We start from the raw sequence: 144,179 nt of genomic DNA on the forward strand, positions 1-144,179 counted from the left end.
TCTACATGTTCTTGAGGATTAAGTTCTTAAGTCACTGCTCGCTGGTAGACTACCCATTATTTTAATGTAGTTCGTAGATAGAAAGGGGGGAGATGTTTATTTTACATTATCAACCGGGTCTTCACGGTAAGACGTCGGGCCGGGAAAGATCTCTTCTAAAGGGACTCGGAGCCCGAGGTCCAGGACAACCAGCTGGGAGCAATTTGTCTCCCCAGCACTTGGACCCTGTCTGAAACACAAGTCAAATTCAAAACGACCTGCTTCCAGACAGTCATACACAGTCAGCGCGAAAGGCCAAAACTGGGAATTTGGGGAGGAGAAAAAAAAACCGGATTACTCACCAAACAGGGTGTAGATTCAGGGCTCACGAGATGTCTCGCGCAGAAGACCAGGAGGCGCGGACCAAAATACCGCGGATGACACGGAAGAAACCAAATTTTTAGTAAAATAAAAAAATTAAAATTTAACTAAACATGACTTTTTCTAATGACTACTCCTGACTGGCTACTGTACAAATGGGATCACATCCCTCAAGACCCCTGACTACATTCTTAATAGAAAGCGTTTCCGTCGTAGCCGCGACAAGAGACGGAGAGAAGTTTCGCCCGAACTGCTGCGCGCTTAGTAGCCAATGTCAGAGTCCCCTCATGGAGAATTACGCTCCTAATTAAAACGGGCGCTAAGGCCCTAGGTCAAAGGAGGGGGAAGCTTCGGTTCTAGGCCGAAAATTTCTGAAGGAGTCCGAGGCGGGCGTGACAACAACACGACATGCATGCTCTCTACCGGCGGTAACCGGAAACTACATACAATCGACTATTACAGGACACGGGGAGCAAGCATAGGGCCTTAAGGCGTAGCTGGTGGTGCGCTCTGGCGGCCTAAAGGGTAACTAATGGAGGCGGTGAACTGAACAGCCGCCAGGTGTCACTGGCGTAGTCTCTGCTCGCTGGCCCCCAGGGCCGAAGTTTTCTTTTTTTTGCTGCTAGATGTCGTGGAGGTCTCTGTAGGACCAGGGAGAATGTCCTTGGAGTCGGCCATCGCCTTGGCGAGGTTCACATCAGGTCACTGCTCCTAGCATAATTTCTCAGAACTAAGGGGGGGTGGAGAGAGAGGGGAGGGTGGACAGAAAACGCCACTAAGCTGGGAACGGAGGTCCACTGGAGACCCGTTCGTGACGAGACTCGCTACTCTAGCAGGCCTCTAAGAAGTAGCAGCTTAGCAGGCCAGAAGCTGCTCTATGCAATTTTGGTCATGCAGAGAATTAATATTACAAACCCGGGACGTGGCTGCAGGCGAGAGAAATTTCAACCGGCATGCCCACGTCCACATTAGACTTGCAAAATATCATATAGGTCCCTGAGAAAGGAGCTTCGGTCCACTGACACAAAGTTTAAACACGTGGCGTACACCGGGTCTAACAAAGAGTAAATCACCCCTTTAGCAACCAGATAAATTGAAAAAATAAAATTTCCAAAAATAATTAAAAATATAATAACAAATTTAAAAAGGTGTCGAAATTCCTAATTTCCGGCACAGAGGCGCCAGGACTACCAACAGAGCGAGGGAGGCACCTTCGTAAGCACCAACAACTCGGAGTGTCAGGCGTTGACCAGCACAGAGGCTAGGCTGGAGCTGTGTTAAATGTAATGTATAGTAAAGTATATATATATTTACACTTGGTAAATTAAAAATATAATTTTAAGATATATGGGGGAAAAATACATTCGTAAAAAATGAGTTTCACTTCTTTACGCTTAAATTTTATACCGGTTGGTCCACGAGAGACGTATTCATGCAAAACAAAATTACGGTAGTGTAGCGATACTACTCACCCCAATTTTTTTCTCTTCGATTCTAGCCTATCACGATATGAATCCGAGAATTTTTCTTGGCCCTAACCTTACTACACATGTTTTCCGTTAGCTACATACAGTCTTGGATGGTAGGAGACGTGATATCATTGCCAACACCCTCGAAGCACATAAGGCTTCAGCGGCGACAGATGTTGCCGAAGCCCGTGTCGAATTACATCCCTCATCTTCAAACCCCCCTTTCCCCGCGCGCGCACACACACACACACACACACACACACACACACACACACACACACACACACACACACCCTACGCCAATGACCAACTCTTCCCGTTATCGATACAGGAATAGCGCGATACGACCATGACAGCAGAGAGAGAGAGAGAGAGAGAGATAGAGAGAGTTGGTGCGTACGATGTTTGCCATTTCAAGCCCCCGCCTGCCCGGGCACACATACGGTGTGCAGAGCTTCTGGAAAAACAACGCGATTTCAATACTACACTAAAATATCCGAGTAGGGCCTGCTTACGAAAAGAATATAAGCATTCGCTGAGGGCCGAAAAGTACTTCTGATTTCGGATTAAGTTTTTTTTTTAGAAGAGTGAAAATGGCTAAAAGGCGTGTTTTCGAAGTAAATTTTAGGCGTAAAAACAACCAGTACAGATTCTTGAAAGCACTCAAAGGACTTGCATTACACCTTTATCTTCATTTCTATGCCATATAATGTTACGGTCACCGCTCATATGCACGACGAGACGATAACGCGCCAGTCCAGAGGAGACACCGCGCTAGAAGCACCAGCGAGCGTCGCGCTTATCATCCCGCCTCGCCGACACAGATACACCCCTGACGAGGCGGGCCCCTTAGTATTTGAAGTCAAAATGAGTCCGACCCTTCAACTTTTAACCTTCATTTCCATCCGATTAACGATACATTATTTTATTTGTTATAATGCATTTTTACGCAAGTTCCTTCCTGATGTGCTATTAAAATCTTTCTTTAATGACACCCTCTTCATGATGGCATGATGATTATTTTTCCTCGTGAGTTCCTTTCAATCTATTAAACATCTAGCATCAACCTTCACACAGGAACGATTTAGTTGCTAATCAATTGCTGATCAGAATGACTTAAACTTTAGAACATACGCCTCAATTTCGCCTCTCATGTACCTAGTTGAACGGAGTTAGTCTGTGACATGAGTTAGTTTTTAATTCAAATTGACTTGAGTTAGTTGACTAGTAATTTATGTTTTTTTAAATTCAAATTAGAACGGTATTTTATGTATTCCTCAGGTTTATACGACGACGAGTATGAACTCTTGTTTTGGCAGTGTCCAACATACAGGCAACGCTATCATGGGCGTCGCAACCGGGGGGGACACGTCCCCCCCCCCCCCCCCAAATAATAAAAGTCTTCAATTTCGTCCCCTCCAATAATATATTTAGTTTCGTAGTTTCGTTGTTTCTCCTGATGTGTTTTTACAAATTTGTTCTCTGAAAATATTTTTTATAAAAAATAAATTATATATTGCAACCAACTATAATTAGAATATTTAGGAAAGAAAAATGCCTAAAAACTACTTTTTTGCACCTTCGAACCCCAAATTTTCCCCGGGGAGGACATCCGAACCCCCCGTTTTCTTTCCAGGTGATGGATATTCCTCAAACAACTAAATCAATTGAAGTCCCCCCCAATAAATATATCCTTGCGACACCCATGAACGCTATATCGTGCATGTAACTTTATTTTGTCTGGAACCTAGTTGGAATATTCTCATGCACCACAGACACGGTAAACACGACCTCACTCTTCAGGCTCTGGAAGCCGACTGACAAGTCACAACTTGTTAAAATTTGACACACACATCTCAACGTATCAGGCTTATTTCCTACGTCAAACAGATGTAGCATCACCAGGTGCTGCTATAAATATTTATCCACCGTATTTTTTGATCACACCTAGTAATTCGTCTCAAATTTTACAGTTCTAAAAAAAAAAAAAAAAAAAAAAGTGTTCCTGTGGTACACAATTTTCCCCCAACATTCACACGCAAACCATCATATTCGATGTTTGTTCACAAATACAGACAATCGCATGAAGTTGTTTACAAATGCTGTTGACAGAACATTTTCAGAAGAACACATAGCCCATCGACATAGTGACAGGTATTTTAATCATGCATTTCAATGTATCTGCTCGCTTTCAGATTATGTATTTCGGGTGTGTTCGGGTGTGTTCCGAGTGTGTTCCGGTTGTGTTCCGGTTGTGTTCCGGTTGTGTTCCGGTTGTGTTCCGGTTGTGTTCCGGTTGTGTTCGGGTTGTGTTCGGGTTGTGTTCGGGTTGTGTTCGGGTTGTGTTCCGGTTGTGTTCCGGTTGTGTTCGGGTTGTGTTCCGGTTGTGTTCCGGTTGTGTTCCGGTTGTGTTCCGGTTGTGTTCCGGTTGTGTTCCGGTTGTGTTGCGGGTGTGTTGCGGTTGTGTTGCGGTTGTGTTGCGGTTGTGTTGCGGTTGTGTGCCAGGTCGCAATAATGCAGCGGCCTGTGTTTTCAGTTCGCTCAGAGAGTTTATTGTTACCATTCCGGTCCCGTTTTTTTAAAGCTAGTTACATTTCAATTTCTCGCGTACATTTCTATAATTATTTTTTTAAGAGACCAGTGCTTTTCTGTAATTTGTTTTGGCCTCAGGGTATAATTCAATGTCATAGGTGTGGTCAACCCATGTTTGCTTTTCCATTGGTTGATTTCTTAGCGCGAACATTTTAATCCTAGTTTAAAATGCACTGCCTGGGCGTCGTTGGCTCACAGCCGTGGAGGGGCGTGGCCAAACAACTGCGGTCCAATCATGAACACACAGCGAGAATGTGAATGTTTACGTTTTAACCATGGATTTCGGACCACGCGTTAACATTAAGTTTTCGTTTTGCGAAACAGGGACCGGAAAAACGGGTCGCGCTGAAAGGAAAATTCCCGACATTCAGATGGCCACAACGGATCAGATGAAGGTCCTTTCAGAAGTCGTGGACTCTCCAATGGAATGAGAGCGCATCGCTATCCAAGGAGAGTATTTTGAAGGATACTAGTTCAAATTTCATGTAAGCTTATTAGTTTGTTCGTAATAAAATTAGTCATCGTATTTTTTTTATAGCCGCGCTGAGCGATTTCTGGGTAGGGGCAACACTTATGGGTTTGCATCACCGACATGCTAGTGACGTGTTGCGCCAGACTGGCGAATCGCAGCGGCCTGTGTACATGTATACGCATACATACACTAATGCATTGTATATATTCGACTGTATCATGTGCTGCGTGTTGGACTCTTTTTTTGGATGGGTAAAATCTTGTGAGTTCGCGTCACCGACATGCTGTAGTAGCAGTAAGTGACGTTAAATTGACCGGGTTGAGCGATTTTATTTTGTTTATTTGTTTACGTAGCGATTGTTCATTATTTGTGGGTTTAAGTTCATAGTTCGTTTTCCAAGGATTAAACTTCATTTATTATAATTTTAAAGTTATAAGTTTTTCAATTCATTTTTATCTTCCGAGGAAATTTTAACGTTATTATGTGGGACATATTACGAGTATTAGCTTTTTTTTGTTAGTAGGTAGTTAAGTAGAGGTAATGTTTTTTCTTTTGCATATTTATTTGCGAAGTGAATTTCTTCAAATAGCAGGTTATTGATTTATGAGAGGTAATGTTGATTATTTGTGAATTAAAGTTTTTCTTAATGCTAAAACTTCATTTATTCTAATTTTAAAGTTATTATTGGTAAGGGAAAACTCATGGGTTCGCGTCACTGACATGCTCATTTTCTTACGTACATTTGACGTAGAAATTATGTCATATTACACATTTAAAAACAAAGTTTTAATTTTTCACTTCTTTGGACAGTCCCCATGACTGCCTTTATTTGATCTCACCTCGTACACGACAGCTCATTACAATTTGTTTTAAATATCTTTGTACTATATATTTATTTGTCTTTGGTGTTCCAATCACCACTATATTGACTTTCAGTAATCCAGCAAAATCGCTAAATGCAATATGGTCGTGATCCCCAAATTCGAGACAAGTAACAAGATACAGGCTATAGTTCTGCTATCACCAGTTATAAATAGCTCTAGTCCCGAAAATACCACTGGTTCATTTCATAATAGGCTAGAATTCAAATAGTTAAACCTTGGTGCTGCAAATTTGGAGGACTCTGTGCCAATGAGAAATCCTCAACCAAAGCTGTGATCAAATAACACGATACCACGTTGGCACCTCTCACACGACAGCAGCCAGTGAGAGGGGGGACATTCCAAACCCCGGATTTGGACCTGATTTTCGATAAGGAATTTTGTTAAAATACTGCCAATCTTGTAAAAATTCACAAAACAGATAATACTTTACAAAGTGTCCGCGCACGTTAGAAGTTAATACGTATATGGCATTACATTAAATATTAACATGAAATATTTTAAAACACATATAATAACACTAAGTATATGCATATCTGTTTTTGCTTAAACGACTGAAATCAGTCTATAAATACTTCATTAAAACATAAATTTATCTTATAGAGCTGATTTAACATTATAATATTAAAAGGTTTTTAAAAAAATTGTGTTTTTATTCAGTGACGAAGTTTGAACCACATTCAAAAATTCGTCCAAGCGCTTTATAAGCGTGGGCTTTACTGCTGCACTACTTTTTTTGTATTTATTATATTTAGTTACATATAATGCAAACAAAACCAATGTAAAAATAAAGTCAATTACATGTTTGACAACATACAACATGCTTTTCTTTTGCCTGTGTTCAAAAAAAAAGATTTTTGAAACAAGTTAAAAACAAATACGACAAAACTTAAATACTTTCAGTCAAAAAAAATTATTAAAAATATAAAAAAAAGTAAAAGGCAATTCATCTGAGGTCCGTAGTAAAATTTTGAAATATAAAAAGTTAAACTGATCTACAGAAACATACAAATACACTTTTAGTTTTCAGTTCATTACGTGGTCACTACGGGGGCTCTATTGATGTTATGAAAGGAGAATATTGTATTATAATCAGTGTGCAACTGTGGAGTCGCATCATAAAGGTCACTGAAAGCGCGAATCCCAGCCAGTTCCTTAGAAAATTAGTTCTTTGGAGACGATCCGACGGCGACGGCTGGAGTTGTGAAGACGTACAAGAGAAGTTCTGCGCCTCGTCAACCCCCCCACGCGCGCGCCGCGATTGTCATCTGTTCCCGGGGAAGGCCAGTCTTTGGCGCGCCGTCTGTCATCGCGCCGTGGGGCCAGGAAGTGCGCTATTGACACTAGGCCCGAGGGCAGACTCGTCTGTGCGCGTGTGTGCGTGTGTGCGTGTGCGCGTGTGTGCAGTCGGGGAGGCCGGCGGCTAACTCCGAGCTGCCCACGTTTCTGGCGTGGGTACTCTCTTTCTCTTCTCTTTGAGTCGTAGCTCGCAGGGGGTGCTGTCATGACTTAGAGACACCAAACTTAGAAACACGCTACTTAGAAACACATCACTTAGACATTTACAACTTAGAAATACGCAACTTATAAACACAAAACTTAGACATTTATAACTTAGAAACACACTACTTAGAAACACACTACTTAGAAACACACTACTTAGAAACACACTACTTAGAAACACACTACTTAGAAACACACTACTTAGAAACACACTACTTAGAAACACACTACTTAGAAACACACTACTTAGAAACACACTACTTAGAAACACACTACTTAGAAACACACTACTTAGAAACACACTACTTAGAAACACACTACTTAGAAACACACTACTTAGAAACACACTACTTAGAAACACACTACTTAGAAACACACTACTTAGAAACACACTACTTAGAAACACACTACTTAGAAACACATTACATAGAAACACACTACTTAGAAACATACTACTTAGAAACACACTACTTAGAAACACACTACTTAGAAACACACTACTTAGAAACACACTACTTAGAAACACACTACTTAGAAACACACTACTTAGAAACACACTACTTAGAAACACACTACTTAGAAACACACTACTTAGAAACACACTACTTAGAAACACACTACTTAGAAACACACTACTTAGAAACACACTACTTAGAAACACACTACTTAGAAACACACTACTTAGAAACACACTACTTAGAAACACATCACTTAGACATTTGCAACTTAGAAATACGCAACTTATAAACGCAAAACTTAGACATTTATAACTTAGAAACACACTACTTAGAAACACACTACTTAGAAACACACTACTTAGAAACACACTACTTAGAAACACACTACTTAGAAACACACTACTTAGAAACATACTACTTAGAAACACACTACTTAGAAACACACTACTTAGAAACACACTACTTAGAAACACACTACTTAGAAACACACTACTTAGAAACACACTACTTAGAAACACACTACTTAGAAACACACTACTTAGAAACACACTACTTAGAAACGCACTACATAGAAACACACTACTTAGAAACACACTACTTAGAAACACACTACTTAGAAACACATCACTTAGACATTTGCAACTTAGAAATACGCAACTTATAAACGCAAAACTTAGACATTTATAACTTAGAAACACACTACTTAGAAACACACTACTTAGAAACACACAACTTATAAATACAACACTTAGACATTTACAACTTAGAAATACGCTACTTATAAACGCAAAAACTTAGACAGACAACTTAGAAACAGGAAACATAGAACGACGCAACTTATAAACATGGAACTTAAGAGATATAACACTTAGAAATTCGTGACTTAGAAACGCATAACTTAGACATACGCGACTTATAAACACAAGATAGAATACTCTAAGTTATACATGGTCTAATTTGTGTTTCTAAGCTATGACGATTCTAAGTTGTGTGCTTCTTATTTATGATAGTTCTAAGTTAGGATTTTATAAGTTACGAATTTTCTAAATTGTTTTTTTATGCATTATGTGTTTCTAAGTGACGATCGTTCTAACTTATGACAATTCTAAGTTGTGTGGATATTTTTTTTTTTTTTTTCGAGAATTCTAAGTTATTACTCCTAAGTTGTATGTTTCTACGTTATGTGTGGTTCCCTCTCGCAGGGACATTGAACACACCAATGTCTATATACTTGCAAAATTCGCGTTTGTTTTGGAGAGAGGACAGAATGCAAAAAAAAAAAAAAAAAAAAAAAACACCCATTGCAGTAATGATTTGTTTCATAAAATGTACTTCAGATAAAAGTTTTCAACAATATTATAACAGTTAAACAAAAATAAACATCATTTCATTAGAATACATGTTAGGGAAGTTTAATTTATTCTTTTTGTATTAAGCTCAGGTTTTTTCAACCCCTTGCACGAATGGTTCTTCGAATCAAAACATGTTTCAGACAAAAGTTTTAGATAAAAATTATAATATTTACAAACAATTTTAACGAATTTGATGGTGCGCCTACGAAGGGAGTTATGAATGTTCTTGTCATTCAACCCCTGTTTATTCCACCCGTTACAATAATGGTTGTCGTGTAAAAAGTAATTTAAGAAGAATGTTATAGGTAATAATTTTTGGTTTTACAACAAAACACAACGGATTTAATGCTGTATGTACATGGTACAGAGATTATGATTTTTTTATTCTAGCCCTTTATTTTTTCAACACCCTGCAACAATGGTTCGTCTTATCAAAAATTGTTTCCAACAGAAGAATCAGATAAAAATTATAATATTTACAAACAATTTGAATGGATTTGATAGTGTACCTACTAAGGGAGTTATGATTTTTTTTTTAAATTCCACCAGTACGTTTTTCAACCCCTTGCAGCAATTGTTTGTCTAATCAAAAAAAAATTCAGACGAAAGTTTTAGAAAAATAATTTAATATTTAAAAACAATTGTATCGAATTTGATGGTGTATCTACGAAGGGAGTTATGATTTAATTTTGTCCTCCAACCCTTGTTTATTCTACCCCTTGTAATAATTTTTGGTTGTATAAAAAATTATTTCACACTGAAGTTGTAGATAATAATTTAAGGTTTTACAATAAAACAAAACGAATTTAATAGTGTACATGGTACCGAATATATATATTTTTTTACAATTATAACCTGGACCACAGTTTACCTGAAGGACTCCGAGCCATTGAACAACCCTCAACGAAAGCGGTATCGAATCGCAAGCCTTCTTTCTAAATGTTCTCACGAATCAGTAACCACTGAATGAACAGGTTTAATTTTTTTCCGAGTACATATATATACGTGGGGTCTATCCTAGAGGTCATTGAAACAGCGAATTTTTCCAGACCGTAGGAAAAACTTTAGTTTCCTTCTCAACGAATTAAAAAAAAATTGGTTGTATGTAAAGTCGATTTACGGACGATAGTTTAACGTGACGTCATAACAAACATTGATGAAATGTTTGCGTATTTTTATGAATAAAATTGAATCATTTTTATTGAATTATCACTATTTTGTATGGATACAAAGAAGGAGTGAAATGAAATCTACAATTTAATTGATAAATTTACTTTTATTTGCACTCATTAATTCAAATATGTTTATTACTTTAACGAAGAGATTATTTTAACTATAACTTTTATACATGTTTGCTATTTAACTTCTTCCAAACTGTGTTATTCTGTTAAGGATAGGACGATGATAGGAAAAGTAGGAAACGAATGGGAGTGTTTCAAGTTTAATGTGCCTCGAAAAAAGTCAAATCGATGGTTGTTCCAATCGAGTGGAAGAGAGCGTACAGTGAGCGTAAAAGGACATAGCGTAACGGGACAACGTGCGTTACGAGACACTTTTTCGTGCGTGCAGCCGGCGTTCATCGATTTATTAGACGTTATCACGTCAAAAAAAAAAAGACGCTCCAAGAATAAAATGGGCATCGAACACCTTGGATAATCGACTCATTGCTCATGAATTTAAGTTGGTGTCGAAGTCATGACCCCCGGCACATGAGCGCGACACGTTAGCGATGAATTTCTCCCCCTCCCCCCCACCCTTTTTTTCCAATTCTCTTTTCCTCTGCCCCTATTATATGCAAAACACTGAGAGAGTGTTAGACAGTAAGTTAGTGTATTTATATTTTTACGTCCAGTATTAATCTGCCGGGCCCTATAGTAAACCGAAGGCACAGGAGCAAACAATAATTTCAGTCCCTTTTCTTATAATGTGCAATTTTTGAAACACAACAGTACAAATAAATCCTTAAGACTGTAAAACACTCCACTGTGGCCAAAACTTTAAACGTGATCTTCGCATATCGCTTTACTTTTAAGATTTCCTACTAATTATATTAGCAATATAGGGCCTACTTGTAATTTTCGTCTGATCAGGATAAACCCAAGTAGCAAACAATATTTCGAAACTCAAGTTTCCCCCCCCCCTTTTTTTTCTGTTAATTTCTCTAAGCCCACATGTCTGTAGGATTTTACGGTAATAATGTAAATATATATAATTTTTAACATTTTACTTAATAAAAAAATTTTTTCTGGTGATACATTAATATTAATCAACCGTCGTGCGAAAATTTTCTCAGTTCGTATTTTAATTGCCGTGGAAGATTAATTGCAAGAAGTACTGATTACACGTTATCCAGGTATCAGTGTGACGATGTGTAAAAAAAAAAGGAAAAAAGTATTTTCGCTTATTTCCTTTGTTACTCTCGTGTCAGGGGACGCACCACAACACCGAAATACCACAACGCCGAACGTACAATAACGCCGAATACCATAACGCCGAATGCCAAATTGACTACAACGCCGACAGCTAGAAAACTGCTGTGTATCACAACGCCGAATTACCACAACGCCGAAATACATTAACGCCGAAAAATGTCATTGCAGGACTGCCACAAAGGTTAGGTAAGTTTAGGTAAGGTTAGGTTAGGTTAGGTTAGGTTAGGTTAGGTTAGGTTAGGTTAGGTTAGGTTAGGTTAGGTTAGGTTAGGTTAGGTTAGGTTAGGTTAGGTTAGGTTAGGTTAGGTTAGGTTAGGTTAGGTTAGGTTAGGTTAGGTTAGGTTAGGTTAGGTTAGGTTAGGTTAGGTTAGGTTAGGTTAGGTTAGGTTAGGTTAGGTTAGGTTAGGTTAGGTTAGGTTAGGTTAGGTTAGGTTAGGTTAGGTTAGGTTAGGTTAGGTTAGGTTAGGTTAGGTTAGGTTAGGTTAGGTTAGGTTAGGTTAGGTTAGGTTAGGTTAGGTTAGGTTAGGTTAGGTTAGGTTAGGTTAGGTTAGGTTAGGCTAGGTTAGGCTAGGCTAGGCTTGGTTAGGCTAGCCTAGGTTGTGGTACATTTTTCGGCGTTACTGTATTTCGGCGTTGTGGTACACAGCAGTTTTCTAGCTGTCGACGTTGCGGTCAATTTGGCATTCGGCGTTATGGTATTCGGCGTTATTGTACGTTCGGCGTTGTGGTAACGACCCCTCTTGTCATATCTGATTTCCAGATAATCAGCCTGGCCTACTATTTACCAGGAATCCGCAGTTGGAACGACGCGATGCCGCGAACTCGAGAGGATTGAATAATTACTAGCTGCGGTAGAGGACATGCCCATTACAGACCCGACTCTGCTGGAAACTTTTACTGCTCAGCTGCGAGGGTTCTGATTGGCCGAGCCCGGGAAATGTCTTCTCACCCACGACGCATGGGTAACGCGTGGTCACACGTCCGAGTAAACGGAAAACGTTGAAGTCACTAACAAAAAAAAAAATTGGTTGTCTGTAAAGTCGGTTTACGGACGATAGTTTAACGTGACTACATCATAACAAAACATTTGATGAAATGATTGCATACTTTTATGTATCATATTGAATAATTTTTATTGAATTATCACTATTTTGTATGAATACAAAGAAGGAGTAAAATGAAATCTACAATTTAATTGATAAATTTACTTTTATTTGAACTCATTAATTCAAATATGTTTATTACTTAAACGAACAGATTATTTTAACTATAACTTTTATACTTGTTTGCTATTTAACTTATTCCAATCTGTGTTATTCTGTTAAGGATAGGACGATGATAGGAAAAGTAGGAAACGAATGGGAGTGTTTCAAGTTTAATGTGCCTCGAAAAAGTCAAATCTATGATTGTTCCAATCGAGTGGAAGAGAGACAGATGCGGCGCAAACGTACAGTGAGCATAACGGGACACCTTGTAACGGGACATAGCGTAACGGGACACTTTTTCGTGCGTGCAGCCGGCGTTCATCGATTTATTAGACGTTGTCACGTCCAAAATACACACAGCAAACACACATACAACAAACATATACACACAACAAACGTACACACACAAAACAAACACACACACACGAGCTTTTTCATTCTAACAGATGCACACACACACACACACACATATTTGTAAAGCTCAAAATATATTTCTTTCGAAATTACTGGAACTTTCATTTGTTCTTTTTTTTTTCATTCACTAACGAACATTCTCTGCAGTCTCACTTATTGTATTGCTGTTATTAATTTAGTACAAGCTCATAAAAAAAGCGGACAGTGCATTAAGGGGCCAGTGAGGTCAGGGGTGTATTGGTTTTAGTGAGACGTGAGATAAGGGGTCCACCCAAAACTTAGAAATACACAACTTATGAAAGTCATAACTTAGAACTCTCTAGAAAAAAATCCACATAATTTAGAACTGACATAAATTAGAAACACATAACGCAGAAACACACTAATTAGAAACTTTGTAATTTGGAGAATCATAACTTAGAGAACTGTCATAACTTAGAAACACACAACTTAGAACTGTCATAACTTATAAACACGCAACTTAGAATCGTCAAACTCAGAAAAACACAACTTAGAACAGACATAACTTAGAAAATTCTATCTTGTGTGTTTCTATTTTATTACAGCCACACGGATGACAAGTGCGACGCATCTCTGACACAATACCTTAGACTAGGTAGACCCCTTAATCGATGATTTTTCTATTCCATTTCAAAGCTAATTTTTCAGATCATAACTGTTGACAGCGAATGTCAGTCTCGCCTAGTACAGTAAGGATGGAGGAGGCTATGTGTAATTTCATACGATAATTTAAAATACTTAATTGTTAACGGTATTTCTATCATAAATATATTTTATGTGTGATATGTAAATTTGTTAAAATTCCCATTTTCTGTCCTCAAAGTAAGATCCTAAAAATTCATGCATCATACACTACATTACTTCTACTATTTGTGCAACTAAAAAGCTCTATTGTTTGAATGGGTTTTGTACATTGTACTCAGCACTTTAGTGTTATGTCAATATTGGACAAAACATGAGTTTTTGGTAGTGCTCTTATCCCGAAAGAATTAACTAATTGCCTCTCAAACACAAAATTAAAAAAGAAAAAATCAAAAGGGACCATACAACCTCATATTATCTGTATATTTACATTTTTCAGCATTTTGCAAGTATTTTTGGCCTCTTAAATTGTGTGCTATGAGCTCACTAAGACTAAAAAAACAGCTAAAAAAAACCTAATTCTAGAACGTTAATTAATAGTGATTGCCGTTCAGCGATACTCACTATTTTTAATTACCTCATTACATGTCATATTCAAATGATAACGTAAATGATAAACCCATTAGATAAACTGGCTTTTGTAATTATTGGAATTTCCGCAAATTTATTTTATGTTAATATACAAACATTCAGTCAAATTTTTTTATATATAAATATGTTTCCTCAAAACATCCGTTAATAAAGGTGAAAAATGAGATAGCTATGCGTTCATGATAAACGTGGAAGGGTTTATTATGAATATTAACACCATAGATTTTTTTTTCTTTGCAGAAAATTCATACTGACCCCTGGGATATTTCCAGTAGGTAAGAATTTGATACAAATTTTTGTTTTCAAATACACGATATCGAACGTCTTAAGGTGGACGCCTGGCTAAGCCGCTGTAAGGATCCAACGCGCCATTTATAAACAGATCGAGATTTCTTGAAAGTCTCTGATAACACGTAGCATTTAAAAGTTCCGCACTTGCCTACACAAGTGTAGTTTCTTGGTTTCGTCGTAAGCCGGAGTCTCGATGCCCCGAAGAAAACGACACGACAAATTCGACAAACCGTCGTACAACGTTCCAGCGCGACAGATTGTACAAAAAAAAAAACAATCAAGGATCATTCATTTCTTTGAGCTCATGATAAGAGAAATTAGACATGGAACACTCTAGTTGCCACGTGACACAGTATTTACTGGGGTCTTAACCAAATCATTCATTGCATTTCTTTTTCGTGCCAAATGATTATGTAGGCTTTTTTTTCTTTTTTTTTTTAAAGTACAGAATAATAATGTTTTGTGGGTCATTCCATATTTCAGTATTCTCTTTGCCAGAAACTCTTTGATGAAATCGAGACAGTTTTTAAAAGTATTGCAGAATCATAATAGTTTCTACTAAGTGTTTCATGACATGGAAACAAATAAGTATAGAGTGCCAATGAAAATACTTGTTTTTTTATTCTTTTCTATGGAATAACACTGAACAGTTTGATGATGATATAAGTTTCCAACTTAGACGCAAAGAATTAGTTCATTGTAGGTACTACTTAAAATTTTTAAATAAAAACCATTATTTTATTTTCGTGAAATTTTAATGACGTACCTATCGATAGCTAGAATGATACAAAGTCACAACGAATAGAACATAAATAATACTTTACGATAAAAACAATACTTATTACAACGTCATTTATTTTAAGTGATTATACCATTTACTTACGGATTAAATATTGGCAAGTAAAATTCATATTGTTATAATCACCTGATAATTTTTACTTAAGAATTTACTTCGATAATATTACATTAAAATGCACTGCCTATAACAAATATTTAAAAAATAAATCTCAATCGGTAAATGCCACAAATATTTTGGTTTTACCGTTCTTAAGAACGAATCTCAAATAATTTATTCAAGTTGATTCCTAATTCATGTTTACACTTTCCTGAATGAAACAAACTATAAAGCCTATTACTTGAATTCAACTGCGTTTCTTAACAGATTTTGGCCTTCGTTTAGAGATATCCTGTTGCTGGGACATTGTACGTTCTCTTGGTTTGTGTGCTGAGCTACTTGGTGTTGATAGGTCAGTTTTCGATTTCTTTAACTGTCCTCCGTTTGTTCTAGGGCTGTCTTTAGAGTTTTTCGTTTCGTCGTCGCCGTTTCTTGTGTTCAACTTTAAAGCGTCCAAGATGTTTCTTTTGGCGCTACCAAACATGGCTTTCTTTACAGAAATGTTCGCATCCTTCTTTTCGGAACTAGCGCCAGAACTGCTCACATTTTTGGGTTTATCGATGCCAAACTTGGCGTGGATGTTAGGGTTGCGTTTAACATCGTGCTTTTGAATATTTTCTGTTCCGCTGTCATCATGTTGATCAGTATCACGATCTCCTGCATGTTTCTCTGCGACGTTGGTTTGTATGGTTCTTTGGTTGTTTCTTCCGACATTTTCTGTGCAATCAACCGTGACACTCTCGGGAGTCTTATTGTTCTCTTTTGCACACATCGACACCAGACTGTCTGAATTTTTGCTTTCGATACATTCGGAAATTTTGAAACTCTTCGTCTGCAATTCCATCGTGTCCAGCTCCAATACAGCATTGGATTCAGTTGCAAGTGCACCGAAATCTCGTTCCTGATTTGACTGGACGAATTTTTCATTTGCCCAGTCCGATTCGGTTCGAATTTCCCTACCTGTACTTTCAGACAGCGGGGTTGGGGGATTTTCTTGCTGGGCATGTTGGTTGTTACTTTCAGTATCTGAAATGTTTTCTAATGTAAGAGGGTCTATGTTAGCTGTGAAAACTTCTGTGCTAGGAAATTTGCAACTGATGTTTTCCAAATCCACTGTGGGAATTTGGGGAATTGTTTCAGTGTTACTTTCTTGTATTTTTGGAATAGTTTTTTCACATTCCGTCGTGTCTGATTTTTGTAAGGAAAAAGACATTTGAAAGTCTTGTAAAAGGGCTAAAAATTCGCTTCGTTTACTGTTAGTCGAACTTTGGTCGGATTTCATCGAAGCAAAGTCTTCTTGATATTTTTGGTCATTATAGTTCAGCATTTTTGAAGGACTATCACTTTCTAAGCTAAGATGTGATTTGGACTTCACACTCTTTTCAGGATCACTAAGTATATTATCATTATCTGCAGTTTGAGACTGCTCTGGCGTAACACTAAGAGTTTCGTGATCACTGTTTTTTACATCACTGTATACTTCTTCGTCTGCCTGCATAGTCACTTCATCAATTGAGGATATCGTAAGACTATGCTCATAAGGCTGTTTCTTTTCACAATATGTTGTTACTTCATCAACATGTTGAGAACTTCTGCTTGATAATCCCTCTGCATATGTAGGGGAAAATTGTTCATCGAGTAGGAAAATCGAAGTTTCACTGGTATCGATTTGGGTACGGTCTACACCATCAGTTTCATTGTTGTCATTGCTGTAGTCTATGGTTTGAACTTCAGTTGCTTGTTCTGGGTCTTCAATACTTGAGCAGCTGCTACTCTCGTATTTCCTTTTAGCGTACTTCTTTGTGGCGTTGCTATTGTCGCTACCATTGCTATAACTATCGTCCGACAGCACTTCCGATTTGGTCGCTGGTTCATATTCTTGGAAACTTAAGCCACTGTCATCAATTGCTGACTCAGTTTCACTGTCACTTTCTTGTAGTAACTCATCAATTTCACCTGCAGCACCCAGGTGTTTACAACAGGCGTAGCTATCATTGTCCCCTGTATGCGACTCTCCCTCTAAGTAAGACACGCTTTCTTCTTTTTCACACTCAGAAGTATCAGCAACTATTTCTACCAGGGCCACATGTCCAACAGAATGGAATTTTTTTGTGACTAAAGATGCAGCTATGCCAGCATTTTCGTGAAACACTGTTGCATCAGGAGATTTTGTCTCTGCGCACTTAATTAAGACCATGGAGTTTCTATTGGTTTCTTCGGAATCTTGAATTAAAATGCAAACTTTCTTTTCATCACCATTTGAAGTTACTGAGGTTATTTCCTGCTCTAATACTGATTTTTCGTTACATATTTCTTCTTTTGGTCTAAATTCCCGAGAATTGTTATTTTCACAACTTCCAGGAACAACTATTTTTTCGGTTTTATCGCAAATGTCATCTGCAAATGATTGTTTGTAATATGCTGCATTATCATCAGTGAGATCAATATTTGAATTTTCTCTGGGACCTGTGCTAAAGACTTCCTTCAATGTTCCTGATACAATTTCCTTTTCACCTTCACACTCTCCCTCTAGCTCAGATATTTCTGTTTCAGATAAAGAGTCTTCATCGCATGCATGTTGGTTATTATGGCTATTATCGTTACTTTTCACTAACAGATATTTACTTCCTTCGCCGAAACTCTCTTTAACATTCGTGTTCTCTGATTGGTCAGCACTGTCAATTGGAATTGGAAAATCAGCAATGTCACTTCTTTTTCCTTCTGGTATCATACTCCTTTTAGATGAAACTTCAGTTTCTTCTCCATAAATGCACGAGTTATGCTGCAGCGGTGCTAGACTTTTTCCTATTATGTTACAATTTTTACCTAAGTTTCTTTCATAGTTGACTGAAGTTCTATATTCACAAGTCAGAGGAATTTGATTATAAAGTGTGGTACTTTCATGGATTTTTTCATTTTGTAACTTATTGTCATCATTTTTGCTTATTGAAGAGTTGTTCATACACAATTTTAATTTTAACATGTCCAGACTTACTTGCATATTCTGGTTATCTCCCCCCTGTTGAGTCATACAATTTTGCTCAAATTCTACATATTCTGGAAAAGTACTTTTGGCACTGATTGCAGTTTTACTTTCAACTTTAACATTGTTTGTGGTGCCAACATTTTCTTCTTTTGAAAGACCGTAGCTTAGAGACTGAGTTTCTTCTGTCAGATCACGTGCACTAGATGTATTATGATTATCAACGGTGGTACGCACCTGCTGAGTTTGAATTAAAACATTTCCTCTTCCTTGTGCACCCTCATCACAAGCATCCATTTCCTCTGGAATTGTTCGTCCTTTTTCAACATGGACGTCGTTTTCTTTAGGTATATGCGAGGTTAACTGTAAGTGTGGAGGAAATGAAAAACTGCTCAGATGCTGCGCCGATGACTCTTCATATGCAGTATGTTTTAGGTTATCGTCCACATGTCGTACATTAACAGGCAGCACAGCATTTTGTTCCTTCGCTACACTCGAGGAAAATTTATTTCCTAATGTATTTTCTCCTTCATGAAAACATAACACTGAATTTCGACACAAGGATGCGTCTTTAATGACTCCACTCTCTGACTGTTTACTTTCTGGAAAATAATAGTTTGGAACATTAAGTTTACTAGACTTCGGTATAATCAGGCTAGATGACAAACATGACATTTTTTGACTACTAGCATATGATTCTTTATTATTCATGAAACGAACTGAGGCCTTTGGCTCAGATTTTATTGAAGGTTCTTGCTCCTGAAGTGGTTCTGAACAGTTTTTCATTCTTTTAGTGTAAGAGCTGTTTTGCCTTGCTAATGTTTCCATGTTGCTGATGGAACTATTTACATTTGTCGTACAAGGACATTTATATTTGTACTTGTACTTGTACTTGTACATGTACATAGTTTTGGTATGTTGATCTTTTCGTTCCGACATCGAATTAGTATAACTGTCTGCTTCGTCACTAGGATGCACAATGCATGATGGTGAGTTATGTACGACAGACGGGGAAATGTTCTTCTTAAGAATGCTGCCTAATCTGTCTCTTTCCTTGACAGTTGTGCCCCTACTGGAACAGAATGTACTGTTGTTTGGAATATTGGACGAAAACCACGGATACTGTTTCCCATTCCCATTGTTTGTGGTTTCTTCACTTGGTGTAAAATCATCAAGGGAATAATCCATGTCACGAAATCTGTTCATAAGAACACTACTTTGCGATCCGCAGGAGTATATTTCTTCCTTCACAGCATTCTGGTTAATGCAAATCTCTTGCTCGCCTGCAAATTTGGACTGAGTCCCAGGCTCAGCTCTTTCTCGTCTTGACCCGTCATTGACTTCAACCAACTTACCACGAACTAATTTAAATTTTTTCGGAGTTTGTTTGGTTCTCATATACTTTACTTCAGTACTTCCCAATGGCTTCACTTCTTCAGGAGACATGATGGAATGTTTGTAACTTCTCAAGCGCTCTTTCGTATTTTGATTCACTCCCTTAAGCTCACAAGTTACTTTTTCTTGGTTGTCAACATCATATTTGTTATTATAATGTTCAGTGTGGCTATCCCGTGAAAATTCAGCACACTCGTTCCTTTGCTGAGAATCATCCGGTGCCCCATTACAGCTTTTAAATGATGCTATCCCTCGTATGTCGTGAGATAGAACGTTTTCAGTTTGAGTTGCCTTTAAATGGACCCTCTTCCTTGTTGAGATGGGCATAGGGCAACTTTCTGAATAAAAGTTTGATGTTTTGCACGAGAAACAACCACAGTTCTTAGCTTGCCTAGCGCTGGTGTCATCTGTCATGTGACAAGATGCGTTACGTGACAGTTTGTTCTTGTTATTTACACCGGATGATACGCCACCAGGCTCGTTATCAGAACAACACGCGAGGAATCTGTGTGAGCAGACTGATTTTGGGCAGCGAAACATTTTTACTTGGGTGCAAGATTTTCCAACTAAAGCCTGCTCAGACGCACTGTTCATACGCGTTAAACATCTCTCTTCTCCAGGAGAATTACCTGCTGTTTGCAGAAATGTCCGGAACTGAGTAGTACCGCAGGGGTGAATGTTACCACACACTGCACATACTTCCTCACCACAAACGTCATCAACTTCAGTGGGAGTTGACACTCGCGGTGGAACAAAATCGTGAATGCGGCAATGATCTGAAACAGGGAAAAAAAACACATTGTGGAGTAATATTTCGAAATACTTAAGCACTTTTCTATGCTAAAACCTTAAAAAATATTTTTTTAATGTGAAAGTATTATTTTTTAATTATTTTCCGTTTTATTTGTGACGGTCAGCAAAAAAAAAAGCGACGAGGAATTTGCGCGTCTTTGTTGCGAGTTGTCCCACTGAACAAACACAATAAAATTAACATTTTGGATTAAGCAGCAGTTTTTGAGTGCGGAGAATGAGAAACCTAAGATTCATTGACACCCGAGTCATATGCCCGGAAAATCCGCGTTAGTAAACCTTTGATGTTTTATTTCGTGCTGTAATAAAATGTATATTAGTTTGTATGAGTTACATGGTAACAATTTCTCGAAAAAAATTCGTTCTTTTTTTTTTCTTTTTTTCTCCTAAAGGGCAGTTTTTCACACGTCTAGGTGATCGTAGCCTAAATCAAAGTTTGGTCATGTTAGATTTATTTACATTAACTATAAGTAAAATCGTATTAAAATAATAAACTTCTTGAAAAAATTAGTTTTTTTTTTCTTTTCGGGAGGAGAGGTGATCGCAAGTAAAATAAAAGTTTGGTTGGGATTCTAGCAAAATGGTTATCTAAGATCTTCGGGTATGTTCCGGACTGATTCGGGGTTATATATTCTTAAGGCCCCCACACAAGATCAATCCAGCTCCCAGTTCGGACCGATCAGTCTGAACTGACAGTTTGGACTGAATTGAGGCCCTCTGCACACACAATCAGTCCAAGTGCTCAGTTCGAACCGAACAGTCTGAACTGACAGTTTTGACTGAATTGAGGCCCTCTGCACACACAATCAGTCCAAGTGCTCAGTTCGAACCGAACAGTCTGAACTGACAGTTTTGACTGAATTGAGGCCCTCTGCACACACAATCAGTCAAAGTGCTCAGTTCGAACCGAACAGTCTGAACTGACAGTTTGGACTGAATTGAGGCCCTCTGCACACACAATCAGTCCAAGTGCTCAGTTCGAACCGAACAGTCTGAACTGACAGTTTTGACTGAATTGAGGCCCTCTGCACACACAATCAGTCCAAGTGCTCAGTTCGAACCGAACAGTCTGAACTGACAGTTTTGACTGAATTGAGGCCCTCTGCACACACAATCAGTCAAAGTGCTCAGTTCGAACCGAACAGTCTGAACTGACAGTTTTGACTGAATTGAGGCCCTCTGCGCACACAATCAGTCCAAGTGCTCAGTTCGAACCGAACAGTCTGAACTAACAGTTCGGGTTGTATCCTGAAATATTTATCTTCGATTAGTGCGTGTTTAGCCGGTGATTTTAATAAATTAGAAATATAACTATAATTAATGTTAATATAAGGTTATATGGTTCAAATCAGTCCTTACTTAAAGGATTTTAGAAACTTAAAGGGTAATTTATATTTTATTGTTACCATAAATTGAGGGAATGAAATTGTGTCGTACACATTTTTTTTAATTAACCGTTAATATAAGCATTTATATATTTTGTAAATGAATATAAACTTGGTTCCCCCCCACCCCCCCAAAAAAACCCTCAATATTTCTGAACAGAATTTAAAAAAAATTTAGAATGATATACTAAAAATAAAGAGGTTTGCGACAAAAAGACTACACACTAACAGTTAAATTATAAATTTAATTTTGTCTTAAGGTTTATAAAAACTAATAAATACGGAATCATTAAATCATAGAAGCCGAATAATTAAAAATTATGCCTCCTTCTGATTAAAACTGCCAAAGTTAGCACAAAAACATATATGTTTTAGAATTACTATTGTAATGCGGTCATAGTTAACTACTTTGTGAACGTACTAAACCGCCTCAAACTGCACTCTAAAATGGAAAAGGGGGGGGGGGGAGTGATTCCTGAAATTCAACCGCAAATTCGTTTTAACAGGACCAATTGAATCTGTGACTTAAAATGATTAATGATGGAAGTTCTGCAATTTGAACTTTTATTGCAGTGAAATTCACTACATACCTTAGCGTCAGGGGCGCAACAACAGGGGAGAGCAAGGGTATTTTGCCCCCCCCCCCCCTGAAACCTTGAAGTGGGGGCAAACGGGGGCAAAGAAAGTGCTGTGTAATCAATTTTTAGATAATAAAACTGCTTAAATAGAACCATTTTCCACCTTGAAATACAAATTTTCCCGGGGGAGGACCACCCCCCCCCCACCCCCCGTATCAATAGGGGGGATCGATGATTCTTTATAAAAAGGTATATTGCCCCCCCTTTGGAAATTTAGTTGTTGCGCCCCTGCTTAGCGTGGGTTCTTAGTGAGTGTTCTAATTAATTCTCCGATCAGATACAACTATTTGACCAAATTTTCAGTCATCATAATTTCACTTACTTTATTCTAATTTTACAGATTTAGTGTGTGAAGATTTTCATCGTCATTTGTACTTGGTAAAGGTTCCCACACTATTACTTCGTTTTTATCGTCCCACTAACGTCCTGTCTCATAGATGTTTAGATATAAGTATTTTAATACACATTATTAACAAAACCTATTTCAACATACATTAATTCATAATTGATTTTTTAAAAAAAATTCTGCACAATGCATAGTTTGTACAGAATTTTAACGGAATGTAACCATCCGTGTACATTATATGTGTAAGTTCAATTTTTAGCAAACCCCGTGTACTTACCAGTATTTAAGCGTAGCTAAGTTTTTTTAATGAACAGTATTTAGAGAGCGAATAAAATGTTCAAGGGTCAAAGGAAACCCGAATAATAATAAAAAAAACTCTTATTTTTAACTGAAGAACACTGAACAATATTGGAAAATATTAACTTCAATTTAATTTTTTAACACTCCAGGAAAAAAACTTTTAGACTGAAGCTCTAATCCTAAAATAAATTAAATTAATTTACTAATAATTAATAATTATAGGTAAACAATAATTACGTATTTAAGACCCAGGAATATTTTACTAATGGTGACAGTGTCAGTCTTTGAAGCACATACATTCTTACCTTTAATCTTGCAAACAGAAGACAGACACTCGTGATGACAATAAGCCATAGCTTTTATAATGGCTCAAGATAATATTAGATAAATCTCAACTTATGCCTTCACTTACTGACATCGTTAATGGTTTCAAAAGAATCTTCTTGGATAATTGTTTAACAATTTGAATTTACCGGCTGCATGGCAGTCGCTGCAAAACAAGCGAATAACGAATATGAAACAACTGTTCAATTTAAAGTAAGAGTTAATATAGGCCTAGTATCATTATTAAAATTGTATATGATTAGCATTAAAACAGAAAAAAAATCTGTTCTATAAACTAGATATTTTATTTTAATGATGATATGAATGAACGAAAATCTTTAACGTAAAATGTAAGTCACTTGCAGAAAATTTACTGTCACTTGTTTTTACCAACTATTTTGTTTACATTTTACTTCAAACCGACGTAGATACATTCAGCTGTGGGGCTTTAAGTTCAGCAGAGTGCATTGGGTGCAAAATGTAAATAATTTTAAGATGTTCCTTGCTTTGCTCTAGTGTAGGCATATGTTCGCGGTTGGTTACAAATTTACTTTAACTACTGTATTAATAGTACATAAATGTGTGCAGAATATTTTTACGTGACTACCTAACATAAATACATCACTGAAGTTGGCTTTATTTCAGACTTATTTATTTTTCTTCCCCTCATTCCCCCCATCCTGCGTTGTGGGCGGATCCAAAGCGTACAGTAGTATCCATAAAAATGGCATAAGCCAAAAGGTACAGTATTGACCATAAAATGGAACAAGCATAAAGGTATAGTACTAGCTATTTAAATGATACATCACTGGCCATGAAAAATGTCACAATCTAAATGGTACAGCATTGACCATGAAAATAGCATAAGCAAAACACTTATGGTAAAACATTTACAAATGGTAAAAAATGTACAGTACTGGCTATACAAATTGTGGTAAATGCATGATAGGAAGAGTACAGCACTAACTAATAATTTGAGGTTAAAGTATACAGCATTGGCCATTATAAATGCAATTTAAAAAAAACTCAACACTGACCATAGTAATCATGGTAAAGAGGCACGATGGCCATGAACCATAAGTCAACACAAGATTTGCACTAAATTCTATATAATGTTTTAAATATATAAAGATATTGTGTAGGTATAGAGCTGATGCTCTTGTATTGTGCGAAGTGTCTTCTACACATTGAAATTTAAATATTCGTGGTACGTGGCGTACAAAAGTGGCTAAAAGCCCTGAACCATTAGCAAACACAACATTGCACATTAATGTAAAATATAATATTTTAAAGGTATATTTTACATTAGTGCGCAATCTTGTGTTTACTCATGGTTCAGGGCCATTGTGCCACCGTACCATGATTTTTATGGTCAAAGTTGTATTTTTTCAACATTGCATTTACAATGGCCAGTGCTGTATGCTTTCTAAAATTTTTATGTCAGTGCTGTAAACATTTTACTACAAATTTTTATAGCCAGTACTGTACTGTTCCTACCATGCACATGCATGGCCAGTGTTGTACACATTTTACCACAATTTTTATGGACAGTGCTGTACATGTTCTACCATTTGTAAATTTTTAACCACTATTTGCTTGTGCCTTTTTTATGGCCAAAGCTGTACCATTTGTATAGTGACATTTTATGGCGAGTCTGTACAATTAAGATAGTGGCATTTTTCATGACCAGAACTGTACAATTTGGATTATGACATTTTTCATGACCAGTTATGTACCACTTTTATGGCCTGACTGTACCTTTTGGCTGTTCCATTTTTATGGTAAGTTCGGTACATTTTGGGGTTGTGCCATTTTCTAATGTAAATGCTGTACCTTTTGGTTTGTGCCATTTTTTATGGATACTTCTGTACGCTTTGGCTCCGCTAAAACGCCCGGTGGGGGAAATGAGGGAAAGAAAAGTATATAATAAAGCCAACTTCAGCGATATACATCATTGTATATCACGGCAGTACGAAGGAATAAACTTTAATAAGATTTGTGTGTACGAATAGTATTTTGTGTAAAATTGTAGTTATAATAACGTGAACCAACAATGACTTCATTTATCGATTGAAGCATATTTGTGCATTTGTGATGTACGAAAATAGTCATTACTGCAATGGAAACAGATTTATTGCTTTGGTCGAATGTCTCCAATGATCAAGTTTTTCAAGAAGTAAGTAGCTATATTTGTTTTGATGCATAATGGGTAAATGTATTTACTTTTGTGTCAAGTTTTCCAATCATTTTCTAAGAGGTCGTGGTGATAATTAATGGTTAGATTCGGTACATAAAAAATAGTAAACATGGTGGGAATGGTTTGTTAGGTTAGGTTATCCACATTAAAAATACTGTAAATTGTGTGAATGTATGAAAGTGTGTGTGTATTTATATATGTGTGTGTCACGTAAACAAATGCAAAACTAACCTACAGGAAAACGAGCCGGTTTCACATTACCTAATACATTTTATGATTCACCTTACCAAAGAAAATATTTCATCTAACATGACAAATGAAACAAACACAACACACTTCTCACCCAACAGCAAACGGAATGCACATAAAAAACAATTACAAATCACAAACATTTAAAAACCATATAAAACCACTTACCTTTGTTGGCTTTATGGTAATTATCATTTTCTGTTAATATTTTTCTTGTACTTATTAAGTTTATAAAATTTACTCCAGAAAAGTTTGGCCATTTCTCCATTTAATTAATTCTTATCGTGAAACATGAACCGTCTCTTTCGTGGTCACTACTACAATCGCAAGCGCACATTTTTTCTCATCATTTTATTGACTACTTCACTCATTACCTCACATAACCAATAAATTTCTTACTATTTACTAAATACATTTTCTGTATATTTATTCTCTTTATAAAGATATTCCATTCCACGTATTACTTCGCCCCCACTTATTCCACGGCCATTACTTACTATCTCTCCAAAACTCACAAGATTATTCGTATTTATTTTCAGGTAAATATTTACTTGGGCGGTATTTCCGAAAAAAAATGTTAAAAATCCGAAAATACCTTTATTTTATGCTCTTCAACTTCCTCTTTTCATTAAAATCGGCGGAGATTAGAAATTCCAAATACTTTAGGAGATATCGAATTTTTAAATTTCTTAATATGTAGTTGAGCGGTATTTGCGAAAAAAAATGTTAAAAATCCGAAAATACCTTTATTATATGCTCTTCAAATTCCTCTTTTCATTAAAAGCGGCGGAGATTAGAAATTCCAAATACTTTAGGAGATATCGAATTTTTAAATTTCAGCACAAAACCAGCGCATTCCTGTGGCGTGCGTGTACCATTGTTTCTTGTTTACGTACGAGTATCTATTTTTTTATTGGATAATGATGTCACGTGATTGTTCGTGATAGGCCAGAATTTTAATGTACTAATACGTGATTATTTAGTTCAATTATTGTTTAAAACTGTGTTTAATTACCGCCTCCAACTTATGTGAGTTTTTAACGTTCCTAATTTTAAAGTCTTATTTGTTATTTTGATATTGTTGCGCAAGTAATAAGTAACAAAAAAATTTACGTGAGTTGTTACTGTACATCCTTTGTTACGGGTTTGTTAGGTAAGGTCAGTTACAGTATAAATAATTTAAAACTAAAGAATAATTAAAATTAATTCACATTATTTTTAATATCACCTTAGTTTGAAAGTATTTATAATGTAACTGACCTGACCTAATCGACCATTTTAGTTTACTGTTCACCCTCTGTCCGGGTTTGTTTGGTCAGGTCAGTTACATTATAAATATTTTAAAACTAAACAGCCATTAAAATTAATTCACAAAATAATTTTTAATGTTGGCTTAGTTTGAAAGTATTAATAATGTAACTGACCTGACCTAATCAACCATTTTATTAATTACACATTCACGATTCACGTATTCACGAACACACGGCAAAATAACAAAAATGGCGCCGCTCGAATGGTTCCACAGGTCTTGTATTGCAAAATTAAAAAATTCGATATCTCCTAAAGTATTTGGAATTTCTTGTCTCCGCCGCATTTAATGAAAAGAGGAAGTTGAAGAGCATATGATAGAGGTATTTTCGGATTTTTAACATTTATTTTTGCAAATACCGCTCAACTACATATGATGAAATTTAAAACTTCGATATCTCCTAAAGTATTTGGAATTTCTTACCTCCGCCACTTTTAATGAAAAGAGGAAGTTGAAGAGCATAAAATAAAGGTATTTTCGGATTTTTAACATTTTTTTTCGGAAATACCGCCCAAGTAAATATTTACCTATTTTCAATGCTCTATTTTGTCTTTCACTGTTACTAATAAATTACATAGGCCTACTATATTTTCTTTAGTTCCTCCGTTAAGTTTGTCATCCTTGGCCAGCTTCCATGACGTCTTACGTTTCCCCGGCTTTCTTTCCAACCAATAGCAAGTATGGTATCATGTGGCGAACCTTCATCTGGAGAGACATACGGTGTGCAGAGCTTCAGAAGAAACCACGCGATTTGAAAACTGTTCCAGATATCCGATTTGTGCCCGTTTGCGAAAAGCGTTAAAAGAATTCGCTGAGGGCGTATGAGTAGTTCTGTTTCCGTATTTCACTTACAAAAGGTACTTTTAGGAGAGCGAAAAATGGCTAAAGCGTATGTCTGTTTTCGAAATAATAGGTATTTAAGAATGAAAAGTCTGAGTTAAGATTCTTGAAAGCATGCAAAGGACTTCCATTACAACTTTATCTCGAGTTTCGCGCCATATAATGAATGGTTACCACTCAGTCTCATAGTTTTCCTATGCGTGATTAGAGTACTGCTCGCCAGTTCAGACCCTCACACTTAGAGGTGATACTACACTAGAAGAACCAGTGAGCATAGCACTTATCATCCCACCTTACTAATAGAAATACACTCCTGACTAGGCAGGCTCTTAAAAGACCTTAAATTTTGCCATGGGTTCTGTGATACTCCGATAAATTTCACTCTCATAAAAACACTTTGTGGATTTTTTATTCTTTAGTTTTGTACTCTGGCGGAAAGCAATGTTTTGCGCGTGCAATCAATGCTGTATGCTTAGGGCATAAAATACTATTCATGCCTGCATTTATTTGGTCAGTGGATGAAGTGAACGTTTTTCATAAGTTTAATTTTCAGATAACAATAATTTAGTTGTTGTGAACTGTGAGTTTTAAATATTTAGTAAAAAAAATGATTTAAAATTACTATTAAAGCCACCTTCCTTGAAAATATTATTTATAAAATCTGTATATTCAAATACTATTGTAATTCATCTCCACTTAATTATAAGCTGCACCTTGACCCTTAAGTACTAATTAATAAAATATTAAAGCTATGACCGCACAGGGCGTTATGTTCGCTACGTTGGCGACGTCCCCAGGTATTTGGTTCTATGCTATTTTTCTAAAACGTCGCTGACTTCGCACATGCGCAGACAAACAAAAACATCTTTTTTCGTGTGGAATTGTGCTGTACTTCTTCATTTGCTTTTTATGAATAGTAATTTATCCCAGTATTGTGCTTGAAAAAGTCAAGTCGGTGGAAAAGTTGATCGAAATATTACCAAAACATCCATGCTTATGGAATAAATCGATGGAAGAGTATGGGAGGCAGGATATGCAGGACAATGCCTGGGTTTTGATTCCGAGGGAATGCTATCAAACTGAGTTGAATTTATCCTGAAATAATCCATAAAATGGTTTCATCCTCACAAGCCAACTGCTTCATCAAAAATGATGAAATTCTTCAAATTATTTTGTTTAGTTATATTAAATTCAAGAACCCATTTCCTTTTACATTTATAGACTGCGATAACCAGCAGAATGTTATTATCGTTGAATCTCGCGTCATGTGTCTCTCCGACATCGCAAACTAGGCTATCCGGTCTGGCGACCTGGCGCGGCGAACATGGGGAACAAGCAAACATATAATAGCTTTCTGTTTGGCCTCAGCTTAAGTCAATTAAATTCTTCTTAAAAAATAAACTCGTATAGGCAGTATACATACTGAATATAAGCAAATTAAGAAAGATAAAACAAGTAATATTGATTACTTACGTGTTGGTCAGTAAAAAATTCTGTCCTGGACTGTCAAAATTCTGTGTGTGGGTTTTGCTAAGCATTCTGTAGTTGACACTTGCATGTAGAAATGTTAGTTTTCTGAAAAAGGATTTTTTAGGAAATTTTTTTTTTTTCAAAATTGAAAAACTTTTGAACAAAAAAAAACTTATTGTTTTTTTTTTTTTCATTCAAAGAGAATTTCACTAAACTCATTTTGGGGCACCTTAAAAACTTCAACATTTTTATTAATGTAAAATGGTATGAACCAGGTTTTGGGTACACACGTCTTATCTCATTTGTATTTAACTTGTGATGGGCATTTTGTGAGCATTGGGCTGCTGTTATAGGAATATATATATTGTACTGTACATTCAACATTTTAATCCCATCCTCATAGGAGTCCACCGCTTGGTTTAACAACCACACAGCAGATTGTCTGATAACGACGAAATCGTAAAACATATATTCTCTTTCGCTTTCTGCACCGAATCTTCAGTAATAACAGAAGGTCGACCAATAAGTTCCTCATCATGAACACATTCGTGCGGCTGTCTTAAAAAGCTATAACCGATTTCCTTACCATTCCATTGGTCATTATATATATATACATATACACACACACACACATATATATATATATATATATATATAAATAAATCATCATCATCATCATCTTCCTATACATTTAAATTTTCTCCTGATTCGTCTTAATCTTCTTCGCCTAAATCATCATCTGGTTGCGGTAATCATTTCAGAACTCTGGATTGTTACAGTTTCTCCACGCTTGCATCGACGAGGTCTGCGGCCGGAGAGGGCCGTCGTACGACACGTTCAGGACGTCTTGCAGTTGGACGGAGGATGAGTTCTCGTCGGCGGCGAGAGGCGTCCGCGCGCTTGTGCGCGGGACCGGCCGGGACGACGGGGAGGTAAAGCCACGTCGCGCTTCGGAACACGGCTGCAGAGGACCTCTGGCGTTGGCAAAGACACGGGGAACCCTGGAATAGTCGAGGGAAATGTTTCGTGTCTTGTAGCTCGTGTCTCGAATTTGACGTTTCTTGAAAGTACATACTGCTAGCGTTATCCGTTCCCCAACTATCAGTCACTTGCAAAGCAACAAAGTGATGTTTGTTTACCAACACTGACAACCATATAGAGTTGTTTACAAGCACTGTTTGCAAAACAATAATGGCAAAATATGTAAGGCGTGTGTTTTTTTAATAAGTACCTACAATTTTGAAATTAAAACAAAAAAGATAAGACTTTTCTCGATGATTTTATTTTTTACAAGAAAGCCTGTACCTTAATCCACTTTCCTACAAAAATTTATACACCAATATCAAGGCACTTATCGTATTGTACAACCAACATTTTAATCCCATCCTCATATAAGTCTTACCGCCTGGTTTAACAACCACAGCAGATCGTCGGATAACGACGAAATCGTGAAACGTCTGCTCACTTTCACTTTCTCGTCAACTTTCTGCTCCGAGTCTTCAGTAATGAAAGAAGGTCGTCCGCTACGTTCCTCATCGTGAACATTTGTGCGGCCATCTTAAGAAGCTCTAACCCATTTCCGTATCGTTCCATTGGTCATATATTTTCTCCATACGCTTTACTTATGTGTCAATGAATTTCAACTGCTTTCACACCTTTGGCACTAAGAAAACAAATCACAGCGTAGGTTTCACAGTTGGCGGGATTATCAGTAGGCGGAAGCATGTTAATCACTCGCAGGCAAACGTGAACACGGTTTCGAAACTGTCCGTAATGGTGTCTGTGGCTGGCCAATAGATGCAGGTAGACAGCCTTCATGAGCGGAATGCCAACCGTAACACTGCAGCAGCCTAGTTTCAAAATGGTACTCACTTAAAAAAAAAAAAACTCTCATATTTGTTTCAGAACTTTCAAATTTGAGACAAGTTGAATGAGCACAGACAATGTCTGTGCCATGCATTTTTTTTAAGTCAATTTTTGTTTTGTTTATGTGGTAGTGTTGGTGTGCCAGTTTTTTTTTTTTTTTTTTTTCCCCAGTGTGAAGCTGAATTTGGTCTGTGATGATGCCTAGTGCAGTGAAAGAAACATCACTTAGTGTGTGTGTACGTTCCATGTTTGTTTGCCACTACTTACGTAAGCATGTTTGTTACAGAATTGAAGAATCGGTAGGTATTTATTGTGTTAGGAAGTAGCGCAAAAATACATATTGGTTATTTTGTATGTAAATATTGCTTACATATTTTGGTCATTATAAAATTGTCTCCTGGACTGTTAGAAAATTCTATAGTAGACACTTGCACGTCGGGATGTTAGTTTTTAGGGGGATAAAATATTTTTTAGAAAGTTTTCTGCAAAACTTAAAAATTTTGAACAAGTTTTATTTTTACACAAAAACACACTTAAATTAATCAACTTTTTTTCATACAAACAGAACAAATTAAACATACATCAATATTAGTTTATAACTTAAAGACTCACCATTTGTTATTTGGGTAGAACCCATGTTACTCTCTACCAACTGATAGGAACAAAAAATTATTTTGTTTGAACAGAAAATAAATGGTCATATAATGTATATTAACCTATCTTAAATTATGTAAATCTATGTTGGTAATGGAAGAAAAAAAAGGAAAATATTCTGTAAAAATGTGTGGTTATATTTTTATACTTATCTCACTCACATCTCTACTTGCGAGTTCTCTTAAATATTCATGCTGTTTTTCAGAAGTTACTCGGCAGTTCTTCTGCTACTGGCTTTGTGTGAAACACTACAGTAGCAACGAAAACTGAGACACCTATTAGCTAATAATTTTAGCAGAAAAAAAAAACCTGTTTTTACAAACATTTCGTGTAGTGGCTGGAAAAATTGAAAGAGGAATCCTTATAGAATTATTTGTCAAATTTAATTTTGATTAATATTTTCATAAATTAAGTCCAATTAATATTGATCTAGTGTGTGTGTATTGTGTGTGATCTAAAGTAACGAAGTTCATGGCAGTAACATACAGTTGCAGATGAATTTTCATATTATCCATCATCATTAACACGCTTTCTATTTTGATAAAAATAAAACTGGAATTTTGTGTCTTTTTTTTTTTTTTCAACTTAGATTACACACACTCTCCCAGTTGTTTCAATGGGACATAACTTTGCACAAGAACAGAACCAAGAAATTATAGTCATGTGATCTGTTCTTTGTTACTGTACAGGAAATCCATTATAAAGGAATGATTGTTTGTGGATTTTGGAATAGGTACTTTGTTAGCAAGCAACCAAGCTTAACTTAAAAAATAATAAACAATGAAATTATATAAATGTCATATCACAATATACTAAACTGGGTGGGATTGTTGTGTAGAATATGCTAATAAATATATTATACCTATTGTGTTCTATACGTGAGTTGGTAGGGGTATAGTAGTATACTTTATGATATCTGGGAAATTAATATCATACTTGAAAATGAATGGTTGAATCATAAAAAGTGGTCTATCAAAATATTGTAAACCGGGCGGGATTGTAGTATATAATGGGTAATGTAGCTTTGGTATTATTTCTATGCTACAATTGGTAGCAGATAATATGGTACCCGAAAGTTCGTTTCATAAAGAAACACATTTTGTACTAACAAGCATGTTTAATATGCCCAGCCCAAAACACCCATATTAACTCACTTTCTCGCGTACAATTGTATGTGATATTAGCGACATTGTAATGGTATCACGTTGTAAACTACTACAACAGTGTGATTTTTTTGAGGAAGTAGCTGTGATTTGAGTGATCAGATCTCTCGCCCGTCACCTTAGGGGATCCGGGTTCGAATACCAGAGGTGTCAACCTGGGTTTTTTCGAAACGAATTCCGGGAACGTTTGGTCTGACGCAGGGTGTCACACATCATGGGGAAAACAGGGAACATGTGGAATTTTCAGAAAATCTTTCAATTTCTGTAAAAAAAACTTCTGCCAGTAGCAGAAGAACTGCCGCGTAACTTCTGAAAAACAACATGAATATTTAAGAGAACTCACAATTAGAGATTAGAGTGAGAAAAGTATAAAAATATAACCACACATTGTTACAGAATATTTTCCTTTTTTTTCCCCCCCATTACCAACATAGATTTACATAATTTAAGATAGGTTAATATACATTATATGACCATTTAATTTCTGTTCAAACAAAAAAATTTTTTTGTTCCTATCAGTTGGTAGAGGGTAGCATGGGTTCTACCCAAATAACAAATGTTGAGTCATTAAGTTATAAAGGAATATTGATGTGTGTTTAATTTGTTCTGTTTGTATGAAAAAAAGTTGATTAAGTGTGTGTGTGTGAAAATAAAACTTGTTCAAAATTTTTAAGTTTTGCAGAAAATTTTCTAAAGAATATTTTTTTACCAAAAACTAACATCCCTACCTGCAAGTGTCTACTATAGAATTTTCTAACGCTCCAGGAGACAATTTTTTAATGACCAAAATATGTAGCAATATTTACATACAAAATAACCAATATGTATTTTTGCGCTACTTCCTAACACAATAAATAAATACCTACTGATTCTTCAATTCTGTAACAAAAATGCTTACATAAGTAGTGGCAAACAAACAAACAAACATGGAACGTACGCACACAAAGTGATGTTTCTTTCACTTTCACTTTCACGGGGGGAAATGATTCCAGGTTTTGCAGCTTCTCCCGGACTTGCCTGCCAGCCGTCAGAAAGTGGTCCTGGAATGCCTCGAGGTACGGAGAAGCGACATTTCGCAGGCCCTGCGGCAAGAACAGTGCCGGATCTCCGGCCCGGCACTTGAAGATTTCGACTGGAAGTTGAAGGTAGGCCTAGCTGAATCAGTCAAAGCTTGCTTTTTTTTTTTTTTTTTTATGTTTGATTTGGCTTCGCCAGAAAAGTTTACTATGCATTTTTCTTTTTGAAGCTTTGGTTGTGATGCAGATCTTTAAAACAGAACATATTGTTCATCGAAACAATTTTTTTTTTGGTATTGTATATGTTTTGCGCAAATGAAGTTCGTTACTTAAAAAAAAAGAATCAAATGTGGCAGATAGGTTTGCTTTCGTAAATGCTCAATACCTGTTGATATTATGCATGGTTAGTTCATAATATTTATTGAATGGTGTTATGTACAAGGCAAAATTGGTTAATCACTTTGTCAATTCAATATTACAAATGTTAAGATATTATTTTATTTTTTTACTTCAATATCACATGCACAGTGCACAGTGTACAGAAATTTGTCAAGCTTTGAACTGTGGCATGAAGTAGCTAGCAATTGTTTTAATGATTGTATTTTGGTGGAAGGCTGACAAAATTCAAATGTATGAAACAATCAAATATAAGGTCAAATGGGTACATATTTTACTTAGGTAGCTATTTTTATAGACATTTTTTGACCAACAACACAGCATCTAAATATGGAAGTCCTATTTTCAACTAACAAATTTGCAATGACATCACGAGTGATGTTCGTGTCTGTTTTTGGATGATGTGCAAACGTAAATGCCGCCGGTATTGTGTGCAGTTTGTGGTTGTTCGAATAGAAGTGGTACGGATAAAAAATAAGTTGTCGGATTTCCTGTGGAATTTAATACAGGAAAGAAATATTAATTAACTGAAGACGTGAATATTACAATGGGCGTTCACTGTTAAATACGTGTTGATTTGCTCTGATCAACTTTTGCCCGGTAAGGGAGCGTTCAAGTATTACGTAACGAATTTGGGGGGAGGGTGGGGTTTTGTAAAACGTTACGATGCGTTACATGGGAGGGAGGGGGGGTTTGACCTGCACGTTACGTCACATTGTTTTTTTTAACCCTTTCACACATTTTTTTAAACTTTTTTTTCTCAAAATTTCAAATGGCATGATAACTTAATTTTTTTTTACCTTCACAAAATTGCTTCTGCTTGCTTTACAGGATTAGTGAATAATGTTTTTTTTACTCCAAACGTAAAGCGCTATATATATATATATATATATATATATATATATATATATATATATATATATATATATATATATATATATATATATATATATATATATATATATATATATATATATATATATATATATATATATATATATATCAACAGCTGTAATAGTTTTTCTCGTCACTCCAGTAAAGTAGTTAAAACAAAAAAAATACAGCTATTCGGATGGCTTCGTTATACTTTGATTGTCAACGTAGACTCCAATCGCCATATTAGAAATTATATAGGTATTGATATTCAAAATACACTGTTTTCTATGTGTGAGATTTTCTCTCATCACAACAGTAATGTTGTGGTACGAAAGACGATTGGTCTGAAGGGTTAATAAAAAAAAATAGTGAAATAATATCTCCCAAGTTGGCAACCCTTTTTGTTTATTTTTTACGGGGGATTCCCGATTGAATTGTTCATATTTTGTTCTCCCAAGATGGCAACACTTTTTGTTTATGTGCTCCAAGCACTCGACCGACTGTATGAAAATTGACAACTACAATGTTTCGGCAGAATATAGAAACCCTGAAGATAGCTTGCAGGATCCAGCAGAACCTAATATGGCGTGGTATAGCGCTCACGTCCGTGAATCGCAATATTTCTTGCAAGTTATTAAATGCGCGGATGAATCCTGCTGTTCCCGCTTGAGGAGTGCATTAAAATCTGTCTTTCCAGAAACTTTCCTGCCGCCACCCTGCCCAATCCTTTAAACCGCAAACAAGCTCGTGGTACCTAGTCAGATAGACAAAGGATCATGCAAGTTTTCGCCACTTCTTGTAAGGTTGTCTGTTGATCTGTCGCCGCCTCTAGAAGGGTTTAGCAGATGCCTTACGATTTCTTTTGCCCATCAGTACAATCCGACCTAAAGAATCGAGTATGTTCACCCTGTGGGATTTATTTTACATCCCACAAGAGTGTGCAAATGCACAATCGTTACATGCATGGCAAGACTGCCCAAGACCTACGTGAAAGTCGAGTACGGCCACAGCGACTTGCTGCAAGAAGGGAAAATGAGCTTCTCTGCATTGTGCGTCGCTGTGAAACATCGTCTGAGGATGCCGATTGGCTGGACGAAGACGAAGTTGATGCAAGCGGGTTAACAATTCCGGAACCCTCTTCGTCTGCTCTCCGGATGCCAGTAATGAAAGAATCTGAGTGGCTGGCAAACCCACGGACAGAGGAGCAGTAAAACTTAAATTGAATTGTTTTTTTTTTTTACAATCTACTTATTTTAATTATGGCTAGTTTTATTTTAAATGTTTTTCGTTTTTGTTCGATCGTATTCTTAAATACGATTATATTTTGACAAATATATATTATTTCAGTTAGTTTTATGTTTGTAATTGCATTGCCAAAGGTAAAAATAATTATTAGAATTAAAATATGTTATTTGATTTTAATAGCTTTAGTAGTAAAACGCTAAAATAGGAGAATGCATGAGAAGAACAATGGTGGATAAAGCAAAACGTGTGTAAGGACAGGGACAAGTCAGGAAAACGACGTAATTAAATGTATGATTGCTAAATGTATGATTGAGTAGTAAAAATTTATTAGGACAAAAAAAACATTAGAAAGCTCTTGCTTTTAAAAACAAGACATTTCAAATGTTAATAAATAACATTAACGCGATTAAAACAATAACAAAGATATTTTAGTGACTTATTCCGGTACGTTACGCCACATAATTGTGACTTTTAGGTAAAACTGGTCACTTGGGGTTACGTAACGTTTTACTAGGGGGGAGGGGGGGTACAGAAAAACGTTACGACGCGTTACATGGGGGGGAGGGGGGGTCAAAAATATCAAAAAATTGCGTTACGTAATACTTGAACGCTCCCTAGGTGGTAAATTATAACCGAATAGAAATACATTTTCAACGTAACGAACTTAAGGGCCCCGCCTAACTGGGTGCACATACGGTGCACAGAGCTTCAGAAGAAACCATACATATTGTTAACTGCTCATAATGTCAGGGTGGTGTCTGTTTACGAAAAAGCATTCAAGAACTTGCTGAGGACAGATGAGTAGTTCTGTTTCCATACTTCTTTTTTCAAAATTGTATTTTTTAGGAGAGTGAAAAGGACTAAAACCTGAGTTTTAAAAATAACATTTATACATCAATATTATTTTTGAAAGATTTGTGCAATGGGAGTGCATGACTTGATGTAAACTTTTGGACATACGCCATTGCTAAACACATGTATGTCTGTAGAGGAAAACTACAAAAAAAAAAACCCAAAAGACAAAAACACAAATTAAGCAAAATATTGCTGTTGTCAGTCGCACCTGTGTTTTTGTACCATGTGCGTCTCTGCCTGAGGACGGAAGCAGATAGCAGTTCCCGAAACGTCGCTTGTTTCTGTTTTGGAAAACCATTGTGTTTGTTTTGTCTTTTCGTTTTGTTGTGGTTTTGTCTTGTTTCAACCGTTGTGCTTGTTTCTGTTTTGGAAAACCATTGTTTTTGTTTTGTCTTTTCGTTTTGTCGTGGTTAAACTATTGTGTTTGTTTCGTCCTCTCGTTTTGTTGTGTTTTTGTCTCGTTTCAACTGTTGTACTGATTATTGTGCTGTCATCATTTGTGGGTTTTTTTTAATTCTCTTAGTCCATTTTTCTTTGTTTTTCTTTGTTTGTTGACCATATTCCTGTCATGGAATATTATGTGGTGTTTATATCCTGTTGACAACAGCAATTTTTTGCTTAATTTCTGTTTTTATCTTTTGGGTTTTTTTTTTAAGTTTTCCTCTACAGACATATATGTATGTGTTTAGCAATGGCATATGTCCAAAAGTTTACATCAAGTCATTTATACATGAAACACCAGGTACAGATTCTCGAAAGCACTCAAAGGGAATTATCACACCTTTATCTTCATTTCCATGCCATAAAATATTATGATTACTGCTCAAATCTCACGGTTGCCCCGTGCACGACAAGAAGACTGCGTTTCAGTTCAGAGCCTTGCTTTTAAAGGCGATACAAGCATCGCACTTATCATCCCGCCTCTACTAACACGAATACACCCCTGACTTGGTAGCCTCCTTCCTTTCTTGGATTTTTAATGTTTTTAGCTTTTTACTGTAGTATCCCAAACTATCTGCAATACTCTGTACATCCATTCCAACTTTCTTGTGTGTCATCCAGCTTGATAGGTTTCCAACAGGAATCATGGGTAATGTGACGTAACGCCACGTAGTGCGAACTGGTCAATAGTATTTTTTTCTTCTGCGATGATTCATTCCTCGTTGTAGTGCCAGACTGGCCAAGAGCACAAAAAAAGATAAGTGCCGGAAAATTAACTCGCAACTTTTGTCGATAATGGCATGGTGTAATGTGGTTGTACTTTTTCTTGAAGGTATTTATGTTGATGACTAAATCAAAGGAGTTAGTAAATAATACAGCAAGAGCACAAGAATGTGGCGTTTAATGTGAAGCTCTTACTAATGCAAGGCTTTTTTCTTCCCCATATGGGTAACATATTAATTTAGTTCATCTCGGTAATACTGGTGTGGTAGAATTGTTTTATTGCACACAAAATTCTACAATGTTTATTATGAGTTACAAGTGTTTTTTTTTTTTAGTTCAGAACATTGCAGTTTATTTGACAAGTATGAATCTGTACCCAGGATAATATTGACACCATGTCTATTTTTGTTATAAAATAGATGTCATTACATCAAATTGTCAGGATGAGTATTTTATTTTGGTCTAGTAAAGAATACCAAGAATAGTGTGTTTAATGTTTCATGAAACAGTTCCTTTTACTAACACAAAAACCGGCAACTAAAGTTGAAACAAATTGAAAACTTGCTCTCCTGAAAATTTTTAATTTTGTGATGGGGTGTGCTACACTCCTGGGTACACAAATTTTCTTTATGAGTTATTTTCTTAGCTTAAGCATTAAATTAATTACATTTTATACATGCAAAATTAATTATTTTTAATACAACAGTAAATTATGCAATACAGGTTAAGATTTTAAGATTTAATTTTTAGACAATTTTGTTTTAAAACAGAAGATTTTGGTGTTATTGTTTTTATTTGTGTATTTTGTATTTATTAATTTAAAAAAAAAGGTTTATTTTTCAACAAATATGAAACTCAAATATTTCTTAACACTTAATTTCACCAAAGTTGTCTCATTATGATTGACACCTGATGTAGCCTACTAATACAGTAAAATCATTAGTAATAAAGCATGTCTAGAACAACACAACTAGGTACTTAGAAAAATAAAAAAATAAAACATTAAATTTTTGTGTGTTTGAAAATGTAAAAAAAAAGTTACTAATAGTATTGATCCAATATTAAACAATATAAAATTAATTGTTTTCCAATCCATTCCAAGGTCATACTTTCTGGTACAAAATTCATGCTGAATATATTACATTCAATGAATTTAAACATGATAAAAGATTATTTTCTTGTAGTTTGAGTTAAGTTTCGTCAAATTGCTGATTGATTTCATGTTTTTTGTTACGTTTCAAAGCTAAATGGTGTATTAACTTGCATTTTTGTGGTATATGTTCTATTGACATGCTTTGCTGTGTTTTTTTTTTTTTTAATTTTATCGCAATTCACTATATAATCTGCGTATTGGTCATGCTTTTTGTAGTGAACCATTCCAGAATTTCCAGCGTTTGTCTGTAGTGATGTTGGGAGAACATGGGAAACTGTAGTCAGAATGGTGTCTCACAAATTGCTGTTCAATGTTAACATCACTCTGAAATGTATAAATTATCATCAAAACATGTTAAATCATCTTTCTGCATATTTATTTATTTATACATTCATACATTGTAATAATCATATCAACGCTCAGTGAGTTTGCATGGATGTGCACAAAAACAAAGACACCAAAAAAACATACAACTAGAAATACAATTAACATAGGACAAAACAAACCGTGGACAGTCACAATTATATTAACAGTATAAAGAAGCGTACTGGGAGGAATCGCCCAAACCCAGTAAAACTACAAACTTGCGTGCGACGAACACAAAAAAAGTTATACAAAAAAAACCTAAACTGGATTAGGTCCCAGAGTAACCATTAGTTGAAAGTTAACAGTTGGTTGGGGTAAACATAGCATTTAATGATAACAGGTTAATTACACCACTTGTTAAAGACACGTGAACGGTCCTACAAAACATGAATTGATAAATAGAGATAACCCTAACATAACAAGATAAACAAGATTATACAAAGTTCAGCGCAATGATAGCGCACTAGCACAAAATATAGAAATGATATAACATTCATGCGTCGTACACGCACACTAAACATAAACGATTACGATACAAGATATATAAAGTGAAACAAATGACAATTAAATAATTTAACTATGATTTAAACGTGCCAAATACTGTGCACTTTAATCCATAGCCGAAAGATCAATATCGCCTATGAGCGAGGGAGCAGGCCCATAAGGTCACGCAAACCGGTCAACTGGGGAGACGCGGAACACAAAGCTAATAGACACTAATCGGTTACATGGCCACACATGGCACAAGCAAGATAATTAGTTGATTTCAAAAATAAAAGATTTACCCCAAAAGAATATAACAGGCAACCGAGAATCTTGAAACGGACATGGCCAGAGGATTCGCATAATCTCGCCGTGACCTTCACAGAACACAAACTAGTTAACAGAATTTAGAGACAGCTAACCAAAAATGTTAAACTACGTTAAGAAGGACACTGACATTTAAAGTCGCAGCTGCCATGCGCTCAACAAGAACCAATATCAAAATTACTTACTTCAGGCCATGTCCAAGATCTCGTTTCACCCTAAAGATTTTAACCGCTCGCTACATCGCTGGTACGCTATCAGCTAGGGCCAATGCTACCACAGCCTAAGCATGTTAACCCAACGAGTGAAAAACGGAAGGCCTCAATGCAAATTTTCAGCCTATTGTAACAGAAGTCATACAGAATGCGCAGGCGCCCGGCGGGCGAGAGGAAATGAGGGGAATGCAGGAGGCAAGACAGAGGAACCATAAGGGGGGAAGGAAGGAGAAACAAGGACAGGAGGGGAGTTCGGCACACGCGCAGTCAACGAACTGCAGCGGCGATCGCTGCATATTTATTTATTTATTTATTTATTTATTTATTTATTTATTTATTTATACATACATTGTAATATGCACATCAACACTCAAAGTTAGTTTGCATGGATGTGCACAAAAAACAAAGACACCAAAAAATATACAACTAGAAGTACAATTAACATAGAACAAAACAAACAGTGGACAATCACAATGATATTAACAGTATAAAGAAAAAGTATTAAAATGAAAATACATATACGGTCATCTGTAAGGAACATTGCGTGGATCATATTAATTATAGTATTAATATTTGTAATGGAATAATTAATTTACTAAAAATGTAATTCTTTTAATTTGTGTTATATGTATATTGTTAATTTTGAGAACATCAATTGTATTAAAATTGGGTATGAATCTGTTTAAAATATCATTATTTCTATTTAAGATACAGAAAGTTGAAGCCATACGGCTGTGAAATATAGGGAATCTTTGGCCAGTGATATTTAACATGTATTTACAATTAATTTTTGAATTATAACAATTTTTTTACAAACAGGGAATTTAAATATATTCGCCGATCAGAGAGAGAAGTTAAATTTGGATGAGGAAATTTTTTTGTGAATAAACATTTTGAGTAGTTTAATCATTTTAATTAGTTACTGTTAATTTTTTTTTCATTAACACACAAAACAATATTCAACCAGGTGTTTTTTTTTTTTTTTATTAACTGAAAACGATGACTAAAAACCACTTTCAGCTGTTCGATATACATACTTAAGAAAAGATACATTTTTCTATTTGTTTAAGAAAATATGTTTGTTTTCTCCTTTAATTTTTAACTCTGTCATGCACAAACACGACAGACAAGACGGCATTTAATAAACCACAATAGATTTCAAGCAATAGATGTAAAAATCCTTGTAACTTTCATTGTACGCTGAGGGCCTACACGTATGAATACTAAAAATTCATGTTTTGGTACATTTTTGACAATTAATAAATTCTACTTGAAATACGCATATAAATGCATTTTGTTAAACAACTTGTTAAAAAGAGTACTTACGCTAACTAATGCTAAGTGATTTAATTTTCTGAAAGGACATCTCTTTTACAAATTATGAGATGGTCGTGCTGCAAATATGCTAGAACAAAATTGCTGTTTACGAACTTTCTAAAATAAGTTACCAAGTATGATTACAAAAAAATTAAATGGTCTGGAAAATTTTCCATGTAGACTGAAAAATCTGGAAAGGTCAGGAAATTTCTTAGTCAAAAATATTTAGCAACCTTGTATCGGTACTTGAAGGACAAACGAGCCTAAATCCAAACAAGAGATTTTTTTTTATTGCGGATTATGTCTTAAAAAATTATGACTAAAAACAAATCTTCTCAGTCATTTAGGAGTTAAAGAGACAAAGTCAAATGCTTTAGTTGAGACAGACAAACATTAAGCCCAGTTGCAGTGTTATTTATTTTTTATTTATTGCATTTATTTGGTTTTGGGACATGCTGGATAGTCTTAAATGGTGGGCACCATACAAAAATACAACTACACAAACAATGACATTGTCACAAACCTGAATACAGACAGACACAAGGACAAAAAATATCAACTGGACAGAAAAAACCAAGCAAGAAACATGTTTACAAGTACAAGTAACTTGTTAACAAATGTTAATATATTTGTGTTTGAGAGGATACAAAATATTTTCCCCCTTATCCTATTAATTATTAATGAAAAAAAAACAACTGTTGTATTTAATAAAATGGTTTATGAGTCTATATACAATATCATTATTTTTTAATGCATAAAGTAAAGGTTGCTTGCTATTAGTCATTTAAAATCTACCTTGTCCACATTTTTTACAAAAAGAATGATTTTATCTTTATATTAATTTATAATTGTAACAAATGAAAAAAACCAGGTAAATTAACTGAATAAGCAGTATCATCCTATATTCTGTTACTCTTGTTTTTACTTACTTATTCATCTAACCTTACAGTACTTCAGATTTATAGCATTTTATAAACTTTGTTTTTATCTTGCTTTATTAATAATATTGCATATAGTGTTCACTCATTCTATTTTATAATTATTATTTCCTTTGATTGGTATTAATATTGTATAGTAATAACTGTTTTTATGTATAATTTTAATTTTAACATTGTAGTATTTGATCTCTTGTTGTGCTGTCCTTGTTTGTCCTTTGTCCTGCGTTATTGTTTTGTTAGTATATATGGTGTTTATGTATGTTGTGCCTATCAAATAAGGTTTTTTCCTTCAACTGTATTTAGACATGTTACAATTAAGTAAATGAATAATTTTTATGCCTATGATTTCAAATATATAATGACAATTGAGTTTATTTTATTAAATATTACATCTAATATTTCCCTTCTGGTTTAAAGAGAATCCAGAAGGGACTGTAAATCAAATTTAGCATCATTCTTTATTTTTTCGCTTATTAATGAGAGTAATTTATTTTGTACTTTTCCAAGTTTGAAAACTGAAAAAAAAAAATCATAACTTCCTTCTTGTGGGTCTCATGCATAAGGATGTTGATTGGGAAACCATTAACATTGAAAGAGCAGGGTTTTTTTTTTTTTGCAACTGGGCTTACTTGGTTTTGAGATACAGATATGGGTTGTTTAGTTTTACATAGGGTATTTCTGAAGTGAGACCACTTTACAATGGTGGGGTAAGTTCAGGTGATGACTCAACAGTAGGGCAAGATTTTATGGTTTTATTTTTAGTTCAATTTTCATTTTTAAAACAGAAGATTTTGGTGTTTTTCATTTTTGTGAATTCTGTTATGAAATACTCCACTAACATAGTGTATTTGTATGCTGCATTTTTAGAATAAAATAATTGTCTAAAACATCCATTCAGAGCAATAAAAATAAATTTGTGAGCATTTGCGGTTTAAAAGTGATTCAATAACATGATGATAGATAAGACATTCCTTGAATTTCAAACATTACATTTTTTTGTCATTTGAATTAAGTTTCGGTTAAGTTATGCTTAATTGTAATGATATAACTTGCATTTCGGTGCTATTATGTGTACGTAATAACTTGCATTTCAGTGGGGTGCTGTTATGGTGTATAAACATGCATATTGGTGTTTTCATGCTTTTTTGGTTTTATCGCAACTCACCATATAATCTTGTTCCTACTCATCAGTCCAATACAGCTTAACAAAAGGTGCAACTGTCAGGAGTGGGGAGCTCGATGGCAAAGACGAGGTAGGCAGATAACGAATAAAGTAGAGTCTCGGAGAACTGTAAGACTCTTTGTAGGATATTTACGCCATGTTTTTTTTTTATTGTGAACCTCCATTGTCTACATTACTGACTACAGCAAAATTTTGATCAATCATAGTTTAGTTCGTTTAGCTGCCAGTTTCTGTTATCTGTCATAGTCTTAAAAAAATGTGCTTTTATCAACGAACCAACAGACATATTTAAAATTGTCCACTAATTTCTTTTACACCCTACTGTATCAAGCTGGAAGTGTATTTTTGTATGTATTATTCACTTTTAAAAGGATTTTATTTCCATTTTTCTCCCAAGCCTGCAGTGAAATCATTTTACTGGACTTTTGAATTGAGAGATTTCTGTTATCCGTCGATTCAGTTATTCATCACAGCCCTGGTCTGGACGGTGATGGTTAATCAAAGTTTTACTGTATTTGGTTTTAGCATTCAAGTGTATTACAGCAGACTTCCGATAGTCCGGAATCCAATGGTCCGGAAAGCCGGATGGTCTGGCACCACCTAGGAAGGTGCGGACTGGAGCCAACTAAGCAAACTTAAGCCAAAAACTTACATATTTTATAGCTGAGTTCGTAAAACTCGTTTGCAGCACGCAAATAAGTGGCAGTTCGAAGCACTCTGCACAGCAGGGAAATAATGTGGATCGCTCGGATTGAACGACGCGCGTCGAGTTTTGGCCTGTGTTTGCGTCGAAGTGTTCATCCTTATGTTCCTGCTGAACAGTATTTGCAGCCCAACACCATCTTGCAGACGCATTTGCTGTACAACTTGGCATTTATCGATAAAGGGATAAACCGTCTGTTGATCCAGCAACAGCAAAGTCCCGAACGAGTCGGATTATCGAAAGTTTACTGAACTGAGTATAGGGTGTCAATAAAAGAATGTTCCAGTTACAGTGGTATATTATAACAATTTAATTTAGACTATATACAACAAATCATGCATCAAATTGAAGTTAAATATCCTAGTTTTTTTTTTTTTTTTTAACAAATGTTCAATAGTGTACCTTTAGTTATTACGGAACACATTCAACCTAAAGTCTAATTCTTCCCCCACTTTGGTTAACACATCAGGAGTATTGGAAGCAATACCCTATTCAATTCTGTGTATCAAATCTTGCAAATCATTAGGTAGCGGCGGAACATAGACACAATCTTTTATAAAGCCCCTAAGGGAAAATAAAAATTGCACGGAGTTAAGTTGGGTGAACGTGGAGGCCAGCGAAAAAGAGCTCTCTTATCATCTCGACCATCACAACCAAACCCAACAGCCATCGGGCTTTCAGGCACGGTAACCGGCATGAACCGATTCACTCTTAGCAAATCGCATGCTCAAGAAACACCATTTTGCGTAGGTGGCGCTGCAAGCGAGAAAACAACAAAGCAGTACTCGCGCATGCGCTTATTCCAGAACTGTTTTCTGAGTTGCTCTTCGATTGTGACCTTGAACCAACACTCTTACAACGCTCACAGTTGTCACTACGTATTGAAATTTATAACTGGGACATTGTTTCGTGTACGTGCTGTGTTGAGTGGGTTATCGAAGCGCGAGGCTTCACTCGGAACACATTGTTTCATGGACGTGCTGTGTTTAGTGGGTTTGTTGTGCTGTCCTTGTTTGTCCTTTGTCCTGTGTTATTGTTTTTGGTTTGTATATGGTGTTTATGTATGTTGTGCTTATCAAATAAGGTTTTTTTTTCCTTCAACTGTATTTAGACACGTTAAAATATTAATGCCTGTGATTTCAAGTATATAATGACAATTGAGGTTTTTTTTAAAAATTAAACAAACAAATATTACATCTAATATTTTCCTTCTGGTTTAAAGAGAATCCAGAAGAGAACGTAAATCTAATTTAGCATCATTCTTTATTTTTTGGCTTATTAATTTGAGGCTTCACTCTGTACACATTGTTTCATGGACGTGCTGTGTTCAGTGGCTTATCGAAGCACGAGTCTTCACTCGGAACACATTGTCTCATGAACGTGCTGTGTTCAGTGGCTTATCGAAGCGCGAGGCTTCACTCGGAACACATTGTCTCATGGACGTGCTGTGTTCAGTGGGTTGTCGAACCGTGAGGCTTCACTCTGAACACATTGTATCATGGACGTGCTGTGTTTAGTGTGTTGTCGAAGCGCGAGGCTCCACTCGGAACGCGTGCGTGTGCTGCTCGCAGTGGGTGATGGGCAGCAGTTCGCTGTCCGCGCTGAGGGAGCCGCTGCTGGAGGTGGATCTCCACCTGTCGGAGGGGCGAGGGGAGCCGGGGAGGACCAAGCCGTCCGTGCTGAGCCTGGAGCTGGACTGCGCCGAGCTGAATGTCCTCGTGACCGCGCTGGAGAAGGCCCGGGACAGCCTGAAGACGTGACCGAGGTACGCTCTGCGCTCTGCGCGTTCCCGCACACGTTCGGGAGTTCGGGAAAATCAATGCATTGTCCGGCGAGTGCAGCGCGCTTTCAACCGGGTATTTACCCTCTCTTTTAAAAGCGCAATCTCCGTTACCAAGTACACACCATAGAGCACAGAGGTTTTTTAGACATAACTTTGTAATGTGATGGAAAGTTTTTTTTTTTTTTTTTTTTAAATATCTGATACATTGTGTTTTGAAAAGTAAAATTTGGAGTGAGAGTTTTTGAAGTACAATTTCTGGCTGTATTTCAACGAGAGCCTCATCTGATAATATTCAACATTTTTTTTTTCATAATATTTCAATTTAAATTTGGAATAAAAGTACAGTAGACTCCCGGGGTAATCATTGGCAAGGAGTGCGCGGATAACCGAATAACACGTTTTAAAGCAAAGTTAAAAAGAAAACGTTAATTTTTTGTTTTTCGTGACTATCTAGACCAGCGGTTCTCAATTTTTTTGGCCAGGGAACCCTATGATCAATTTTTTTTTTTTTGGCGGAACCCCAACTGCTTCAAAGGAAGTTATTTGAAAATAATTGTCCCTGCCTTATATGACATTTGTCCTGACTCACGGAACCCCAGGATTCAGCGGAACACCTTTTGGGAACCGCCGATCTAGACAACCACCACTCGAAGAAACGCCCTAATTTTTTCCAGTAAAACAGAAGGCTAATCAATAAGCGCTAGTCAATGCATCTATGTAACACTACCAAAATATCTGAGTTACAAAATACTTAATAATGTTTTTGATACAGGAGATACATTTCAGTTTTAAGAAGATATAATAAAAGCATAAACTTAACATTTTCTATCATTAGAAAAATTATTTAACCTGTTAACGTAATTCCCGACTCTGTTATCTTTTAGATGCATTGCTGCTGTGATTTGCAACTAGCGCATCCTAGGAGATAAGAGGTAAACTAGTCCTGAAAGCTTCTGGCTTCTCTCCAGAGTTACTGCTGGCACGCAACGCAGGATGGCGGGCTACAAATGTTGGCTGAAACTCGGGCATCATCGGAAATAAATATACAATTAAGGAAGCTAATATCTAGTGAAGTAAGAACTCAAAATTGTTTGCGTTTTTTGCCACATTATTAAGTTGTTGCATTAATTAATTGCATTGGACTTAATGTGACACAAGTGCCGTTGCCACTGTGCGCGTACGGAGAAATAATAAAAATTTCGCCAAAAATTGTTTATGGTTTGTGGAAGTGAAATATGCAAGGTTAACCCGCCAACCGGATAATTCGCACCTGGATAATCGGGAGTCTACTGTAAATATTTCTAGGTGTTTGTGTGTTTGGAAAAGGTACCGACAGCAGGAGTGTAAATAATGTTATAAGTAGACCTGTGCGAATGTTGAATTCGAATAGTAAGAACTAGAATCAGAATTAGAATCCCACTAAATATGTTTTTTCACGTCATGTAACAACTTCTGGAAAATTATACAAATAATACTAAAGTGAAAGGTTGGTTAAGTCAGCTACAAAAATTATAAGGAAATTTTTTTTTTAAAATATTAAAATTATGAAATAATTGTTTTTTAATTATGCTACTAACCTTGCTTAGCTGAACCAACCAAACATTGCAGTTCCTATTTGTCGTATTTTGACAACCTGCTAGTCTACATATTGATCCAGAAATTTTTTGCGAACCGCAAAATAGCGCGAAATCCATTGCAATCTATGTAACGAAAAAGTTAAATTTTTTTTTAATGCTGTATTCCCAAATTAGTGATTGAATGAGCTAATTTTTACATATTGATACCCTAGATATTCACGAGTTTTCATTGTCAACAACCCCTAGGTAAATTGTACTTTAGTTCGGCAGTATTATAAAAACAATATTTGTTAATTTTATCTGGAATCTTTATGTTTTTTTTAAATATATTTTTGAGTCACATCATTTGTTTTGTTATAGATCTATCCAACAAGTCAGTTGCTACTGTATCACATGATGTTAGATTTATTTGTGACTATTGATTTATAGATGCATTTAAACTGCCAATTACTTTTAATGCCCATTTCAATAGTGTGTTGGTATTTTGTGGTGGTGTAGTCCATAGTTGATGATGTTTGTTTATTTTTTTCCCACTTTTAGTGCATGTGATGAAATGAATACAAATAATACGTTGTTTTCAAGTTTGAAATCACAAATGTGCCGTGTTTTGAATTGTTTATGCAATTTTTACATTACTGTTTAGCGAGACAGTAATAAAAAAAAACTGTAATTTTGTTGAATATTTAAAACATTGTTTATTGTTAATGTTTTTTAATATGAAGTCCCATTGAATGTCAAAAAAAGTATTTAAATTACACAAATGACTTAATCTCACCAGTGACAAACTCACGAGCTATACTATATCAAGTATTCGTAAGCAAACAAATATTAGTTATTTTGAAGTGTTAGTATTCAAGGTTGAATTGAATGCAAATAGTTTATTAGTCTTATTCTAATATGAAAATTTGAATATTCGTTCAGGCCTAGTTATAAGTAATTAAAACTAGAACAAAGTAGTATTAATATTTTTCCATTCCATTTACATAATACATTTAAGCATGACCTTCATGCCTACAAAATAACATTCATAAAGATTAATATATTAAAATCTATTTTTTCACATTTAAGTAAAGTTTTGCTAAAACACCAATTGATTTCATGATTGCAGTTACATTTTAGTGCTTTATGGTGTGTTACTTGCATTTCGGTGTTATATGGTGCGTGGACACGCTTTTCAGTGTTAATTCGGTTTTATCGCAATTCACCATATAATCTTGTCCCCATTGATACTTTTTGTACTTGGATATTGACAAAGTTCCCTTTGTTTTCCAGGTTTTGAAGAAACTTTCTCAATCCCCCGAGTTTTCCTGTTTTCCAGATTCTCCCTATCTGTGAGTACCCTGTTGAAACATGTCTTTATAAAGATGTGGAATTGGCACAAACCGAAGAAGCCATGATAGATTAAGAGATTATTCATGTTCAAGATAAGTATATATTGTATGTTATTATTACCCAAATTATTTGAGTTTGTGTGAGAACACAACCTTTCAGTAGTATTTTCCTTCAACTTTGCAGTAAACACGTTTTCAAAATCAAGTCACATGTGGTGGTTGTACTAACACATTTTGCAACCCAGTTTTTATAATTTTGTAATAGTCATTAACATATTGTTTTAGTAAAGTGTAAATTAGTCTCAAATCAAAACGATGATACATTTTTGGTCAGAAACACTTTAATGATGTTCACTAACAGTTTAATTGAAATTTAGTGTACACTTACATGTCTATTATCGAAGGAAATTCCAATTTAAAGAATACAGCATATTGTAACTGGCCTAAATGTTAAGTTTTTGGATGTGTACTGTAGTGTTTTTGTTGTAGGACATTTAAAATTCTATTACTGGTAACTGTATCTTGCAATCCTGTTTTCAAGTTTTATGATTTGCACACATTTATTGTGGCTGTAAAGTACCAAACATTTACTACTTTCAGCGACAAAACTAATGTTTTCCCATTGTTTCCTGTGTTAAGGGTCAGTCTCACGTGCCAAGTTTATAATTTTTTCTTTAGTCTTTGCTTTTATTTAAAGGCATATTTCTAAAATTTTAATTCTATACCTCCCTTGCATTTATCATGCATATTTGTTTACTCATGTTATTACACTAAGTGAAAATCTGTTGTAAATATTTGTGGCAGTACAATACTGCAAGGAAGGTATCGAGTCAAAATTTTAGAAATAAACTTTTAAATAAAAAGAATGACAATAAAAAAAATTGTGACTGGTCGAATCAGAATCTTGAATTTGAATCCCAGATAAGTACCTCAAATGTAACCCTCGAATCTGCATCTGTGTGTAGAGGGTTGAAAATAAAATAATGTACGAAATAATTAAAAATATTAATATACCCTTTTAAATAATTTGTCTGGTAAACAGACATTAGTGTAGAATTTTTTTATTTCCTCTAACATTTTTTTCTTATTTTTTTTCTCACATACAGAATTCTTTTAATTCTAAGAATCTGATGGTATCTGAGAATTTGATTGGCCCCAAAAAAAAAAAAAACATGACAGGTGAAATCTACCTGTAAGCACATTGATGAAATATGTGGGGAAAAAAGTTTTGTGCCCTGGAAATATGTGAGGAATCTATTATAATGTGATTTTTGTTTTGTAAGAAATGGAAAGTTTGACTTTTTTAGTCTCGTGCCGTGGAAATATGTGATGATTTCTTTTTATCTGTGATTTTTGTAACAATACTGTGCCATAAATGATGTACAGTATAGTCTCACTAATCCGGAACCCGCTCACCCGGACACTTGGTTAATCCAGATGGAATTTAACATTTCACTTAACTTTCCTCCCTTTATTAAAACTGATTAACTGTAATGTACCGTGGTTTTTGTTGTTACCGTACAATCAATCCATTTTTAATTTAATCACAAAGATGTTAAAAACTTAAGTCTGCATATTCATTAGTTTTATCCATCTAAACAGTGTATTACGTGCACTTTAAGAAAAAATTGCATTTAATCCAAAATCTTGGTTATCTGTAAAGAGGTTGGTTCCACCAATCCGGATTAGCGGGACAGCCTTATACTATGGTTGGTTGAATTAGGTTTTATGTACAGTGAAGAGGTTAAAATGTGTTCTATAACTATGATATAAATGTCCTAAAAAAAAATTGAGGGTTCTTATTTTGGTTTTGGCTGTCCAGTCATGGCACGGCATAATGTGGCAGTGTCTGCCCTCAGTTATTGTCTGTTTCCCAAAATACTTACACATTTCGTTGTGATGTTTCTCTGGAGGCCTGGAGTCTTGTCTGTATGGTATTGGATACAGTAGAACCCTGTTATAGCATTTATTTTCAAGGGGGCGTAAGGAAAAAAAATCATTATAAGCAGGAAATATCAATTTATCACTTGTCAGTGTTTGAATATTTATTACCAATGGACTCATCATGCTATGTAAACAAAATAATATTAAAAGCACTGATGAGTATACTCGATGGTCAAATTTGCATGACCAAGCCAACAATTTTTTTTTGTGCATAAATGCTTCCAGATTCTATTTTATTTGTCCTTAAAGGCACACTGCCACATTTCTGTAAAATTCTCTCGTGATTCTTGACGAAGAGGTTTAGAGTGTGAATGCCTATTTCCAATTCCTTCGCCTCTTAATAACGAATAATTTTGACAAACTAAAATATTGTACGACTACGTACTTGCAACTAATAAAACACTAGAATGGCAAGGAACTTAATGATTTTTTTTTCCAAGACAACAGTGAATGTTTTGTACCTGTCACACACAAAGTATTAGCCAGCAATAACATGTAATGCTAGTGTTCTTGACTTTTTGAAATATCTTTAGCTATGATATGTTTGTAAAAACCTTTGCATTTATTGAATTCTAGAAAACAAACATTGTTAAGCAGGTACTGCACCTTTTGTAAAAAAATACACTCACAGGAAATAAATTCTTTGACTTTATGGATAAAATGTTGAGACTTAATATGATGTAATTAGCAGAAAACGAATATATGCAAGATTTATGAATTAAATTTTAAAATGTGATTGACAGAGTCAATTAATTCATTATGTATTGACTTCCATTATGCTGCTATTTCAGTTATAATGTGCACTGGGGCACACCCTCATGCGGATGCGCACACCCTCATGCGGATGCGCACACCCTCATGCGGATGCGCGCAGGCGCACCCCCTCATGCGTAGGCCTCGCAGGGGCACACCCTCATTCGGAGGCGCGCAGGCGCACACCCTCATGCGGAGGCGCGCAGGCGCACACCCTCATGCGGAGGCGCGCAGGCGCACACCCTCATGCGGAGGCGCGCAGGCGCACACCCTTATGCGGAGGCGCGCAGGCGCACACCCTCATGCGGGTGCGCGCAGGCACACACCCTCATGCGGAGGCGCACAGGCGCACACCCTCATGCGGGTGCGCACAGGCGCACACCCTCATGCGGAGGCGCACAGGCGCACACCCTCATGCGGATGCGCGCAGGCGCACACCCTCATGCCGATGCGCGCAGGCGCACACCCTCATGCGGAGGCACGCAGGCGCACTCCCTCATGCGGATGCGCGCAGGCGCACTCCCTCATGCGGATGCGTGCAGGCGCACTCCCTCATGCGGATGCGCGCAGGCGCACATCCTCATGCAGATGCGCGCAGGGTCACACCCTCATACGGATGCGCGCAGGCGCACACACTCATGCGAATGTGCACACCCGCATGCGGAGGCGTGCAGGCGCACCCGTCATGCGGAGGCGCACAGGCGCACACCCTCATGCGGAGGCGCGCAGGCGCACACCCTCATGCGGATGCGCGAAGGCACACCCCCTCATGCGGATGCGCGCAGGCGCACACCCTCATGCGGATGCGCGCAGGCGCACACCCTCATGCCGATGCGCGCAGGCGCACACCCTCATGCGGAGGCACGCAGGCGCACTCCCTCATGCGGAGGCGCGCAGGCGCACTCCCTCATGCGGAGGCGCGCAGGCGCACTCCCTCATGCGGATGCGCGCAGGCGCACTCCCTCATGCGGATGCGTGCAGGCGCACTCCCTCATGCGGATGCGCGCAGGCGCACATCCTCATGCAGATGCGCACAGGGTCACACCCTCATACGGATGCGCGCAGGCGCACACACTCATGCGAATGTGCACACCCGCATGCGGAGGCGTGCAGGCGCACCCGTCATGCGGAGGCGCACAGGCGCACACCCTCATGCGGAGGCGCGCAGGCGCACACCCTCATGCGGATGCGCGAAGGCACACCCCCTCATGCGGATGCGCGCAGGCGCACACCCTCATGCGGATGCGCGCAGGCGCACACCCTCATGCGGATGCGCGCAGGCGCACACCCTCATGCGGAGGCACGCAGGCGCACTCCCTCATGCGGAGGCGCGCAGGCGCACTCCCTCATGCGGAGGCGCGCAGGCGCACTCCCTCATGCGGATGCGCGCAGGCGCACTCCCTCATGCGGATGCGTGCAGGCGCACTCCCTCATGCGGATGCGCGCAGGCGCACATCCTCATGCAGATGCGCACAGGGTCACACCCTCATACGGATGCGCGCAGGCGCACACACTCATGCGAATGTGCACACCCGCATGCGGAGGCGTGCAGGCGCACACCCTCAAGCGAATGCACACACCCTCATACGGATGCGCGCAGGCGCACACACTCATGCGAATGTGCACACCCGCATGCGGAGGCGTGCAGGCGCACACCCTCAAGCGAATGCACACACCCTCATGCGGATGCGCACAGGCGCAGACCCTCATGCGGATGCGCACAGGCGCACACCCTCATGCGGAGGCGCACACCCTCATGCGGATGCGCACACCCTCATGTGGATGCGCACACCCTCATGCGGATGCGCACACCCTCATGCGGATGCGCACACCCTCATGCGGATGCACACACCCTCATGCGGATGCGCACACCCTCATGCGGAGGCGCACACCCTCATGCGGAGGCGCACAGGCGCACACCCTCATGCGGATGCGCACAGGCGCACACCCTCATGCGGAGGCGCACAGGCGCACACCATCATGCGGAGGCGCACAGGCGCACACCATCATGCGGAGGCGCACAGGCGCACACCCTCATGCGGAGGCGCACAGGCGCACACCCTCATGCGGAGGCGCACAGGCGCACACCCTCATGCGGAGGCGCACAGACGCACACCCTCATGCGGAGGCGCACAGGCGCACACCCTCATGCGGAGGCGAACAGGCGCACACCCTCATGCGGAGGCGCACATACATATGATAACTTGAAAATGTGTATTCGATAACTATAACTCTACATTCTTATATGGTACACTCATTGACCTCAAAGTGTTCAAGGGGAAAAAAAAATTTTTCTTAGCAATTATGTTTCACAAATGTCATGTCTTACATCAATGTTAAATAAGCAAACACTTCTGAAACAAATATACATTATAAATATTCATTAAAAACAATATTTATAGAAAGAAAATAGACATTTATTAAAACCCAAACAATGTACAGGTTGAGTATAACACAACATGTCAACAAAATGAAACAGATTAGCTACTGCAGTTATGAATTTCTCTGCAGGAAATGGTAACATGAACATTACTATCTCTAATATCACAAACTGAAAACGTTTGGCACCAAATGAGGGATTCAAAGCATACAAACTGCTATGAGAAGAAACTCTGTACTTTATATATAAAATTTTCGACAAACAATACTTTTGCTTAAAAAGTTTTTAGGCAGTGTATTCATATTCTGAATCTCAGGGAACAAGTCAGGAAAATTCAAAGTCATTACAAATCTTGAGGTCTGCAACACATTTTTGTACATATTAGTAGCAAAACTTACAGCATTGATAAAAAAAAATATAATTGGTATTAAACTGCTTATTGCATCTCTTTCCACAAATCAATTACATGTGATGCATTTGTGCATTTTGTGTGCGAGAATGGCGGAAAGACATGAATGTATGTTCCATCACAAAATAATTGCATAACTAAAATGACAAAAGAAGATATAAAACATTTTAAAAAAAATAAATAATTAAGCTGACCTGCAGTATAAAATAATTAACATGACTAATTTTTTTTCCTTTAGCATTTTAAAAATATACTGGGAACTTGATAATTACCCATATAAGAATTTATTTCTTATCTTCAACGATTCTAAACCATGTAGTTAACAGAACAAATTTATTAAACGACATTGATTTTTAAAATTATTTTAAACTAAAAGCTATCGTCTACGAATCGACAAAAGTGTTTCGTAAACTAACTGCGCACTATGTATTTAAAGACAGTACCACAACAACTGGTTAACATTGAAATCCACACAGCTTGATTGCACGTTTCAAGCCCTGACTCGGCTGCAAGTGTTATCTGAAAGCAGAGCACCTTCCTACAGCAGTATGAAGTACTAAGGGTGGTAATCCAAGACATTTAGCTAAGGTAGCGAATAAGCACTGCCTTGTCGGGGTACAACCGTAACCTATCTCGTGGCCCGTATTCCAGAACGGGCCAAACTGAATCCCAGTATGGCTATCAGAAAGGCAACCAGTGATATGATTGCTATGCAAAAATCAGATAGATAGCAAAATAATTACACAAATAAATAAAATGTATTCCAAGTGATAGTTTCACTATCAAACAGTTTCATGAAATTGAACAGATACGATTTTTGGCGTCAGAAGCAGGTTTGCCATCTGGATTAATTCAACGAAAATGTGCAAACTTTTACAACAGATCGGCAATGGATAGGACACTAAAATCCTTTTCCCTAAAAATAATAAGACTGGCCGTGTCATATCGTGCACCAGAAATACAGTTATGGTAGGCCTACATGTGTACCATATTCAACACCTAAACCCTTGTTCTTGTGTCTTGGAATACCTGGCCTTAGAATCATAGGCGCAGCCAGGAGGAACACAGCCCTCACCCTTTTTTTCAAAAAATTCTGCAGAAAAAGGTAAGAACCTCATTACAATATACTGTTTAATTTGGTATTTTGTTCTACGTTAGTTATCAGCAGTGCCGTAGCCAGGATTTGTGTATGGGGGGGGTGCTAAGCAGCATGCCCCCCCCCCCCCCCAGTATTAAAGCGGGGGGTCCGGGGGTCCTCCCCCGGGAAAATTTGGATTTTAAGGTGTAAAATAGTGCTATTTTAGCAGTTTTCGGTACTCAAATTTAAATATTGTAATGGTAAAAATTTTTATTAATTTTAATATGAAATTTTTTCAGTGATGAATAACAAAAGGGGGAGGGGGGGTTAGAACCCCGAACCACCCCCCCCCCCCCGGCTACGCCCCTGGTTATCAGTGAGATCTTAAAATAGCACATTTCATGCAGAAACATCAAAGCAAATTATTTTCAACAGACTATGTCATAAATGACATCCTGGCCACGCCCCTGCCGGGGGAGGTCACGGCCAGAAACGCAAGCTGTATGGTGGAAAACGGGCGTTGGCTGGCTGGCTAGTTACGGGACTACCTCACACGCTCGAGCCACTCGCCGACGTCTCGCTACGCGCCGGGCGGCGAGCAGGCCTCTACTTCTTGGCCTTCTGCTTCTGGGGCTGCTGGTCCTGGGGCTCGTGCGGCTCCGGGAGCCTCTCCCAGGACGGCTCCACGTCCCAGATCTCGCGGGCGTACTCCTCGATGGTGCGGTCGCTCGAGAACTTGCCCGACGACGCTATGTTGTGGATGGCCATCTCCAGCCACTTGGCCTGATCCTGCTCCCGGGGACAGGCAACAGACACGAGGCGTGGAGTTAGCGAATTTAGGGTTTCACGAAATACAGTTAATACAGCATTACATGGCTCAGCAGTACTGCCAACTTCCAGACACCCCCATCATCAGTAATCACATCCATCAAACAATAGAACTCATAAAATTTACGCCAAATACTAAGAGTCTAGAAAATAACGAACACACTTACACAGTAACGATCTAATCCATCCAGTAAATAGTCAAGTAATTTAAATAAAATTAAAAACAAAAGGTCTAACACAATTTTATAAAAAAAAAGTAACAGGATTAAAATTCTTTTTAAGCATTTTACGTTTATGTTATTGTTGACATTTGATAATGCAAGCATTGTATTTTTTGGATTCTTGAATCTCTCTGGGGATAAATTTATTTTTATAACTCTCTCAATAAGACAAACTGAATTCAACACACACACACACACACACACACACACACACGTGCACCAGAACGGTAGAAGATCTGAATGACCAACGCCAAGCTGAACAGGAGAGAAACAAGGATGAGAGGAAGAAGCGATAATTTCAAACGTATGAAAGAAAGCTACAGCAGAATCCTAACCCCCGCGCAGAAATGCCTAACGGCAATCCCACGGGGAACAGGAAGCAGGTGATGGAGGATATATTTTTTTAATGCAAGTGGCGCGGAGCTCACCTGGTACACCTCGCTGACCGTGTCCTGGCACTTGACGTACGCCTCGTAGTCCGCCAGCAGGTAGAAGCGGTCCCACTTGAGCAGGATGTCGGCGATGTCGCGGAACTCGTCCGGGTTGCCCGGGCTGAAGTAGCCGTTCTGGATCTGGTCGATGCACTGGCGGGCCTCGGGCAGGCGGTTGTAGTAGTCGTACGCGTCGTACCCCCGCCGCCTCAGGGCCTCCACCTCGTCCACCGTCATGCCGAAGATGAAGATGTTGTCGCGGCCCATCTCCTCCGCCATCTCCACGTTGGCCCCGTCCAGCGTGCCGATCGTCAGCGCCCCGTTCAGCTGCGCACGCGTCACGCACGGCCCACCATCACCTCACCACACCGTCCTCACTTGCGGTTAGGGACGACATTACACGGTGGATTGCGATGGAACCGAAACAGCACCAGAAAGCAAGTTATCTCAAAGAAGTAAATTCAACCAAATATTACTTTAAATCATACCAAAAAAAAAAAGTAACCTTTTAACGTTTGAAATTCAAGGAACCTCCTTATTTCCGGACAAAAAAAACGGTTCTAAAGTGCATGGATCAAAAAAATTAAAAAAAAAAAAAAAAAAAAAAAAAAACTGAGCATCTCTTATTGAATCACTTTCAAACCGCAAATGCTCGCTAATTTTTTTTTCATTGCTCTGAATGTATCTGTTTTATAGACCAATTCTTTACAAATTATTTTATCCTAAAAATGGAGCACATAAATTTTTTTTCCACTATTTTGGTGGGGGCAGGTATTAAAAAACAGATTAAAAAAAAAAATAAACACTAAATATCTTGTCTCTACTGGTAGTATGTCTCATGCTTAGATTGTAGTGAAGAGTAAATGGAGACCACTGATGCCAGAATTGATGCTACCTGACTTGTTAACTTTAAAAGTATTAATTTGTATACCATTTTTCATTATAATAAGTTTTAACATTTTCCAATTTTATTATTTGTTGATTTTTTTTTGAGACCATAAAGTAGTGCACACACAAAGACAGCACTAACAGCAGAAACTATGCATTGTATAGAGAGCAAATTCCCATTTAAACGCACACTGCAAACTAAGGATGAGACACACTATAGCTAACACAGCAGTAGTATCTGGTGGCCAGACTGCACATGCTCTTACTTCCTTCTTTCCTCAGTTCTCTCTGTTACTTCTATCCCACACAAAGTTTTTTTTTCCCCTTGTCATATCGCTCGCGCCATCAAGAGTAACCAACAGATCGGGGGCAAATAATTTAAGTTATGCCCCTTTCCCAATCACGGTAAGTATCAACTAATAAAGAAGAAAATAACTACCATTCAAAATAAACTAACCTCATGAGCAACAGAACGCAACCCCCCTAATACAGAATAGTTAGAATTCGAAGACCAACCTCTAACAATCGTTCTATAAACATTTAAACTTGCACGACACAAAAAAAAATTATCAAACCTAAAATATAAATACAGTAAACTCCCTATTATCCGCGGGCGGATGATCCGCGGTGCGGATTATCCGCGCATGTTACAAAAAAATACAGCACATGTATTTTATTACAAGTGAGCAAATTTGAACTCTACTGACGAGTGTATTGTGTGCAGTATACAGTAAAACGCCACAGGCCTTCTCGGAACTCAAGCGGTAGGCTGGCATGCGTTGCTATTTTTGTCTCTGTCGCACTGCGTTTCTAGTCGTATGGTTGAGAACTTTTATGTTCACATTACTGAAATGTATTGTATGTTAATTATTCAGTAAAATACTACAATTTTAGCATCATTTAAAATTTTTTGCTGTTAATTGTAACTTTTACTGTACATAAAGGTCTATATTTTTAAGTTGAAATTGTTTCCTTTTTTGTTTCCCATTTTCGGCTCTTTTGCTGATTATCCGCGATTTTCACTATCCGCGGTGGCCCTGCCACTTAATTTCGCGGATAATCGGGAGTGTACTGTATATATATTAGAAAAATAAGAAATAATCAATACTAATTGATGTAAATGTAGAGCTATGTGTGTGAAATTTCAATGTTTGAACGTTGATGTAATGAAAGAGTTTAACAAATACATTTTAAACCAGCTAAAGAAATGTACAAAAAATTGGTTCACCCTACTTTAGGTATTAAAATAATCATTGACGTATATACATCCAGTGCTGCCACACTGTCGCAACCACGAAACGACTGTCCCGTGCTGCCACGCTGATACCAATAGAAAAAAGGTCTGTCCAGCGCACCTCCAAGGGCGGGCTTAAGGGACATCTGTGTTCCAACCTAAGGTCTGCACCCTCTACCTGTCCTCACAAATGTGCACCCTTTCAGGGTAGATTGGAAGTCGGCTTACAGAACAGTTTAAAACTTCCAGAGCAAGTAACATTCAGACAGAGCTGTCAAGGGGATTACTACCCCTTTTTAATCGGGAAGGTGTTACAGCTTCAGCCATGACCAGAGGCTAGGGCTACCCAGCATAGTCACCACCTCAGCCCCCTGCCTCGCTCGGCTGACCAGACAGTCGGCTGTGTCCTGAGCCCCTTAGACCTTGTCAACGCTGCTGGCGTCTACCCTGATCTCCCACTACACCCCGAAAAAGCAGTCATGGGGATTGCCGACAGAAGTGAAAGCTTAAATCTTTGTTTTTTAAATGTGTGAAATATGACATAATTTCTACGTCAAATATAAGTAAGAAAACTATTGTGGCATTATTTCACTAGCATGTCGGTGACGCGAACCCGTAAGTTTTGCCCCTAACGAAAATCGCTCAATGCGGTTAAGGGGTCATCCATTAATAACGTGATGTTTTTTTTTTTAGCAAATTTTTAACCCCCCCCCCCCCCCCCCCCCCCTAGTGATTTGTGGTGAGGTTTCAGACTAACCCCCCCCCCCCCCTCCAATAAATCACGTGTATTATTTTTTGGTACAAAATATTTTTAAGCAAGCCGAGCCCGGGTGGTTCATGTTGCGGCGGGCGGGGGATATTGTTGCCTGCCTACGGCGAGTCAAGGTCACGCGTCGCTTTTCGGTTTAGTAGAAATCGGGCGAAAAAATAAATACACGTGATCTCTCTCTATACCCCCCTCCCCCTTTGTGATGTTTCGTGATTTTTCCCAACCCCCTCTCCCCCCCCCCCCCCCCCTTTTCAAGCCTCACGTGATTAATGGACGATCCCTAAAGAAGTTTTCACTTCAAAAAAAAATTGATTGCAGCGTGTGAGGGTGGGCGGGCTCACCATGAACTTCATGTTGCCCGTGCCGGAGGCCTCCGTGCCGGCGGTGGAGATCTGCTCGCTCAGGTCGGCCGCCGGGATGATCCTCTCGGCCAGCGTCACGCGGTAGTTCTCCAGGAAGATCACCTTCAGCTTGTCGCCGACTATCGGGTCGCTGTTCACCACCTTGCCCACCGCGCAGATCAGCTTGATGATCTTCTTGGCGACGTGGTAGCCCGGCGCCGCCTGGCGGGGGGGACATACAGCACTCCGTACATGCCCAAACAACTTTCAACAAGTTACTCGTTTTAAGAAAATGCATATCCAGGTTTTTTTATTTTTTTTTTTCTACATCTCTTTATCATGGTTCTATGTATGTATATTACTTTCTTTTTTGTTTTACTGTATTTTGGATAAAATTTTCTTCTTTTGCCAAAATATCTTTAGGATAAAAATGCTCAACTAATATTTTATTTCATTAGTAACACTTATAAATACATAATTCAAAATTCTGTAATTTTAAACAACTTTTTTCAATCAAACAACAATTCAAACCCCCCCCCTCCCTTTTTTTTTTAAAAAAAAAGTTACTCTCTGGGTTAAGACGACCCCCGATTTTTGGGTGGTCTTCCAATGATTCCCTTCTGATTTTCGAGTGAATATGGTATTTTATTGTTAACGCTTGTGACGTACATACCAACATTTTCATTGAGGGATAGATTCACATTACTATTTGCGATTTGAAATTGAGATACGGATACGAGAGAATAAAGATTTGACCCATTTACTAGTAGCAACAATTACGAATTAGAATAAAAAGAAATGGCCATGTCATAACACAGATTTTACCAATCACATTAAATCCAGGAAGATTTAACTAAGGATGTCACACACTAACATGTCACACAAGCACTGTGTCTTCTGTGTGTTCAACAGTCATAGGGATAGGTCTGGCAACTTGCCCTCATTCAGTGTCCGCTTAGTGAACTTACGGCACTAGCAGTAGTTGGGTCCATTATTAACACTGTTTTAAATAGGAATTTCGTATAAAAGTGGACATATTTGTTAAAACTCTCGTTTAAAACTTTGTTTACAGTTCAGGATTTTTAATTTATTTGGGAGCTTTGTAGAGGTAAAATGCATAGCAATAACTAGTAATTTTGCTGTAATCGTCAGTTAAAAGTTGGGGAGTGTTGAGAATGCAGATACCAAAAAAACTGGGACTTCCATAAAAAAAATAATTATGTTTCAAATGTTAATTGCGCATTTAAATCAAGAATATTCATTCGCTATACATTTTAATCTTTAAGCAAGTGTAATTCTTTCAAATGTGATTTTTTTATATCCAGTAATTCATCTTAATTTAAGTAAACCCAATGGTAAACAGATACTCCTCTTAATTTTAGCATTTACATTCAAGAGCTTTTCTTACATCTAATAAAATTTTTAGGCATTACAATTAATACATTATCTCCCTTCTTTGAATGATTCCCATTTATTACTTATTAATGAGATAAAAAAAATTAATTTTTAAAATAAAAATTACGGTAACAACCAGGCATTCTCTATCATCCTTTCAGCTCAACTGTCAAATACAGATAAATTTTTATAGCATTGGTAAGGATTAGGTACTTACCAAGCACCCAAAAAAAAAAAATTACAAAATACACATATGGAATCAAAAATTAAAACGGAATTATCAATTATGTCATATACGCAGGGGCGTAGCCAGGGGGGAGGGGTTTTTAGGGGTTCAAACCCCCTCACCCCCTTTTTAGCACCAAATTTTTAATTAATTTCTTATTCATCACTCAAACAAATTTCAAATTAAAATTAATAAAAATTTTTACAATTACAATATTTAAATTTAAGTACCGAAAACTGCTAAAATAGCAATAGTTTACACCTTAAAAATCTTCATTTTCCCGGGGGAGGACCCCCGGACCCCACCGCTTTAATACAGAGGAGGGGGCATGCTTCTTAACACCCCCCCCCCCCGCCATATACAAATCCTGGCTACGCCACTGCATATACGAAACGTCCACTCATCACAACGCTAACAACGGGCTCCACCACTACTAGCTCCGTTAGACCGCAGGTCTTGCGACAAATGGAATACTTCTTTCCATACGGAAACTAGACTACGAAAGAGTTCTGATCAGTCGATTGACTCAAACTTTTGATAAAACAATTGACAGTCTATGGCCTCAAGATAAAACAATTGACAGTCTATGGCCTCAAAGATTTTCACCATAAGTTAAACTAATGACACAAGGTTAACCACTAAGTATAATATTGCGATGGAGGAGCGGCACGGTGGAGGCGTACATCTCCGAGGAAGCCCTGCTGCGACGCCGAAGGCAAGAGGACAGTGACGCCGACGTACCTTCCCTCCGACCATGATGGTGCGCGGCGTGAACGGGGCCGCCGGGTCGCGCTTAATGCGGTTGTACAGCGTGATGATGTGGAGGCAGTTCATGAGCTGCCGCTTGTACTCGTGGATCCTCTTCACCTGCGGAGAGAAGACAACGCGTCAGCGCCAACTTTGAATATATATATACCGTATAGAAGTCGCCAGCCCAGGTTAAAATTTCTATTACAGTTTGAGGTTAGTTGGTTAATTCACCGCCGCAATCGCCACCATCTCTAGGGCATCGTCTTGTGGTGGTTCCTAGCGGACAAGTGTCGAACTCTTCAGACACCCCTTCCTCCCTCCCGTTGAACGACCTCGAGCTGCAGTGAATGATAGGTGGGGGGTGCGGGAGATTGACAGCGGGCAACAGTGCTGCGCTCTAACGTGCAAATAACAACTAAGACGATACAGGGGCGTTACGGCAGCGCCCTGCAGCCGGTGAAGTTCCCAAGCTGCTCATCATACGCTCCTGAAAAACGTAGAGTAAATCCTATCCACTCGCGACTTCTATACAGTATATATATTCAAAGGCGCCACCCAACACGGGACATATGTGCCACTTGGCACCACAGGGTTCCCACAGTCAGTAAAGGTAAGGAAATATGCCAAGTGAGGCAAACGACGGACAAATCTGCAATGGGGTATATCGCAGGTGAAAATTTAAAAAAATTGTTTTCCACACTATTAAATTAATATTTAAAGTATGCGTCATGTGGGAGACCTAACCTCCGCTATACTTATTCCGTATCGTAAGCCATTTCACTATATCTTCGTGAACACGGGGGGGGGGGGGGGGGGGGGGAAAGGGAAAGGGGTGTAGTCTTGTGTGAAGCTTCGACTGAGCTATTTTTTAACATTCAATTTGACTTCACCGGGAAATTTGCTCGTTTTATATGAAACTTCAGTTGTGAGGCATAACTTAAGCGTCTGACGTGAAGCTTCGCATTTGTTGCAATGCTTTTTAAACATTGCAAGCCTAAGATTTGCTTATGAAAATATATACACATATATATTTTTAAGTTGTACATGTTTTGCTTGAATAAAGTTTGTTACTTAAAAGAAAATCAAGAGGTGACACACCAGTTAGCTTTTATGAATGCTTAATATTAATATTATCCATGGTTATTTTATCATTTTTATTCGAGGATGTTATACATAATTGGTTAATCATAGGCCTGTACGTATATTCAAATTTTCGAATACAAATACTACGTATTTGTATAAGATTCAACCTCCAATACTAACACTTAGAAATAGTAAATATTCGTTTCCTTGCAAATATTGGACATATCATACCTCATGAGTTTGTCTTATACCAACATTCACTGTTGAGGTTAAGACTTTTTGCAATATAAATACCTTTTTTTATGTTTTAATGGGGCTTCATAAACATAAACATTGACAATAACCTACATTTTAAACATGCAAAAAGTGTTCTTTTTTTTTCCACTACTTTTTCGTTAAACAGTAACGGAAAAATTGCGTGAACGATCCAAAACATGATACATTTGTAATTTCAAACTTTAAAACAACATATTGTTTGTATTCATTTCAACACACGCACCAGAAGCGGGAAAAAAATAAAAAAAGTCAACAACCATGGACTACAACACCAAACAACACGGACACACTATTGAGATGTGCATTAAAAGAAGTAAACGTCATGTATCAACGCCGCATAAATCGATAGTCACAATCGATCTAACACCAAGTGATACAAGAGCAGCTTACTTGCTGTATACATCTATGACAAAACAGACGTTGGGAATCAAAAAAATATAAAAAAAAGAGTAAATAATGATATAAGATTCCAGATGAAATTAGCAAGAATTGTTTTTATAATGTTGCTCAACCAAAATACAAATTACCTGGCGGCCGTTAACAATGAATACTTGTAAATATCTAGGGTTTAAATATGTTAATATGAACTCATACAATCACTAATTTGGGAGTAGGTACAGCATTAAAAAAATTGAAACGTTTTTCATAAAATCTATTGCAATTGATTTCACTGTATTTTGTGGTTGGCTAAAATTTTCTGGTTCAATATGTAGAGTACCAGGCTGTAGAAAATACGACAAATAATAAATTAAAGTTTGGTTGGTTAGGTTAACTGCTTAAAAAAATTATTTCATAATTTAAAAAAAAAAAAAAAAATATTTTTTTTCCCTTATAATTATTGTAGCTGACGTAACTTAACCAACCTTTCACTTGAGTATTATTTGCCTAATTTTCCCAAAGTTGTTACATGATGTGAATTTTTTTTTTTTTTTAGTTGGATTCTAATTATGATGATTCGCGGATAATTTTACATTCGTAATTGATTCGAACTAAAAAAAAAAAATTGATTCGCACAGGCCCAGTTGATCACTTAATCAGCTGAAACATTAAAAAATGTTAAAACAATTTTTTTTTTAACTTCAATCCTGTAATTTATAAAAATAATTAAGTGTAACACAACTTCGCAGCGAACGCTACTGGCAGTTCAATTGTCACGATTATTTCAAACGTTCCTGAGTCGATGTACGCTTCGCATCAGGCCTGGAGGGGGTCGTGGGGGGAGGGGTGGGACACTCGCCTGGATGTCGGAACAGATCAGGCCTAGACCGAGGGTCGGGGGTTGGGGGGACAACTCACCTGGATGTCGAACAGCGATGCAGGGTTGACCTTGACGCCGTAGTCGCGCTCCAGCTCCTGGGCCAGCCGCATCTTGTTCTCCTGCTTGACCTTCTGCACGGCGCGCTGGAAGGCCGGGTCCTTTGCGTGCTGCCTGAGTTGCGCCAGCTGGTCCAGGTGCACCACCCAGCCGTCACCTATTTTCTGCAATAGGAATTAATTAATAGGAATTAACAGACAACCAAAGTTGGTAAAGCATAAATTCAATCAATATATTAAAAAAAAATTTCAAACAAATACACAGTATTCAATAATAATACAAACACGATACAGAAAATAATCGTTTAATTTATCAACATAATCGCGATGCATAAAAAAATTAATAGTGAGAATAAATACATGTGACAATGTTTATTACTATAATTTTTTTTATGTTAATTTATTTTACTAAATAATGACGTTAGAATTTCTGGACACGGCACGGGAGCAGCTGCAAAACGCACTCGCGCTCCCGGGAGGAACGCGAGGAGGGAAGGACGAGAGATACGAAGGGAGCCAGCTCGGCACTACACTGCGTGCAATAGGGCGAGCTAACGATATCGATATTCGACTACAGGAATCATCGTGGCCAGGATCTAGATTAGAGATGTAATAGTAACGAAAAAAAGTGTACCCGTATGTATTCGTTAATATATCAATTAGTACTCGTTACTTTCGTATCGTTACTCGTTACTTCTGATACCATACTATGTTATGTAACAGCAACGAATTGAGTCGTATTTCGTACGCGTACAGTATGACGTCGCGTAAATAATAATAAATCGAATATAAACAATTAAAAATATTTGATAATTAACAGCTTTTGTTAACCAAGAAACAATTAAATCTCATTAGAGCGGCTTTATTATAATATCTCTTTTAAGATAAGAACAAAAAAACGTGAAAATACGCGATAATAAAAAACAAAAACATACATATTTATAATTTGTAAAAAATACTTTCTTACGTTGTTTCTGTTCCAATCTAAAACTTTGTCTACACACACAATACCTTTAATAAACAGTAAAACAACTTGGACGACGAATTTCTAAATTATACTTTTCTTAATAAACAAACATCGTTCTTTGTAACGAATAAGCGCGCGCATGCGTAAAACATACGAAAGATGCGAGTAACGAAATGCATTCGTGTGTAACGTTTCGTTACTCGTTACTAGATGCCGCACCCGTTACTCAGTAACGAATACATACGGTTTGCTACAGCTCTAATCTAGATCAATATGTAGAGTCAGGGCCGCAACAAGGGGGGGGGGGGGGGGGTAGGCAAGCGGGGCATACGCCCCCGGCGCAAAGCTGTGGGGGCGCCGAAATCGCTTGCATTGTAATTCCTTCCTAATGCAACTGGTAACTGGTAAAAAGTTTTTTTTAACTTGCATGCCAGGAATGTCTAATCTGATTTACAATACAACGTCTCAACATATATTTAATGAACAAGTCTAGTAATGATACGGACCACTTTATGGACATAGTGGGTTCGTGCATGGAAGTTACAGTAGCACAGAAACTGTTACATGTAGGTATGGAAATTTGCTTAAATAGCACCATTTTTCCGTGGGAGGGCCCCCGGACCTCCCCGCTTTATTGGTGTGGTATGTACAAAATAAAAGGGGGAGGGGGGGGGGGGCACGAATCCATTCATGCCCCGGGTGCCACAGACTCTAGTTGCAGCCCTGTGTAGAGTAGCCAAACATTAATGATACCAACTAGCGCTGGCTACATTTTTATAAACTGCACACAAGGGCAAAGAAGACGAGCAGATAAAGGTTATAACATTTGAAAACATCTTTAAAAAAATGTAAAAATAAGACAACTTCGTATTTTGGATGATTAAATAAACAAGTGGTAATATCCGAATGAATATTCGATTTCAACTTCAAAATACATTGTTTTATACGGAAAAACCCACCTACACAAAGCACTCGGAATCTAACAGCGGGACGAAAAACATCATGCAACGTTTATGCAAGAATTTTTTGTCTCCAAATTTTGATGCCCTAAAATAACAAGTGAAAAGAAAATTATAACGGAGACATTAATAAGGAAAGTGAATAAATACAGTTATGAAAACAAAAAATATATAAATAGAAATAACTATATGTCCTTTATGGGATTCAGAAGCCCCTCACTGAGGGTACTCACTTGCACTAGCAAAATCATGACAGTGAAACGAGGTGGATAAACGTATAACACCAAAACAGTGTTTTGTGTTTAAATTTTTTATGTATTTTAAAGTTTCCTGCTTATTTCATGCATATAGACAGTATACAACATACAAGCACCCCATCTAGTCAGCACTAGTCAGTTGTTAAACCCCACCCGGCGAATTTCCGGAGGCCCCCCCTGCGAATCCTACAGATTTGCGCCCCTGAAGAAGGAAACATGAAAAATAAGGTCATGAAGAAAGATAAAAAGAAAAATAAAATACACAGAATACTGATGTATGCTATGAACTGGGGCTAGGTGCAGGCTGTGATGAATGATAACTTTTGATTGCTGGACTCAGGGTCTAAAGAACTAGTGGTGAGCCTAACAAGTGTCACAGGTACCCTTGGACAAAAAGAGAGAGAGCTTTTGCTGCCTGTCTGACTTGTGAACTAGGGATGTGCGAGTACCCGATATTTTCAGGTACGGTTCGAATCCACAATTACCCGAACCCGGAATCGTTGTACGTACATGGATTCGAACAGTATTACGAATATTCAACAAAGTTATAAATTAATCTATTACGGCTGAAAAATACTAGCAGTGAAAAATAAAATTAGGCTACTATTACGTAAGTATTTATAATATGATGTATCAAAGAAAGATATGTAAATCAAATAATTAACACAGTGACATTAAAAGAATTTCGAGATTTTGAGAGCTTAAACTATAATTACGAATTTCGTCGTATAGCAAACTATAAACTAAAAACAATTACATACCTACAAGAAAAAAAGTCTTGGCTATTTACTGGAGAAAAAATGGTTTCGTTTGCTGAAACGTTTATAAAACTGAGATGTCCCTGTGGCGTGCAGTTTATTACGATGGAGTTGGAGAATGTGTTTTGGTGTTCATATTTTAAAGTGTTTATTATTAATTAAGTTTACATAATTATAAATATTTCAATCTCAGTGTAATAAATAATTGCCAGTAGTTACAGTTAGAAAAAAGAGAACACACATTATTTAAAATTAATAAGTTATTTTTAATTATTCTGTGCTTAATGTTCGGAATTGGATTCATATCTCAAATACTGCCAGGGATTCGAATCGGATTTGAACCGAACTGAAAATCAAGGATTCGCACATCCCTATTGTGAACATTAAAAAACTTGCCATGGTTTTTAAAACTTTGTCATGGCATTTAACTACGTTAATTTCAGAGTGAGAAACGTCCACATATTTTTTGCATAGCGTACAAAAAGCCGAAAACGTATCCTTACCAGCTCTCAGCCACAATTTCCATTCCTCCTCTTCCAACCAAACTATCGTGAAAATGAATCTTTCCTGGCATTTTTATTGCTGATAAAACACTGCAAAATACCAACTGAAGGTGTGCTGAAGACGAATACCCCAAATTTATTGACACTTAAATTTTCACATGCAAACACTCAATGAAAATACACAACAAAATAAAAAAAACCTTGAAAACACATTGTTTTCGTAAAAACATGTCCTTAAACCAACTCAACATCTTACCGTTACACTAGTTATTTTTTATCAGTAACTTGTTGCACAGAAAACGTCAATTAGGCAATAATTTACTCATTGTTTGCTTCTACTGCGTACAAAAATATTACAGCTAACCACACAGCCGTCGTCACATGTTGCATAGACTTGCACCGCCATGTTGTCAACATAATGCTTCACTACACATAATGCCACACATAACAAGACACTTGCATGATGAAACATATTCAATATTTACATTCTTTGACTACTGTATTTGTTTACACTCGAGTAGGTTAGTTTTCGCTGAAAAGTGGAAAAAAAAAGAATGAAAATTTTAATATAAAATGAAGCTGTAACGTATGATAAAAAAAAGGCCTATGTGTTGCTAACAACCACCCAAGTTGTAGATTTAAAATTATTTCTCGCAATGTAACGAAAAATAAAAAAAAAACTGTGACCTATATGGGCACTTTCGTGACTTATTCGTGACTATGAGTTCAATGTTGTGACTTTTTCGTGACTTCTGTGAACGGCAGACACCCTGTTATAGTTTGAAATAATTATATAAATATGTCATTTTTACTATAAAGAGTACACAATGTTGATTATAGACAAGAATACGATTTAAATGAGAAAACAGTATTCGTGGAAGCCCACTTGTTACCTCGAGAACACCGTGCCTATCCCCCCCCCCCCCCCCCCACTTACCTCGGCGATGATGTCAGCCAATGAAGGGTTGCATAGCAGCAGCCACCTGCGCGGAGTGATGCCATTGGTTTTGTTCTGGAACTTCTCCGGCGTCATCTCGTAGAAGTCTTTGAAACTGCAACAAGCATTCCTCAATTCAGACGGGTAGACACCTCTCCCCCGCCCCCTTTTTCCCCCCTTAAAGTACTGGACAAATGGGCCCATGAAGTTTAGATTTCTTAAGGTGCATTATGAAAAAAATTACGAGTGAATTTTTACGATATGTGCGGACCATGCAACACAATTTTCACAGAAATGAAAAAAAAAGTTACATCCATTAAAATTATGAGTGTGCTCTTAAATCTTATACTTTAGTAATTAATATTGAATACTGGACCATAAAATTTTCCAAATGTATTTACATAAGTAAGGTTATGTTCCTGTATGTATAATTTATTTGCATGATAAATGATTACATTATTATTTAATAAATAATTCAAATTAATGAATTAGAATAATAATTCAGCATATTTATTTATTTTCATTAATAATTAAAAATTTACCTGAATTTTTACTAAATAAAATAAGTAATTTAATACACATGTTCTCTAATAATAATAATAAAAATAATAATAATAATATTGAATACTGCTTTTTTTAATTTAAACATAATATTTTTTAATTTTATAATTTACTAACCACATCTATACTATCACACCAGTCCTTTTTTATTACTGTAGTTCTATTAATTATTTTAATGAAAAATTCAAGTTAGTTTTTTATTACTCCAAGTTCGTATAACTTCTAATGCGTGACATACAGCGTAAAACCAGTAATGGTTTTTATGTCCAAGACAATGATTTAAATCAACCACCCCCATTTGCAAGAATCATTCGGAGAACATAGTTGGACGTAGTTACGCAAAAAAGGAACAAACCCACAACTTTGTTATATTTTATTTGAAAATAAATTAAAATAGTACAAGGTTGATTGTACCGTCGTTGCTATTATTACATCAGTGTTTATACCAGACCATAAAAATTATACCCGCATTATGTCATCAACACGAGAATTACAATTTATAGTTAACTTTTAACTTCTAAATACTCAGAAGAGGTTTCATGTGGGTCGGTTCCTTTTTTTTCGCCATAACTACGTCCAAATCCGTCCACGGCGACTGGCACGCACACTGAGTCCTTGAGTATCTGGGAGTGGATGGCGGCGACTCCGTTCACGGCGTGGGAGCCGACGATGGACAGGTGGGCCATGTTGATCCGCTTGCCCCCGTCCTCCTCCACCATGGACATCCGCCGGAGCCGGTCCAGGTCCCCGGGGTACCTCCGCTTCACTTCCTGCGGGACACAGTGCGGGCGTCGACACCCGGGGAGCGACAACTGTCGAGGTCATGGGGGCGAGAGACTGGATGACGGGACAGTTTTTTGGTGCAGGCCTTTGCGAATACGTACTAGTTTTCAATGCGAAGCGAATACCAAATTAAATGTTTAAAAACAGGAATTAAAGCCCCCACCCGCCTCCACAACAATGGATAATGATTTGTTTATCGATACTTTTTGTTTGTTCGTAAGCTTTCGTCAGGTACTGTTGCGTCGAACGGCGAGTATTGATTTGCTTATTGATACTTTTTGTCTATATGTATAAAAAAAATGTCATTCTGCACACTCATTTCCTAATTCATGTTATACTGTTTCATTTTTATATATATATATATCAACTGTGATGTTTATCGTATCTGATATTTGTGTTACTGTACATGACCCTCACTCCCCTTTCCGTGTGAAGGCCGGAGTGGATATGCCTACCTCAACCCTAACTAGTGTTGGTAGCGATGGTTTTGGAGTGTCCACGGTAGCAGCACGAATAACAACTTTCCTTGTCTCATATTTGTCGTGCCCACCGCCCAAGCCTTCAGCTGTTGGCGGGTACGTAACAAATTCAAAATAAGATAAACATTAAATTTGCGTTCTGTGACGACGGTGCTCGCCACTCGGGCCTGCTGCGCGGCTCGGGGACGCACAAGACGTGAGCGTGGCACTAAGGGGCGCAACAACTAAATTTCCAAAGGGGGAAGGGGGGGGGGGGGGCAAAATACCTTTTTATAAAGAATCATCAATCCCCCTTATTGAAGCGGGGGGTCAATTTGTATTTCAAGGTGGAAAATGGTGCTATTCAAGCAGTTTTACTATCTAAAAATTGATCACACAGCACTTTCTTCGCCCCCGTTTGCACCCAAAATCAAGGTTTCAGAGGGGGGGGGGGAAAATACCCTTGCCCCCCCCCCCCCCCCCCTTGTTGCGGCCCCATGCGCGGGACGGCAGTTACCTCGAGGTGCAGGAAGTTGATGTGGTAGATGATCTCCATGTGGCGAGGCAGGATGTTCTGCAGCAGGTCGCACGGCCACCGCTCCAGCGCCTCGGGCAGCACCGTGTGGTTGGTGTACGCGCAGGCGCGCACCGTGATGTCCCACGCCTGCGGACACAGTCGCCGTCACCGTCACCGTCGGCTACCGACGCGGGGGGGAGTCGTTCCCACAACACCACGTACGTTTCACACCAAGGCCAAGGATACGAATGAACGAGCAAACGACCGAACAAACCCACGACCGAATGGGAAAGAGGATCACACGGACAAACGACAGCATGTACAAATAATGACCGACCAAATTAATAAATGGAACAAATGGCCACCATTAACAAACAAACCAAAAAAAAAATTAACAACCAAAAAAAAATTGAACAAAAAAAAAACCAAATTAATAAAAGATTGAAAAGAGACTGAACAAACAATCAATGGAATGAACTAACAACCAAATGAATGACTAAATGTAGGAATGAATGAATGAATGAATAAATGATCAAATAAAGGGATTAATCAACTACACGTAGGAACGAAGGACACAATATGCAAATGAATAAAACGATGAAGGTACGATGAAAGACCGAATTAATGAAAGAACTAAAATAATGACCACAACTCGACTCAAACTGAACCAGCCAACTTCAACCGACTTGCTTCAGTTTCGGGTGGAACGGCAGGTACCTTGTCCCAGCTCAGGCCCTCGACGTCCACCAGGATCCGCATCAGCTCCGGGATGGCCAGGGACGGATGCGTGTCGTTCAGCTGGATCGCCACCTTGTCCGGGAAGACGTCGAAGGACGTCCTGACCACGTCCCTCACCCCGAACTTGGACGACTTGAACCGCCTGATGATGTCCTGCGAAACAAAGTCGTGTTGGCTTCAGAGAACACGCTCTCACTAACGGCCGAATCCAAGAGTCATCTTTCGACGGCTGGTCGACTGCTGGACGAGGGGAAACATGCGTCACAAACAAGGACGCTTGGCGCTCCTCACCTGCAGGGTCGCAGCGCACATGAAGTACTCCTGCTTCAACCGGAGCTCCTTCCCTTCGAAGAAGTTGTCGTTGGGGTACAGCACCCTCGAGATGTTTTCCGCGAGGTTGCGGTCCAGAACAGCCTGGATGTAGTCTCCGTCGTTGACTGAAACCAGAACCGACCCGGGGGTCTAGTTCAGCCACCAACACGAGCGACAAAACTGCCGACGAGTCAGTTGCGCCATATGAGCTCAGGCTCGTTCGATTGTGGTTTCGACCACAATTTCTGGTGCGCCGCTGTGTCTCGAGCGCAGAGCGAAGATCATTGGGAACTTTGCGGTTGGCGGTTCATGACAATGATCTCGGTTCGACACAGCCAAGAACTGACATGCCCAGGATTTGTACGGACTTTATGTGAGTGATTATTTTAATCAGGCATAAATATCAGAGAAGGATATACAAAATTTGAGGTTATATTAGTAATATATTTATTAAAAATACTTATTTTTCTAGAGTCGACAGCCACTTATAAAAAAATAATAATATTTTAAGTGTTTTGAATTATTGTTATTTTGATTTAATGCTTTAATAAGGCATTTTATTTCATCGGTATTACTTTCCAAGGCCTCTTTTTTAACAAAACCTTTTCATATTTCAGACTGATACTGTCTGTAATTACTTTTTAAATACTAGTATGTGATATAAGATGTCGGAAATCAACAGAGACGAGGCAGCGGCCCAGCGTGAGCTGCCGTCTTGCGGGCAACCGCATCAGCCATTTGCTTTTTGTGTCACAATCGATCGTAGTGACTCCATATCTTTCCAGCCCACCAATAGAAATACACCTAACATTTCTTCGACAATGTTGCCGCTCGTTGCCGTAGAGTGTAAATGTACGAATTAAGGTTCACACGAGCGACGATGGTGTAATCCCAGTACATGGTGCAGCATCATTATTGGGCTAAGACCATTGGATCACGGATTGAAGAGCAGAATATGTTGCAAATGGCCATAACAAAGGTCGTCTTTACCGGATGTCCACAAATACCTGGTGAACCAATTTTAAAACACTTTCACAATGTTCTAATAAAATTTCTTCACACCAAATTATGTGACAAGATTAGATTCTAACGATAAGCAATATTAAATCTAATACATAATAGATCTACAAATGGCAGAAACACGCTGAGATTTATCTTCAGCAAGATTTGCAATGCCACAATGAGCAGACGACTAATCTGACTAGGCATCGTACAGCATTCCAGCGTGACTAGAGTTAACAGTTACAGACAAGATTATATAGTTTTATTTTCAGGCAAATTTCATTTTTAAAACCGGAGATATCAGTGATATTAGTTTTTTTTTTTTTGTGAAATCTGATAATTAAAAGAGATAGCATATTACCGGACAAATATGACACTTAAATGTTCCGTAATATTAATTTCTCCGCACCTGTGTCATTTTGAGTGATACATGACACACCGTAGGCATTGTAGAGTTTTGATTCAAAGTCACACATCAAAGAGTATTTAAAACAGTTTTAGATAAGCGCATGCGTGAGTACTCTTTTGCTGTTTTCTCGCTCGCAGCGCCACCTACACAAAAATGGCGACTCCTGAGCGTAGAGTGTTTTGTGCTCTGCAATTTGCTAAGAGTGAATCTGTAATTTCAACCCTCCCAATTGGAATCTCTTTGCACGAGAGTGGTTGAACGTCAAAGACACTGACCGTTGGATTGGTCGTGATGGTCGAGACGACAGAGCTCTTTTTCGCTGGCCTCCACGTTCACCTGACATAACGCAATGTGATTTTTTTTCCTTTGGGGGCTTTATAAAAGATTTGTGTCTACATTCCGCCACTACCTAATGATTTGCCAGAGTTGAGACACGGAATTGAAGAGGCTGTCGCTTCCACTACTCCGGACTTGTTAACCAAAGCGTGGGAAGACTTTAGGTTGGATGTGTGCTGTACAACTAAAAGGTACAATATTTTACATTAATAAGAAACTCCAAGTTAGTTTACTTTCAATTTGATGTATGATTTGTTGTAAATAGTCGAAATTAAACTGTTCTAACATACCATTGAAACTGGGATATTTCTTTTATGGACACCCTGTACTTCAGTAAATGTGACGTGTTTCAAAAAAAAAGAAACTCGCACTCACAGAACTTGAGATCGAACTGCACCGGAGACTTGGCCGACCAGAGCCGCAGTGTGTTGACCACATTGTTCCCGTAGCCCGGGATGGGGTTGTCGTACGGCATAGCGAACACCACCTGCGAAACAGCGAGTCCACAGTCGTAGTAGCACAGACTAACCACGGAAGAATGTGGGCTGTTAAATGTAGTCCACTCTACACGAGACAGAGTGTGAGCGCTGCATGCAATCGGTGAGCACTCTCTTTACAGAAACCGGTTTAACCAAATATGAAAACGTTTTTGAAAGAAACTTTACACATCACCAAATTCGTGTTTCTGTTAAATAAATAAGTGACCGGTAATATCCTAACAAATAATGGTTTTCAACTTCAAAATACATTGTTTTATATGGGATAATAATTTTTCGGGCAAGATCTTAAATTGGGAATAAATAAATAAATAAAAATAAACATTAACATACTTTATTAATGGCGGGAATTAAACATTTGACCGTATTGGATGGAAAAATCATTGTAATGGTAATTACCATACTGCCCAGGTGAGATTCTGATAAAACCAATCCTTAACGCAGAATCGATCTCTATGAAATTTTGCACACTTGACTTTTGAAACCATGGCGGTATTAGTCTATAGAATGGTTGTCTGTTCTGAAGTACCTGATATAATAGCTGTATAAAGGATAATATGCTATAAATTTGTGTAGTAGCTTTTTCCTGTTTTGTAAAGGACTACCGTTTTATCTTTCCACATCTTCACATTTGTTACTCCTGTAAAAATTTTTGAAAATCCAGCACAATCACTAATCCAGCATGACTATTCTCCCAAAAATCAGAGTCGGAAAACTTTTTGCAGTAAAAAAAAAAAAGGCTGTAGATGCATGGCAACTTTTTCTGTCCTGCCAAATTCATCTCACTTGGACCTTTCCCTCTTAGGGTAGAGCAGAGGGTAATTCCGTTCACGGGGCTTTTGTACTCACTCTAAAGATCCTGTCACACTCAAATATTTGTCTCCAATATATGTGACAATAGAGTTAGAAGGATGGAAAATGGCTTCCAATATTCTCCATCAAATAAATTTGGACAGAACCTCAAATTTTTTTCAAATCATGTCACACTTTCAAAGTTAATTTTTTGTCCGAGCTATCTATAGATTGTCAATTCTAATCTAAATTTTGAAGTTAAATAATGCACCACAGTTCAAATAGAATTTTCTAGACTTGTTATGCTAGTTTAGCAATTTTGAAATTTTTAGAACATGTATACATAAATTTAATTCACAATAATATTCTTTACCTAATGAAATAATTGTTCAGTGATTTTTTTCAGTTATAGAAACATCATTTCCTTTTTTACACATAAATATTTTTCACATACATTTTATTTTAACATTATTTCAGTTACTTCACTTTTATACCCTCTTTAATTGCCACGTGTTCTTGTGTTCTTCACCATTTCAAAGAATCGTTGTAACAAAAACTGATGTAATTTCCGTTTTGCTAGGCATGATTTTTACCGGCTGATTGCATCCAACATCCAAAATATTTTAAACACCCGTCCTATATGCAAAATATTTGTTGGAAACCAAGTCATTCAACTTGTCAAACAAACATGGCTGCTAGTGATATTTCCGGAGATTTTATGATCCTACAACTTTATTTGACACAACATATTGGAAGGTGTTCGAAGCGAAAATTTGACAATGAGACATGGAATGTCCAAATGAAAGTCCGACCGTAAGGGACATGGAAAACATTTTTGGTGCCTGCTTATCTCAGTCTTAAGCTCTTGGCGGTAATGCCATAACCCTGAGAAGCCAGATAAACAGTTCTGGGAAGAGCATTGGAGAGCGTAAATGGCAGATTAATTGCTGTTGACAGCGTAAGAGTCCCCGAGATAACAGACAAGCATTTCTTCCGTATGGTGACAAAGCTAGGGATTCAAGTACATACTACGCTGAGGTTAAACCAAACAATGAAACGGCTCCGATAGAATCGAAAGAGACTTGGAAAAATTACCACTGTTAAAAATTCACTACGCAGTCAATACATATAAAGTTTACCTTTGGCTTTGTGAACTTTGGTTCGCGCCGTCCGCCACAGACGGCAGCGCCGTGTTCACATATTCCCGTTCCATGCGATTCCGCATCCCTGTGTGCGTCTCTCCATGCTCAATAATCCACCACTCCCTATATACCACAGCGACGGATATTTCGAACGTCAGATGCCACTTCCTCCAAACATTGAAAAACTTGCAGCAACCATCGACGTATACAGGTCCTAACGGGAAGGACGGGCGCTGTCTTGGCTAGGGTGAGGTCAAGGACAGTCTGGTAAACTAAAGGGAACTGATATTACTCTCACGAAATGCTGTATACCAAGAACTAGGATGTTGCACGTCGATGGATGAACGAATAAGTAAAACTGTACCTGCGTGTTGACCCACTTCTTGCCCTGGGGCGAGTCCTCGACGTGGCCGTAGAAGTTCACCGGGATCATGTACTCCGGCCGCGCCTTCTCCCACGGGTTCCCGTACCGCAGCCAATCGTCGGGCTCCTCCGCCTGCAGCGGAAAAAGCACCGACGTTAGAGTGACACTTCGGCTACATCTTGCAGATGTACTGAACACTCTACACTACAGCCTACGTCCATAACGCAGTTGCGCTTCAACAGCATAAACTAGTGCCAGGAAACAAAAAAAAAACAAACACCAAGCAAGTATCCCTGCTAATTTTTATTGCACCAGTCACAAAGATGAACAGTCCACGCACAAATGGTACATATATTTTCTGTATTTGTTTTTACATTATAAGTATTTCCACAGGATTACACGTAAATAAAAAACATAAGTGTATAATATTTGACTTAAATTTATAAATTTCTTTTTTAACTTTACAGTAAATAGACGCAACACCAACCAAACAATTGGAATGCTTGCAAGACTTCAATGGACTGTGTACACATTGGCCACGATTGATGTACGAGTTCTCCACAGATCGCAAATTCATTCAGGAGTCTCCTACGAATATGAATAGGTTAGTTTTAAAAAAAAATTCAGCGGCACATATTCAAGCCCAGGCAGAAGGGCTCTTTCAAATTAAAACTTTATAGGGTTACCATAAAAATTCGGTAATGTTAAAGGGGATTATCTATATGCATCACCATCTTGAATTTTATTTTTTTTTATGGCTAACAAGGCTTAGGAATTGGTACACTTATTGATTTCAACATGTGCAGACTGATGCAGTAATTAAAGATGGACTGGGAAACTCCTCAAACCCCCAAATACCTCAGAATCTCTAGTATTTGAAAGACTTGCGATTTGAAAAAATATGGAATGTATTAAATTCAAAAATTCAACACTAACAATCTATTTGTGTTTTTCTTCATACTTCCCCTAATACTGTTCCCCAATATATTGTATTCTTAATACTTAATTATGTGAAGACAATTACGATATACATTAATTCCAAAAACTTTGTTCGTGAAACAAATACCATAGCTTTAATATATTTTCTTGCACATTATTTTAGACCCTAAGAGACTCAGTTCCAAAGGGGTGATTCTGAATACTTTACATGACCTGAATTAGAGAATTTGATTCAAGAAAATTGGTATCTGACCCATCACTAGCAATACTTAATTATGACAGTTATAGTCACTTCCGTAAAATAATCTGTAAATGCCTCCCATCTGTTCCAGACACTGACCTGTTAAAAGCATCACGCTTTATCAAGGTATAATATCTTTGAATCGTATTTGAAGCCTATTTATACCCTATCGTGCCAAAAATCTGGAGCACAAGTTCAAAATTCATAGCTCAGAATAAATAAAATGCAAACAAAAACTAAAATGGTGGAGCCTCATCCCACCTTAAGGGAGAGAAAAATGAAACAAAGCGCAACATCTCAATTTCAAAAGTTTTTTGGCCATAACAATTTTTTATTGATTGCTCTTCAAAACTGGGCTTAGTTATAGCGTAGTATATCATTTAACGGAATTCCTGAAGTTAATAGTGACTGGCTGGTAACCTGTGGAGTAAATGGCATTTAGTACCTAATTTAATTAGTTTTTGGTAATGAATATAACTGTAATATTATTATCAATAACACTACCTTATTGTCTTTAAATGAGATGATTTATATATTAACTTGATCTCATTATAATATAGGAAATTATATATATTTTTATAAATAAGTTACATCTTTTTTAGTTGATATTTAATTAATAACAACATATTTAACATAATATTACGTAATTATTTATTTATATCATATTAATCTCTTGTTACACAAAAGTGGATGCATAAACAAAAGCAAACTGAGGAGGTTGCTGCAATAAGGGCCCATGCTCCAAATCAATGTTCTGAGATATCAAGTTGCAAAGTTTTCTTGATGGCATATATGAAGTCAGAGCACAGTTACTCCAATGTACATTAAGTTAGTTAATAATATTCTGTAACTTACTAAATAATATTTTCCTAATCTTTCACCACTAATACACAAACACATAAAAATAGTGGGTAATCTATTTATCTGAAAACTTTCAACAATTAAAATGGTTCTCTTCAAAAAGGGCTTATAACATTATCATCGCATAAAATTTTTCATACCAACACAACAAATTCAAAATTTCTGGATAATATTTGGTGACCATAGAGATTAAGATATGTAGAATTCATGTTTGTATTCTCCCCAGAAAAAAAAAAAGGCAGATCGTCTCATAGGCCCTTATTGCAGCAACCTCCTCAAATGTTATTGCATAAATTCTGTTAAAACTAAAATTGTGTCTTTCGGTTCAAGGGCGTCGCCAGCCAATGGCCAGCCGATGTTCTGGGGGGGGGGGGGGGGGGGGGGGGAGGGAGGGGGGGGCAAGTTGTGAGAAAAGTAGGTATGTATTTTCTTGCATTTGGCTACACTTTTTTGAATCTCTAGGGCTCTAGGGGGAGGGGGGGGGCAGTGGGGGCAACTGCCCCCCCCCCCCGGCGATTCCTTTGTTTTGGTTCCCATCCCACCCCCCGCTCGAGACAGGAGCGGGAAGGTTTCGTGAACGGCGTCATCTCACCTGCTCCCCGTTCTGGATCTTCTGCGAGAAGATGCCGTACTCGTAGCGTATGCCGTAGCCGTAGGCGGCCAGGCCCAGCGTGGCCATGGAGTCGAGGAAGCAGGCGGCGAGACGCCCCAGGCCGCCGTTACCCAGACCTGCGTCCTCCTCCAGGGACTCCAGCTCCTCGATGTCCAGGCCGAGCTGCAGGGGCACACCACACAGCGGCCGTCAAACAACCTCGGGTGTCGGGAGGACGGATGTGCGAGTGGATGCAATTGTTAACGGATGAATAGGTTAATGTAAAAAAAGGGTGGATAAGTTGATGCACGTATGGATGAGTGGATGTTTGGATGAGTTGGATGAATGAATGGCTGGATACATGAGTGGAAGGATGTAAAAGTGGAAGAATGCATGAATTAATAAGCACGTGGTTGGATGAACGTACGGTTGGATGAACGTACGGTTGGATGAACGTATGGTAGGGCGAGTAGATGGTTGGGCGAGTAGATGGTTGGGCGAGTAGATGGCTGGGCGAGTAGATGGTTGGGCGAGTAGATGGTTGGGCGAGTAGATGGTTGGGCGAGTAGATGGTTGGGCGAGTAGATGGTTTGATGGGTAGATGGTTTGATGGGTAGATGGTTTGATGGGTAGATGGTTGGATGGGTAGATGGTTGGATGGGTAGATGGTTGGATGGGTAGATGGTTGGATGGGTAGATGGTTGGATGAGTAGATGGTTGGATGGATAGATGGCTGGATGAGTGGATGGATTATTTGATGGATGAGTGGATGTTTGATGGATGAATGAATTGGTAGATGGATGTGTATGAGTGGAAAAATGAAAATATTAATGGAAAGGAAGATGGATTAGAGGGTGGATGAGTGGATGAATGAGTGTGAGTGGATGAAAGAGAGGGAGTGAATGGATGAATGAGTGAGAGAGGGAGAGAGTGAGTGGATGGATGAGGGAGAGAGTGAGTGGATGGATGAGGGAGAGAGTGAGTGGACGGTTGTTTGAGGGGTGGAGTGAGTGGATGGATGAGGGAGTTAGTGGATGGATGAGGGAGTGAGTGGATGGATGAGGGAGTGAGTAGATGGATGAGGGAGTGAGTGGATGGATGAGGGAGTGAGTGGATGGATGAGAGAGTGAGTGGATGGATGAGGGAGTGAGTGGATGGATGAGAGAGTGAGTGGATGGATGAGGGAGAGAGTGAATGGATGGATGAGGGAGGGATGGAGTGGATGGATGAGGGAGGGAGTGAGTGGATGGATGAGGGAGGGAGTGAGTGGATGGATGAGGGAGAGAGTGAGTGGATGGATGAGGGAGGGAGTGAGTGGATGGATGAGGGAGAGAGTGAGTGGATGGATGAGGGAGGGAGTGAGTGGATGTATGAGGGAGAGAGTGAGTGGATGGATGAGGGAGGGAGTGAGTGGATGGATGAGGGAGAGAGTGAGTGGATTGATGAGGGACAGAGTGAGTGGATGGATGAGGGAGGGAGTGAGTGGATGGATGAGGGAGGGAGTGAGTGGATGGATGAGGGAGGGAGTGAGTGGATGGATGAGGGAGAGAGTGAGTGGATGGATGAGGGAGGGAGTGAGTGGATGGATGAGGGAGAGAGTGAGTGGATGGATGAGGGAGGGAGTGAGTGGATGGATGAGGGAGAGAGTGAGTGGATTGATGAGGGAGGGAGTGAGTGGATGGATGAGGGAGAGAGTGAGTGGATTGATGAGGGAGAGAGTGAGTGGATGGATGGATGAGGGAGAGAGTGAGTGGATGGATGAGGGAGTGAGTGGATGGATGAGAGAGTGAGTGGATGGATGAGGGAGTGAGTGGATGGATGAGAGAGTGAGTGGATGGATGAGGGAGTGAGTGGATGGATGAGGGAGTGGATGGATGAGGGAGAGAGTGAATGGATGGATGAGGGATGGAGTGGATGGATGAGGGAGGGAGAGAGTGAGTGGATGGATGAGGGAGGGAGAGAGTGAGTGGATGGATGAGGGAGGGAGTGAGTGGATGGATGAGGGAGGGAGTGAGTGGATGGATGAGGGAGAGAGTGAGTGGATTGATGAGGGAGAGAGTGAGTGGATGGATGGATGAGGGAGAGAGTGAGTGGATGGATGGTTGTTTGAGGGAGAGAGTGAGTGTATGGATGGTTGTTAGAGGGAGAGAGTGAGTGTATGGATGGATGGTTGTTTGAGGGAGAGAGTGAGTGTATGGATGGATGGTTGTTTGAGGGAGAGAGTGAGTGTATGGATGGTTGTTTGAGGGATGGAGTGAGTGTATGGATGGTTGTTTGAGGGATGGAGTGAGTGTATGGATGGTTGTTTGAGGGATGGAGTGAGTGTATGGATGGTTGTTTGAGGGATGGAGTGAGTATATGGATGGTTGTTTGAGGGATGGAGTGAGTGTATGGATGGTTGTTTGAGGGATGGAGTGAGTGTATGGATGGTTGTTTGAGGGATGGAGTCAGTATATGGATGGTTGTTTGAGGGATGGAGTGAGTGTATGGATGGTTGTTTGAGGGATGGAGTGAGTGTATGGATGGTTGTTTGAGGGATGGAGTGAGTGTATGGATGGTTGTTTGAGGGATGGAGTGAGTGTATGGATGGTTGTTTGAGGGATGGAGTGAGTGTATGGATGTTTGATTGAGGGATGGAGTGAGTGGATGGATGAGGGATGGAGTGAGTATATGGATGGTTGTTTGAGGGATGGAGTGAGTGTATGGATGGTTGTTTGAGGGATGGAGTGAGTGTATGGATGGTTGTTTGAGGGATGGAGTGAGTGGATGGATGAGGGATGGAGTGAGTGGATGGATGAGGGAGAGTGAGTGGATGGATGAGGGAGAGAATGAGTGGATGGATGAGGGAGGGAGGGAGTGAGTGGATGGATGGATGAGGGAGGGAGTGAGTGGATGGATGGATGAGGGAGGGAGTGAGTGGATGGATGGATGAGGGAGGAAGTGAGTGGATGGATGAGGGAGGGAGTGGATGGATGAGGGAGGGATTGAGTGGATGGATGAGGGAGGGAGTGAGTGGATGGATGAGGGATAGAGAGTGGAATGATGAGGGTGAGAGTGAGTGGATGGATGAGGGACAGAGTGAGTGGATGGATGAGGGAGAGAGTGGAAGGATGAGAGAGTGAGTGTAAGGATGAGAGTGAGTGGAAGTATGAGAGAATGAGTGGAAGGATGAGAGTGAGTGGAAGTATGAGAGAGTGAGTGGAAGTATGAGAGAATGAGTGGAAGTATGAGAGTGAGTGGAAGTATGAGAGAATGAGTGGAAGGATGAGAGAGTGAGTGAATGACTGGGTCGATGGATGATTGGGTGTTCTATTATTACTTGGTTTATTTTATCAATAATGTAATTTCTGATTGTGCTATGATTTGGAAGCATATATATTTTTTAATTTAATTAATATTTCGTACCTTGAAAGACAATCTCATTGGTTGCCATTCGTTACGTTTCCATTCCATTGGTATAACGGGCCTTATTTTAAAAAAATTGGATTTTTTTTTTTAGTTCTCGTAACAAAATTATGAATTTCTTTGCTTGTGAAGCTATGCGATACACCTACATTACATTACATACTATAAAAATAATGAAATAAGTGATTACTTCAGTATTTGGTCTCTGAATTATTTACCTGGTACATAGCTTCGTCGCATCCGCTCTGTATTCCCAGGTTGATCATGGTGTTCTGGAGAGACCGACCCATGTAGTACTCCAGCGAAAGGTAGTACACACGCTGGAAAAAAAAAAAAATTCAGTTACTAATGTACATTGCAGCACTACAAAAACAGTTACTAAAATATTACATATAAAAAAGGCGTGGTTTCAAAACTGTCAAAGCACAAATTTAAGGTAAAATAATGTAATGCTGATTATTAGTAACAAGAAAGATATTATAACTTAGAAAACAAAGTATTGGTACCATCGGCCTGAAAGCCTGTATCGGCCTTAAAATCGACATATGCCCTAAAATCGACATATGCCTCAAAATCTACATAAGCCTTAAAAACCTGCATCGGCCTTAAAATCTACTTAGGCCTTAATTCGACACTAACCTTAAAATCTGTATTCATCTTAAAATCAGTAATCCCCTTAAAATCTGTATCAGCCTTAAAATATACATAGGCCTTAAAATCGACACCAGCCTTAAAATCTGTATTGGCCTTAAAATCGGCACCGCCCTTAAATTCTGTATCGGCCTTAAGACCTGTATCAGCCTTATAATCGGCAGCGGCTTTAAAATTAGCGTCGGTTACAAATAAGTTATAGCTTCAAAAATTTTTTAAGTGACCTATGCGAATATTTTATGGTGGTTTTTGGTAGTAGAAAGTAATGTCAAGGCTTTGCCAAGTAAAATCTCAGAACTGGTGAGCCGGCAAGCTGATTCTTCGATTATCTATACTTCTATACTAATATTATAAAGCTGAAGAGTTTGTTTGTTTATTTGTTTGAACGCGCTAATCTCAGGAACCACTGGTCCGATTTGAACAATTCTTTCAGTGTTGGATAGTAAATTTATCGAGGAAGGCTATAGGCTATATTATATTATCAATAACATTAGGGATCCTTACTAAAAGTCCAATTTAGAATCAAATGCGTTGGAGGGGGTTAGATACAACATGCAGTACACGTACGAAGTGTGTGTTGACAATGCCGCAGGCGCTAGAAGTTTATTTCCTATTGCCTATTAACATTGTTGCCACGCACTAGATGCCTTATCATTCTTAATTTTCCCATACAAGTAAAAAACACCCGTGTGATATTAACAACGAAACAATCAGTACCCTCATAAGAGTTCAATTAGTATTTAAATACTTTTTATCACTTTAAATCGCAAACCTAAACAATTGTTTTTTTTCCTCTCTCTGTGTTTAATTTGTTTTTATTGCCCTTTTTTTCAAGTAACTTATATATATATTTTACAGACTTGAAACTTCACAGTAATGTTCCTTATGTTATGCAGGATGACATTTTCCGAAAATTAGATCCTATGGGTAGTTAAAACCAGACAACAGTGGGTACTTTGTCTGCATGAGAACAGGATTTTGCATTGTTCATGCCTTCTGCGTCTCCATGGCAACGGGCATCGCGCGGTAGTGGCGTACCCACAAGGAGGGGCATGTATAATGAGCGGCGCAAGAGTGATCTGCCTGTAGACTGCCGTAGCGAAGTACGGGTACATCAGTTGTACTTTGCGTGCACGAGTCGGGAAACCATCGGTGCTATTCATTTTCTCTCCGGTACATTATACAGCATTGTAATAAATTTTCACTGAATTTTTTTTATTTACCATTACTGTAAATGGGAGATATGGCTTAATTTTTTTCCATTAGTATAGCCGTGCGAAGCCGGGTCGGGCAGCTAGTTAATCCTAAAGAACCTAAATTCAGATTTTATTTAACTAAATTCATTTTCTCATGTTAGTAACACTATACACCCAAGTATAACAACACCTCGAAAATACAATTCCCTGGAATCCTCAGTTGAACGAAAAAGGTTTCATACGATCAAATTCTTATCTATAAATGAATAAGAAGTGTGGTTATATTAACGCCAATCTTTCAAAAGGAATTACATTTTGTCAAGATTAGTTGCCGAAATACAGTCTCACTTTTACGTGCAGTACTGATTCTTAAGACTGAAACGGAATAAAGAATTTGAATGGTTGACATTCCTTTCAGAAACGTTTATTTATTTTTTTGCCTAGTACGTCAATGGTATGCTGTTAAAACTTTTTAACACGTTACGGTTTGAAAAACGTGTCAGATAAAGCGAGACAGGCAAACACAGGGAAAATATACCCCCCCCCCCCCCCCCCCCACACACACACACACACCCCTTGCAGGGACTGCAAGAGCGGCTGTTAGGCAACGTCGTTTGTGTTCAATTGCTTCTCTTGGCAACTGCGCGCGGGTCAGTTGGATGAGTGCCCACTCTTGCTTGACTGTTTTACCGCCCGTGTTCATCCGCCACGACTCCCCCCCCCCCCCCTCTCTCTCGTGGCCAAATATCTCACCGATTACAACGGCAGTGATTCCTTCAAGGTGACCTTGGCATCAACCACCAGCGCTGCCAAATTTTCAGGCAGACATTAAGAAAGGACACAGATGGAGCATTAGCCGTCAGACAAGAAACCGTTTTTTTCCCCCTCTCTTCCATATTCTTTGAAGTGAAACTTCTTAAGCCCGCCGCACACGGTACAATATTCCTTACAATATTGTAAGCTAGGAGTCGTACTGGCTCTACTACTACTAGTTTCTTCACTCGAATTCAAAACTGGATACTAGTAGCTGTACGAGCTGGGCTACTGGTTTTTGCGTAATAGACAGCGTCCTATTTTCGTTGCTTGGTGTGTTCCAATATTTAAGGAGTGGCCAATCAGAACTCACGAAAACAAGCACTATGGGTTGTTTACACTTGTAAGCGCGCATGTCGTGATAAACTTGGACGGAAAGAAGTGGACTATGACCAACTTCTCGTTTCAATAAATGCATACAAAGAAGAGCCTTGTTTGTATGTAGTAAAAAAATGTGAATTATCATGATAAAAATTTGTTGTGGAGAATATTCTCTTAACAAAACTAGTAAGGCAGCTAGAATCGTGTGCAGCAGAAACTTCTAGCGCGCCCAGTGTTTCAGCTTGTAGCCTACACGGTACAGAAACCAGTAAGCATTCTAGTAAGCAAACTAGTAGAAAATATTGTACCGTGTGCGGGTGGGCTTTAGCTGGAGGGACCACAATTTTCGAGCGTTAATGAAAATTCCGATCGCATGAGATTAGGCACGTGGTGTAAGGAACCGGTGGAGGAGGAGAGTGCGTCAGCGGCGACGCCACTCCAACGCATGCCCTAGCGGTCGAATGGGAAGACGTAGCGGAGCATGCTGTATGCTAGTTTGTAACGGCCAGAAAGGGAGACGGCAGGGGAGAGGTAGAAATGACGCAGCAGTGATGCTACAGAATTCTCGTAACTATGCTTGTGTTCCTCTACTCCTCAGTTTTCGTAACGGCCGACAACAATTGACGCTACCACATTTCTTTGATTTTATTTAAAGTATCTACAATTTATTTAATCGATTGGAAAAGAGTTATTTATTTATTCATTCAATTAACTTTATAAGTTCATTCATTTTTAAGTGAATAGTGTGCTTGAATATGTAAAAAAAATTTAAAAAAAGATGTATAGATTTAAAAGGTTATCTTTATATTTATTTTTGGTAAGTGAACTCCGCAAATTAAAATCTCAAAAGGACTTACAGACTTATGAGATGGACTTTATAAATGAAATGTATGTTCGATTGGGGTGTTTTTTTTTTTTTTTTTAATTTTATTCAACTGGAGATCATCATTTAACATCATGCCTAAAAATAATAACAAGACAGGAGCAGACAAGAGGTATAACAAAGGCAACGTGGTAATAAACTGCCGAAAGAGGCACCAAAAAGTACCAGTGAAATGATACGATAGTACAGGGCGCGGAAAAAAAATTATTTTATTTTATTTGAGATAATACTCGGATCCTTAATATTCTCTATTATCTCTTGTTCAATAAAAAAAATATTATATATACACACACCTAATAAGCAAGAAGTTTCACTTATGTCGCGCGAGGACTCCACGCACACATTTTTCTTGTTCTGATTTTCATATAACAATATGGCGGACGTTTGTTTACATTTGTATCAGCTGTTTCAGCCTGCTTTTATTAACGACTGTAATTAAGCTGCACGGGAAGAAAATTAGATCACAATACGAATTACTGTTTAATATGTTTATACATTTATTAATAGTCCAAATCTAATTTTCAAAATACAAATGTAATGATGCGAGTTGACATTTTTCTCCAACTTAACCTCCAATTCCAGGTACAGCTGACATTTGTAAACAAACGGCCGCCATTTTGGTGCGTGTAATATACGGAAATTCACCCCCCCCCCCCCCCCTTCTCTCTAGAAAAAGACCTTATGCCCCGTCTTTATTTCCCTGATCTCTACTTTCATGCACATCCAATTAGTAATTACATTTATGGATACAATAAAACTAGCGCAAACCAAACGCTATTAAGATTATGTCAAATAAACTACTCTACAAAATAAGTAATTACCACTCACTCCTGTATAGTGACAACATGATACATTCATAAAATAACTTAAAAATAACACAGTTTTTCAACCATCTTTATTTTGGGGGAGCTAAAGTGAGTTTCAGGAATTATAATTATTTTAAGTGTTTACAAAATAGGTTTACCTTCTCATAACACGAACTTCACGAGATAGCGGTATGTATATAGTACGAGACGCCGATGAACACAATGGTGTTTATGTTTCTCTGTTTACGTAATGAGTAAACTCCGTCGTTCATAACGGGACCTTAGACGTTAGCGCGACATGATTCGCGGACGCGACAACTTTCCGACTAGGTATAAAAATTTATGATTACCGTCGCGTCACGAGTTCGAAGTTAATAAAATGAGCTTTACAATAATGTTTTTTCGAATAATGGTCAAACTAGGATTTTTACATTATTATTATTATTATTCGTGTATTTTTAAAGACGTTTTGACGTGACGTCTAATAAATCGATGAACGCCGGCTACACGCACGAAAAAGTATCCCGTTACGCACATTGTTCCATTACGCTGTGTCCCGTTACGCACATTGTTCAGTTACGCTGTGTCCCGTTACGCTCATTGTACGCTTGCGCCGCATCTATCTCTCTTCCACTCGATTGGCTTATGCGTCCGAGGAGAAGAAAGACAGCGGCAGCACACAACTTACATCTACACGTGAACTGTTCCGTCGACTGTTTATAAAGTGAAGTGAAAAGTTAATGTGGTTTTCATTGCTTATTACAACAACAATTTCGGCAATAAAGGTTAATTATTCTTGCATTTTAAAAATCTCATTACTAGTATAATTTCAAGTATTTATTCTTTTATTATTAAAATAAAAATGATACAATTTTATTTATAAAAGTATGCAATCATTTCATCAATGTATTGTTATGACGTTGTCACGTTAAACTATCGTCCGTAAACCGACTTTACAGACAACCAATTTTTTAATGAATTTTAACGTGATGGGCAGTATTTTAATATAATTCCTTGTCGACAACCAGGTCTAAAACTAGGGTTTAGGATTTTTCTTTTTCAAGTTTTTTTTTTTTTTTTTTTTTTTTTCGCTTTTATTGGAGCTGTTTCATCATACAATTTAAAATTTCGTTCTGCTACAAAATTTGCACACATTTATATCGCTCGGCATTATTTTAAAGAATTCTACGTTAAATTTCGTGAACCGAGTTTCGTATTATACGTGTGCTTGCAACACGAGAACACATGTATCTTGCTCGTTACCAAGGTTACATGTTACACATCACTGGCGAGGTACAACTATGGGAATACTTCAAATAAACATTAATTTATAGTCTTAAAAATCAACAAATTATAAAATTAAAATATATATATATATATTCCAACTTACGATTAACGGCGATAAACAAAAAATATATAATTATAAGTTATATTTAGTGTTAATCTGGCAACAATGGTCACCATTTTCTCCGTAGTGACATAGGTCGACAGTGGAATAGTCCCATGTCGGGTCCACTGTTAACACACCCGAAGGACGTGTTGAACAACTTCTCTAATTTCGAGCGCCGGGCATCATTTTTTATACTAATCCTACGGCCAGACACATTTTAATTCATATTGCATTTTTACAACAACTTTTTTTTTCAATTTTTTATACCTACCGATGTTCTGTGCAGCGACTAATAAATAACATATGTAGAAAGTGATGAAGTAATGGAAAATGCTTCTTCAAAAAAATCATTGAACAACGGGCCATACAGATTTCATGAATATAAATAATTTAATTTTTTTTAGCATCGCTGTGAGAATACTGTGGCTTCTGAACACTTGTCTGATGACAACTTTCCCCACTTTGCACGCAGACACATGCGGCTAACACCCGGCAGTAGAAGTATGTTTGATATTTCTTTATGTTATGATTCTTTGGGCGGGCCGCACGAAATAATGCCGAGGGCCAGTAGATCATCACACACAGCCTTGAGGCATAACGTTCATAAAGGTGAGGCGGCAGAGTCTTCAGAACTGCTGATCCAGGGTTACTCAGCAGTTTCTAAACCTGCCATACATAAAAATTAAAAACAAAAAAAAAGATGACCGTCACTTCAAAATGTTAACACGACTTTCTAATTCACCGACGTTTGAGAGGATGATGTCAGCTAACCAAGACGATTTTAACTGTTTAATATATTTTAACAAGATGGACAGCATTTTTAATAAAATTCCTGGTCGAAAACTCATGTCCAAAGCCGGGATTTAGAACTTTTTTCCCCCCAATATTTTTCGCTCCTGTCGGAGCCATTTCATTATACAGTTTAAAATTTCGGCCCGCAAATCAGATTATTCAATAGTCGCTGCTCCGGCAGCGAATTCTAGCGGCGGATGCGGAAACTACGTGTGAAAACACAATTTGCGTACATTAATCAACGCTCTACGTTATTTTTTTAAGAATTTTACGTTAAAGTGGTGGCAGGGACGGATAAACGCTTTCCTTCGCGGAAACAGCAATAAATTTACCTGGCATATTATTATTATTGCATCTGTGATACATTATTTCTAAGATTTTAAGTCAAATTTTTATCAAATCCCGTGCACTTACCAGAGTTAGTGTGTTCAGTTTCTGTTTCACGTAAAAAAAAAAAAACTGCATATATGAGTACCAAAACTATAGTGACCAAGGTTCAATGGAAACACAAATTTTTTTTTTTTTTTAATATATATTGTTTTAATTGTGTTACAAAATGTAAAAAAAAAATGAGAATATTAAAAAGGAAAAAAAAATATTTGATGAAGTACAGAACCTAATTCCTACGCATATTATTTAAGTTTCCATAAAAATAATTTGTTGACCCATTCTGCGGCCACTCTATAACCAGGCTCTCGGGGCAGGTTACTGCACCTACCCCCCCCCCCCCCCCCAACCCCCAAAATTTTTTATTCCCGGCTAGATCCGTCCATAAGTCCTTGGCTTCGTTTCTCGATCGCTACCACTCACTCTCTCTTCCCCCCCCCCCCCCACACACACACACGCACAACGTGCACGCTACGCGGCGGGCGACGCTGATGCCGGGTCAAGGTCAGCGCAACTGGACGCGACGCGACAGTCCCACTTAAGGCCCCCGTCTACCCGGGCACACACACTGTGTGCAGAGCTTCAGTAAAAAAAAAAAAAAAAAAAAAAAAAAAGCGATTTTAAAACTACTCAAGACATCCTAGTGGGGCCTGCTTACGAAAAGCATTAAAGAGTTCGCTGAGGGCCAAAAAATACTTTTGATTTCGGATTAAGTTTTTTAAACTGTATTTTTATAAGAGTGAAAATGGCTAAAACGCGTGTTTTCAGAGTAATTTTTAGACGTAAAACAACCGGTACAGATTCTTGAAAGCACTCAAGGGACTTGCATTACATCTTTATCTTCACTTCTCCGCCATGTAATGTCACGGTCACCGCTCATGTGCACGACGAGAAGACTGCGCGCCAGTCCAGAGGAGACACCGCGCTAGAAGCACCAGCGAGCGTCGCGCTTATCATCCCGCCTCGCTAGCACAGACACACCCCTGACGAGGCGGACCCCTTGAGATGGCCGCCTGGCTGGGGCGGGGTCGATAAGGGCGATATTGGCTCGCGCGTCGCACTCCTCGTCGCCTCTACGCGCCGGGCACAGAACTGGCAACTCAATGGAGCTCCAAGCGGCGACCCTGTAGTTCTGTGGTGTGATATCAAATATAAAGACTCTTTAAACGTCCCTCTACCACTTACAATTCTGTGTGTAACTCTGCATGCCTAGAAACTTCAGAAAAGTACACCATGGTAGGTTAAACCATGGAACGAAACTTGTACAGACAAGTGCAAAGGCTCTAAGGGCGCAAACACACGGGACTATGAACCACTTCAAGGTAGACGTGTTCAACTTTAGCGTGCGGTTACTCTCAAGTCAGATCGTGTTTCGTTCTAGACCATTTCTCGTTCAACCCAAACAGGCTGGCAAAGCAGTTCAGAAACACATATCTTCTACATTGAGCCTCTGACTGGCTGCTGAGTGCTTTGCGAGAAATAAAAACTCAAGATGGAGGATGTCCCTGGCACAAGTTCACGTAATATTTTACCTATTAGAACAAAAAAAATCAACAGGTAAATCTTTTAGACGTGACGTCTAATAAATCGATGAACGCCGGCTGCACGCACGAAAAAATGTCCCGTAACGCAATTTGTCCCACTACGGATGTGTCCCGTTACGCTCATTGTACGCATGCGCCGTATCTCTCTTCCACTCGATTGGAACAACAATCGAATTGACTTTTCAATCATGTTTTCGTAGTTTTAATTATTAATATTATATAATTTAACGATCGTCCACCGATTTTCAGCAAAATCTGTACGGTTATTTAAAAGTAATGTTCAATTTTCAAATACGTTTTTAACGAACAATGGTGTTTTACAGTTACACATAATAATTCAAATTACACCCGGAATTTTTGCACGATGTTTTAAAAAATATTGTAAGACATTATAAATAAGTTTGGTGTATTTGGGATGCGTATTTGTTATAAAATCTAATTATAAAAACGAAATAATATTATTCCCCTACAGTGCTTATATCTACGGTGACGGACGCGAACCGAACGAATCGTGCTCTCTATCAGCTGCCGCGGGAACCAGGCACTCGTTAATACATATTTTCCTTTGTTTATCACGATGGGCGTTATTATTAATGAATTATAAATAAAATTTCGTGCCCGGCGCCACAATTGCATATCATTTTGAGCACTGGAAGACACAAAAGCGTAAAATATTCTCGACGAATTTTAATCTGTGGTTTTGATTGCTTATTACAACCATTTCGGCAATAAAGGTTAATTATTCTTGCATTTTAAAAATCTGATTACTTGTGTAATTTCAAATATTTATTCTTTTATTATTAAAAAAAAATAGCATCTGTCGGCGAGTGCAGTAATAATAGGTTATGTTAGATATTTGATTACAATTTATTTATATGAAAACTTGTAAATAATTATATTTGAACGAAAAGTTAATGTGGTTTTCATTGCTTATTACAACAATTTCGGCAATAAAGGTTAATTATTCTTGCATTTAAAAAAAACTGATTACTAGTATAATTTCAAATATTTATTCTTTTATTATTAAAATTAAAATGATTTAATTTTATTCATAAAAGTTTGCAATCATTTCATCAATGTTTTGTTATTACGTTGTCACGTTAAACTATCGTCCGTAAACCGACTTTACAGACAACCAATTTTGTTTTATTGTTTTAAAATTGATGCTGGCGGTAAATCTCTAACAGACGTAATAATTCATTCGCTGACAGTAGATAACCGGGTTTATAGTTAAACACACTTGGTACCAACTGCCGCGTGACCGGTACCTACACTTTCGCGTTTGTAAAGATGTTAACTTGAACCTGTTCCCCTGAATTCATTCTGCGTTACGTGTAACCGCTCCCTTAAATGCTATTCATAGTCAGACACCTTTCATGAATCTTGAGCGCTTTGTAGATGACTCTGGTCAGGAGTGTATGCAGAATTCCATTTTCAGAGTAGTGACAAAAATGAGGGGGGGGGGGGGGGGTATAAAACCACTTTTCCCGCTGTATGCTTTCAAGTTCTTATCTTTTGTTGGTGGGAATGATTTATACGGATTTTTAACCATAGTTACATACAGGCTAATGTGCTAGGAGTTGGTTTAATATTTTAAAAGTAACTCGCTAGGAGAGATAAAAACGTCATGCAAAGACCAGTATTGTAAAATAAAGCAACTAATATTGGCGTTAAAACTTTATTATAACAAAAAATGTTTCCTGTCCAGAAGGAAAAGAGAGAAAGGCTGCAGTGACATGGCAAAAAAGATTACATCCAAGCTCTGACCGGGATATTAAGAGAAATGAATTATTACGAACAATGTTAGCACCTATTGCAGAGACGAAACAAGTAGCACTGGAAAAAAAAAATTGTAAATGAGGTAACCGGTTTTGTTTTTCTTTCGCTTCGGATACTCGCCACGTGATCGCAGTACGAAGTGCGAATCACAGTTTCGCTCGGACAAAAATAAACTCGGACTTGAGAACAACATGTTGCTTGTCAAAACCTGGAGGTTTATCTTGGCAAGCTGTTTTTATGTGCTGCAACGTTTGCCACAGACGGCCCTCAACTTGATTTCCAGACAGTTTCCGGGATGGTTGTAAGCCTGTAAGCGTATAATTCAGTATTCAGTAGCACTATATATACATATATACATACATACATACATACATACATACATACACATATATACACACACATACCGATAAAATCTGTGGGATTAAACCACTTTAAATTCAAAAGGAACCAAGTAAAAAAACCTTCATCCCCTCATTATTCAATTTTGAACATCAGTATGCAAGGCACACAATATATTTTGGCACTTGGTTCTTTTGAATGATAAGATTCGATTATAAATTCTGCAACTTGCGATGACCGAATACTTAAGCCCCGTGTAAAATAAAATAAACATAATTTTTTTAAAAAAATGTGCGAATAACCACCTTGCTAGTTACACGTGAAACTTCACCCTTCAATAATTCACTTGAACGATAAAACTAAACAATAAAGCACGCCATGGAGGATCACAATTGTAAAAAAACATGGCGACGTAAAAAAAACATGCACGGAGTGATAACAGTTGTCTGACACTTCTTTACTCGCTGTTACTGCTCCCACTCTCTCCGCATCGTGGGCCCCACTCCTGAGAGTTGCATATTTCGTTACGATCTGCGGATAAATCGCCCCCTCGACTCACCCCACCGGCTGTTAAGAAGTTTCCATTAAAAAAAAAAAATTGGTTGTCTGTAAAGTCGGTTTACGGACGATAGTTTAACGTGACAACGTCATAACAAAACATTGATGAAATGATTGATCCAGAAGAAAAGGAAATATCATATTCGGCCTGAGACTGAGCCGTAATAGGTTTTTGAAACCAAATCATTTAGGCATTAAAAATATTATATTATTTGAGGAAGGAATTTTTTTTTAAATTTTTCTATCTTTTGTATGATAAAATCTACCTCTGCATACTTTTATGAATAAAATTGAATCATTTATATTGAATTAACACTATTTTGTATGGATACAAAGAAGGATTGAAATGAAATGTACTATCTAATTAATAAATTTACTTTTATTTGCATTCGTTAATTCAAATATATGTATTACTTTTGAAATGTTGCGTGCGCCGTATTTATTTTTACAAGTAAAAAAAATTTTCGCAGCTGCCGGGAAACGAACCGACAACCTTTGGATAGGAAGTCAGCGATGCTAACCGCATGGCCACGAGGCCATATTGGAAACAATTGTTTCAGATCTTATATATATACATTTATAATTTTTTTGTTTTTTGTTGTGGGAGTTTTAAAAACGTATGTAGTCCGCCATATTTATTTCTTATAGTGGTAGGCGGGAAATTAAAAATATATTGTCGGCTGCAAATCGGTGGACGATCGTTAAATTACATAATATTAATAATTCAAACGACGAAAATATGATTGAAAAGTCAAATCGATTGTTGTTCCAATCGAGTGGAAGAGAGATGCCACGCATGCGTACAATGAGCATAACAGGACACATCCGTAGTGGGACAATGTGCGTTACGGAACACTTTTTCGTGCGTGCAGCCGGTGTTCATCGATTTATTAGACGTTGTCACGTCAAAAAAGATTTTGAGTGTGTCTTTCAGTACTCGCCAGATCTGTGTATCATCTAACCTCGGGTAAAAAGCAAATTCATGTGTTCTCATGTTGCAAATACACTTGATATACGAAATTCGGATATGAAATTCAACGTTGAATTCTTCAAAATAATGCCAAGCGCAGGGGCGAAGCCGGGGGGGGGGGGAGTAGGGGTTCAACCCCTCCCCCCCTTAGCACAAATCTTTAATTAATTTCTTATTCATCACTCAAACAAATTTAATATTAAAATTAATAAAATTTTTACCATTAGGTACAATATTTAAATATAAGTACCGGAAACTGCTAAAATAGCACTAATTACACCTTAAAATCCAAATTTCCCAGGGGAGGACCCCCGGACCCCCCGCTTTAATACTGGGGGGGGGGGGCCATGCTTCTTAACACCCCCCATTGCTATGCCACTGGCCAAGCGTGATAAATATACGCAAATTCTGTTTTCAGCTACATTTATGAACGCGGATCACACGTAGTTTCCGCACCCGCCGCTAGAATTTGCTGCCGGAGCAGCCACGTCGAACTATCGATCGAAATGTTTAAAATACAAAACCCCTGGTTCGGAATTGATTTTCGACAAGGAATTTTATTAAAAATACTGCCATTCTTATTAAAAATTCTTCAAACAGTTGATGCTATACTGTTTTCCTTTGGCTTTGTGAACTTGGGTTCGCGCCATCCGCCACAGATGGCGGCACCGTGGCTACACATTTATTTCCTTTCCAGTCACGGAAAAATTACTCCCGCCAAATGCCGTGTACCGAGAGCTATGGTGTTATATGCTACAGATAAAAGAAATTAATTGTCTGTAAAGTCGGTTTACGGACGATAGTTAAACGTGACAAAGTCATAACAAAACATTGATGAAATGATTGCATACTTTATGAATAAAATTGAATCATTTATACTTTAATAATAAAAGAATAAATACTTGAAATTATACTAGCAATCAGAATTTTAAAATTCAAGAATAATTAACCTTTATTACCGCCATAGTTGTTGTAATAGGCAATGAAAACCACATTAGCTTTTCACTTCACTTTATAAACAGTCGAGTGGAAGAGAGAGAGATGCGGCGCAAGCGTACGAGCGTAACGGGACACAGCGTAACGGAACAATGTGCGTAACGGGACACAGCATAACGGAACAATGTGTGTAACGGGACATTTTTTTCGTGCGTGCAGCCGGCGTTCATCGATTTATTAGTCGTTGTCACGTAAAAAAAAAAAAAAAAGAGCCAATAAATGTCCCGCCGAATTCGTTGACCTACGGTTGACCTCAGGCCCGGCCTAGCAACGCTCGAATAAGCAGGCCACGTGTTGTTGCCGTGGCGGTTATTGCGTCTGTGCAGAGGTCTGGCCTCGACCTCCAAACGAAGCTGTGTCGCGGCCGAACAACACCAACAACACCGAAAGGCGAGACAACAAAATAAACCGCTACCCCCCCCCCCCCCCCCCCCCCAATCACAAGGACCGTACCCGGGTCCGAAACTCTGGACCCAATCGGAGTTCCAAGATTATTTTTTTGCTGTGCAAGATCTTTGCTCTCGGTACACAGCATTCGGTTGGAGTAATTTCCGTGAATGCGACGGAGGTAAACGAACGGAAATTGTGTTTATCAGATGGCGCCGCCAACTGCGGCTCGCGACGCGAAACAAAATATCACAGAACCCTCAAAGGGAGCAACATTTAATAGTGTTAACTTTTCAATGAATTTTAACAAGGTGGGCAGAATTTTAATGACACTCCTTGTCGAAAATCAGGTCCAAAGCCGGGTTTTAATGTTTTTTTTTCCAATGGCAAGTCTTTCTCGCTTTTATCAGAGTCGTTTTCATCACAGAGTTTAAAAGTTTGGTCTGCCAAACAAAATGATTCGGTAGTCGACGTATATGCTCCGGCAGCGAATTTTAGCGGCGGGTGCGGAAAACTATGTCATTTAGTTTTTAGTTGAAAACACAATTTGCGTATATTTATTATAATCGGGATTATTTTGAAGAATTCTACGTTACGTCCGAGTTTCGTATTATAAGTGTACTTGGAACATGTGAATACATGGATTTGCACGTAACCGAATTTAGATGTTACACATCTCTTTTGGACGAAAATTAAAATTCATAATTAGTTGGATGCCTTGAAAGTTACGCTATAAAGAGCAGCCTAATGCCTATGTTGAAAATTTGCTTTAATTATTTCGTTTGTAGTATAGTACAGTTTTACTAGCGTGGTTGCAATATTTAATAGTACCATTTTTTTATAAATAAAATTAAAATATTTAGTATGAATATCTGAAATAATTTATATTTATGAAAGTGAAATAATTTTTTTTAGTAGGTCCAGTCGAGTTTACTTCTTACAAACAAACTCGCTCACTCCATTTGTTGGTATTTTTATAAAGGCATTTGCTGATGAAAAAGTGCCATTTTAAAATGTAAAGCTTATTTTTTTTGTGATTTATGCTTTTTTATTTTTTATTATTTATTTATAGTTACGTTCCGTCTTGATTAGTAAGAAATTTTATCTGCCTTAAATTCTATTCAAAAACATCCATAAAATTAACTTATTTATAGTTTTTACTTATGCTTAATGACGTGGGTGGTCCAATTGCAAAGAATTTAAAAGACTTGAAAAAAAATTGTAATAGGTACCTAACTGTTCGACATTACAATGTTAGATGTTAAACATAACAGCTCCTGAAAAAAAGTTTTAATAAATCAACGATATATATATATATATATATATATATATATATATATATATATATATATAGGTATCTAATATTAATAAGTTACATTGTTATTTCCGAATTTGAATTATTACAAGGGTTTGTCCACAGTTAGTACTTTCCTACTAGATCTAGTACTTTTATAAGTTTTTTTTAGTAATCTAGTACATTTACGCACAGATCTAGTACTTTTTTCTTTAATATAATAATATTACAGTAACTCCAATATGTTTTATTATTAAGCGTAATTATTTTCAAAACTATGGAATGTATGTGTGTGTGTGTGTGGTGTAATATTTAAGTTAGAGCATTGCAATGTCATAAGTTCCTAAATTGTTAAAACCACAACAAAATATAATTTAGTACTTTTTTTTTCAAATCTAGTAATTACCTTTTTCTCGCCAAATTGGTATGAAATATTTTTTCCTTGTAGACACCCAGAGGATGAGTCTGAATTCGACCGCAGGTTCACCACGACAAAGTAATTTGAAACCATCTACAGGACTTATGGTCCAAATTGCTTCCAAAGGCTGGTACACGCCTTTGAATTTGGAGCTGAACGACATTTTTATTATAATTAATACAGGGAGTATTTAAGATAAAACACTATGCTTCTGTATTATGTTTAATTTAACAAAGTTCTACAACCTTTAGTAAATCATTTCACTGTGGTGAAATGATTTCACACGCTAATTCTTTCGTTTCATATATTGAATTTTATCTCTGGGTCCTGAAGGCTTGATCCTGATGGCATGATCCTGTGGTGCTTGATGCTTGCTGTTTTAATTCAGTACGCCGGATGATCCTTTACATAAAAAAAATGTCATAAAATAAATCATTATGATCGTAATCCAATAAGCACTTTTTTTTCAACCTACAATCATAATATTTATTTCGCAATTTCTTTCATGTGCAGAATGTTCCGACGTACTGAACTAAAACAACAAGCATCATGTACCACAGGATCATGCCATTAGGATCAAACTTTCAGAATCCAGGGATATACTGGGATGCATGAAACACCAGCCATGACAAACACAAAATGTACGACGGCTGTAATCAAATAATTCCTTGGAAAGACTGCAAAATCCAATGTGTCAGCTACCTCAGTGCCCAGCACGTATTCCTCACAGAAAATGAACGACGTTAACAATTCTATTCAAATTTTTGCCTCCCATTATACTCGTCCGTTACAAGGTGACTCGAAATTAGAGCTGTAGCAAACCGTATGTATTCGTAACTGAGTAACGGGTGCGGCATCTAGTAACGAGTAACGAAACGTTACACACGAATGCATTTCGTTACTCGCATCTTTCGTATGTTTCACGCATGCGCGCGCGTATTCGTTACAAATAACGATGTTTGTTTATTAATAAAAGTATGATTTGGAAATTCGTCGTCCAAGTTTTTTTACTGTTTATTAAAGGTATTGTGTGTGTAGACAAAGTTTTAGATTCGAACAGAAACAACGTAAGAAAGTATTTTTTACAAATTATAAATATGTATGTTTTTGTTTTTTATAATCGCGTATTTTCACGGTTTATGTTCTTATCTTAAAAGATATATTATAATAAAGCCGCTCTAATGAGAGTTAATTGTTTCTTGGTTAACAAAAGCTGTTAATTATCAAATATTTTTAATTGTTTATATTCGATTTATTTTTATTTACGCGACGTCATACTGTACGCGTACGAAATACGACTCGATTCGATGCTATGTACCATGTCATGCGGTATCAGAAGTAACGAATAACGATACGAAAGTAACGAGTACTAATTGTTATAGTAACGAATACATACGGGTACACATTTTTTCGTTACTTTTACACCTCTACTCGAAATAGTACGTACTTTAAATGCAACGTAACAAAACAAACATTTAATAATACAATTACTTATTCCAATAAAACAACAAACATGAAATATAAGCATTAAAAATTCCTCACAATTCCAATACAGTCGTTACTTAAACGAAGTTCATTATTACAACACCACCATTGACTAATCTAAAAATAAAAATAAAAAATACTGTATATATAAACAAACCTCACACGGGTAAACAATGATTGTCTGCGACTGCGTGAATACATAGGTATTGTAACGAAAGCTGTAAACTGCTATTTTTTTTCACAAACTAGTAGGAATTATAATTTTCCTTGCAGGGTCAATTCTGTAAAGTCTGAAGAATATGGAAAACATATATTCCTATTTATCGCGGGTAAACAATGAATGGTCACGGCAGCGTAAAAGCACACGTATTGTAATGTAAGATATAATTTATTTTTATTTTTTTCACTGATTAGTAGGAATTACGAAACCAACCCTTCGTGGGTAAATTAGGGACGTGTGTAGTGTGTGAAAACCATGTTTTCCGTTCTAAAAAGCCGCGATGTCCGAGTATTACCGACATATTTGTTAGCATTTACCTTTGCCTTAAAGAATATACGTAAATATTATTAACTCCCACAAATTTCACAAGTTAAATGAATTTTAAAAAACTTAGCTACATGCACATTTACAAAGCATGAAAATAGTAAACAAAGAAAAAATTTATTTTGCGCTCTATATTTACTGCGCTCTGGTGACTACTTTAGAAATCAGTAGATTCGGACATCGGACAAAGCAATTATTGTAATTTGGGCTGTTTTCCGTGCGACAATGTGAAGTCATTCCGATTAGGATAAGGACACAGCCCGTACATAGGTTCTGATTGTAACCTCACAGGTTGTTTTCATGAAAGAAAATTTTCATAGCGACCTAACATTACCGCTTTGCACTGTTTATCATGAAAAAATATTCTTGACATTTGCTGATTTAAGCTTGTTCTGTGTGGTTTAATTTTTACTTCCTATTTTGCATTCTTGAATTTTTTTCCCCCATGACAAACCTTGTAAAACTGCAATGGCATATTTCCAAAGAATTGTATTAAATAAAAATTCCACATTGCATGAATCATTTAAAAGAACGACTTAAATCTGCATTAATTACGTTATGTTATGAAGTACGTACTGGTAATATAAAATTAAGATTTATTGAAAAATGCCGAATTAAAAACGTTTTAAGAATTTTTTTTTTTTTTTAAAAAAATCACCATACCTATGTATAACGCAATTCTTACAATTAATTATTAATCTCCTTCCCCCTTCCCACTACCTCCATAAAATAATATTTTTAAGTAGAAATAAAATTTTATTATAAGCTTAATTTTTTTGTTATTTCGGTCAAAACGAACACACTTCCATTTATTCATGAACCATTGCGTGCCGAGAAACATTTCATCACAGGTCAACGACACATTCGTTCCGCGAAATAATTCAATCTATATTAATGAAAATAATCAAGAGCAAAAATCTGATTATATTCTTTAAGCACACACACTCAATACACATAACTCACTTAGAAAAATAAGTAAATTTTTAAAACAAGAGTTACTTACTTTGGGGTCTTTTTCGTAATAATACTGCTGGGTTCGAATCCATCTAGAAACAAGATTGTCCCTGACAGTGTGAGCTAAAGCGAAATAATAGTCTCTAGGGGTTGCGACATTCCTGTCTTTGACAAGGGTGTAGTGGAGATGACGGTTGAACGCTTTCTTCAGGCTCGTCACATCTTCAACTTGCGCTATGCCTCTCACGCTTATCTGCTTCCTCTTATCGATATCCGACTGCGGCAGCGACATTTTAACACCGGATAATCACCCAGCCTCTCTGTACACTCTCCCCGACCACAAGCAGACAGCTGGCTTGCGGAGCACCCACTTAAAAAAAACCGTGGCTCTCGGTCACCTTGACAAGGTCAGGCACGCGCATGCGCAGTAAATAGTTTACCCAATAACCGCTAGAGAGCAGCACGAGCAACATATCTATATTTTAAAGAACCTTTAAATGTAGCACATAATACTCTTAAGTAAAAAAACATTTATACTGGGCATATGTATTTCACGCAACATGTATCTGTAAATTACACATTACCAGGATAAACGTGCCTGTAATTAAATTTTGCATACTAATGTGAGTATCATGACACAATATAATGCACTATTTTCTTGTCTCAAGTGTAAACGCTATCCTACCTGAGAACGAGGGACAATTGCATGGTCAGGTAAGTAAAATAAAAACAAAAACTTTGCAGGTTAATGAAATGGAAATAAACATTAATTTGCCTGAAAACACCACTGGGCAAGCCTAAGGAAAACTTAAACACTTGTCAATAATAGAACAAGGCTAATATAAAATGGTTCTTTAATTTACACTAGATGGCAGTTACTGTGATTATATATAATTTTGTTATTTCTAAGTAACATTCAGTAATAAATGTTTTACTCTATCAAAATGACAAACGTATAATAACTGGACTAAACTTGTTGTATAAAACACTCATTATGATGTATACGTCTGCGTAGTAATTTTTGTAACAGAGAGGAAATGGTTTACAAATTAAATATTCATTAAATATTATAGGTAACCCAAATATTTTCTATATTAGGTCATCTGCTGAGAAAACAAAAATTAACAATATTTTATAGCTGAATCTAATGTTGATTCAGTAATTAACATGTGCCTATTTAGTTTATTCATATTGTGGATGCTAATTGACGATATGGAATATATTAATAGCTTGAGAGCAGTACAGTAAAAGAGCTAAATTACCATGGTGTTCCATGTTGGATTCTAATATGCTTCTTATGATTTGATTATAGTGATAAAATGTTAGCACATAGTGAAATCATTGCGATTAATTGGATATTTACATTTAGATTATGGTCAACAAAGTATAGCAAATGCAGATTTGATACAACATCGCTCTTAGTTGAGCTGTAAGCATACACGCGAAAATCAAATTTGTGTGCATTGAAATGGGTGGTTCAGACTCAGTTTAAATCTAAATTCTGAAAGAAAAATATATAATTATTTAACTAAATCTATTTTTTTTTTTCAGTAATAACATTTGACTTGATTTTATATTTTCTACATATTGACATCGTCCAGCCGAAGGCCACCCAAAACCCGACCTGCAACCGCCAGTATCCGACCCCACTAACGGAACGCACCCCTAGCCATGGCCCGGCTGAGTTAGGCGAGCCTCCGATGCCAAGGTAGAACCAAGGGCCGTGTCTAATTAATTAAACACCTAGACCGCAGTTCATTAACAATCAAAGATAAATTAATAATAATGCCACTATTAATTTAAAAACCCCGCCTAAGGAAAGTGCGATGCAGGAGTGCCCGAGTCACTCAAGTGCGAACTTACCTTAATAAGTTTGTGAGTGCCTCCTTTGCGGCCGTCAGCCTTAATTAATTATAGTGTTGTGTTAACGTAAATTATACCTCCCTGTTTTTTACACGCTTTGTATTAGCTTCACCTGTATGTTTGCATGTATGTTTGTAACCGACTCCTTTGGATGCGATTTTGACCCACTTTAAAAGGCCAGAGTTCACTGAAACTTTGTAGATTCATCGAGGACCGATGACAATACACTAATTTGATAATATTATTCCATTAATCAATTTGCAAAATAAGTTTTTTGTCAATTTATATAATTGGTAAAATGAAACAAACACACACACACACACACACATACATACATACATACATACATACATACATACATACATACATACATACATACATATATATATATATATATATATATACATATATATATATAAAGAAAACCATTTCGCTCATGTGCGAACTCTTTTCTTCCAGTTTGTCTTTGGCGTGATATAAACAAAGCTTACTAAATATTGTGACATTTAATTAAATGAAAAGTGAAAGTGGATTATGATTATTTTGAACAATATACTTTCTTGAAGAGAATATTATCTATATTTGTAAAAATATGAAAAAAAAAAAAAAAACCCTGAAATAAGGGCTTTAAATGTTGTTTCTTTCGTTAAATAGAGAAACACAATTACGTCTTTGTTTCATTTTACCAATTAACCAAGAGTGAAACATTATTATAAAACAACATTTTATGCAAATATTTCACGAAATATGGAAAAATTGGGGTTTGATTTTGCTCTGAAACCAACAGCAGATGGGAAATCAAACACCATATGCATAACCTCAATAGCTACACTTGATGCGCAGAAATTTGAAATTCCACTCGAACACCACCCTGAAAATCTACACCAAGCAGTTACAAATACTCCAAACTATGCCAAGGTCAGTAAATCATTAAATAAAAGACATCAAACACGGAAAATATGGATAAGTTTGACAGATGATATATCAAAAAAATATTTGGATAGAGCACTTCTGCCTGGAAGAAGTTGAGGGGGAAAAAAAACACTTTTATAAATAAACCAAACTAAAAAGTAGAAAATAAATAATAGCTGAAAAAACTTAAAAAAAAACACGCTTTATATAGAAAACTGATGCCGACCGCCAATGCTCCTCTATGTCGCATAGACCGCTATGCCTCATCAACGTCTCTCGAAGGCGTGTGCACCGAACGCACTCATGCACGCACCGGAGTGTCAAAAGTGCAACGGGGCGAACGCCTTGTAACAAGTGCTAGGTACGTCGGCGGAAGGATCCGGCCAGGTGTGGCATATCCCTCCGCCGAACTACAACAAATGTAATGTATGTATTTTTTTCCACATGAGATTATTAGACATTATTTTCATTATTTAATATTTCATTTCTTTCAACATTATGTTTCACTGTGCGTCTTGTCCCGAACCTGGCCGGTTCAGTTTCCCGCGAAAATCACACGTTTCCACGGGATGGCTGGTGTAATTGAATACTGCTCCTGTAGTGTAGTATACGTTGGCTCCAAGTTGTGGTAGCCACTCTAACTAATTTCTGGTGTGTTCTTGCGGGGTTTTGGGCGCCTACCCTCTTCGCAGTATATACCAGGAACGCTGCTACTGGATGGTCTGCCCAGACTGATAATCCAGCTAGCACGTCACTGCCCTGTGTTACTGTCCAGAGAGTAATTATTAAAAGGAAAATTTGGTAATGTGTGAATAGTGGAATTTGCATTACTTAACTGGCGTTTGTTATAAATGAAATAGTAATAACTGAAAAACATATGATTTTAATGGGTCCTTGAATATGGGTGTGAAGTTACTGTTACCATGTGATTACGCAAGAACAATCAAAATAATATTTTTTGTATGTTAACTTCTGTTCAAACCTATGTGTCGGTAAATGACGTCACTGGAACACATTAAATAACATGCCGGGTCTAGCTATATGCTGTCGGAGGCTTGAAGCTCTCTTCCCAGGACCTCCAGGTGGTCTGCTGCTACGCTGGAACACTGGACGCTGTAAACTGTAATTGACGAACTACAGAAGATCTGAGGTAGCCGGGTGTCTGGCTGAAGAATCGACTTCCCTCTCGTCCTAGAAAGTCTGGTTTAAATCTGGATCGGTCTCACCAATCGTCGTGGCCGATCGCAGCTGGCGCTGACATCAGTTGTCTGGAACCACTACGGGACGAAACGGGACCGACGCGGAAGTTGGCACTCGATGTCGCCGATACTCCCTATCTCAGACTTATTCAGTCTAGGTACTATTCTCCCAACTCGTAGAATGGAGAATTCTAGATAGTACACGACCGCGGATGACGCGAATCTTCCATTCCTCGGGCGGCAACCAAGGCTTTGGTTCGCCCCAGCCCGAGAAACGTCTTCCCGCTGCAAGATGGCGATGGCGTCTCCTTCTTCCTCCTTATAACTATTTACTTTCAGTCCCTAGCAACAAAGGAGCTATAGCTATCAGCAAACTGAATAGACTGCATAGTGAAATAACATTTGGATGTTAGCATGAAAGAGTATCGAACTAAGACCAAATGAATAAAGTTTCCAAAGAATAATTCTTAGAAGACCCTGAAGTTAAAAGTGTGTTGTCTCTGGCAATCAGATGTGTAATATCTATTATACTTTGGTTGTCCTCTTTACAATAAAATAATAAAATGCATAATATTGGCCCATTAAATATACAGTTAATATTACAAATAATAATAAAAATAATAATAATGTAACTGTAAACAGTTGGACTGGTTACACTGGCGGGGGAGGGGGGTCTCGCGCGGTGAGAGCGGCAGTATCCTTCGGGAGCTCAGAGAGGCCGGCAGCCTCCACGCAACACGAGACCAGCATCTTTCATTTTTACTGACATGTAGTTTTCAATAGTCGTAATCTTTCGCAAACCTTTTCTTTCAGTTCCGTGGTCGGCCTCGACTTACCATGTGGTACTTAACTTAAATTATTCAGTTCTCCAAGGCGAGCGTTCATTGTAATACGTAAGTACTGTGGGTGATCTACGAGACGTTACGTCGGCGCTTCACGCGATAACTTAGCCAACAGGCTAACTAGTTTTAGCCCGCACGGGGCAGCCAGTAGGCAACACGTGCACTCCAATTTATTAACGAGTCAATGTCTGGGACAAGTCTAAGAGTCAGGTAGAGTCACCGGAATTACGGGCCTACGTGTCATTAGCCCAGTGTAATACGTAATGTGTAATTGTGAAGTGTTTTATTAGTCAGGTTATAGTATGTCATGTTAGGGTTTGTTCTATAACTATCGCATCGTGTTCAAGTGTATGATCTCCCCGCGCAATAAAATCGTGAGCCGCCACTGAGCGATTGGTCGCGCGTGTGACGATTCGATTCGGGACAACTGTTATGACCAGGATGGGCAGCACTATGTATAGGGCTGTGCCTTAATAAATTAATCAGACATCAATCAGTATTTTCGTGTTCTCTTTCAGGCGTCCCGAGTGGCCATAACAGCTCGGGGGGCCCTACTGCATTGAACTACTACCTCTAGCCATAAGGCTAAACCTACCCTGAGACTCCGAACAGTACTAAAATCACATAAAAATTCAATAGAGGTAGTGGGGACGGCGATAAACTAGTGCCCTGTTAAGTTTAAGTTACATTGTGTTTGTGTGAAGAGCGCTTCCACGTCTAAAGAACACGGTGGACGAGGATCACCTGCATCGTTAATGGCTGTGATTAAGGTCAGGGGAGCTTAAGGATGGCAGGACCAATTTTGTTCTGCCATCACGCCGCAGAACATTCATGACTCTTCGACTCTCGGTTTGAGCATAGGAAAGCCATGCGCCAGGTAGTGCCTTGTTCTAGTGATCGCATGAAATGAAAACCAATCCTATCAGATTTAATTTTGTCTAATTATGTTTATCAACACGCCATCCATCGCAGAATCTCCGGTGACTGCAACTACTGGGTAGCCTTTTTTTTTAGTCATTAACTCATTCCTGACTGTCATGTGAAACTGTCACACCCCGAGACAAGTCTCACTCTGCCAGCGAACTAGCCCTCAAGATCGCTAATCTGTGCTAGTCGGTGACCTCAGCGATCATCAGTCAGTCACTAACCCTGCCAACCATATCACCGACTCTGGCAGGACGACAATATCATATACTGGTTTGCACTCTATGCTAATGTTACGCTACCCGATGTGAGGGTATTATAACCTGTGCCCTCACTATGTAGTCATAGGCTTGAAAAACAATAAATACACTGGATTGCAAGTAGACCTACACAGAACTAGAAGCTGAAGGCTATTGTCCAAGAGACTGGTTGTTGACATGTAACATAAAGTTTCAGGTTCGTGCGGTAACATATTACTCTACAAAACGATAATTCGTCATTGTAGGCCTACATGCCCACGAAAAGTATCCATACATTACGCAAACCCTGAATTACAACTATCACTATAAATATCTGAGAAAAGAAGGTTATTACATAAAATAGTCCACATGGGTCGGACAAAGAAAGGGGCCCAGATAGCCAGTGAGACTTGACTGAAACACATTGTCGCACTGGTCGCCCAACTGGCGACTGTGTGCCCGAAAACGAGAATACTCTTGCGACACTTTGATTAATATTGAGGCCTGGGATACACCCCGCGACCTGGTAAACGAATTACACATAATAAAGAAAACTCCCACATGGGGCACGAATAAATTATTTTAAGAGTCAGGCAAGTTCGGGCCAACCATGTGTCTTCACAGTCTCAAAATTAAAGATTCAAAGAGTTACTTACTATTGCTGTGAAGGTCGTTGAATGCAAAAAATGACTGGCTCCGCGGCACAATATGTGTTTAGCTCTGTTGGTGGTAAATGGTGAATATAGACGACCCCGAACAGTCTCTGGCCCTTCCCGCTAAAGACATATGCAACTGCGGAGCAGATGAGGCCATAACTTTTGAGCTTAATCGCATCATAACAAAATCCCTTAATAATTATGATTTAAGTATCAATGGAAAAAAAATTGTCAAATATTTTATGCACAAAATTAATTAAACATTTCAATACAAAATGAATTAGATTGATTTTATTGCAGGAAGCAATCGATTCGTTGGAGGCCCCATCCATTCGCCTGGCAACCCTACATTGCACTCTCAGGGTACTGAGTGTGTTCATTGCACATGCATGGCCATGTACATAACCTGGTGGATGATGGCCAACCTCAATGGCCTGTGCGAGCATAGGGTGCACAAATGAGGGTTGTCCAAGTCTATTATAGATATTTATGCCTCCCTTCACATGCACTGGATAGAGTTCCCTTCCCTGGTCGTGACACTAGTAGAGTATCTGGTTGTCCTTGGAGGAAAGAGGAGGCTGTGGGGCATCAGTTGGTGCCATATCTATCCGAGGGATGGCCCCGTCATGAATGATGAGAAATAATCATCTAACAGACTGTCCCAAGGTCCAGTGAAGCACAGTGGTTGGATATTTTTATCGGAACCTTTAGCGTTAGGGGTGCTCGGGAGGACTCCCTTTTTAATCATGTAAACATTTATTTGATAATCCAATAATTCCCAAATTTTCGCCAACCACATGTTCCCCTAATATCCCTCAAACAGCCATCTCGAAGGGGTGCATAGTGGGGAAGCAGTTGTTGCATACTGTCTTGGAGTGCCTGCAACATGGGTATATGGTGGACAGGTGCTCTGACCCTGGTGTGTCTGTCCCTGATACCAGCTACGGGATGTGGTCTGCAACACTCACAGCCTCAGAGTCGGCTGTGAAGATACAGTTGCGTACTGCCCTGGGCATCATTCGTGGTGGGTCTGGGGCATTAATGATCTTATCCTTTACATGGAATACCACTGGTGTTTCACTCAGTGACGATGTGAGATGTCCCTGCTGCCTTCGGGGTATTTCCTCTTCCATCTCCAAAGGCATTAATGATACAGTGTAGTTACTCTCGGGTCAACACAATAAAGTTAGGGGGCGCTGTGTTCGGCAGGGTTAAGTGTTCAGGGTGACTGCTACATCGAATTTCTTGAACTTCTCAACCCTCATGTGAACATGGAGTTGGCGAGGCTGGTCTCCAGCAGCCACCTCAGGGCCGAGTTATCGAGTGAACTGGGTTGTGTGTGGTCATCGTCTGGGAGTTGGATGATGGGGTCTCAGACGAATCGAACTTGTCGAATCACATCATTGCCGGATGTGAATGACCTATTACAGCTTCTGATCAGATACTCCTGGTGGATGGGACTGAGTAGACCTTGTGGGTGGTGTTTCAGCTGTGGTTCTTCGAGGCATTGCCCACAAGCAAGCGACAGTGACCTCCAGACATTGGGGGTTTGGTGGTGCCCTTGAGGTAATGAATGATACGGTGCTGGTGGCAGGTGTGTTAGCCTTTTGGGAAGTTGGAGTTGGGGTTTAGGTTTTTTGGACCAGAGATGATAGTTACTAGGTGGGGTACATTGACTGCTTGCTAATTCTGCATTGCATAGGATGTGGGGCCTAATCAGTGGAAAACTTTGCACTGAGAAGCCCACGCATGGGCTAGGCTGGCCCAAAATTTACATCCACTTGTGGACAGTGGGTGTTGCCACACAAATAGTATCTTCTCTGGTTCCAGGAGAAGGGGTTTTCGGGTGGTTTTCGGTGTTGGTGTTTCGAGGAAGTAGTCCGGTTGCTGTCGTGCATCTTCTCGGTACGCTTCGACAGCAAGACGGGGCTCATCCTTTTCCATGTGCTCAAAGATGTGGTGAGTTTCTCGCTATCAAATGATCTGTGGTGTGTGGCCCATTAACACGTTCATCCACCTGTGAATGCAGTACAACAGTTTGAGGAAGTGGATTTCCCACTAGGTGTGGTTATCATCTAGGCAGAGCTGTAGTTGGACTTTGATCCGATTTTCTGTCAGATTGGCCTGGAGGTGATATGTGGGGGTAGCATGATGGTTGAGCCCCCACCTGTGGCAGTCGCCACTCCAGCACCAGCTTGTGATCTGGGCCCCATAGTCCATCAGCAAGTACCCTTGCAAATCAATAGCAGAGGACCACTTCGGAGTCGAGAAGCGCCACGATGGTGTCAACCCTCGCATTCGACATGGCGAATGTCTTGGTCCAGTGAGTGAACAAGCCTGTAACTGTCACCAGGATGGGTTTTTCCCATGTGGTCCGTGGGTATGGCCCTCTGATGTTGAGTACAAACATGTGAAAAGGTTTATACGAATGCATTGTCGGTTGCTGTGCTCTATCCCATCTGGCTTATGCGAGTTCTGCTAATGGCAAGTTTGAGAACCCCATATGTAGTATCGGACGTTGTGATTTTGGGCCAATGGATTGTTTTTATGTAGCTTCTGCTGCATCTAGTTAGCCCCGGGGCGACCATCAATGTCACTTTCTGGGTAGAAACCGAGCACTAAGTCCCTAATTGTGGGGATCATGTGGATCCACCACACAGCCATGTCCCCAGGGTCTTGGGCAGTGCCGAGGCGTGAGGTTTACATGAGGGAAAGCAACAACTCCGTTCACCACAAAACCCTAAGGTGGGGGGGGGGGGGGGGGTCCGGGGGCCTTCCCCCGGGAAAATATGGATTTCAAGGTACAAAAGGGTGCTATTTAAGTAGTTTTCTTATTGACTATTCCACAGATAGAAAAATTGACATTTTTTTTTAAAATTATAAACTATTTTAAAAAAATAATAATGTTTGGCATACATTATTCTGATAATAAAATACCTACTCTACATTATTTATATACTAAGTGGGAGTGTAGTATCATCGATATCTGGTACAAAATATATAAACAGACAACACATGGCAAAGTAAGTACTTAAAATAAAGAGAAGAAGCTCATAAAAATGTACTAGAATAGTAAAAATTAAATGTTGGTATTTTTTGTACCAACACAAAAGAAACTATCTTCATACGTGATCAGAAACTCTGTTAACTGGTACGTGGTTATTCACAGTAACTCCTGCGAGATTGCAACTCTCGAGCTGGGATCCCGTATCCACCACCCACGGTCGGTAGCAGTTGGCACTGCTAGGCCGCTTCCCGTACGCCCACAAATCCCCCACGCACTGCCAGCCTTTGGTTACCCAATAGGGCGCTGGGAACTCCCAGCCAAAAGCCCGCGAGAGAGATGCGCGCGCCCCGAGAGACGACCGCCGACTGAAACGCGACCTCCCCATACAGCACACAATGTTTCAGTAACATGTCTGTGATATTGCAGTAACATTACTATGTTTCGAATAGATTACATTTCATCTATCATGTTTCTGGAATATTTCATAAACATTTCATTGGAAACATAGTACTCATGTCTATAAATGAAGTTTCAGATACATTTCAGCAAGATTCGTTTGGCAATATTACATTGTGGTTGATTCTGAAATGTATCTGAGACATTATATTGAAACTTCCCATCATGCTTGTTGGCACTGAAGTTTAGAAATCTTTGTCTTTGTGTATTATTTCTTGTTTTGGCGCAGTATTTTGGTACTTGGATTTTTATATGTGGTGAATAAATTGTAAGTTTTAACATTATTTATTTCATGTTAGTTTACTTTTTTTTTGTTTTTACTTTCGCACTTAAGCAAGTACCGGTATAGAAACATTCTTTTATGCGTCTTCGAAATGTGTAAAGCTGTAGGTTAAGGAATGTCTTTTTTTGTCGGTATGCTTAACATTCCCGTGCCATATTTATATGTGCGCTGTTTTCAGTCTGATTTTTTAATTTATGTGATGCATTAACAGGATATTCGCGATTTAATAAAATTGCGAAAGCATCTAACAAGTTTTCTACTTACTGTAGCTATATATGGTCGTTGACTGTAGAACACGAATGCTAATGTATGGGTTATTTATTATCTTTAGTTAAAAATCACACAAATATAGGCTTATAGGTTCCTAAATATTTTGGTTTTAATAGCATTTGATTAAACCAATTTATTTTATTCAGTTATCACCTTCGGGCTTTTATAATATACTTAAGTAAATATATTTCATAACCTATAATATGTAGTTAAGGGTAATTAATGTTTATGTACTGTGCACAACACATAAATTAATTATGTTGTGTTTATTTTAATATAAATATTGAAGTGTTTCATTTTAAATAATTTACATTTCTGCTGGTTAAGTAATTATTTTTATTATTTTCTGCACTATGTAGTAGTACTTATTGTATGTTGTAGGCGTACGTATTACTATTAATGGAAATTTAATAAAGCCTTCTATTATATCTGGCTTGTCATAAATGTAATTTATTGTAAGTGAATGCACTAGGCCTACACATATAATTAGACAGCGGTTTCATTAATTGCCATTTCGTTTTAACAAAGTTATTTCTGCAATCTGGCCTTCATGTTATTGGTGGGCTGGGATTACAGTGCAAAATAATTGAAATAAATTTTATCCTTTCCCGCAGAGAAGGTACAAGTCTTCGAGTTGTGTTGTACTAAGCATAAGCATCATTGGTATTTCTATTTAAATTAGTTTTTCTTATGCTAAATTATAGTAGTAACAAATTATGTTTGATTTGGAGAGTTTGACAAAACCTAATTCCATCCATTATATGACAATAAAGGAAACACATTAAATGATGATTTATTAGATTACATGTGTATAGTTATGTAGTGGTAGCAATTTAAATAATGAAAATAAACATTAAATGTGCACTACAAAGGATAATATTGAGAATCTGCTCAAAAAATTACTAGAAATTTTAGAGTATTATTGCACAAAAACAGGGGCTGAATTGTAATGATGTAACATCACAGGCACTGTTCACACAGACACTTATTAGGAAATCATTAGGATTTAAATTTAAGTTTTCTTTTAAAACTTTGCTTAAAATGTGTTATTATACAATGTCATGGGCCTCTTTGCATTAACCAGACACCATTAAATTGATTATTAGGAATGTAAATAGCATGTTAAGAAATTCCCAGTGAAGAAGTATTCCTGCTTAATAAGTTTGAAAAAAAAAATGCATAGGTTGCAATACCAATTTGTCAATTTTAAGATGCTTTCAGTTTTGAAATTTATCATTGGCATCAGAAACTTTTTTTTTCTGTTTGCATGGTAATTTAAAAATAAATAATGTAACAACTTAGTGTCTACATGTTTAAAAATCTCACATACATGTCATAATTTACCTGAAACAAGTTAAAAATAATTGTTTTTTCTTCTTTTTTTTTCCAGCAAAAATCTCCAAGAACATCTGCATAGAGAGTCAGTTAAAAGTTTCATGTATTGTATATATTATTTATATATATATATATATATATATAAATAAATATTTATTTATATATATATATATATATATATATATATATATATATATATATATATATATATAGTTTTTTTTATTAAAGTCTACTTCTCAGACTACGTTGTTATTTGTTATTGTTATTGAAAATACCCCTTTGCATCTTTGCCTCTATTGTTAAGTATTCAAATGGAAAGAACCTGGTTTGACCTGGTGTGGCTTTCTGATTATGGTTATACATGGTTCTTAACTTACTTCAGGTGCATTCTTGGCTGGTTTCATAACATAGATCATAGAAGTTACAATCCAAAACCCTATTGTCTGTTTGAATAAGTTTCTCTATCTCTAATGACTTCATTGTTGACGAGTTAGGCCAAACTAGCTACCTTCTATTTTGTACAAAGTATAACTCGCCATTCATATTATTTTAAAATTTTGTACTGCATATTATAAAATTATTTATATTATTTGTTTACAATAAATTTGTGATCTCATTTGAATATAGTTTGTGTGGAAGTACTGTTGTGTTAATATTATTTTGTGTATTTACTTTGAAAATTTGGATTTTAGAGACCCTATATACTATTGCCATATTGTATTTGTTGTTTTATCCTTAGGCTATTTAGTCAATTTGGTAGTATTAAAATACAAATATAAAACCTAGCTTAATCCACGAACTTTAGGTAGATTAACATGCTATCTATAGAAAAAATTAAGGAAACCAGATTTTTTATGGACTGCCACTATTTATCTTCAGCAAGTCACTGGCCACTCAATGTTAGGGAAGCTGGATCAATTTGAGCTCTTGTCTGATACAATAAGTCTTTCAATTAGGGAAAGTGACATTGCAATGTTAAAGAGTATTTCTCATTGCACATTTGTTTCATTCCCATTTATATTCCACTACTACACCACCATCTCACTTCATTTAGGCTGGTCAGACAAGTTTTTTGTTTAGTGAGGACAGCCGATTCTAGTCCAGTCTCATTTATGTTGAGCTTGTGTGAAATGGAAAACAATATGTCGATTATAAAGCTATATGATGAAATTGTATTAAGACTGCATTGTTTCATATTTAGACCCTCTGTAAATTAGTATATGTGTGTTTAAGAAGAAAAAGACATTAATTATAACATAAAATTGTTACATGTCTTTTGAGGGTTTTCAAGAGCACATTTTTTTCTTGCAAATGTCCAAAAAACAAGCACCAGCCATATATACTTACTATAGCATTAAATAAGGAGAAAAGTACATCACAATACGAGCACAGGTCAAGTCTCATGGCTGTTCATTATGTTAATACCGTTTTCCTGTGCAACATACAAGTAGGAATTTTCTATTATAATATGTTAGTGTATTGTATATAGGTATATTATTTTTTTATTTCTATAACATTTGTTTGAGGTTGAATGCGATTTTTTTTTCTTGTGTGTATCAAGTATTTTAAGTTAATGTAATACCACATGATTATCTAGACCACTGATACCGTACACAATAACAGTGTCGTGATTTTTGAGAATGTCAACATCTGGAATGCAATAGAAAACCATACCCAAATTCTCAAGACATTGTTCAAATACAGATAAAGACATCGATGGACAAGTGCTCATTTATGATACTCAAAAACAAACTTGAAGTGGCCATAACACATTGGGTTGTGAAAATTATATTTTAAAATTCTCAGTAATCATGTCTCCTATGCAAGTGGGGTTTGGTTGTTATGGATTAAGTAAATATTAGCATACTTTCTGTGCTGAGCATAAGGAGATCACATCCAGATAGCTTGGGGAGCCTCAATTTAATTTATTCATTACAAGATGACATTGTCATTGTATTTAATAATGGAACCTTTGTGCATTAGCTTGTCCCTTTTTCCCCATGTACTGATGTAGATGCATGCCTGCCTGCCACTATATCACATTCAAATTCCCCATTAAAATAAAATGCAATGGACAGGAACCATGGACACCAATGCTGGGCTACCTCTTACATTCATGTAAGTTTCATTCACTTTGCAAGCATACTGAAGACTTATTTAAATTTTACTTTTATAACCATAATTTGTTTTTAGAATAATAAAATAGTTTGTAAAATTAATGTTAGGCAAGTCTGGTACGCTGACCTGGGAAAACATCTGATGTCTTTATTAATTAAATTATTTCTTTAACTTGGTTCACACACACACACACACACATATATATATATATATATATATATATATATATATATATATATATATATAAATTATAAATTAAGCTCAGTAGGGTGGAGAATATGGTTTCATTAATTTACCTGAATTGTTGGATTTTGTCGGCAGGCCTTTTTAATCTTACATTAGAAATTATAAGTAAATTTTTAATTATTGTACAAGCCAAATTATTAAGTAATATAATCAATTATCATTACATTAAAAACGACAAAAATTTACATTCTATGCCCTACCAGAGCACATCTTTAAAATAATTTCAAACAAAATAATATTACAATATATATTTTTTTATATAATCAAAAAATGACACATTACTATGGACAAGCAAAACTTGACGATAACAAGAAGATACGAACAAGATCATATCAATCCACCGATTAACACTTTCTAAGGGTGTGGTCAAGGGGCATTATGCAAAAAGTGATCAAGAGGAAGTGTACGAGGGAATGCTGTGATGAATTGGAACACAGTCACTGCACTTCACTGCAACTAGCTGACCAATGCAGCTGTAACATTATGGTATCTGTTAAAGTGCAATACTCTTTTAAATTATAAATATACCCTCAGTCATCCTAATTTCCAGAGGTATTTTGGGTCACATGATACATTTTATATGTATTTCAGAACATTTATGGAAATATTTCGGTTAAATGTTTCAGAAATATTGATGGGACATTAGTGGAAACATTTCAGAAACATTACCATTTGATGTTGCAGGGAGGTTTCATTGAAACATTTCAGAAACATTACCATTTGATGTTGCAGGGATGTTTCATTGAAATATTTCACAGGGCGGACATTTGGACGTTTCTGAAATATATCCGAGATGTTTCAGGTAGGTTGCGAAATGTTTCAAACATGTTACAATGTTTCAAAAGTTATATTTCTGAAACATATCTGTAACATTTTGTGCTGTATGGGTCGCCACCTGCCCTGCCGAACTGTAGTGGACATAGTCGAAGCAGTCGGCGGAAGAATTCCACCATCTGCTTCGGCCATGTTCGCTTCAGTTCGGCAAGAAAGCGCTACCTTCTTAGCTTCTACCACATGTTTTTACAGCCAATCCCCTCCTCGAACCTTTTTACCATGCCACCCCCCTTCCGAAAGGAAACTACTGCGGCAGCCTTCCTGCTGAAAGCGGTTCTACCAGCGCTTCTAAACCTAGCAACGCTTCTAAAACAGCATGTTTTGTGTTATCAACGAGTTCTTTTCTTATAGCACACAGTATTGGGTCCCAAGAAGATAATGTAAAAAATACATACACCTAACTGCACGAGCCAAAGTAAAATACTATTCTGAATAAAATATTTATTTAAAAAATACATTGTCTGGAAACTGCCTGGGCAAGCACTGCTTGCCTTGCTTGCCCTGACGAGACGCCACTGGTCTTGGGTCTATAATATGGCATCTAGACAATGTTGATGGAGGCCTCGTTCTCACCTGCGATGATCATGACATTCTGCTGTTCATGGGTAGAAGATTCTATGTAGGGGACGACTGCGAGTGCATCCTTGGGTTGCATGTTTAAGGGGGGGGGGGGGGGGGGGAGGGCTGGGCCCTGCCAGTTGGGGTGTCATGATGCTCCTGATCCTGAACATGTATGTCTTGCTCTACATCACCTGACCACATGTCCAACTCATGCTCGGTCGCGCTACCCAAGAATAGCAGTATCTGTGGTAACATCAGCTCTACAATATTGGGTAGGAACTCCTCCGGTCGACTTTTGAGGTGGTTGCACTGGTTAAGCCGTAGTTTCGCGTAAACAAAAAACTTATTGCCTTCGCTATAATTCTGTGTTCTACAGATTAGCTGGTTCCGGCATCGAGCTTGGGGCCGCGCATTGTTAAAGTGCCACTCCAACCACTCCATGAACCTCTCCCAGCCTTGTTGTGCTCCCACCATGTGTTTGACTCTTTGCACACCTGTCTGCTGATATATGCTCAGTCCACTTCTCCATGCCTACTCCATGCAGTGCCAGTTTGTCGTTGTACATCCGTTTTCTCCCCCATCCTCTCCAAAGTTGCCAAGAGGGCCGTCCAGATCTTTATAGGCAAGCCCAGCAATTTCCGATGGAATTATAAGCCCTCCTGATATGCTCGGTGCAGATTGCAATTGGACTTATTGATAAAATGAAATCTTGACATAAGAGGGGGGACAATAATCATAGCACAAGAATTACCTAAGGATCATTCCTCTAAACGTTGCACCAACACCTACTGGGACTGCACAATCTTCCTTCGCGTTAACTATAGTTCATGCATTTCCAATCTGCGACAATAGGCAGCAGCAGTGTCGAAGAAATATTAGGTGCATTTCTATTGGCGGGCTGGATCGATATGAAGTCGCTACAATCGATTGTGACATGGCGAGAAAATAATTGATACAATTGCTACAATATAGCAGCACATCTTTTGAAATCTAATAACGACTGAGCAAAAGTACCGATCCTATTTAAAAGTTAATACAAAACAAGGCAGTCAGAAATATAACTAAAAAAATGTTTCTTTTTAATGTGGAACTTAATCAAGACGAAATGAACAATTAAAACATAAAAACTAAAAATAAATAAATAAAAAATTTTAAAATATGAGTATTTCACATGAGAAGGGGCTGTAACTTTAGAATAAGTAACATTTTTGATACGTGCATGATATATTATACAAAAATTTGTAAATGGTACTGGAATATTTACGTCTGATTAAATTAACGTGCATTAATGTTCGTGAAAATGTTGGCCATGTCTGCTGGCGCGGGTGTCGATCAGAGATCATTACTACGAACCAACCCCCAGAGTAGGTTCACGTCGAAGTTCCCAATCATCATCGTTCATCGCCCTGAACACAATGGTGTAACAGGAAATGTCATCGAACGATGATCGAACCAGCTAATGACTCAAAATCACGCCTGAGCTCTAATGGTGCAACTGGCCATTACAGAATTGCTCTGTTATCATTTCCCTTGGAAAAATTTCATTTCAGGGCGGTGGGATGGAACAACTTCACATGCTGTTTTGCTTTCGATTTATTTCCTTTTTATTAGTGTGTATGTTAAATTTTTTCAGTGGGGAAAAGGGGGATATATTTTCTCATTCCATCCCTCTAAAAACTGTCTTGTAGATATCTTTGGTGAGGAGGGGGGGATTGACCATGAGGAACCATTTTATAATTTAAATGAAAGTATCTCAGGGAATTGAAATCATTACGGCGGGAGTTGGATTCGAAACCTGGTTCTTCAGCGTGAGAGTCCAGTTTACTGTCATTGCACCGTCTCGCGCGGTTTCTTTAACATGATTCCAGCTGCTGAAAACTCGGTAATGTTCCATCGCACCTCAATTTAAAAAAAATAAAAATAAGGCGAGTCTTTCAGTACAAGCCAGTAATGTTTGACATCTAACCTCAGTAACGAGCAAAGTCACGTGTCCTCATGTTTCAAATACACTTATAATAAGTAACTCGGACACAAAACTTAACGTAGATATCTTTAAAATAATGCCGAGAGTGATAAATACACGCAAATTTTGTTTTCAACTACATTAGTGGACGCTAACCACACACAGTTCCACAATCCGCCACTAGCAGCCGCATACCGCGTGCCGGAGCAGCTACGTCGACGATCGAATCTTTGGATTTGCTGACCGAAATTTTAAACTGTATAGACGGGGGAACGAAAAAAAAAATAGGCTTGAATAATTACTAAAACCCCGGCTTTGGACCTGATTTTCAACAAGGAAATTTATAAAAATTCTGATGGACTTGTTAAAATTCATTAAATTGTGGACTTTGGTTGGCGACGTTCATCACAGATGGCAGCTCTGTGGTTGTTACACGTGACTTCCACCAGACAGGGGCATAGACAAGGGGGGGGGGGGGGGGGGGGGGGGGGGGGGTGTTAGGGGTTCAACCCCCCCCCCCCCCCCTCTTAGCACCAAAACTTTAATTAAATTTCTTATTCATCACTCAAACAAATTTCATATTAAAAATTAATAAAATTTTTACCATTACAATATTTAAATTTAAGTACCGAAAACTGCTAAAATAGCATTATTTTACACCTTAAAATCCAAATTTTCCCGGGGGACGACCCCTGGACCCCCCGCTTTAATACGGCGAGGAAGGGGGGGGGGCCATGCTTCTTAACACCCCCCCCCCCCCCCCCATACACAAATCCTGGCTATGCCACTGCCACCAGATGCCGTACACCGAGAGCTAAGGCGTTACTCATCAGAAGAAAAAAAAAGGCAGTATCGTACGAAGGGTCAGTAAACCAAAGAGCAAACTCCAGAGGCAAATCGTTTTATTCTCTTCTTCGCAGTTTGGGTAATTGGGTAAGTGGTTGGGGGGTGACCGAGGGCGACACACGTCACATGGCGCAAGCGGCCGCCAGCACGAGGAAGACGGCGCAGTAGGCGAGGAAGAGCAGCCTGTTGACGGCCGTGCAGAGCAGCTCCCAGGAGGCCATCGGGTCCTCCCGCGGCGGCTCTTGGTCCTTGTCCTGGTCCTCCGACTCCAGCACCCTCTGCCGCTGGGGGCCCCGACCAAGCAAAAAAAAAAGACACTCGCGTGAAGCAGAGACCAGCAAAAGAACAAACGACCAAGAACTTGTAATAGCCAAGTGTTGAATTCTACTTGATCGGAATTCTTTTTAAAATAATTAATTTAGCTTTCTTATATAAATATAAATATAAATGGATATTGGTATGTATAACATTGATAAACTTCAACACAGTTTGACCGATCACCATGGAAGTTTGCTGCTCTGAGTGTCGCCCTCCCCCCCCCCCCCCCCCCCCCCCACACTTTTTATATTTCAAATGCAATATTGGCTCTACTGCTAAGGCCAATGCATAGGATTTTAAAATGAGTCGTTTGACTTAATTTGAGGGTGGGGAAGGGAAAATATACGTTGACTATAACAATTCCAGCCACATATGAAAAAATTTTTTTCAGGTTAAAGATTGGTGTCAAATTATTGTAGGAAAATGGTACATGTAATATAAATATGGCAACATAAATTTGTGTGTGCTTAAAACAGTGAAGCTGTGACGGCGTGACTGTTTTGAATGAGATATATCCCCGAGACGAGCTGCAACTTGATCCTGTGGTTCTCCAGAGATACTTAGGATTGTAGCGTAGCCGTGGCTGTTTTCCAAAAGGCAGGGATGTTTACTGTCAGTGCGTTATTGCCAGGCAAAGACTGTTTTCCACTCTGATTGGTTTTACACTTCAAGTTGATATTGTTCAATATTTTTTTTACTGTTATTTTTTTCTTTTTCCTAAATTCGGGTATATTTGCGTACCGTAGTGGCCCAATTCTGTGCCCGAATTCTGGTACGTCTGGCAACACTGCCTCCAAGTCCCTGTTCAGAGATTATAAAAGGATACAGATGGAGCATTAGCCATAAGATGTGAATCAGTTTTTTTTTCCCCCCAATTTTTTCTTCTGATTTTCACATAGCAATATGGTGGACTTTTGTTTATATTTGCATCAACTGTTCTAACCTGCTATTATTAACGACTGCAGTTAAACTGTTTGGAAATAAATTACTGGTTAATATGTTTACATATATATTTAAGTCCAAAAAACGTGTTTTCATAATACAAATGTATAAAAATAAATAATATGAGTTGACATTTTTCTCCAATTTAACCTCCAATGCAGGTACAGCTGATGCATTTGTAAACAAACGGCCGCCATATTGTTGCGTCCAGAATCGGACCTCATGCTCCGTCTGTGCACTTCCCTGATCCGTGGCTACCTCCACGGTGGGGCGCTGCAGCCGCAGCAGTGTCGCCAACCCGCCGCCGAGAAGCACACCGAGGTACGACGGCGGCGGCGACACGCGCTTGTTGGTCGACAGGTTGGCCAACAGAACGGACGCCACCACCGAGCCGCAGACCATGTGCAAGGTGACGGCGTAGAACACGACTGCGCACAATTCAAATCAAATAAAAAATATTAAATAAATACTCAGTGTTAAATATTAATATAATAACCTGTATTAAATTAATTATTTAATATAGTAAAATAATCGAGATATATTTTAATTAATAATGAAAATGAACCAATATAAAGAATGTTAATTATAATTTATTAATTTTGTAATTATTAAAAAATAATAATGTGATGATTTATAGTTCATAATACAAATAATTGTCTATATAGGAACATAACCTCACTTTTATAAATGCACTTGAAAAGGTTTATAAGCACAATTTATATCCCTAATATTCACAGTAAATTAATGTTTTTTACATGAACCTGCGTTCAATATCAAGCACTAAAGTATAAGATTTAAAAGCACATATATATATATTTTTTTGTGTTATGCAACCTTTTTTTCATCCTTAGGAAATTTCGTTGCAAGGTGCGCGCGTATTGTAAAAATCCACTCTCACAATAAATTGCTTTCACCGCACCTGAACAAGTATAACTTCAAAAATATTGAATTTTTAATATGATTAACGATGGTGTACAAAATAAGCATTTAACGTTAACAAGTCGCGTAGTATCAGTCTGGCAACAGTGTTAAGCTGGGTTTACGATTGATTTCCTTAAGAATTATAACTTAACATCGAGCACACGATTAAGTCAAAACTACATTTTCCAGTTTATGATTGACATAGAAGTCGTTAATTCTAACCAATCAAAACACAAAACACATGGTCGGCCATTGTTCGAAACGGAGAAGCAGGTTTGAAATAGGTTATTGATAAATGGGATATCTATTTTTCGAAATGGATGATGATTACAAATTACAAATATACAAATTCTAACCCTAAATACCGCCTCGCTCGGTCCAATAATAAGACATAAACTTCCGGTTGAAAGGTTCCGGTTTGTTGTGATTGGTCGCTTCCCTTAAGTCTTAGCGAAAAATATAAAATATAGCCATTTCTGTTAAGTCTTAAGTCATCATATGGTTCGCACACGACCCGTCAAAATTCACACACGACAATCATAAACCATTCCACTAGTTTACATAGTCGTATGGTAAGTACACGACTAAGTCTTAAGTTTTAATTCTTAATTTTCAATCGTAAACCCACCTTTAGCCTTTTGCTCTGTACTGCAATCTAAAGCCAGAATCTTCCTGGAAGACAGCTAGCCAAGCCTCCATGGCGGTGGGTATGGATGTTTCAATGTAATAAACTATCCCACGTAGAACCGTGGCTGGTGTAGGCCTAGCTTGTAAAGTGCGGCAGCAATAATAATTGCAGAAGAGATAAAACTGCAGGAAGTATGATAGTTAATACTTTTCGTACTGCATCAACATAGACCTTTCTCATAATTGTCGCATAATGGTGTAACTACTAAACAGATCACATGATCACGTTTTTTTTTCCAAATCAATAATAAAAAAAACTTTTTCTGTCCCTCCAAAATAAATTTACAAATTTTAACAATAAAGGCACACACTACTTTATTATGATTGGATAAAATTTCCACCTTCTACAATGCCCCCCACAAGGGAGGGGCTGGGTGGACCCCTGGGTCCAGGGCCCGGGCTCAGTCCTGCTTATTTTTAAATTTTTTTAACTATTATAATTTTTTACAAACTAAAAAAAATTGCATAATTTTTTTATCCAACAAAATTTTAGAAGATTTTACACACCTACAGCTAATTTTATTTTTCTGTGACTATTTTCATTTTTATCTTAGTGTGTGTGAAATAAATATAAATACTCGCTGTGGGTTATTTTTAAAGTAAAATAACTTTATAGATAAAGCTTAGTTTGGACTTATATAAAATAGTAACTATAATTATACCCCTGTATTTTCAGGTTAAATAACAATCTATAAAGAGTGTAAGTAAGAAATAACCATGCAATTATAATGTAGTGCGTGACTGTAAAATATGTTGGGGGGAGGGAGAGGGGTTTGTGCGTCTCCGATCCTGGGTCCATTCGATTGAATGTGGGGGCCTATGCTGTCATTGGGGGAGATCTTGCAAGGAAACTTCCATCAAAAGACTGTCGGTACACTGTTGCCAGATTGATGTTGCGATGTAACGGAAATGCCGCTGCACGTCTGAGAATAAGGCTGGGTTCACAATTAAAAAAACCAAGCGAGTGCATAGCAAGCCATGCACACGACCTGTGCACACGACCTGTGCGAACTGCGAAATCGGTTCACAATTGAATTCTTACTGTTAATTTCAGCCAATGAAATTTCGCGAACTATGCATCTGTTAGCAGTGTTGGTAAATAAACATATTAACTTTCAAAATAACGATAATACTATTATTATCTCGACATTTTCTTACCACAATATGGTTAACAAATATAAACATATTTTTAGTCCCCCCAAAAAAAGCACCCTTGCTGTTCTCTCATTGGCTGTTGTGCCATGCGTACGCGACCAAAATAAAAATATATTCATTTCACTCCTATGCGCCACGACCTCGCTCCCATGCACGCGACCAACTTTCTGCTATTGTGAATCGTTAGGTTAGGAAACATGGCGTTCATATCCTATGCACTCGACCTACTGTTACTGTTAAGGCCCGTCTACAATAGCAATGTCCTAAACTGTGTCCGAAGGACACTCGTCGCTGATTGGTCCACGTGACCCTCTGACGTCATGCGTCAAGTGGGCGAAGGTCCGAACCTACTTTGTCCGAAGACATTCATCAATTTGAACTTTTTGTCCCAACCTGTGTACTTCGGACACAGAAAAAAAACAGAACACTCGCGATATTTGAATTTCCGGTTCCCGTTGGAAAACGTGGTGTTTGTTTTTGTTATTGAAGGAAATGGAAGGTGTTGTAAGTCAAGAAGAGCCACTTTGCCTTACCGAATAAATATATAATATTGAACTCCCACAACTTTTATAAGTTCAATCTCAAACTACAAAGCATCAAAACAATAAACAAAAAAAAAACATTTGGTTTGGCACATTTACTGCGCTCTGGTGGCAACTTTAGAAATCAATACATTTGGACATCGGACATCGCAATTGTTAACAGGGCAGTTTTCGGTGAGACTGTGACGTCACTCACATTCAGATAAGGACACGGACCACGCACAGGTTCGGACTATTGTAGACGGGCTCTTACTGTTTTTTTTTTTTTTTCAATTGTGAACCCGGCCTAACTCGGGAGAGGAAGGAACGCCGCGCGGGGACTGGGGACTGGGGAATGGGAACTGGGAACTGGGGACTGGGGACTATGGACTGGGGACTGGGGACTGGGGACTGGGGAATGGGAACTATGGACTGGGGACTGGGGACTGGGGACTGGGGAATGGGAACTGGGGACTATGGACTGGGGACTGGGGAATGGGAACTGGGGACTGGGGACTGGGGACTGGGAACTGGGGACTGGGGACTGGGGACTGGGTAATGGGGACTGGGGACTGGGGACTGGGGACTGGGTAATGGGGACTGGGGACTGGGGACTGGGGACTGGGGACTGGGGACTGGGGACTGGGGGGACCCACCGATGGCGGGCGTGGACCCGGCGGAGACGGGGACCTTCTGGGCGATGCCCGCCAGGAAGATGCAGACCATGACCGCAGTGATGGCGCCCAGCGCCGTCTTCTCCGCGGCTCGCGGCGGCAGCCAGAACACGGCGAGCGTCAGCAGCGCCGAAACTGCCGACCAGACACAGTCCGCCACGGTACAGCCCTTCTCTTCCAAAACCAGTTGCCGAGAAATGGTTTGTAATATGCCTACCAACAGTCTAGAACTTTAAGGGTAGACATAACAAATTAAGGGGTAGGCACAATATAACTTAAGGGGTAGGCACAAGAACTTTAAAGGTAGATACAAGAACTTTAGGGGTAAACACAATAGAAATTTAGGGGTAGGCACAATAAATTTAATGGTATGCACAGTATAACTTAAGGCGTAGGCACAATAGAACTTTAGGAGTAGGCACAATACAACTTTAGGGGTAGGCACAAGAACTTTAAAGGTAGATACAAGAACTTTAGGGGTAGGCACAATATAAATTCAGGCGTATGCACAACAACTTTTGAGGTAGGCAAAAAGACTTTAGGGGTAGCCACAAATAATTTTAGGGATAGGCACACTATAACTTAAGTGTTAGGCCCAATTGATCTTTAGGGGTAGGCACAATATAACTTTAAGGGTAGGCAGTATATAACTTTAGGAGTAAGCACAAGAACTTTATGGGTAAACACAAGAACTTTAGGGGTAGACACAAGAACTTTAGGTGTAGGCACAAGAACTTTAGGGGTAGGCACAATTGAACTTAAGGGGTAGGCACAATAGAAGTTAAGGGTAGGCACGATAGAACTTTAAGGGAAGGCAAAAGAACTGTAGGGGTAGGCACATTATAATTTTAGGGGTAAGCACAAATACTACAAGAAATATGTTGTAACTTTGTACAGCATTTAAATTTTAACTGATGTTTCATTCAAGCTTTTCCCCCTCTTCAAACCATGGAAAATATTTTATCTAATATTAAACAATTGGACTTTATTTTGTTTAGTCATGTTTATGATGTGCCCAGTTAATTTTAGGAAGCTATTCAGGGAATGTTTTAAAAATAACTTAAAGTATTGAGGTACTGGAAACACTATTTTGTAGTGAGACAATTCTTTTCATGTAAGAAGGGAATGTAAACCCACCCCTCCCTCATGACAACACCCCTGATGGACATCGCCGGAGGGATTTCACAACTTAGAACAGTCATAACTTAGAACAGTCGTACCTTACAAACAAACAACTTAGAACTGTCATAAATTGGAAAGAAGGAACTTAGAAACTGCATAACTTAAGACAGTCATAACTTAGAACTATCACAACTTAGAAACACGTAACTAAGAAACCCACTACTTAGAACCTTCCTAACTTAAAAAGCCATAACTTAGAACTGTCATAAATTAGACAGACGTAACTTAGAAAACACAACTTAAAAACTTCATAACTTAGACAGTCATAACATAGAACTATCGTACTTTAGAAACACAGAACTTAGAAACACGTAACTAAGGGCGCGGTTACACGGGACCCTGAACTACTTCAGGTGAACATGTTTAAGTAAACACGTTTACAAACGCGAAAGTGTACGGTTACACTGTAGTTGCTGAAAAGTGTGTTTAGCTCTAATACCGATTGTCTACTGTCAACGAATGACTGTGTTGTTGATCTCTATTTTGTAATTGTATCCAGAAAACGCGTGATTTTCTCACTTGTTTATACAGCATTATCAGCACAAATGGAATGTGTTTTATATTGCTCAATATTGTTTTTTTACAAATCGGGAATTCAAACAACATGCACAGTAAAATTTTTAAACTTATCTATTATTATTTTTTGAGCGAGAGTACCTATCTCAGTTTTAAGAAAATTAGGATCAATTAATATATATATATAATATGATCTGTTGATTTTTTTTTGTTGCATTCGGTAAAATATTACTCGAACTTGTGCCAGAAACACTTTCCATCTTGAATTTCTGCAAAAGACTGTTTATATTCTAAACAGCCAATCAGAGGCTAATGTAGAAGATATGTCGATCTGAACTACTTTGCCAACCTGTTTAAGTTAAATGAGAAATGGCCTCGAACGAAACATGTTCAGACTGTGTGTAACCGCACTCAACAGCTGAACATGTTCACCTGAAGTAGTTCAGACTCCCGTGTAACCGCGCCCTAAGAAACCCACTACTTAGAACCTTCATAACTTAAAAAGTCATAACTTAGAACTGTCATAACTTAGACGTAACTAGAAACACACAACTTAGAAACTTCATAACTTAGACATTCATCACATAGAACTGTCATACTTTAGAAACACAGGACTTAGAAACACGTAACCAAGAAACCCACTACTTAAAACCTTCATAACTTAAAAAGTCATAACTTAGAACTGTCATAACTTGGACAGACGTAACTTAGAAACTTCATAACTTAGACAGTCATAACATAGAACTATCGTACTTAAGAAACACAGAACTAAGAAACTGGCATAAATTATAACCACGTAACTTAGAAAAACACGCAACTTATAACTGCCACCAGTGGCGTAGCTAAGGTGACTGGCGCCCCTGGCCAGACTTGAGAATGGCGGCCCCCTCTTGGATTCAAAAAAGAGGGGGGGGGAGGGTTCAGCAACCCCTCCCCCCTTCGACAGCGCCCCTGGCGGGAAGCCTACAACTCACGTAGTTTCGGTTCCCTGCAAGAATTTCCGAAGATTTCCGAAGTTTCTGCGTTTTGGTATTAACGCCACTTCAGCCGCTAAATCAGAAGTTTGCAATGAAAACAAGCATGTTGTGACTGACCTAACCTAACCGAACCCTTCGATTTTTTTTAAAATTTCAATTTTTGAGAGAAATCCGAAGTTGCACGAACGTGGTAGCTTTGAATATATATACTGTATAGAAGTTGCGAGTGGATAGGATTTACTCTACGTTTTTCAGAAGCGTTTGATGAGCAGCTTGGGAACTTCGCCGCTGCAGTGCGCTGTCGTAACGCCCTGTATCGTCTTAGTTGTTATTTACACGTTAGAGCGCAGCACTGTCGCCCGCTGTCATTCCCCGCACCCCCCCATCTATCATTCACTGCAGCTCAAAGTCGTTCAACAGGAGGGGGAAGGGGTGTTTGAAGAGTTCGACACTTGTCCGCTAGGGACCAACACAAGTCGATGCCCCTAGAGATGGTTGGCGATTGCGGCGGTGAATTAACCAACTACTTTAAAACCGTATTATAAATTTTAACCTGGGCTGGCGACTTCTATACAGTATATATATATTCAAAGGTGGTAGGGAACCGAAACTACGTGAGTTGTAGGCTACCGGCCCCTGGCGGGGGGCCATCCCTGACTCCCGCTCGCTACGCCACTGCCCTGCCACAACTCGGAGACACACGCGAGTGTTCGCAACGACGCGCTCACCGACGGCCGGCGCGACGACGACGGCGGCGTAGGCGGGCGACCGCCGGCGGCAGGTGACGATGTACTCGATCTCGACGACGGGCTCGCTGTACACCGGGTACTGGCGCTCCTGGCGGCTCTCCTGCACGTCCAGCACCTCCCACTCGGAGCTGGTCTCCTGCAGCGCCAGCTGACACCACGGCGCGACCGTACATTCGATATATCGGTATTCCACATTCGATTTATCACATACGATACATCGATATTTCACATTCGATATATCGATATTTCACATTCGACATATCGATTTTTCTTATATCGATATTTTTGACATCGATATTTTGTCCCGATAATATCGAATGTGAATAAAATAATGATTTTCAAGTTACAAAAAAAAAAAAAAAAAAACAATTTTATTAAAATTATCTGTAAATAAATTTGACAGAAAAAAAAATAATGAAATTGCGGAAAGAACAAATTTGTTATTTGAAAGGTGGAAGGGGGGTAAAAAAGGGAAAATATTGGAGTTCACAGTAGAGAATTATTTCTTAGGCCATAAGTTGGAGCATTGCAATGCAGCAGTGTACGGTGACTACTAGCAAGAAAGAAAGAAAATCTCGGGATAAAAGTGATTCAAGCTGAGCGAAAAACCACTTAATGCTTTTCTGTAATTTAAAAAGAAAAATAAATTATTTTGCATATAAATGACTTGTAGATGCAAAATTTCTGGTATGCCACACCAAAATGAAAAAAAAAAAAAATGTGGCTACCGAAATAAAGTGAATTAATTGTTCACTGGTTTGTTTTCCTGATAACAGCTCACGCATTACTTATCACAATCAATGTAGCTAGGTTAAAAATACATTATGAAAATGCTATCGATGCCTCGCGAACCTCGGATAGCGACAACAGTGTGTATACAGGATGCCGCACGAACCTCGGATAGCGACAACAGCGTGTACACAGGGTGCCGCGCGAACCTCGGATAGCGACAACAGTGTGTGTGTACAGGCTGCCGCGCGAACCTCGGATAGCGACAAAGCGTGTATACAGAATGCCGCGCGAACCTCGGATAGCGACCACAGCGTGTATACAGGGTGCCGCGCGAACCTCGGACTTGATGCTCTTGAGGCGGAAGTCCACGTTGCTGTAGGTCCACGAGCCAAGCCGCACGCGGCACGTCTGCGTGTCGTAGGGCCAGCGCCGCAGGTCCATGTCGCAGAAGACGTGGTGCTCGCAGGGCGCGATCCAGATGGCCTCGCCCGTCGGGTAGAACACGCACGGGGTGTGCGCGAAGCTGGCGTCGTTCACGTCCAGCGCGCTGCCGAATGGGAGACACGGGCAGTTTCCCTTCACAACACTTGACTCTTGGGCGTACCTTTGAATATATATATACTGTATAGAAGTCACGAGTGGATAGGATTTACTCTACGGTTTTTCAGGAGCGCATGATGAGCAGCTTGGGAACTTCACCGCTGCAGGGCGCCGCCGTAACGCCCTGTATCGTCTTAGGTTTTTATTTACACGTTAGAGCGCTGCACTGTCGCCCGCTGTCATTCCCCCGCGCACCCCCCCACCCATCATTCACTGCAGCTCAAGGTCGTTCAACGGGAGTTTGTGCGTAGTGATGAGAGGTGGGGTAGAGGGTGGGTGGAGGACAACGCGTGTTTGAGGGTGGGTGGGGAAGGGGTGTTTGAAGGGTTCGACACTTGTCCGCTAGGGACCACCACAAGTCGATGCCCTAGAGATGGTGGCGATTGCGGCGGCGAATTAACCAACTACCTCAAACCGTATTAGAAATTTTAACCTGGTCTGGCGACTTCTATACAGTATACATATTCAAAGGGCGTACTGAGATGGAACATCGACGCGTGCTCTCCCGTCTGGGGCAGGGGTCTACTTGAATGGGATGGAGCAGATTGTTCCGACCTGCGTTCCCCTCCCACATGTGCGCCCTATCAGGGTATGGTGGGAGAAACTTCCATCTCGTTTTACATACCTTCCAGAGCGTAATTTAAAACAGAACTGCTAGGGATCGCTCCCTGTTGTTTGATCGGGAGGGTATTAGAGCTTCGGCAATGACCAGCGGCTGGGGCCACCAACCCAGCATTGTCACCGCATCAGCACTTTGCTTGAGATGAATGGATCAAGAAGGTAAACGGGAGTCCCCCCCACGTCACATTTCCCACTTGAAAAAAATAAAATCCTGGTCTGACCCTCGCCGGGAATCGAACCCAGGCCACCTTGGCGGCAATTCAGTTCAATTCGAGAGTTTTTAATTCCAAATAAAGTACCCTTTACAACGTGCTCTTTAGTCAAAACTAACATTTGTTAGATTATAGTTTGATAAAAACGGATAGAAAAAAAAAGGTGGCAGGCGAGCATTATAACCACTCAAACAACCCTGTCTGCACACGGGGTAGATCTCACATTACTTTTTATTTCTAAAATTTCTTTGATTTTTTTTTGCATACGATTTAAAACGGCTTTTTAGGTCGTCAGGTTACCGATAAATACCGCGAGATTCATTGATTTTCCAAAGAACATGTGATGGTTAGCATGGGCGCAACAACTAAATTTCCAAAAAAGGGGGGGGGGAGGGGGGGGGGGCAGGCAATATACCTTTTTATAAAGAATCATCGATCCCCCTCATTGAAGCGGGGGGTTCTCCCCCGGGAAAATTTGTATTTCAAGGTGGAAAATGGTGCTGTTTAAGCATATTTATTATCTAAAAATTGATTACACAGCACTTTCTTTGACCCCCGTTTGCCCCCACTTCAAGGTTTCAGAAGGGGGGGGGGGGGGGGAAAATACCCTTCCCCCCCCCCCTGTTGTTGCGCCCCTGGGTATCTCAAATTACTTTTTACTTCTAAAATTTCTTGTTTTTTTGCACATTTATTTTAAACGACTTTTTTTAGGTTTGTCAGGTCGCCGATGAATACCGCACGACTCGTTAATTTATCAAAGAACATGTGATGGTTAGTTACAGCACTTGAGTTGCGACTGCGTTTTTTTCAACAGCCTAGCCTTGCGGCGAGGCCTCCTTGTCTCCCGCACCTGTTGTAGAGGAATATCTCCGGGTGCCATATCTCCGTGACGTCAGCCTGCACCACTTGCAGTCCCTCGTAGTCGCTGTCGTTCCACCGCAGCCGCTGGTCCCACCACCACTGCAACGGTCGAGACGAGATCACGCGAACACTGTCCGTGCACTCACGTGAGAGCAACGGGCAGTGGCGAGGCGTGAGGTTTACATGAGGGAAAGCAACAACTCCGTTCACCCCAAAACACGTGGGGGGGGGGAAGGGGGGGGGGTCCGGGGGCCCTCCCCCGGGAAAATATGGATTTAAAGGTACAAAAGGGTGCTTTCTTAACTGAACATTGACTATTCCACAGGTAGAAAAATTGACATTTTTTTTAAATTATAAACTATTTTTGAAAAATAATGTTTGGCATACATTATTCTGATAATAAAATACCTACTATTCATTATTTATATACTAACTGGGAGTGTAGTATCATCGATATCTGGTACAAAAAATATAAACAGACAACACATGGCAAAGTAAGTACTTAAAATAAAGAGAAGAAGCTCATAAAAATGTACTAGAATAGTAACAATTAAATGTTGGTATTTTTTGTACCAACACAAAATAAACTATCTTCATACGTGATCAAAAACTCTGTTAACTGGTACGTGGTTATTCACAGTCACTCCAGCGAGATTGCAACTCTCGAGCTAGGATCCCGTATCCGCCACCCGCGGGACGCGGTCGGTAGCAGTTGGCACTGCTAGGCCGCCTCCCGTACGCCCACAAATCCCCCACGCACTGCCAGCCTTTGGTTACCCAATAGGGCGCAGGGAACTCCCAGCCAACAGCCCGCGAGAGAGATGCGCGCGCCCCGAGAGACGACCGCCGACTGAAACGCCACCTCGCCACCTGCCCTGCCGAACTTTAGCGGACATAGCCGAAGCAGTCGGCGGAAGAATTCCACCGTCTGCTTCGGCCATGTTCGCTTGAGTTCGGCAAGAAAGCGCTACCTTCGTAGCTTCTACCACGTGTTTTTACAGCCAATCCCCTCCTCGAACCTTTGTACCATGCCACCCCCCTTCCGAAAGGAAACTACTGCGGCAGCCTTCCTGCTGAAAGCGGTCCTACCAGCGCTTCTGAACCTAGCAACGCTTCTAAAACAGCATCTTTTGTGTGTCGAGGAGTTCTTTTCTTATAGCGCACAGCGCACAGTATTGGGTCCCAAGAAGATAATGTAAAAAATACGTACACCTAACTGCACGAGCCAAAGTAAAATACTATTCTGAATAAAATATTTATTTAAAAAATACATTGTCTGCAAACTGCCTGGGCAAGCACTGCTTGCCTTGCTTGCCCTGACGAGACGCCACTGGCAACGGGACGATAGAATTGTATCCCCTCGGAAATGGGGCATCATTCGTACTTCTGGTGGCGGTAGTGTAGCTGGGTAGAAACTGGAAAGGTATCCCCTCGAGAAGGGTACCTATCATACTACCCTATAGTCGTGACGAGATCACGTGACGAGATCACGCGAACACTGTCCGTGCACTCACGTGAGAACAACGGGACGATAGAATTGTATCCCCTCGGAAATGGGGCATCATTCGTACTTCTGGTGGCGGTAGTGTAGCTGGGTAGAAACTGGAAAGGTATCCCCTCGAGAAGGGTACCTATCATACTACCCTATAGTCGTGACGAGATCACGTGACGAGATCACGCGAACACTGTCCGTGCACTCACGTGAGAGCAACGGGACGATAGAATTGTATCCCCTCGGAAATGGGGCACCTTTCGTACTTCTGGTGGCGGTAGTGTAGCTGGGTAGAAACTGGAAAGGTATCCCCTCGAGAAGGGTACCTATCATACTACCCTATAGTCGTGACGAGATCACGTGACGAGATCACGCGAACACTGTCCGTGCACTCACGTGAGAGCAACGGGACGATAGAATTGTATCCCCTCGGAAATGGGGCACCTTTCGTACTTCTGGTGGCGGTAGTGTAGCTGGGTAGAAACTGGAAAGGTATCCCCTCGAGAAGGGTACCTATCATACTACCCTATAGTCGTGACGAGATCACGTGACGAGATCACGCGAACACTGTCCGTGCACTCACGTGAGAGCAACGGGACGATAGAATTGTATCCCCTCGGAAATGGGGCACCTTTCGTACTTCTGGTGGCGGTAGTGTAGCTGGGTAGAAACTGGAAAGGTATCCCCTCGAGAAGGGTACCTATCATACTACCCTATAGTCGTGACGAGATCACGTGACGATATCACGCGAACCAGGGGCGTAGGAACCGGTGGGGGGGGGGGGGGGGGGACAGGGGGGACATGTCCCCCTGAACTTTTTGGGTGGAGGGGACTGTCCCCCCCCCCATCTTTTTAGACTGTGATATTTTTAATTTATAATATTATTCTGCCCAACTTTATTTGTTATTTCTTCACTCATCAAATTTTATCTTAAGGAAACAATAATTATTTTAACATCGATGTATCCAATGGTTACATACAAAAACTGCTTAAAAGGCGCTATTTTGCACTTTTAAAATCAAAATTTTCCGGTGGAAGACCCCCCGGACCCCCCGTCTTATAAAGAGGGGAATGGGTTTACATGACATCAAAATCATTATTTGTCCCCCCCCCCCAACTTTATGAACACAGCTACGCCAATGACGCGAACACTGTCCGTGCACTCACTTGGAAGCAACGGGACGACAGAATTGTATCTCCTCGGAAAGGGGCATCTTTCGTACTTATGGTGGCGGTAGTGTAGCTGAGTAAAAACGTGGCGGTAGTGTAGCTGGGTAGAAACTGTAAAGGTACCCTTTTCCGATTTCTTAAAATGTTTCGGTTTGAATGCAAATATGAACTGGAAAGGTATCCCCTCGAAAAGGGCATCTTTCATACTTTTGGTGGCGGTAGTGTAGCTGAGTAGAAACTGGAAAGGCATGCTTCCAGATTTCTTAAAATGTTTCGGTTTGAATGCAAATATGCACTGGAAAAGTATCACATGATTTCATAGTATTTTTTAATGTAGCTATACTAACCCAACCAACCGTCCAAAATATTTTTAAGTGTTTTTTTATTATTATTGCTTATGATCCTAACCTATGAATCTTTACTTACGACATGATTCAAAAGTACTTCAAATGAAATGTAAAAAAAAAAAAATACTTTCTTAATTCTTAAGTTATGACTTTGATTGGACTATGAATGAGCAAAATTTTGAAAGGGTACCTCCCCAGTTTGTTTTTTGCTGTGTCATTATACAGAAAACCCTGAAAGGTACCTATCCAGTGCATATTTGCATTCAAACCGAAACATATTAAGAAATCGGGAAGGGTTCCTTTACAGTTTCTACACAGGTACACTACAGCCACCAAAAGTATGAAAGGAACCCTTTCCAAGGGGATACAATTCAGCCTTGGATGAAACATAAATCAAAACCTAAAAAAATTATGCGCCAATTTTCCGTAAGAAATACTCAGTATCAACTCAAAAAAAAAAAAAAAATACAAAAAAAATTATAGCCGTTTGCTGTTTCAATATCTTTCTTGTGGTGTTACATACTACTTCTCGGCAACTGAGTTCCAAAGGAAGCTTTCGTAAGAGTACAGAAAATAAATTTTTGGTCTAATAAATTGATGAACGCCGGCTGCACGCACGAAAAAGTGTCCCGTAACGCACATGGTTGTTCCAATCGAGTGGAAGATAGATAGATACGGCGCAAGCTTACAATGAGCGTAACGGGACACAGCGTAACGGGACACTTTTTCGTGCGTGCAGTCGGCGTTCATCGATTTATTAGACGTTGTCACGTCAAAATAGCTTCGTTTTCCTCCCCCTCCCACGAAACCTGGCTACGTCACAGCCACCGCGACGGTACTCACCATTCTCAGCCAACCAGTGGTCGTCATTGTCCCCTCCAGCTGATCCTGGAAAGAAAGGGGGGGAAAAATGGGTGCGTGTAACTTATGGGGGTGCCTCCCATTTCAGGTCAAGATTTTATATTTACATTAATCACTTATCAACTGTTAGACTTTTTCAATTGTTTAACTTTCACGAAATGAAAAATATATACAGAGCATACTTTTTTTCATAATTATCGGCCAAAGTTACATTTTTATCGTTTTTGGGTTGTACAAATAAGGAGAATTTAAATTATTGCCGAACTGAAACTTTTTAGGTTTAACTGCAATGCCACTGGCTACTTCAAGAAATGGTTTGAATTTCATTCAGAAAATATTAATTAATTTTACCTGGCATTTAAATATTCTTAAATTTGTTACGATTTTGACAGCCAAGAAACATAAAATGACACGCGCACAATAAAAATTAATTCTCGTAATTTTTGTTTAAATAACACGCCTAAAGAAGTATAACTTCAAAAGCCCTCTCAGTAAAAATACTGGCGGCTAGAAAGTCCGTTCTTTTGCGCAAGATGAGTTTGGATTCGACCGAAAAATAAAATAAAATAAAACTTTCTGTTGCAGGTTCATCAAGAAGAAAACAAATTTGTCAGTTGAAAATGTATCACGACATACGGTCTCAATTGATGCCCAAGGCTGGTGAACGACTTTGGAGTCACGGCTGAAACAACTGGTTATAAAAATAGATAAAGTATTTGAGGTGAGAAACACAAAGAGTGTGGATAACGTTTGATTAGAAAAAAAAATTAGACAGTATGTATGTAAAATGTAAAATGTTTATGTAATATGTATGTAAAAGACGTAATTTTTTCTTTAGTAGGCGTCTAAATATGTGTCCTTTTCGCTGAAACTGCGTCCAAAATTTGTACATCCGTATTTTCCGAATGCACTTCTTTTCTGATAAATTCGCGTTCAAAATGTGTGCCCTTTTTGTTAAATGTTCGTATAATCTGTTCGTCCGTTTCATTAAATTTTCGTAAAAAAAAAAAAAAAAAAAAAAAAAATTGTGCGCCTATTTTATAACTGTGCGTCCACATCGCGGAAAGATAAAAATATTGGTCTACAGGTTAAAACTTAAAACATGTCGCTGTCGAAAAACTGAAGTCTACTGGAGCGGACTCGCTCACAATAAACTTCGTTCGAGCATGCGAGTAGAGTACGAAAGGTGGTAAACAGCAGGGAATTGTTTCCGATACACTGTACGTTTTTTTGTAAACAAAACGGAAATATTCATGTAAAATTAGAGATATTTGTAAACTTGTACATTTACACGAAAACAACTGTATCAATACAAAATAGTGATCACAGTTATACTGGGTTCGGATTCTTACCCGGGCATTTAATGCTTTGTGTTGTCCCAGTACCTCCAATAGTTAAATATTAACTGCGCATACATAATACTACAAAATAAACTTCAACTGTTGAATATTCGACTATCTTTCCCATGATTTAAGAAAAAAATATGCTTGAATGAAAGATCAATTAAAATATAAACTTATGCGCCAATTTTCGTAAGAAATTACCCTATATGATCTCGAAAAAAAACGTATTTCACATATGCAAAAAATAATCATAGCCATTTGCTAGAAAAAGTTACAATATCTTTATCGCATTATTACAAACTATTTATTGGCAACTGGTTTTCAAAGAAATAGTTTGTAAAAGTACTTAGTGTACTAATATGGCAAGCAAGGAGTTGACACTGTTGCAAAAATGTTTATGACTCTTAACCCAACATACTTCACGGAGATATGGCACCCGGAGATATTCCTCTACAACAGGTGCGGGAGACAAGGAGGCCTCGCCGCAAGGCTAGGCTGTTGAAAAAAACGCAGTCGCAACTCAAGTGCTGTAACTTTCAATGTCAACTGACTTGATTTTCTTGACATTTTAATAACACTTGAAAACATGGTCACAAGGGCGAATAAGAAAAGGGTAAAATGGCATCCATTGCCCACAAAGTCTTACGCAAAAAAAAAAAAAAGTAGGGTTACTCAACTTGCAACGTGAAAGGTTAAATAAGGAAAAAAAAAAAAAAAAAACTGATCATACGTGCTCTCAAATGTGAGATAAATGTACAAAAATCTCGAGCGCAAGTGATTCGTTATAATATGTAACTTGTCCTCGGACACTAAGATATCAAGGTCAAATTTACTGTGCCCGTCAATTACAGTAGTACGAGGCATAGCAGCATAAGGGCAAAAAGACTCTAATAATCGACAATTTAAACCCTTAAGTGCAATAAATAGAGAAGCAAAATCTTTATCTCTGATGCGTAAGACACTGTGTCCACTTTTTGGTCAAAATGTACCTTTAACCATACACTGACCAACGTTTGACGTTCTTTCTAGTGGCATGCAACACTTAGGTCTACGATAAGTAAAAAGTCCACATATTTTTAGTTAGAAAATAGGTTTTTTTTTTCTGTCGCATCAACATCTTCGTATCGTGACGTCGCGGTATTGTGATTCCAGTTGTACTTTTGGAAAAGAAAAAAAAAAACTTTTTTTTTGTTGATCACTGACAAATAGCACAGGTTTGGAAATGGAAGTGTGCGAGGTTGCCACAACAATACTTCGCTAACAATTTCACAGTTTATAATTTCACTCGTCCGTCCGTCCGTCCGTCCGTCCGTCCGTCGAATATCAAAATTTGGGAAGGTTTTCGATGGACGGGAGGATGGAATATTTCGGGCCTTCCGATTGACTTTGAGGTCACACGTTCTCGACGATCGGATCAGAAACCGACGGACGCAAAGGCTCATTGTGAGTCCAGCTTAAGTTATTGTGCTTATGCAGGAGATGCTTTTCTCTCCCCCCCCCCCCCCCCCCGAAATCCCCAAAATCATGATGGCGCATTTCCTCTAATCCCTAAAAATATTTCATACCTAGGACTTCGAAACTAAGCGTAATGTTGTGCCTTAGGGACATTTAATGTCAACAGATTTTTTTTTTTTTTTTTTTTTTAATATTTTGGGTTATTTTTAATTTTTTTCTTACTTTCCTCTTCCTTCTCTGCAAAGTTTTTGAAAACCCTTCCCCCTTCCCGTGCCATAAATCACACCTATGGGTAGCGGGGAAGCCTTCATTTCACAGACGAGAGAGACACACCCGAAGTTCCCCGAAGTTCATGCTCGCTTTTTTTTTTCCGTACCACAACATGTGTATTTATTTGGGATGTAGCTTACTCATACGTCATACACCGTTCTAGCTCATTGTATAAACCGGTGTGGCATTAAATTTTGCGGTCTATTAGGATATGTTAGCTACATTATAAATACTTTAAAACATTGTGGATGGTTGGTTATATTAGGTAAGTATAGCTACATTAAAAATACTGTAAAATAATTTTATGGTTGCTTAGCAAATAACTCTTTAATATGTTGCTATCCAGAACTAGGAAACCGTTTACATGATTTCACAGTATCTTTAACGTAGCCATCCCAACCAAATCAACCGTCCACAATGTTTTGTCTTTCCTTTTATCAACCCCGCCATATTTATTTACAATGAACAAAAAAAAAAACCGAAGATGCACGATCGGCGGTTTTGGCTCTCTCGTCTGTGAAAAGAAGGCTTCCCATGGGCAGCCCTGCACTCATGGAAGGACATTGGTCACTGACTAAATGCCACATTGTTAGTAGTAGTATCACGGCAGTTCTGCGACAAGGTGTTCGCTGCGGACAGGGCGTGGGGACTAAACGCCGCATTGTTAGTAGTAGTATCACGGCAGTTCTGCGACAAGGTGTTCGCTGCGGACAGGGCGTGGGGACTAAACGCCGCATTGTTAGTAGTAGTATCACGGCAGTTCTGCGACAATCGGCGGGGACGGCACACGTACCAAGGCCACGTGCATGAAGACCATCTGCAAGCGCACCACCGTCACGTTGTGGCTGCCCGGCCTCGAGGTGTGGTCGTAGTCCCACAGCAGGTGGTTCTTGAGCCGCTCCGTGGTCGTCAGGTCGCCGGCCATCTTGTTGCCTGCGGCACACCCGCGGACATCTTTCCGAACCCCCTTTTTAACAACATCTCAGCTCTCGGCGTGCGGCCATCTGCTGCATCCGTTCGCAAACCCAAAAGGGACACTTCGCAGTACTAACCGTTCAACGAATTTTCAAACAAGATCTCGTCACGTTAGGCCTGCTGATTGAATGATTCGATCGTCGAGACGTAACTGCTCCGGCAGCGGATTCTAGCGGCGGGGCGTGGAAGCTATGTGTGATACGCAGTGGTGCATCTGGGATTTTCGTTTGGGAGGGGCTTGACCCAGCTGAGGCTAGGCTTTATCAAGGCAAGCACTAAAACAATAGTGGACCCAGATGCTTTTGGAGGAGGCTTGAGCCCCTTAGCACCCCCCCCCCCCCCTCTGTATCCGCTACTGGATACGCGCCCAGAAATGTAGTTTTGAAAACACAATTATATGTGTATATTCATCACGCTCGGGCGCTAGGGCAGAAGGGCAACACAACTTGAGAGAACACACGAAGTACTGTGAGACTCGAGGCCAGTGCCGCAACTAGAGTCTCTGGCACCCGGGGCATGAATGGATCCATGCGGCCCCCCCCCCCCTTCCCCTCTTTTTTTTTGCGTATACCACACCAATAAATGGGGGGGGGGGGGGGTGTCCGGGGGCCCTACCACGGGGAAAAAAAATGTTGCTATTTAAGCATTTTAAATACCTACATGTAACAGTTTCTGTGCTACTGTAACTTCCATGCATGAACCCACTACGTCTGTAAAGTAGTCCGTATGATATCACTGGACTTGTTATTAAAATATATGTTGGGACGTTAGTTGTATCGTAGATCAGATTAGACATTCCTGGCATGCAAGTTAAAAAAAAAAAACTTAGTACCGCAGTTACCAGTTGCAGTAGGAAAGAATTACAATGCGAGCGATTTCGGCGCGCCCCCCAACACAGCTTTGCACCCGGGGGCGTATGCCCCGCTTGCCTCCCCCCCCCCCCCTAGTTGCGGCCCTGCTCGAGGCGGCTGCTCACCGTTCTTGGCGGCCGGATGCTGCGGTCCAGCGCCGACGGCGACGACGGCGGCGGCCAGGAGCAGAGCGGCCATCTGCAGTCCCGCGCGCCCGGACGCCTCGGGTCGCCGGTGGGCGCCGCTCATGGTGTTCGCGTCGTCGCTTCTGCACGCGGAGGGACCCTTCCCTGCGAGGTTAAACCTTTCCCCCCTCCCTCCTTCATTCTTTCTCCCTGCAGACACAAGCATTATCCAATCAGCCGCGATCATCGCCTTCAATCACGGGGCCCTCTCTCCGCGAGCGATCTCCTCCCGAGACGTCCGCGGCTATCACTCATCGTCCACAGTTTTGCAGCCACGAGGGAAGTTGTTTATCCCATGAATAGCATCGCAGGTAAAAAATTATAGATAATCCAACTAGAAAAATAGAAAATAAATTTTAATATATTTGAATTAAAAATAGTGTAAAATAAAAGTATTTAATTTAAATAAAGCGCCTAATCAGGATAATGAGATAAACTTATCAAATGAGTGTATTGTCACCGGTCCTCGATAAGTGTACGAAGTTTAGATTAAATCGAGTGCAATGGAGTCGGGTACAAACAAACATACAAACAAACATATCTACAGGTGAAGCTAATATAAAGCGTGTAAAAATAAAAAGAATTACGACGCAATATTTTAAATAAAGCTTTGACTTTTGCAAATGGGATGAGAACAATTTTCTCAAAAAGAAAAGTATTTTTTTTTTTATTTTAGTCAAGATATTTTTTAAAACTAAATATTAGGTATTTATAATAACTATACACACAACAATGAAATATCCTGAACAGTTAAGTAAGTCTTAAAACATAACGTACAATATTTAAATAATTTTGAAACTAAGTGAATTAACCGTCGCGCGTAGATCGTAAAAGGGACAAACGTCGCGTCGTGTGAGTTCCGCGTTCCGCCGCTAGATGTCAGGCACAAGTTTCCACGACGAGTTTCAGGTTCACCCCGCTAGACGCCCTGACTGTTGCAGAGATGTTCTGGCGGGGATATTGTTGCTTTGAAACGGTAAACTGAACAAACAGTTACGGTCGGTGACAGTGAGTTAGTGTATTTTAATGATAAAGCTCAGCAGGAAATGCAAAGATGTTAATCGACGCCAAATTGAGTACACCACACGAAGAAAGTGGTGTGACTTAAATGTTTGGTCAAAGAAAGTAATTTCATTAGAAAGAATAATGAGAGATGGTTGTTTCTAGCTCAAGAAAATAGAGTCAAATTAGTGCGTTTTTGTTAACAACTGCTTGTTGCCAGAACTTGATCCATGATCCATGTTGTACCAAGGGACAGCCAATTCGTGAGCCATAATATTTTAGGATGCACAAAATTTCAGATGTTTGAATCTTGAGTCAGGTATTGTGACTGATGAGAATATGTTCTTTTTGACGTGACAACGTATAATAAATCGATGAACGCCGGCTGCACGCACGAAAAAGTGTCCCGTTACGCAC

At 38.7% G+C, this 144,179-nt stretch overlaps 4 protein-coding genes across 5 annotated transcripts; 1 reads left to right on the plus strand and 3 right to left on the minus strand.

The window, feature by feature from the left end:
• Positions 1-15,280: 15,280 nt before the first annotated feature.
• LOC134541177 (uncharacterized) lies at positions 15,281-24,147 on the minus strand. The gene is made up of 2 exons (XM_063384409.1): positions 23,741-24,147; positions 15,281-20,732 (listed from the first exon to the last, which is right to left on the minus strand). Exons 1-2 carry the CDS (start codon positions 23,787-23,789, stop codon positions 15,826-15,828), a joined length of 4,956 nt encoding a protein of 1,651 aa, XP_063240479.1. The 5' UTR covers positions 23,790-24,147; the 3' UTR covers positions 15,281-15,825.
• Positions 24,148-25,550: 1,403 nt separating this feature from the next.
• LOC134541139 (COMM domain-containing protein 8-like) lies at positions 25,551-53,112 on the plus strand. The gene is made up of 5 exons (XM_063384345.1): positions 25,551-25,935; positions 30,604-30,756; positions 34,500-34,652; positions 47,313-47,506; positions 50,374-53,112. The coding sequence occupies exons 1-4, from the start codon at positions 25,879-25,881 to the stop codon at positions 47,499-47,501; spliced, it is 552 nt and encodes a 183-aa protein (XP_063240415.1). The 5' UTR covers positions 25,551-25,878; the 3' UTR covers positions 47,502-47,506; positions 50,374-53,112.
• Positions 53,113-55,524: 2,412 nt separating this feature from the next.
• Positions 55,525-103,996, minus strand: LOC134541429 (glycogen phosphorylase). Its single transcript, XM_063384874.1, has 15 exons — positions 103,639-103,996; positions 85,301-85,402; positions 81,678-81,860; positions 79,045-79,176; positions 76,625-76,736; positions 74,482-74,627; positions 74,170-74,343; positions 73,453-73,599; positions 72,301-72,464; positions 71,134-71,248; positions 66,735-66,917; positions 64,071-64,196; positions 61,709-61,930; positions 58,474-58,803; positions 55,525-57,785 (listed from the first exon to the last, which is right to left on the minus strand). The coding sequence occupies exons 1-15, from the start codon at positions 103,879-103,881 to the stop codon at positions 57,603-57,605; spliced, it is 2,562 nt and encodes an 853-aa protein (XP_063240944.1). The 5' UTR covers positions 103,882-103,996; the 3' UTR covers positions 55,525-57,602.
• An 18,186-nt stretch (positions 103,997-122,182) lies between these two features.
• LOC134541182 (neuronal acetylcholine receptor subunit alpha-7-like) lies at positions 122,183-143,291 on the minus strand. 2 transcript variants are annotated; one of them, XM_063384416.1, is made up of 9 exons: positions 142,701-143,291; positions 141,543-141,682; positions 137,664-137,708; positions 133,801-133,910; positions 131,854-132,064; positions 130,765-130,933; positions 127,344-127,496; positions 123,662-123,831; positions 122,183-122,427 (listed from the first exon to the last, which is right to left on the minus strand). In XM_063384416.1, exons 1-9 carry the CDS (start codon positions 142,945-142,947, stop codon positions 122,266-122,268), a joined length of 1,407 nt encoding a protein of 468 aa, XP_063240486.1. In that variant the 5' UTR covers positions 142,948-143,291; the 3' UTR covers positions 122,183-122,265. The 2 variants fall into 2 exon arrangements, with proteins under 2 accessions (XP_063240486.1, XP_063240485.1); XM_063384415.1 differs by lacking the exon at positions 122,183-122,427 and having other exon boundaries at positions 122,706-123,831.
• Between the last annotated feature and the right edge of the window lie 888 nt (positions 143,292-144,179).

The sequence above is a fragment of the Bacillus rossius genome, chromosome 18 (assembly GCF_032445375.1).
Source record: "Bacillus rossius redtenbacheri isolate Brsri chromosome 18, Brsri_v3, whole genome shotgun sequence".
Lineage (NCBI taxonomy): Eukaryota > Metazoa > Arthropoda > Insecta > Phasmatodea > Bacillidae > Bacillus > Bacillus rossius.

Excerpts from the sequence above, each read along its gene's own strand:
- LOC134541429 (XM_063384874.1), bottom strand. The coding sequence starts at position 103,881 with ATGTCGCTGCCGCAGTCGGATATCGATAAGAGGAAGCAGATAAGCGTG. Across the intron at positions 74,628-76,624 it reads GCAGTTCGATCTCAAGTTCT|TCAACGACGGAGACTACATC; the intron begins GTGAGTGCGAGT and ends TTCTGGTTTCAG. Across the intron at positions 61,931-64,070 it reads CCATCATGGTCGGAGGGAAG|GCGGCGCCGGGCTACCACGT; the intron begins GTACGTCGGCGT and ends CCCCCCCGCCAG.
- LOC134541177 (XM_063384409.1), bottom strand. The coding sequence starts at position 23,789 with ATGGCTTATTGTCATCACGAGTGTCTGTCTTCTGTTTGCAAGATTAAA. Across the intron at positions 20,733-23,740 it reads TTCTGTTTGCAAGATTAAAG|ATCATTGCCGCATTCACGAT; the intron begins GTAAGAATGTAT and ends TCCCTGTTTCAG.
- LOC134541139 (XM_063384345.1), top strand. The coding sequence starts at position 25,879 with ATGGAAACAGATTTATTGCTTTGGTCGAATGTCTCCAATGATCAAGTT. Across the intron at positions 25,936-30,603 it reads ATGATCAAGTTTTTCAAGAA|TTTCTCCACGCTTGCATCGA; the intron begins GTAAGTAGCTAT and ends GGATTGTTACAG. Across the intron at positions 30,757-34,499 it reads CCGGCCGGGACGACGGGGAG|GTTTTGCAGCTTCTCCCGGA; the intron begins GTAAAGCCACGT and ends AAATGATTCCAG.
- LOC134541182 (XM_063384415.1), bottom strand. The coding sequence starts at position 142,947 with ATGATCGCGGCTGATTGGATAATGCTTGTGTCTGCAGGGAGAAAGAAT. Across the intron at positions 127,497-130,764 it reads CGTCGTCGCGCCGGCCGTCG|TTTCGGCGCTGCTGACGCTC; the intron begins GTGAGCGCGTCG and ends TCTGGTCGGCAG. Across the intron at positions 123,832-127,343 it reads CGGGTCCACGCCCGCCATCG|TCGTGTTCTACGCCGTCACC; the intron begins GTGGGTCCCCCC and ends AATTGTGCGCAG.